Below are 118,674 nucleotides of genomic sequence, written 5' to 3' on the forward strand. Positions count from 1 at the left end.
TCACACTGCCTGTCATGCAGTTTATTCTGACACTGCCTGGCTAATGTAAAGTTCAGTAATGCTTGTCATCTTTCCCGCTCTTCCGTCCCTGCCTCACAACTATTCCAGCATCACTTGTCTCCACACAGCCTTCCTTTCTGACTCCATGTTACCTTGTAGGAGCAGTGGACCTCCTTATGACTGTATTAAGGCTATATTCACTCTACTACAGACCTTGACCTATGCACACACAAGTAAACATGAATATTATACACACCTACGTTCAGAGATGCATTCATAAGGCATGCACACACACAGTACCTTGGAGACCACTACATTTCAATAGACGCCCTCTCACAATGTCATCATTGTTGTCTATATTTACTCCATAGTGAGGTATCTGCCTGCCTCACTGTGACTCACTCGCCCATCCATTAACCACCTCCAATTTTAACCACACACGTCCTTATCCATCCATATTCAGGCTGAGATGTTGAGCTGAGTGAAAGGTCTAATAGCTGCAGTTGTCCTCTCTTATTTTTGCCACTGGTAGAGAGTCGAGCTTTGTGTCAGATTCACAACTCTGACACTCTGTCTCCACAACAGAGCCTGGTTCTGTTGTGCATTTTTGTAACATGTTTGGCTGCTTGACATCCCTTATCTTCCTCCAATCATGATCCTTAAATTATTCATATCACCTCCTGAACAGAGTTACAGGCCCTGGCGGAGCTAATTGGTCCATATGGCCTGAAGTTTCTGAGTGAGAACCTGATGTGGCACATCACCTCTCAAGTCAGTGAGATGAAGGTACAGTATGATTCAAAAGGCTCATTTTAAGGATATAGATCAGTGGCCTGCTGATTCATCTGGGTAACTTTCTGAGTATTACTTGTCTGTAGCGGCGAGACTTTAAAAAATAAATACATTATAATGAATTTACACAATTCCTCATTTTGCGAGGAAATGTGCTTTAAAGTTACACTTTATTTTCAAACTTGTGTATCTTTTTTAAAACAGTTGATTCTTACATAGAAACCAGTTAGTACCGCTGCACTGTGTCAGGCTTCCCACTTTGACACCTATGATTGAAGTGAGGAGTTGCAGCGCTCTGAACATACTGAGGAACAGATCTGTCACAGCTGTGTCCTCCCTCCATTATAACTCCCACCTGAAGATGGTTTTATCACTTTTTTCCTTTTCTTCTCTTCTGTTAGAAACTGGTGATTGAGAATATGGACATCCTGGTACAGATGAAGAACAACTTTGATAAGCCCGAGGAAATGGCCAATCTTAAAAAGAGGCTGACAGGTGAGAAGTGGAGAGGGGAACGTGGCAGGGGATGTGAACGAACAGGTCGGGAGTTGAAAGGAATGGATAAAAGATGTAGGTGTGGAGAAAGACAAACAGGAGGAGATCAGGTAGTGTACAAAGTACAACGTGAGAAGAAGAACAGAGGGAAGAGGAACAATAACAAGTGGCGAAGGAGGAGTACTCTCTAAGCAGAATCCATTATCATTTCTATACTAACTGACATACACATACATATCTTTAGCTTACCAGCAGACCAATATAGAGACAAGCATACAATTTTGTTAAATTATGTTAATTTTAAGACGTTGTCAAGACAATCTGATACAGAAAAGGAAACTACTGTCAGCACTTGCAGGCAGGTGCAAGAAAAACAAACAGACTAAATTCATGAAAAAATTGAAATGTGAATGAAAAATTAAGTAAAACAAAGGAAGGAACAGGCTCTCCTCATTGTGTTAATATCAAGTCTCTTGAAGTCCTTTAGGGTGCTATCAGTCAGGAGCAGACGTCCATTGAATTTACACATAAGGCAAGCACTCAAATGTTCTCCTTACATTTTTCTTCCTAATAAATCATTATGTGAACGTCTCTGTGTGTAGTGAGCTGTTGCTAATAATTTAATAAAAAGAAAGATGTAAGAAGAACATTTTATAGTACCTGTATGTGAAGACTAAATAAATAAAGAAATGAATGTATCTATGTCTTATTTCTTTCTTCTGAGCCTATAATCACAAAATTCAGCGGTACACAATAGCACATTTTTTTCTAGATCTCTTAGTTTGCAAAGCTCATAAAAATCGAATGATAAAGTATAATCTTATTATTTGGCCATCTTTTTTCGATTGGCACTTGGAAGTGGAAATAACCAGATGACCTGTCAGACACAATGATATTCTCATTATTTACAACAGCAACTCATTCTCATTCACACAGTCGCCCAAAGTGTTGTACTAAAGTGCACTCCTTTACTGCTTTACATACAGAAGCGGGCCTCTGATCTGTTTCATATGCACTTCTAGGTGGAGAGAACGTGCTGAAGAGGATGACCATCATCGGGGTGATCCTGTCCTTCAGATCAATGGCACAGGACTGTCTGAAAGACGTAATGTCCAACAAACAAGATTTTATGATAATATAAAACTCTTACACGGCTAATATGCTGATGAAACTGTTTGTAATACAGTGTAGGTACAACAGACAAGGGGATGTGGTACTTTATGAATTTAAAGCCATTTAAGTTAAAATTAAGAGTAAAAGTTCATTCTTGACCTTGGGAATAATGGTTTGACAAAATTATTATTTTTAAAGTATCTCAAGGTTCACTTACTAGCTTTTCGGGAGCTTTCAACTACATCCCACAGTCTCCGTCAGTGGTTGGATCAGTCATCACATACAAGTTTTATGTTATATATATGAGCTATATATGACCACCTGTTGTCATGTGACTGAAGTTCCATCACATCCAGGGGTCATGTGATGACAAATGAGCAAACTCTGCAAGATGTCGTTGAAAGCTCTGGAAAAAAGCTAGTATGTGACTATGTTAAGATTTTCTCTTTTTTTAAACTAGTTTTAGTTTCTTCAAAAAAAAAAAGACACACTGAATGACAGGTTATTGTCCGATCAACTTTATTGCTAATTGGACACATATTATTCACTTGTAGTGGTCCCTGTTTATCCTCATTCTCAACTATTTAAAACAACACAACAGCACCAATCAATCAAAATGCAGCTTAAAGTGCTTTACAAATATAAATAGGAAAAAATAAAACATTACAGGTAAATTATGGTTCCATGCACTGCTAATCTCTTGTTATATAAAGCTGTAAGAAAACTGCCTTCTTTCCTTTTTATGTATGGTCTCAGTAATATTGTGTAATATAATCCTATAATCTAGATCCTGAAGAAGCATTGCCCGTACCTGGTGGGGCCCATCGAGTGCCTGAGAGACTTCATCTCCCCTGAAGCTGACATCAAGGTAAAACACCTTTTACACCACTTTATGACAGCTACATGGTAAAAAAATTAAAAAAAAGGCATCCAAATGTTGAGATCCCATGAACAGTATATTTTCACAGGAACGTATTTACATTGAAGGCATGTTTTTGTATTTATATTTCCAAATGTTTGTGACTTTGGGGAATTGACTGATTGCCATCAGAGGTTAAGAATGCAGAACATACTGTAGCACAATGTGTGGCAAAATGCAATTTATTTAAATAAGAGACAGTGTAGATCTAAGTGGGAGAGTTGCAGAGAAACAAATTTTTTTGTATTCTCTAGAACCAACCAAATTAAATTCCTTATCTCCCTCTGGAGCAATCTGTGTGACTGTGGCTCATGAACTCCCCCTCCCTTACTTACGTCTGGCCTTTGAGTGAGGTATGACAGCTGTGCCACAACCAGGGCCAGGATAACCCCAAAGACGTCAGCAACCCCCTTATGCCTCCGTGAGAGAGGCTCTGATCGCCGCTGCAGCTAAACCACATCAGTGGAAACATTCTGCGCAGACAAGGCCAACCATGCATGCAACCAGAAATAGGGCAAGATCAAAACCTGTGTGTCGAGGCAAAAACACCCACCAATGATTTAGTGTCACTCCTCAGAGAATATACAGTCTCACTTTTGTGGCTGATACATAAATATGCAAAGCACATATCAGCAGCATCCTATTGGCTGTGTTTTTGTGGTGTTTCTCAGCGGGAAAATGCAACAAAACGATGACAATTCGAATGGTGCATTAAATTTAAATTGCACTTCTTGTCAACATTATGCATCTCTCTTTTCTACAGAATAGCTGCACTTCCTTTAATGCTTTATGACCTTACAGGTGACTCTAAACGTTTTTGAGCTGGCTTCTACTGCAGGGCTGACATGCGATATTGATCCCGCCCTCGTCACAGCTATCGGCAGTATGCAGACAGGTAAACACTAAAACTATTAGTGCCACTTCTGTAGACAGCGTGATCTTATGGCTTTGTGTTCTTTCATCTCTTAATGTTTTCTATGCAGATAACACGTCAATTGATGAGGAGTACAAGCTGTCCTGTTTGCTGCTGGTCTACATCGCTGTGTCCCTGCCTACCCTGGCCCTTGACTCCAACTCTTTCTACAGCCGAGAGCATGGAGGTGCATATTCATTCATTCATTTTCAGCTGCGACAAACTGCTTGACAGTAATTACTCTCCAGACAGCCTTCAACCAGATACTAATCACTAGTTCTTCCAGCCATTACTTACCAGCTGCTGATAGTGTATAAAAAAGGTACTCCACCCTGAAACACTAGGCTTATTAGCATCTCTGTGTATCATACTTTCCAGTCTGACTGACGTGGTTCGAAGCAAAGTATGTTGGTTAATGAGAAACACGTTTCTGCTGAGAGACTTTTGTTTACAGATAACTTCGGCTGACGTGCATCGATACAGTTACTCTTGGCATGTGGCCCTGCTGACCCTTACCGCTTGGCCCCGAGCCTGGACTGCAACATTAAGAGCAGCAAATAGCCAAGATTTCTATCAAAGCACAGGGTGGCGTTTGTCTCAGATTATTTTCTTTGTCTCTATTTTCCATTGGCATGTTTGAAATAGATTTACCCTGTGAGCCTGAGGAAGTATGCTCAGTATGCTTTCTCTAAAGTGTTACGGATCATTAAGTATGTTTTTTTTTCTAATTGTCTGGCCATGAAAACATCCTCTTTGTGGCTAAAGTTACAGGACATGTTATTCTATTCTTTTTATTTTTCAGTGTTGAATTTTGTATTTTCTCAGGCCACAACAACAACATTCACTGTTTAGCTACAGCTATCAACCAGCTGGCTGCTGCCATGTTCACTATTCAGAACAAGAACATAGAGCAGCACCTCAAAGAGTTTCTCCTGGTGAGTAGCAAACGTTTTTATTAAGTTTCTTACCATTTAATAAGAAAAAAATGTCAGGTCTTCACAAATCAGTAGATTAATACAGTCATTCCTAGGGTTCCCAACTAGGGGTCACAAGATGAACCTTGGAAATAAGAAAATCTAAAATTTGCTACACAAAAAGTTTTATATTTCAGACTTTTCTCTAATCTTAGCCTTTTTTCGTGTGAAATACTGGATAGTTTAACCTCTTCAGGCCTCTTAAGCACTGAATTAATAAATAGTTTCACAGAAAACACAGATGATAGTGGCATGGTGCGAAGAATCTTAGAAAAGCCATAAATGTAATCGGACAAATATAATATGGCAAGGGATATGTGGATTCTTGGGCACACTACTACTCTGACAATATTTCCGTTAAATAGCTTTCTCAAGACACTGCCAACCTCTGTCCCAGTTGAGGTCAAGTCCACCAGTGTAAAAACGTTCCAGTTGTTTGATCTGCCTCTTTTTAACTTATTCCACAGCTGGCCTCCTCCACTCTGCTTCAGTTGGGACAATACGTGGAAAGAATGGAGAGCAAAAACCGAGAGTCCATCTATCTGCTCCTACACATGGTAGGCTTGCCAGTACAATATTAATCATTAATCAAAATCAATCATTTTCAAATTTACAACAAGGCATAAGTGGGTTTATAAAGTAATTGATGGAAAAACCTATGACCCTTCCTTAATTGAGGTTTTTCTCTTTACAATAAGCCATCACGCCTGCAGTGTTTTCTATAATAGCTTATTCCCTACCTTCAAAACACTAATAAATGAATGATTAATAATAAAGTCATTAAAGACATCTAATAAACCCTTTATAGTAAGTATGAATATTTTAAAGTGGAACTAAAAAGAGGGGGTATTTCCATGTCAAGAATCCAGAAATCTCAGCCCACATTAAAGTTCATTAAGAGCATAATAAATGGTGTTAATCAGCTACCTTATCAAATCCTCAACATATATTACAGTAATTTTGTGTTATGTAAAAACGTTATGGTGCAAATGTATTTAAAATATAAGAGTGGTGTTATTCACCATTTTTTGTATTGTCAAGAAATCCCATGAAAATACCAAAACTAGCAATGAATTGATGCTTCCAACAAGTGTTGCTGATATATCTTATTCCTCTGTGCGATAGACTCACATTTATTGCCCAAAAATAATTTAAAAAACATCAGTAAGCCTTGCTGTTGCACTGGGTCACATGTTCCTTCATAACAATGAACATTGGCACTGTAGTTTGAGTTTGAATCCCATATACACCATCCTGCTGCCTTAAATACTCACTAGCACACCAAATGTGTATTAATCCACTGCTGAAAATAGTCCCCAACAAAGGCACTATTTTCTCCTGTTTGAGTAACATTTGCTAAAAACTGCAGTACCCACCTGTTTTAGGAATACTGTATACTGTATATTAGTGACTTTTTCATAAAGATTTACGTCTTCATTAGTAGTGAATGGGTTTGGAGCAGACAGGATTTGGTCTTTTAATGAGATTTGTTAACAGTAACAAAAAATTGAATAACTCCACTTTTATCCTTTAACACTTTCAACACTTAGATTGTGGAGGAGTCTCCGTTCTTGAGTCAAGACATGCTGGAGAGCTGCTTCCCATATGTTCTGCTCCGAAACGCCTACAGAGAAGTGTACAGGTCCTTCATCATCACTCTGGGCTGAAGACTTTGTTAAATACTTTTAATCTAACCTTTATTTATCTAAGAGACTATTTTCTGTGTATGCATGTTTTGTTTTCATTACCATTCAGTCTCTTATTTATACAGGTATGCATATTAACACCAGGTTAAACATAGCCTTCATAATCATATTTTCGATCACAGTTAGTGTTGATAAGGCTTCCTGTAAGTCAGTGTGCTTTAATGTATGTACCAACATTACAAAAGACATTTTATAAACTCTAGACATGCTTTTATGCTGTTTAGCTGCCAGTATTATAATGTAGATTTACGACTGCTGTATTATTACTAATATCAGGTTAAATCATTCAAATGCAAATTAGGTATATTCTGTAACATCCCTTATTAATATGTTTAAAATAAAACCGCATTTATTAAGATTTTTAATAAATCAATGTTTTAATAGTTGGTGTTTAACATTATTTCTTGCAATTTTTCCTTGAATAAAGATGATAATAATATGCTATTTGTTTTCTTTTCTATCTATTTTTGGTCTATAACAAGTGTTCCTCATCTATTTCCAGTCTGTCCTCCACCCTCGCTACCCTCGCATCCTTCCTCCCTGGATGAGAGTCTTGTCCTCTTCATTTTTCATGTACAGTTTAAATGATGCAGAACCAAAAGTGCTTGTTGCTAATTTTAGACGCCCCTTTAGTGATTTTATTTTGCAACCAGAACTGTCCCTCTTTTCTTAATTTTTCTTCTGCCTCTTCCCTTCTCACCTTATTCTGAAGCTATATCTGTTTGGTTGCCACGCTGGAGATATGGACGTTCACAACAGTTTGCATACTGTGTGTGTGTGTGTGTGTGTGTGTGTGTGTGTGTGTGTGTGTGTGTGAAGGGACCAAGCCTTCTCACAAGAGCACAAGACGTTCACTTCCCACAACAGGCAACACTTATGTGAATACACAGATGAACATTCATGAATAAACCATTACCAAATCGCATACTTAATGTAAATTATATATTCTGCCACTGAGGGGAAGAAATTAATAGAACTACAGCCAGTAATGGCCAAAATGACTAAAATAAGATCTAGTTTATAAATATAACCTTTTTTCGCCTTTCATTTATAATTTCTGTTATGTGCACAAGGAGCAGCTGATATCAGTTGGGGGGTTTGCTCATTCTTATTTCATCTTGCGTCCTATTAATCTTATTGTTAAACATTTTATGGGAGTTTTTCCTGGCCTGCTTTGGAGAAGGGTGGTGTCCTCATCCCTATGAAGAACTTATAAGCAGTATATAAAACAGCAGTATATAAAACATTTAACAAATTTATTACACACTATAATGTAGTTGTAAGCAGATATATGTGTTTATACACCCATAAGTGGAGTCTGCTGTATTAACAGATAACAAATGACAATGTAGTAAAACACAGTTGTACTAATATAAAATATGTCTACATGGGAGAAGTTATAATTACTGTACATTAATAAACACTTGTATAATATAATATGTAATGTCCTTATATATGCTTACGACTATATTATAATGTGTTATAAACCCTTTATCAAGTGTAATATACTGCTTATAAATGCTAAATACTGGGCTTAAAGTGATACTGATATAATCTATATAGTTGTTTTTGGAAAGCCAAATTATTACATATAAAAATTTGAAGAAGTATTAATATTAGTAGTAGTAGTGATATAGTATCATACAGTATGTGTCCATTCTGTGTTTTAAAGCTTTGCATGCAAATTAACTATTTCCTTGCAGCTCCACAGTGGATCGTGTCCCGAGACACTGAGGACAGTTAATGGTGGAAACTCTGGTCCTGATATAAAGACTCTCTGCTGATTGTGTTGGTGACAAAGAGCCTCTGAGACACTGAGAATTACACGCACACACACATACACACAGACACACTCACGCACACTCACACATACTGCGCACACACTGCAAAATACAGTATACATACACAGAGGAAAGGACTAGATGTATCTGAGTGTGTAGACACAGAGCAGAGTAGATTATCATAAACTACAGGACTATATACACACATTCAAACTGAAAACATTCACACATGCTGGATTTATAGTAACACACAAAGGCACAAGCTCATACTGGAACTATTTCAATCACACACATGATCTTCAGCTCCATTCAGAGCCAGAGGTCATGACACCGACTTGCAAGATACACAGAACAGCTGATAGACATCTCAGTCTTGTGACATGGAGGACCACACTGGAACGGTAAGACTGCCTTTCATGGCTTATTTTTCTTACTTTGCACTTCTTGCATTAAATTACTTACAACATAAAACAATCATTATTTCTGTAAATCTGCTGGTTGGACAGTTTTCAGTAATATTCTCGGGTTGTTGTGGGCCATAAAGATGCTGAAGGGTTAGATTTGTTTATTCAGTGAATGGTGTGTTGTGCAGTGAGGTGTAACTGTATTTTCATTTGCAACATGCAGTTGTACTTTGTATGCATCTCATCAATGATAGGACTACTGATATACAGTATTTAGGATGTTATCTTTTCACATTCAGTTTAATGATTAAGAGTCTAAGAGTCTTCATCTATGCTAGCAGCTCTGTGAGGTTGGAATCAAGCACATCAGTGTTTAGAGGTAAATTCTAATGCTAGCATTATAACATGTTCACAATGAAAATGCTAACATGTTGACTTTTTGCAAGAAATGTTTACCATGTTCACCATCTTAGTTTAGCAGTTTGGCATGCTAAAGGAATTTGGTCACAAACCAAAGTATTGGACAAATACAAATTTAGACCTGATGATGGGCTTAGAGGAAAATTCAGGAGATCACCAAAGTCATTACAATCAGAAATACTTTATTGATCCCCGTAGGGAAACTCTCAATTCATCTTGAAAACAAGACTAAGAGTCTGCTCTGTGAGGCTGTAAATGCTAATGTCAGGATGCTAACATGCTTACAATGACAATAATAACATGACGATGTTTAACTAGCAGGTAAAATGTTTATTATGGTTTATGCTAACATTTGCAAATTAGCACAAAACACAAAGTACACCTGAGGCTGTCGGGAATGTAATTTGTTTGCAGGTGTTTCATCATAAACTAATGTATTGGACAAATTAACATTTTGACCTGATGATGGCGCTAGATTAAAAATGAAGAGATTATTTATCCTGAGGGGAACATGAATATGTATCCCAAATTTCATGGCAAAACATATAATATTTGTTAACACATTTCACAAAAAAACAAAAGTGTCAACCCCAGGGTGGCGCTAGAGGAAAAGTCAGTGGATCATCAAAGTCAGTAAGATTCATCCTCTGGGGATGATAAATGTTCGTACAAAATTTCATGCCAGTCCATAATAGTAGTTGAGATATTTGAGAGTTGGCCAAAGTGCTGGACTGACTGACCACCAGACCAACACTGCCCTCCCAAGAGCCACAACAAAGTCTTTGTTACTCTGTAGGATCCTTGTGACACACTGTCGATAGTCTCCAGGGACTATTTATTTGGTAAATAGTAGTTCCAATGAAAATTGTTCACAGCATACACTGTTCCAAGAGAGAGAGTTTACGTACATTGAAAGTTTAAATGTGATTTTTTTATTGCTGTCAGCACCACAAACAAAATTCCATTCACATACTTTGTATTGGGGTGGTGGCAGAATACTCAAATAAACAAAATGAACCAAAGCTATTTGCACGGCTAAATACCAGAGGAAGTGAGACAATATGCTTTTTGGAATTGGGATGAACCAACCCTTGAATAAAACCCAGATGGTTGATTGGGTGTGAGGTTCATCCCAGAGACCAGTGAAACTTGAGTTAATAAACATGGTGACCCTTTGACCATTGCATTCAGACAAAAACCCTTTGACTTGGGTAAAATCTATTTGATTCCACTGTTGGAAAAACAAAAATGACCACTCTGCGTGCCCCTCAGCACCCTCAGTCTCTCGAACATCTAGTTCCCATGCAGAGACATGAAACGTTTAGATGTGATTTATGGTGCCACAAATTCAGATTTCTCTCTCTGAAGTGTAGGGCTTGTGAGTAATAATTGGCTCAGGTCACTGAGTGGACAGAGAGAGATCAGAGGGTGTATGTTCGTCATCATCAGAGGGAAACTGAGAGGTTGACGGAGAGTGTAAAGCAAAAGGCTGGCAAGCACATAAAGGGAAGTCAGTTTTGTGTTTTTGAAGGATTCTAAGTGACACTAGATGAATTACTCTTCTGTAGTTTTTCATTTACATTTTTTATTGACATCACAGCATGAATGTGAGTCATCATTCTCTGGCATTTCTATGTGTTGATTCTCTTTCTCTTTCGACATTAAACATTTCTTTAGGCGAAAACAAAACAGCTCAAAGTGACACAGGAGATGGAGAATCATATGTCATAATGTTACTTCTCCTCATTTTTGCAATATGTTGTGCCATGTCAAAGAGCATGGGAGCATGAGACTCAGCCTGACCCAGCAGCCAAAGCAGGACAAGCAAGGAGGGAGGCGGACAGCAGGCAGGGGTTTTCCCAAGCCACGTTGTCACACAGCTCTCACAATACTCTATAAATATAGACTAGTAATGGATTTAAGACCTAGAACTGTAAAAATGATTAGGGACGACTTTGACTGTATTGTCTAATCTTGTAGGTTTGCGTGCTTTCCTTTTTTGGTGTCTCAATGGACGGAAAACTGTTGTGTTTTTGGCCAGACATTCTCTTTACTGCTCAGACATTTATTGATGTAGCAAAATATTTTGACTCTGCTGTAAATTATTGATATGATCTTAATTATGAATTGAACCTCTATGCTCTGTCACTGCAGTTATTGTATCTTGCACGAGGAAGTCTCTGTCACAATAATTATTTTCTTTTTGCATGATGAATTTTGTGGACAATCATCCACAGCTAAAGAGGCGCAGAGAAAAAAGAAGCAGCCTGTTAAAGCAGTCAATTATTTTAGCAAATTTTTTTTGCCCCTCACATTTTCTGTGCACAGCAGTATCAAGAACAGCAGTTAACCTATTGGGCTGTTGTGGGTGGCTTTCAAGGACAAGCTTTGTTTACGTATTTTGGTTAGGGTGACTCTGGTGGGTTTCAGTGAAAGACTGTGTATTTCCCTAATTTGCGGCTGCGGTGGAAAATTCTCATTTGGGATTTGAGCACACACGGCTTGAAAGTCTTGCAGTCAACACTTCATCAGTGAGTAAGGTCAACTCGCTCACACTTCACACAACGGGTGTACACATATACACAAACACTCACTCACTCCCTCACTCACTCACACACAAACAAAGACACACACACTAACACAGTTTAGTCCTGCCTAACCAATCAGAGTGAAGTGGAGTAGGTCCCCCCAGAAGTGGGTGGGAGAGTTGTTGAAACAGAAGTCTGTCTCAGGGCACACAAAGTTTGCGATGGTGGTTTGGAGAACTTTTCTGCTTACTACTCTGCAATAATTTTCCTTTTTCATCCTGTTACTGTTTTTTTATTGAACTCTGGGGTCCATTAGGGCACAGCTTGAGTGTGGAATGGCTGAACTGGTGCGAATCCGTAAGAAACGGCTGCAGATCCCCATCTCTAGGTAAGACAGGGGTTTAAGATTAGTAAAGATTCTATCACAGTTAGTTACTGCACCTACACTCTCAGCCTTTCTGTGACTGCATAAATAAGGCTGGAGGACTTTAATATGATTAATCACTGTGTGGTGCGCTAAAGCTGTCTGGATCATATTCTTATGTAGGAGTTTTCTTGTTTTGCAGCAATGGAAATATGTGAGTCAAAAATACACCCTACTACACAGTGATGAGTGATAATGCAGCAGCCCTCAGTGTATGTTTTGACACATTTTACTACTGCAGACCTTGATCACTGCCAAGCAAAGACTGAGAAGTTTATCCTTACCTTAAAAAGTATCCTTTTAAAAAGATAGTTGCCATCTTATAATTAACAGCATTTGAACACCCCAAGTGGTTGTGTGAACACTCATCTTACTCATGCTTTAGCTGTTGGAGGAAAATGTGCTGCAGAGGTGACGGGTCATGTGGTTTTGTTTTGGTTAACACATTGATGTCTTAGAGCCTGCAGAGTGTGTGTGTTGGGTGTTGTAGAATTATTTTTTTGCCAGAAATTCACACATTTCTTGTGCCATGACAGTCAATATTTACAAGTGACAATTGATAGCACTTTTATGTTGATATGAGATATGGTCTGAGGTGGATTTAAGTTTTTGTTTTCTCCTTTTTAAAAAGAAATTAAATCTACGTAGACAGATATATGTTTAAAGATTTATGCTGACAAAGCTGATACCATTCAAACTATTCTACATTGCTGTGCTGATGTGCACCTAGTAAGATTCAACAAAGTCTGAGCCAAAGGAAGAGTTGTTATTTCACTCTATAAACAAAGTTTCACGAGTGCACTTGACGAGTAATGTCCTGTAAACGTCCTGTCAGAAGCTCTTCTACTGCGAACAGTTGAAACAAAAAAGACTGTGCTATCACAAAAGATTACTTGAGATTGAAAGTGAGCGGTGGCATTCAGATGCATGCTATTTTTATGACTCAACAGCTTTTGAAAGCCCTTGCCAGCGTGATAAACACTTGAAAAGCTGTGAGCGCCTCATCCCCAGGAGTTGGCTCCACGGCGTGGCCTGGCGCAGTTTGAACACAATCATTCTGGTCATGGCACCATATGGGCAGCCCACCAAAATGTTTTACAGAAATTATCTGTGGCATAAATGTGTTATCATATCAAAAAAATCTCTCTTTAAAATGGCCACAGAGAAAATAAAATCTGATCGAAGTAGAAAGATTCCAGTTCTCTTATCAGAGCTGTATTATGCTATGAATGCTTTTGGATTTATTACTGAGATGAGATTACATTAACACACTGCAGGTGGATTACACTGTATGTGCTCCAGGCATTTGCTTTTATTACCCTGCAGGAGATTAATGCATTTCCACCAGTTCTCTATTGTAATTTGATTAAAAGTTTCAAAACCAAGAATGAGCAACATGTTCTCAAACAAGATCAGAATGTGACCAAACTCAAAAACATAATTTTTCATGGAGCCCACTTTGACAAAATGTGGATTACATAAGACCTCAACCATGGGAAGTTTTCCTCTCATGGAAAATTTGGCACTAATGATGCCCTTTTGCCATTGGCTGTCTTTGGGCAGCTTGGCATTTAAAACACTTCCAAATGAACTATCGAGGATTTCTCAACCTGTTGTTAAAGCACCTTGTTTCACTCACTCAAGACAACGACAAGTGCAGTCACTTTATAGAGTTGTGTTAAGAAGGCTTGTATCACACAAAGTCCCCATTATGTTCAAAACAACTTTTCTTCTGGAGCTATAACTTTTATTGCTGTACTCAGTGTGATTTAATGTGAAGACTTTGATGCCAACCTGCTGCAACCTCCAACCATTTTCACACCACTGTTACCTCTCGGTGATTGCTATTTTGAGCAGTTCCAGTACTTTCAAAAAGGGCACCTACCATTTTATTTAGTTGTGATCACATCCAAATCAATGATTGTGTTTCCTTCCAGGCTGAGGAGCATGATGAAGCAGCTAGAGGAGAAAGATGTGGACTTTGAAGGAATCAAAAAGAATCTGGATTTCACAGTGTCGTTACTGGAGGCAGTTTACCTCGACGGAACAAGGTAGAATATAGTTGAATGATACGATATTGAAAACAAAAGCTAACATGTTGACTTTTTTTGCTGAGTTAGATTTTTATGCCAGTAAATTAAATTATTCCTGATGATGCCCAAAAATACGCATAAAGACAAGATCAGAGCTAATATCAATCCATTACTGCATCTATGCCCACTTATCCTTCGCAGGGTGATAGGGGGCTGGAGCCTAGGGCAAGAAGTGGGGTACACCCAGGACAGGTCGCTGGTCACAGGTCTAACACATACAGACAGATAACCATTCACACCCATGGGCAATTGAGAATAAACCAATTGACTTAACCTGCATGTCTTTGGACTGTGGGAGGAAACCAGAGCACTCGGAGGAGGGGGTTGTGAGGCAATGCACCATACCGAACTAATATTCATTTTTATTTAAAAATAAAATAATGCCAAAATGCCGATACAAAGTCACAAATAGGTATTCATAGCAAAGTATAGTAGACGCACACCAAGTCACTTTTAGAATTTCAAGAAAACAGCCCCTATGCACTCTCATTGTTCTGCTGTTTAATTAATGTGATGCTAATGTGGTTACACATGTAATCACTGTAACCAGACAGGATTTGTGTCTTATGTCACAGAACGTTTTGTAGAAATTGTCATTCATATGATGATAAATATTGTCAAATGGGTAGAATCTTTCGACAGCTTCTATAAAAGTTTTAGTTTGCTTTGGTTCCAGCTCTGTATCTGAAGAGGTAACAGAGAATTGTAGAAATGTATATTTCTGTGATTATTGTTTTTTAATGTTTTATTTTCCCTTTAAAAGTCACTTGACCTCAGCAATACCACCGCTCTATGGTACTGTTTGATGATGACCTCTGGTTAACTGCCATTATACAGAGGCATGTTCCACTGAAGATGTAATAAACTACATTAAAACAAAATGACTCACTCATTCTCTTATTCACTACAACCTATATGAGTACTAGTGATTTTGGACACAACTCCTATAATGCTTTAATTCAGTAAACAAATATGCATTTTCACACCGTCTGTCTAACAATCACTGTTTGTGTGTATGTGTGTTGTCGCTCTCAGGCAGTGTCTGGAGTCTGAGGACGACCTTCAGCAGCTGCAGTCAGACGGGGTGCCTTCAGAGGTCACTGATTGGCTGGCGTCCACCTTTACTCAGAGGGTTCGACGGCCTGTACGACGCTCAGACGAGAAGCCCAAGTTCCGCAGCATTGTGCATGCAGTGCAGGCTGGGATATTTGTGGAGAGGTAAAATAACATTTTATATCTATTTCAACTTTATAAGGTTGTGATTTTTTGGACAGTTATTCAATGTGGCCTATATGATTCGTCAGGATGTTTAATACTTGTCTGTAACAATGTAGCTGCTGCAGAAAAGAACCAGTCGTACAGCTATATGTTTTATTTATGAGACTTAAATACAATAAAATAAGGAAACAATCATCTCATACTATAAAATTCCCATTGTAAATGACACAATAAAGTAGTAAGTTCATACAGTGTCATTACAATCACAGCCTCAGAAAACACAGACAACTGCACTGGGCTGTGAAACATTAGCTTCCATTTCTCCTAAAAACATCCTTCCAAAGGGGACAGGGACTTTGGAGGATTTATATAAACAGCTCCTGAGACGAGTTTGCTGCAGTATCAACATCTGAACTTTAACTGAACTTAACATAAACATTGCATTATTCCAGGATGTTCAAGAGGGCCTACACAGCAGCCATGCCAGACCAACCCGCAGCAGTCGTAAACTGCCTTAGGGTAAGCCTCCACTAATCATAAATCTCACTGTGCGTTGTGTGTTTGTGCAATAAATCGGACATCACAAAAGAGATTGTATACAAACGCTACAAGTATGCATCAATAACGCAGTCACTTTCCTCTCCTCCTCAGGATATTGACCGCTGGAGCTTTGACGTGTTTGCTCTGACCTCAGCCAGCTCTGATCACGCACTACGAACTCTGTTCTTTGAGCTGATCACCAGATATGGCCTCAACGGCCGTTTTAAGGTCTTTTAACTTTGGATTCCATTGCACAGTATATATAGTGCACTTTCCAAGCAATATGTTATCATAGAAATGCAAGAATGCTAGTGCTCTGGAAGAAAAATCTCACAGTACTACTGCCCTCGTAGACTCATAGTGAGAAATGTGTGTTGTAATTGCAGATATAATCAGGCATATGGGTTTTATTATCAGTTTGTGGTGTTTGAAGTAACAGTGGGTTGCCAAATTATGTGTGCAAATCACATGCAACATACCGTAGGCCCTGTCAATCCTTTATTAGAACATTCAGGCTGTTCTGGCTTCTATTGTTGACAGAAACTTTGTGAACCTTGGATTTTTCAACACAACTTTGACTTTAATGATTATGTAATGCACTTTGCAGATCCCCATCTCGTGCCTGACAGAGTTCCTGTCTGCACTGGAGAGAGGATACTGCAAATACAACAACCCCTACCACAGCCACGTTCATGCTGCTGATGTGACTCAGACGCTGCACTGCCTGCTGCTGCGCTCTGGACTCGTGGTACGCTGGCCTCACTTGAATACTCATCCCATTTTTAGGATAAGGCTGGTGGTTTTCTATATTGTTCCTAACTGTCAACAAATCCCACGAAAAGGCCAAAACCCATAATTAGAGGTCTGTGTCCGACAATTTCTGTAACTCTCTGAAACTGATGATTCGACATTCACGCCCACTTCACGCAGTGATTGGCCGGCTGTGCGGAGGTGAGAAAGGAGCCAGGATTTAACCTTCTCTTTTTAGCTCTCTTTTTTCATTGTTGACACAGCTATTTCTGGCACTTTTCATGTGAACAACTGAGTACAACACTATTAATGTCTTCCTGGAGAGAGGTATTATTAAATGATATCGCATCTCCCCCCTCTCTATGATGGCTGGCTTTTCACTGCACCTTCCAGTGTGGCTGTTTGGAACAACTATAAACACTTTATTTGGTCGGACAATACTCAGTACGAACTGGTTCTGTTTGAGCATAACCCAACCCTAAGTCCATCTCTCAATACTTTCAGACTACCCTAGCCTCCTACTGAAGATATAGATCTTTAACAACAGGCATCAAATGTCCATATTAAAAAAAAGGCTAAGTAATTTCAGAAAAAAGCTGGCCACTGTTATTTTAGTAAACATTACTCAACATCACGCTTTTGGGAATTATTTTAAGCCACAGATTTATACACATTTGGTGCACTAAACTAAAGCATTAAACGTACTGAAGCACATGTCACCCAGTGCAATGGTGTGGCTCATGTGTTTTTTTAACCACACTAGTGGCAGTTGTTTTTTTATCTCAACAACTATTGGATGGATTGCCACAAAATTTTGTACAGAAATTCATGTTCCCCAGAGGAATAATCCCAATGACATTGGTGAACCTGTCACATTTCTTCTACTGCCACCATGCGGTGGACATTTGTGGCTTTGATACAATGCAAATGTTTGTATTGCCATGAAAAGTGGTACTCACATTCATGTTCTCCTCAGGATGAATAATCTCTTAACTTTATAATCCATTTTCAGGCCAAAATGTTAATTTGTCCAATACATTAGTGCTTTATGATACACCTGCAAAACCAATGGCATTCCCGCCTGAGTTGTACTTTGTGTTTTGTGTTAATTAGACAACTCAGATAGTTACCATGGTAAACATTTTACCTGCTAGCTAAACATCTTCATGTCATCTTCATTGTTGTTGTTAGCATGTTAGCATTCTGACATTAGTGTTTACTGCCTCACAGAGCAGCTTGTTAATAGTTTTGGCACAGAGGAATAAGCTATATCAGGCTTTGGCTGCAGGTAATACTTGTTTCATAGGATTTGTTGATAATAAGAAAAATAAGCCTTATCCTTTAAATCCAAGTGATTCAATCTGTATTTACACATTTGGGAAGGATCTCTTGCTTGTTCTTTGACTGAATTCTCTAAATCATAACTGATATGTTGCTACTATAACATTAGTTAGTAAATTGTTATACAGTAAAGTACACAAAACTGTTACCCTCACAGTACAGTATGCTTTTATATTCATTTGTTTTGTCTCTTGTGTCTATGAAGCACTGGCTGACAGAGCTTGAGGTGATGGCATCACTATTTGCTGCAGCCATCCATGACTATGAACACACAGGGACTACAAACAACTTTCACATACACACAAAGTAAGTTCTTTTTCTGAAACATTTTTTTAATAACCCTGTCTTATAAAGCACCAGCTATATATACGCCGCATCCTGTTGTGAAAGTGTAAAATAGTAAGAGATGTCAGGGAATGTAGAAATAGCAAGGTAGTGTTTCTAAAGGCCTTTGTGCAATTTTAGAAAGAGAAAGTGAGAGAGAGAGCACTCTAAAGCAAACACATCTTCATGGAGGGAACACAGTATTTTTAGATGTCGATTTTCCACATAGGAGGGATGAAGAACGCAGTCTCCTGGCACCCATCATCATCATCATCATGCTTTATTTTGGAAATAATAATTGTCCACAATAAGAGAACATATCTTAGAAATAGAATCGAAAAGTATCTTAAAGTCATACTACACCCAGTGTCAAACACTCACCTTCTGTAGGCTTGGAAATACTAGCTGTCATAACTTTGTTGTTTTTTACTTCATAAAGAACATTGGCTGTGGTCCGCTTGAATTCATGTTAGTTACAATTGAGTCAAGTGATGACAAGTTTTCATGATGGAAAAAAAGCATCAAAAACCATAGTCCATAGAAACCTCTCAAACCACTCCTGCAGCAGAGTGCGCTCCTCCACTGTCCACCCGTATGCTCCAAATGCTCATCATTTTGCAGCTTCATATTGTGCAGCATGGGGCTCCTCAAAGCGGATAATGCTGCAGGGCTAGACTGGATGGCATTTGAAGTTTTTATGGATGTCCACAAAAAAGGAGAATGAATTCCCAAAAGAGTCAAGGTGCCAAAGTTAAAAAGCCTTTGTTATAGTGGTTTCTATGTTTTGTGACTGCATCACTTTATTTCATGGGTACTATAGTTTCCTATAATTTCCTAAAAAGGAACTGATAAGTGATTGTAAATTCATATGAATTACATGGTTGAATTAACTATGTACTATAACTATGTAATTTGGTGGTACATATTTGGTAAAAAGGAGACAGTGTTCAATTGGTACATTAACAATTAACTCATTGATTACAATTAATTGCTAGCGTAAATCTTTTATTCAGTGCACAGCAGCTCAGCTGAACTTGCAAAAAATTTTAATTTGTCTTCAGGCAAACATGCAGTTTCTCAAAAAAGAAGAAAAAAGTTTCCATTAACAAATAATGAATATACTGTATATTTATTTTGGTTTAAAAGTTCTTTCGAGGAGTAAATGACTCCTTATAAACTCAACACAAACAATTACAGTATACCGGATCTGTTAAGATGAGATCTGGAGATCACGGCTATACTAAAAGCTTTTCATTGCACATGTCCTCTATATAAATGCACGTAATAAAAAACATCACAGAAGCCATCAAACTTCCTAGAAAACATCATAGAAAAATCAGAGTAAACAAGATTCACTTCAATTACTTCTCAGGGGATGGGAAAATATTTTCAATACCTCAGAATTTAAGTACACTGTTCACTAAAATATGTGTCTCAGAACATTGTCTTTATTTTTACAATAATTACTGTCAAATTACATACTTACCAGGGCACTACCTTCCTGGGAAAGGTCTGTATTAGGAAATTACGGATCAGTAAAATAAAGTGGTACTTACGTTTTTTGTTCTACCATGAAATTTTTTCATTATTAAAAACCATTGTAACCATCATGAATTCAAGCTGACCTTGGCCACTTTCTCTGTAAAGGACGAATCTATGTTTTTACTGCCACCAAAAGACAACTTTAACACACAAGTGAATGTTGTCTTTGAATACATTTTCACAAGTGTTTTATGTTTGGTTTAACTGTGATGATTTGGCGGAAGCTTCAAATTAATCACTAATTGGAAAACTTTTCACAGTGTACTTTGTTACACATTTTAACAGTCTAATAAAGTAGATTATGCAAATGAGTGGACACAGGATGCCTGATTGAGAAATTAGTTAATTAACTTGCTATACTGAGTCATTTATACCTACATGGTGCCAGTTTTTATCACATCCCACTCCCTCTTCAGCACTTTTAAATTAATCATTGCAGACCTACAGTCATTGTGCTTAAATTACTCCCCTGAGGACTCTCTTTTTATCTCAATGCCGCCTCCTACCACTACAGAATTGTACGACTACACTTGCATCATACTCACACTCTTGCTTTTCCACTGTCTGTCTGCCAGGTCAGAGTTTGCTTTGGTCTACAATGATCGGTCAGTACAGGAAAGCCATCACCTGAGTGCAGCATTTCGCCTGCTGCAGGACGACCAAATGAACATCTTCATTAATTTGACGAGAGAGGAATGGATGTAAGACGACAACTATTTTACCTTTAAAATTGTGTTGCTTATTGTTGTTTCAGTTAGAGACGCTTACGTCACGGAACTGACCATTTATCGAAAATAGTTACACAGATTTGGCAGAAAAGGCTCTGCTGTTTGAGAGAGCTCTCAAAGAATCCGAGCAGAGCAGCCCCCTGATGAACACATAAACACAATCTTAGTTAGATCAAAAATACCAAATACTTGGCGCATGAGGAGGAGGTTGCAGTGCTCTGAGAGAGCTGCGTGAGAGTATCAGTGGAGTAGTAGCAAGAAGGTTATAATGGCTTTAATGCATTAATACAATTGGACGTGACTAGTCAGCTGACAGCCACACAGCTGTGAATAAGCCAGTGATTGTGAGGCATGAATGAAACAGCTGGTGACAATGAGCTAAAGCAAGCCCGACTTCAGTGCTCTGTCTGAACTAAGGCAAGCTTCATTTACTATTAACTAAATAAAGAGTTTCTTGAGAACTGGTTATACATTCAGGGTGGATACATTAGCCATCACAGATTAAAGGGCAAATCAAAAACACTCAAACACTGAATGTTTTAATTCTCATCATGTTTTGTGCAGTTAATTGTCGTTCGTTTATCTTGTTCCTGTTGATAAGTGGTTAAATGAAGTGAACATGACAAGATGTTGAGACATTTTTCAACACAATGACAATGAAGTTTTGCTGGCCATCTAAAACAGTAAGCATCCTTACAATCAAGAGTAAAGGTTTCATTATGATTCTGTGTTTTGCACCAACGATCAAACTGTTACAGAGAGATTACACAGATACTAAAATTAACTCAATAGACCACGATGCATTTTGATGCATTTTGAAGCATTTTGAACAAATGGCATAACGATCTCTTTTTCTGGGAAAAACCCTTCTGCTCTCCACCTACATAACTACACAGCTGAATGTAATGACTTTCAATCAAAGGCCATTCTGAAAACTCACATGGAAATAGATGAGAAATGCTGGGCAACAACCTCTCAAGGGTTGTACAACAAAAAAGTAACATTTTCTGCTGTGAGATATTTGACAAAATCAGAGAACATATTATTTTCAAAGGATAAAGCAATATTTTATATTTTTCTCTTTCAGCAAATCCAATGAAAAGACAAAAAACAATAATGTATTGATCCTACTACTAACAAGTATTGTCTGTGCCAAAGTCTGATATAGCTTATTCCTTTGTGTAATTGACCAAAAACTGTTAAAAACACATTAATAAGCCACACTGTTAATCTGGATTCCTTAATCACCACGAACACGGGCACTGTACTTTATTTTGAGTCAGTCCCACATACAACATTCTGCTGCCGTAAATACTTACTAGTGCGTATTAATCTGCAGCTGAGAAAGGTTCCTAACAAATACACTATTTATTCCTGTTTTTGTAATTTCTGCTAAAAGCTACAGTGCCCATGTTCCTTCAGTACCATGAACAGGGGTACTGTAGTTTATTTTGAATCCCATATACATCGTCCTGCTGGTGTACTGTTAACACTCACGAGAGCACCAAATGTGTATTAATCCTCAAAATAGTTCCCAACAGTACAGTTGTGTACATTTCACTAAAAACTACAGTGCCCAACTTATTAACCTTTTATAAAATTTAAACTATACATTTGTGACCCATTTTTAAAGATTTAAGAATGGGTTTGGGGCTGAGTGTCACAAACAGGGTGCGGAAGTTGGAAATTATTGTCAGTTTAGGTCTTTTCATGAGCTCGCTTGACAACAAGAAACATATAGAATAATGTCAGCCTTATAAATATTTGAGTGGTGTAATTGTGTCGGTGGACTTAAAATGGCTATGGGCTACATATTGACAGAAAGGGAACAGAAGGGGACAAAGAACCCATGAGGGCAGTTGTCTGTCCAGCATGAATTCTTAAATGAGACTTTGAGTCCTTTCCAGCTCCAAGGCTGCTCCTCCAGCCGACCCTGACCTCTGACCTCTTAAGATAAAATTTCTCTTTTAGGAATCAATAAAGGATCATGTTCCTCTTAATGACTCATTGACTCATCTGTGTACTTCCTTTCATTATAGTAACATTCAGAAATGTGGGCAGTGAGCTAAAATGATTTTAATCATTTACTTTAACAATGTCATATGTAATGTACATAAACAATTAAAGTAAAAAAGCCACCAAGGCTAATCGTTATTGACTGAGATGTTAAACTAAATATTGAAACAGTCCATTTCTGCACTGGAACACGGTTTTTGATGAGAAAATATTCAGTTACAATACTTTTTTTTTTTCATGGAGGCTGACGCTTCATATATCACAGATACAGTATGTGACTGTGTTATTCATGGAGGAGCTCTGCAGATGTCATCAAAGAGAAACACCAGCAGCATACTGTAATAGGCTTTTCTAGCAGTCAGTGTTACCATGGGAACAAGAAGATCCAACAAAGAAATTTAAAGAGGTTACAACCCCATTGAGTCTTCCTGCCTGCCGTTTTTACTCCACATAGTTCATTCCCATAATCATCAGGTCAACTAGTAAACTGTGTGTCTGTTTACAGGGAGCTGCGATCGCTTGTTATAGAGATGGTGCTGTCCACAGACATGTCCTCTCACCTACTCCAAGTCAAAGCGATGAAAGCCTGTGTACAACAACAAGAACGGTAACGCTAATGGACTGTGCTGTTGTTGACGCTGTGCTGCATAATCAAGAGGTCATAAAATGAATGTTCCGAGCAGATTCAGCTGACAGAGAGGCAGACCGGCAAATTAGTGTCACGCTGGCTGGTGTCAAGTCTGCTTTTTTAGACATGTCTAAACTGAGTGCATCATGCTTTCTCCAACAGGATTGACAAGCCCAAAGCACTGTCTCTGTTACTGCACACGGCTGACATAAGCCATCCATCCAAGCCCTGGGCACTGCACTCTCGCTGGACCAAAGCCCTGATGGAGGAGTTTTTCAGGCAGGTAGGAACTCTTATAGACCTGAACTGACAGTGTGACTGTTTCTCTTCTCTTCTCTTCTCCTCTTCTTAGTTCAAGCATTAGTATTATCACACTTCACACTTATTGTGCAGTAACATGGTCAAACACAACAGAAAATAAGTGAATGCTACATTGCACAATGCCGCCGTGTAGAACTAGTTTAACACAGACAACGGTAAATTATTGAGCAATTGTTGCAATGAATTCATCATCTGTGCTTTTGACCTCAGAAAGTAGTAAAAGCCATTTAAATATGATGTTAGATGTATTTATTTACACAAGAAATGGAGTAGCTAACCATAAGACTTACTTTGCCTTTAAAATATTTGGTATTGACAGTGAGAGCTATCCATCCTGTTTTTATGTGTGGTTAGGTATTGTAAGTTGGTTTATTAAGGATTCTACTGCTTAATTTCCAGCAATAGGTATGTTTGTTTGCTTGTCCAACTTTATGTAGATGTAATTCCATGTAATTGTGATGATGAAAAGATTCAGATTACTGTCATAGAGGACTAAGACAATAACTAAAACAAGAAAATACTCACATTTTAAAAGCTAGAATCAGAAAAGATTTTACTTTGCTTAAAAAATTAATTAAATGATTAACTGATTATCATAATTGCTGCCAATAATTGTTTTAATTGATTCATTGTTTCAGCTGTACTGGAAAAAAAGCATAATTTCAACCATCATGTAGGGATATAAATTTAACAGTAAATATGACTTAACAGTTATATAAATAGATATAACAGAAAAAAGAGGGGGTGATATTATGTAAAGCTATCTTTCGTACTAGAAAGACTTTTGAGTTATTGTGTTGTTTTTGTCTCAGTGTTTTTTGTTAGTATTGTCAAGTTCTAACTGTGAGTATGGATGTCAGATCTTGTGTAAGATTTCCACTGAAGTACTGTAAAGAGAAATATTCCCTTCACATACTCTCAGATCATTTCTACTCTGTTCTCTGCCGTTCTTTCATGTCCTACCTACTTCTATTCTTATCGGATTGGGTTTGATCTGTTATTATCTTAGCATGATTGATGAGTCAAAAGGTTGGATGCCTGAAAACAGCTCAACAGTTTTGTTAATGACTCATCAGAGTCTAAGAGAGAGAGTGGGAAACCTTCAAAGAGGTTTATTACGTCAGAGCTAAAGAAAACTACATAAATAGCACCTCAGGTATGAAGCAGAGACAGTCAGAGTGAGGAACGTCTCTTTGAAAAGTTTATTGAACATGTACTTTGGTGGTTGAAGCCACATTAGCTCTTGCAAGCTCAGATTTTACACAAGTTTTAAGTTTGGAAAAAAAACAACTGAGAATCGATTGAGCCAGATATGTAGTGATCTTGTTGAAATGGTAATTTTGTCTTTCAAAACTCCCAAACTGGGCCTTTTTGCAAGTTATTAACAATAGTACTCACCTCAAGGTCCATTTAGTAGCTGTTTTGGAGCTTTCAAGAATCTAAACATGATCTTCATCAGCAGATGGAGTTCTCATGGAATTAAATGTTTTTACTACTTACATAATTTTAAGCCAACATGGATGAGAAGTCTTTAAAAAGCTTTTTGGCTATTTGAAAATCTAGAGCTTGATGACAACTCCAACTACTGATAAGGATCAATTGAAAGCTCCAGAACAGCTACTAAATGGACCTTGAGGTGAGATTAGACCAGGTGTTATAGATATCAAATGAAGCATGATTCTGCAACTCCCCTGATATTTACTTCAAAGCTGATTTTGGTTTATTTAATACATTTGGCAACATTTTCAGAACTGTTGGCATGATTTTTCAGAACAATGCCAGCTCAGCAAGAGATGCTACCATCTAATCAGGTGTAGGAAGTGTTCATGTTGATGTCTGCGTTACTGTAAGAAGAAAACTGTCAATCATGCATTCTTACAACCCCCTTAAAATGCCATTATTTTCAAGCAAATGCCTACTGAGCCTTGCCAGATGGCAATGAGAGAATTGGCTGCTATTGTAAATCTGGTACTTTGACTGAGTGGATTTCCAGTATATGCAAGAATAAGTTGCTATGTGCTGTCATCCTCTTTCCTCTATTTTCACTGCCTGGAAGAATATAGAATAGAGGAGGTGTTGGGCAGCCCCACTCGCTTTGAGAATAAGATTTGAGAAACCTCTTTCTGAAAAGGCTCTTTAATGTTTGTTGTGTTACCTTAGAAAACAAAAGCACTTGTATGGTATTCTTTGAACGATCCGAAAGCCCCAGGTGGCGAATGTTCAAGTCAGTGAGTCAAATAACCTTTAAAAAGTTAGTTTCAGGCAATGTGTGGGTTGCCCTTTAAGATATCTTCTCTCTCTCTTTCTATCTTTGTGAGGGTGATAGAGAGGCGGAGCTCGGCCTGCCCTTCTCTCCTCTGTGTGATCGAAAAAGCACCCTGGTAGCCGAGTCCCAGATTGGTACGTCTCACAAAACACTTTCCAAAACCGGTTTCTTTCATTCAGTCCTCTTCTCACTGATATCCTGTAAAATTTCAATCCACACTTCTGTTTGGTGAAGTCATGAAACTGCTGTGAAGCAACAAATATACAGGTGTTCCCACATAAATACATAAGAAGCGTTTATACACACCAACTAAAAAGCACCACTCATAACAGCAAATTCTTCTTTTTTTCTTTTCCCAGACACAACAAGCCAGGCAGTGACATGCTTTATGCTTATTTTTTAACCAGTCATCACTGCAGTATATGACATCTTACATCTTATAAGATACGATCTCTTGTAAAGCACTTTGAATTGCATTTGATTTGTTTGAAAGGTGCTATGTAAATAAAGTTTGATTGATTGATTTTTATTTAAATCACTGAATTACATTTGAATTTCTTTACTGCTGTAAAAAAACAACAACAACAAAACCCCCCACATTTTTACAGCTCTGAAACATTTTATTTTCACATGCTAATACGGCCGACATTTGCTCTTGCAGGTTTCATAGACTTCATTGTGTATCCTACATTCTCTCTGCTGACGGACATGGCTGAAAAGATTGTTATTCCGTTGGTGGAGGAGAACCCAGGTCCACCAGACCCCTGTAACAGACACAGGTAACACACTGTGCAACATTTTTTGGTTGGACATTTTTAGCATAAAGACTAGAAACCATGGACGTATTGAGAAAGCTGGATATGGCAGCGTCACTCGCCCTTGCTACCATTTTGTTCCAGTGGCCACTCGTGGTATTGCAACGAAAAACTTCCTGCAGCCCAAATAGCATTGTCTCCAGAGACCACCATTATAAAAGAGACGTCTGTAAAACTGTTGACAGAACTTTGAACAAGGTCAATTATTACGCTTTGCAATATCAATGTAAAGTCTATGGGCTGGGTGGAGAGGTGCAGACAGGGCTTGACAGAAGAAACACCTCCATATTGTGCAGCCCACTGCACAATATGGAGGCAAACCTGTAAACTAAAAAACTTATTTGGCTAATGCGCTTGACAAGCATTTTTCATTTAAATGAATGGGCACCATCTTGGTTTCCAGTTCTCATAATACATCCTTGCTGGACACAGGGGGGAAACAGCTAGCCTGGCTCTGTCCAAAGTTTTAAAAAATCCGCCAATCAGTGCCTCTAAAGCTCACTAATAAACGCGTTACAACTCATTGGTTCTATCTGTACAAAGACTTAAGTGTAAAAACGGCAAGGTGCGGTTTTACAGGAGGTCATGGCCGTACTATAGTATTTCTTGGCCAGGGGCTGAGACTTCCTGGTAAGCATGTTTTATTACCTTTGGACAGAGCAGGGCTAGCTGTGTTACCCTGCTTCCAGTCTTTATGCTTAGCTATGCTAACCAGCTGGTGGGTGTGGTTTTTTCTTGCATGTGCACAATGGACAACACATCAAAAAAATCAGGCAACTGAAGTCCCAAAGCCAAACTATCTAATATTGCTTTTCTCTGCCTACTCATGGTGGGGTTTACTGTTAGCTAACACTCCATGTGGCATCACCTTAGCTGTACATGATTGGTGGAACAAATGACAATCAATAAAACAACCAATCAGAGCCATAGAACAGTCCTGCCTTCTCATTCAGTGGCCTTTTTTACAGGTATTGATCTTATCATCTAACTCTCAGCAAGAGAGCAACTATGCACGTTTCCCAAAACTATTCCTTTAAGAGACATTTAAATCTTGTTGTTGAATGTTATAGAGAAACTAACAATTATCTAAATTTTAAAAAAAGACAGAGAGAAAGAAAAGTGAGGAGAAAAACTGGTGGGGGGGAGTATTGCTATGACAGCACTGTTATTTCTCAATAGTAATCTCTGGAAGGAGAGCTCCAGAGGTCTGCAGTGGAGTCTCGCCCATATCACAGCTGAGCTGGTGAGCTTCCGCTCCACTTGGACACGACACACCGAAGACAACAAGCTCAAATGGAAGGAAAGTGGCTCCAACGGTATGACATATATTCATTCATTCATGTTATGAATGTACTGTGTGCTCTGTGTAAAGTCACAAATCTATGTTAAGGTAAAATATTGACGATTGACCTACTAATTTAATTTATATACCTAATTTATTATTGTATTGATAGTCACAGCAGGGCTTACCAAATAACAATTGTGAGACATGGCTCTACTTCAGAATTAAAATGATCACCTATGAATAGTTTGACAACCTTGGCTAACACAGAATAAAATATCTTTTTTTCTAGATGTGTGATTTGGCAGGGACAAAGCCACTTTGCTCCATAAATGTGCTCAGTCTCCCTGATTTGATTTGTTATCTACATTCATTTTACAGTGATCTCATGAGGAGATTAACAGATACAGATGTTGTTTCCCTTTCAGCTTAACAAAATTTTCCAATGCCTCTTCCAATCTTCTATATCCTCCAGGATTTTCAGACCCCAGTGAAACAAAAGAGCAGAGATCAAGACAAGAGGAGCTGTCAGAAAAATCCCTGCAAGATCCCACTACAGATACAAAACCATAGACAGGACTTCATTTATGATATGTGCTTCTTTTCATAGAATATCTACAAAGATTAACTTAGGTTAATATTGTCACTGTAACAAAACCACAATGCCTTCTTATACCATGACTGAGGGAGTCAGAGGAGGAAGGGGTGGAGGAGGAGGGAGGGGTGGTTTAAGGTTAACATCATCTTCCCAAGGTAAGATGCAGTGTATTCACAGAAATGTCCTCATGTCTTATTTTAAGTGCTGTATACTATGATAATTTAAATGCAAAGTGTACATGCTGGCCATGTTATACAGTATAGTGCATGTTATTAATTTAATTTGCCACCTAAACACTTGTAAGGAACATTTTACATTTTAATAGTTTGAACTGTACACAAATCATTTAACCATGCAATAAACATAGAAAATATGTAAATGTTTTTTGGTAAGTTTGGTATTGATTTCATTATAAGGGTGGCCTTGTTGTAGTGGGATATTGTGCCTTGTTTTTAATTAAAACATTTAAAGGATTCAACTGCAATCAAAGATCATAATTTTTGATTGAATGGAGGCTGCCTTCCTTGCATCATTTTACAGCACATTCAGTGGCTTATTCGGCAAACCAATGACTGTACAAGTCAATGATGTTCTGCACAAAGCCTAGTGCTAATTTTTACTTAAAAGGCCAACTTAAGGGATATCTCCACCCTTTACTAATATGTAATCCCTTTTTAAAACCCACCTGCAGTCGTTTAAGTAGTTTCTGTTTGATATAAGAAGTGATGTTTGTAGCACATACAGTAAATTATTGTGCTGTTTGGATCTATTCAGTCTGATTTAGTGGACAATCTCATTATAATACAAATAGTAGTTACTGTATATTGCTCTTTGAGTTAGAAAGTCGAGCTTACTTGTTAAAGAAGCTGTCCTATCAGGCAATGTGTATCCATCCAAAGCCAAAGTGTCCTGTCCTGTTAAAGTACAGAGGAGTCTGCATCTTAACCAAAGTTGACCACCACATCAACCACATGGCTAATATATAAATATACAATTTTAATATAGCCCCAACACTTTAGTTACTTTAAAAACACTTTTAGAAATGTACTGAAAATATAACAGAACAGTTAGTGGCTCTCCAGAAATTTAGCATTGGACTTGCAAAATGGTCAAAATAGATGTAGCAGAGGCCAAGATATCATGACCTTTAGTCCTTATTAAGTTCCAAATCCATCCAAAACCTTGATCCCATACTTCCCATAATGCAACTTAAAATCCTCTTTTTACTTGCACAGTAAAAACTGTTAAAGTCAAGCTGCCTCATGCCTGTTAGACCAAAGATTTCAGTTCTCTGCTCTCCCAGCTGGAGGGGCTATAGTGCAAAGGGAGAGAATTGGCTCCGGGGTTGCCCAGAGGGTTCAGCTTCAAACCCAATTTCTTATTTTAACAATTGTCAGTTAAGCAGTTTGAAATAGCATCTTCAGTTTTCTTCATTTTAGGACAACAGTAAGGACAAATTAAGTCATTCTACATTGAAGTCAACTGGGTAGCTATATAAATGCAATATACAAAACAGTAAAAAACACCAATCTTGTCACTTTACTCATGCACATATTGTGTATGAGGTATTTGCAGCATTTCTGTACAAAGGCAAAATAATCATATTTACTGTATGATATTCTACATTTTTTAAGGTGTAGATTCCTTCCTCAAGCCAATTTAAAAGTTATGATCAGTGTGAGTGTCTCTCACCCTGACTGACACCTTGAATCGATTAAAACTGCAACTTTGGGCTTTTAGTCTCAAGGGATCCTGCAACACATCCACCTGAAGTGATGACTGCAACATACATACACAGCAAAACTTTGCAATAGAAGTGATCAATCCCACTCAGGTCTCACTCAACTATACAGACTCACATGTAGCTTAAATTGCTGCAGTGTTACAAATTTATTTGTGAAAACCAGTCCTGTGTATGAAAAATGTATGTGTTTTTATGCTCCCGGCTCTGAGTACATTGAATTATTTATTGGCAGAGTGCCTATTTTTGGCATATAGTCAAAGTCAACCTCTACTAAACACATGACTAGTGGTCCAATGATGTCAGACAGTTTAAGTTTAACTTAACTTTTCGGAGATTTTCCCCTAACATACCTCTTTTTTGACATTTTAATGGGAAAGCAGATCCTGGTTTACGTGTGCTTTGGGCATTCAAGATCTCTAAAAATAGTTGAGAGCAGACATCACGCTGACTCTGATTGTCAAACATACTTTTAACTTGACTGGATGCAAAATTCATAGACTGTGCCTGGGTAAGTGCGAAATAAAAACAGCCAATCACCAATTTAAACATTTTATTGTATCAAACAAATTTAGATTACAGATGTAATCATCAATCAATTCAAGTAAAATTGGAACAAAACTCTGCAGATTTAATTCATGTAAAGTACACTATTACCATTCAAAAACAGAACAAACATTACATGGTCCATAAATACACTGCAGAGGAAAAAACAAACGCTTGCACAGGAATGTTTAACTGTCTTTCTTGTTCATTGTGGACATAGTGGTCATTGTTGGCAGCTGGGAAATAAACTGCTTATACTGTGGCGGATTAATCTGCTAAAGTGACATCAATACTAGGGTGGCTTTAGTTTTCTGCTTCAGTTTGTTTTATACATGTCAAGTATAATGTGAAGGTTATGGAAGGATTGTCACATAATGTACATAATAATGCCACTTCAGTGATACAAATAACAGATGAAATGACACATTTAAGAGTGTGGTGATGACTTTGTCCTTGTTTCATACAAAACTAGAATGAAAAGGGAAAGTACATTTTCTGTCCGGTATTTAAAATGTTTGGTTTGCTGTTTAAATTAGTTCAGTTACAAAATGAAGCACAGTAAAGACCTTCTTAGAATAAAAGTGACGGCCAGTGCCATGCAGGAAGGTGTTTTGTGACCAGGATTTAGATTTCCAAAAAAGCATTCAAGTGTCAAAAATGAGGATGCAATTTGCTCACTGGAGGTTCTTTGTTAATTCAAATTATGTAAATGCCTCTGCAGACACAACCCTGCTTCTCAACAAGGGATTTACAACCACACAGTTTGGCTGGTAAAAGTCTGATTATTAGTGTATTACTGTAACAAGACATGCTATCATTGTTGTTAATTGGGATATTACCAGTAATTAATTCCTTGCCGTTACTTTGAAGTCCAACTGAAATCACATTTGGTCATCCCTTTTTGCAGTCAAAAATATCAGCATGTTTGTTTAAATGTATTAATAGCTTTTTTTTATTATTAAAAGAAAGAAAAAAGGTCTTTGTGGAAATATCAGAAATGCTCCTTTTCCTCGTAGCAGCTGGTTGATTGACAGCAGCTAGTAGACTGAACCAGAGACAAAGTAAGCAAACTTACATTGTTGCCTACATGTAATGTGCACACAGCGTGTTGTTAGTGGTATTGAAGACTAAAGACAACACCAGCATCTAGCCGGACCAAAATTACATTTGCAGGTATTTTTACATGCTGTGTATGTGCTGCAGCTGAGCAGCTAATTAGCTATCTAGTTCTTTCCCCTGGTTAATGTTTGTTTGGTCGCTCGTTCAACAAGTTAAGGTGCAGGACAAGACGTGTGTTCATGTTTGTAAGTTGGATAAAAAGGAGACTTTAGCAGGAAAACTAATGTGGGTTGTTGTTCAAAGTCTGTGGCTCTTGTGTAGTTTATGTAAATATGATTTAAAATGAAGCAATTTGATTGGCTATGGAAACAGGGTCTCCATATGTCTAGATAAATTAATGCAACTGTAGGGGGTGCCATCACAAAACGAATTAAATATAAAATATAAATTTCCTCCTTTTGGTTTGTAATTTTTTCTCAAAGGTGAACACAGGACAAGAGATTTACAGAGCAGATGTGTATGCAACTAATGATTCATTTCATTAATAATAGTTGCTGATTAATTTTCGATTGATCAACCAATTGATTATTTGACTAATCGCTGCAGCTCTATATGCTGGAGAAAAAAAACATGCATTTCAATTTCAGTTGGATATTTGTAGATATCCAATCCAGTAGTGTAAACACATGTAAATACATTTTTATTTAAACTGTCAGTCAACCCAGATGTGCTATCCACTAATTTGAGATTCAGCATCTAACTCACTGGGACTAAATGATGGCATTTGAATTTGAAAGTGATAGTTTCTGTCCCAGTTATTAATGAGGTATAAATACATTTTTATTGCTTTGACATGGAACAATAATTGCAGAGGTCATGGCACATATTTAATGATAAAAATGTTCTAAAAGGAGTGCAGATAGAATATTTGTTGCCTTTGAACATTAAAGGGGACATTTATGATAATAATTGTGTGACTGAGACAGGAAAAGACTCCCAGTCTGGTTCATACATACAGTAAGATAGTTTTAGTTTAGTGTAGGGGAAGGCTATAGAAAACAAATATATTATAATTAAATAATTTGCTCTTTTACACAGGATTTTTGACACAAACTGATGTAGAAACCTTTGTTCTTGTCCTCGGGCTTGTAACTAAGGCCTGACTGTAGAGGAACATACATGCCTCTAAAAAGTGGATCTACAGACACAATCTTCTGTCATTGTGCTGGGCTGGCTGAGCAGACTGAGCAGCATTGTTGTTGTACAGAAGACTGCTTTATTTCTCTTTCTCCAGGCTGCATTTCTTTGTCTTCTCCTCTGCCGGCTGACTGGCACTGGATGCTGCTGCTTTTGTGTCTGCAAAATATAGACAGAGACATAAAAGACTGAGAGACCATACGAGAGAGAGAAGAGGCTGACTCTAGGGAATTTAATGGACTCTTGCAGCTAAACAATAAATAAATATTTGGTAACACTTTTTATTAATCCAATGTAGAGATGGTTGTTTCTTCATATGAAGTTTTCTGTTGCTTTGTGTTCAACTTCATAGAAATAAAGGTCATTATATACATTATTCCATTTGGCTTTGCAGTATGAGCTGGAGGTGGAGAGTTAGACAGGAAGCCAGGTAGAAGTTCTGTATTTCACTTACACTTTTGCCTTTTGTATTTTCTGATATCAGATGAGACATCAGGGTAGACGAAATCTTTTAACAAGGCTTTTTCCTTGTCCTGCTTCTGTGTAGCCGCACAAAAGAAGATGCTTCTGTCTGAGCCTTAGGCTCTGGTCGCTCGATAGCTTATGAAATTCATAACACCTTATAGCTTTTCATCCAGTATGGTTAGAGCAATTATGAACAATTGGCATTTCATTCAACCCCTCAACCAAACAGTGATTGTATAATCATAGCTTTCAACCGTAACTAGGCACGGCAGGCCTGTCAAGCTTTAGTTGTCTTAAGATGCCAAAGTGGTGTGCATGGGGCTTAAATAAGAGTGATAAATGACATTTAACAGTGTGTTTTTGCTCTAACATAAGCTGAAATTGTTAGCATGTCCAGCTAAGTATCTTTCTACTGTTAGTTACTGCCACGGTCAAGGAGCACATCATTAATTAACAAAATTATTATGTAGGGATGCAGAAAAAGCTGGTCCAGAATGCTACTATATTAGAATTTAGGCTAATTTAGAGGTTAATGGCTCTGCCCTGCTTTTTATCTAATTTGACTCCAGCAACTCCATCCAAACTCATTAATAGTTGTTCATTTTGTCTTTTTGTAAAAGTAAAACATGGAAACATTCAAAAGTCAGTTGAAAATGAGTTTTTTTGGCCCTGATCCCAATCCGGGGCCTTTAACATTGGGTATCTGCCAATTCCAAGTCCAATCCGATACTTATAGCCTATTTACCTATATGTTGAGAGTAGACTACTAAATTTGGCAAACCTTATTCATGAGCAACTTGATCCAAATACTGAAGGTCCTGGTTCGGCTGAAGCGTACAGACTAGTTAATAAACTGAAATGAAAAGAATTAAAGACTGACTGGGAGGATGTGACTCCTGAAATTGAAGTGACACGATCCGCTAGAGAGAATCACTCTGTTGGAGTTGTTTGAATTACAAAAACACTTGCGATTGTGCAGTGGTGTTACAGAGGGGAGCTTCTTCCCTCAGAAATTATCTTTGCACAGGTGTGTCTTTGCGTGAATTTGTTCCCAATCTTGTCTTTCCATTGTCTTTACAGCCAACTGCGCTGCCTCTAAAATTAGCTTAGGCTCTGGTGTCTAAACACACAGTAAGACATCATAATTCATAATGAAGGTTTATAATAACTCTTATGCCTGTGTTTTATATACACACACACTTTAAGTGGCTTCACACAAAGTGTTAACCAGTATTTTGTTGCAACAAACTAAATTTCCTTGATTACTAGGTCCACGTAGGTCAATGATAGAGGTAAAGAAAGAAATATAGAAAGACATTAAGAAAGAAACAAACAAAATCTACAGTAATGACAGAACACCCACAGTATCAGCTCAACCCCATCAGCCCCCCAAACACATTTTTCCACTTTCGTATGGAGCTGCCTCCCAGGGTATTTCAGCCACAGCGGCGCTCTGTGAAGTGTGGATCAAAGCCACTTCACAGATTATTTGTTGACAAGCCATGATTACACGACACCAAGCCAAGCCTGTTGACCTGTTTAACATATCTAAATAAACCCTGCCTAGTAAATGGATGATGAAGAGTCCCAAGGGGAAAGGAATGGCTATGTATCCGTGGCTCTTTTGACTCTTAATGTACCTGCTTGTGCGTTGTTTTGTTGCCATGAGGGATCTGCTACATTGGCAACACTGGAGCAATCCTCTTTCTCCTTGGAGAGGGGGCACTCGAGTCCACCTGCAGCTTCTAACAGACTCTCTCTGGAGAACTCTGCAGGAGGCAGAGAGAGAAATGGAGGACGAGATGAAGGTGAAGAAAAGTGATATAATTAACCACACAGAGAAAAAACAAATACCTATTCCATCAAACAGCAGTGTGGATAAAATGCTCTGGTCCTACCTTTTTTTTAAATTGTGTTTCATCTCACCTCATCTCGTCAATCAATGCTACCTGACATTTACAGTTGCATGTTATTTAGTCATGCTGATTGAATTCAATAGGCTGATCTTTAAGTGAAGCCAACCTCAACTGGACCGGTGTAAATGGTCATCGATTTGTTTCCCCTAGTTTCCTCTTTGCTCCTTTCATCTGGAGTGAGAACTTAATTTGCAGCTCCTCCATAACATGTGAACAATCCATAAAAAACACAGTTACCTTGTTACATTGGAGTTTGTTTTTCCCCCCAAGCTTTTTACACCCCCAAAAAACATGTTTGTCCCAGTGAATTAAAATGAAAATAGATAACAATATTTTAATTATTTTGGTACTTCAGAAAAGCAGCCCTGTCCTCTCATGATGCATTAGTGCTGGGCAATTACTGAATGTGCAGTATGTGCTGTACTCTTTGACATCTACTCACCTGCTATTAAAGTGAATTATATGACCTTAGCTAAAAAGCTGACCTCTGTTTTTTCTCATCAGATGTGAAGTATTTGGCATAGGAAGGAGACGGTATCTGCCAAGGTGGCACTTTGGTGCGTGTTTTCATTAAAGGAATAGTTCAGTTATTCACTTTACTGCAGAGAGTTAAATGAGAAGGTCGATACCACTCTAATGTCTGTAGTCTAAATTTACTCTAAATATAGCCAGCAGCCGATTAGCTTAGCTCAGCATAAAGACTGGAAAAAGGGGGAAACAGCTAGCCTGGCTCTGTCCATTTGTAACAAAAATTACAATTTGCTGTTTTACTGTGGACTTCTCCCAGCCCATTACCTCCTTGTAACACTTGAGCTGTCATTTTTACACTTTGGTTTTTGTTCACATTAAACAAATGAGACATTGTGTTAAATTGTGAGCTTGCTAGGTGTTCATAGGTGTATTTTGTTATCTTTGGACAGAGCCAGGCTAGTTGTTTCCCCCTGTTTCCAGTCTTTATGCTAAGCTGAGCTAATTGGCTGCTGGCTCAAGCTATACACAGTATTTAGCATACAGACATGAGAGTGGTATCAATCATTTTCATCTAGAAGAAAGCGAAACGCATATTTCCCAAAATGTCAAACTATTCCTAGTATTCTTTTCCATTTCCCCTTTTTCCCAAATCCCTTTGTTTCGCTTACTGTAATTCTCCTTTCTCCATAACCCTATCATGCATTTACATAAATCCCTTCCAGTCATTTTCATGCTTCCTACCAACTCTACAACCTTCCCTCATGTTAATAAGCTGCATTTGGCTTCATCCCTCCCTTAATATTATTCCTCAGCATTTTCTCCCTCTCTTCTTGTCCCTCCATCTGCTCTCTTCTCATGGTACTACCACACCATCCATTTTTCAGAGGCTGCAGCAGTGACCTCCTTATCGTCACATGTCCTTCCTTCACTCCAGCATCCTCATACCCTCTTGTGTCCATCTTTTCATTCTTTTTCGACACCTTTTCTTGCCCTACACATGTTTTGGCAGACTCTCTTTTGGCCCTCTTCATACACTCATTCATGTCCGTTATTCCTGTTACCAGCTCACACTGACTGAACTGCAGAGCTTCATCGTTCCTTCCCGATTAATTATCTCACAACCACTCAGATTCATCTTGTGACCCTTTGGAGGGGGTCAGACCATGGTCATACCCACCACTGAAGTCACAGAGGTCCAGACCTCGGTATTTGTATTTGTGTATACAATAAAAATCGTGAAATCATTGGCTAAAAATAACTTTACTTTGATGTGGCAAAGATATTGTATAACACCAAGATTACCGACTTGCTCATCTGATCAACATCATTGCTTGCTTGCGTGTGGGTGGATGCATGGTGAAGCGGATGATCTTGTCTTTACTCAGCACTGAGTGGTTCTTTGATTATGTCAACAATTTGATGAAACTGGGCAGGCAGCTCAATTGATGCGAAGCGTGATGCATGTAACTGGAAAATTTTACTAGTGGACTGCTTGTAGTTCAATGCCATTCATCCCCAAGTTAGTTTCACTTGAGTGAATTAACTAGCTAGCTAGCTAGTTAGCCAGCTAACATTAATTCCATCCATCCAATGGTAGACTGATGAACTTTCAACGAAAGTTGAAATGCTTTTCTTTCAGTTCAGTTTGTGTAAAGGGTTAAAATTCATGTTAAAATGAGGTACCCCTATATATTTTTATTTCCATTGCAAGATTAGAGATCCTAGCAGAGGCCAGTAACATTTACATATAAATATCAATTAACCCTGTGTTTACTTTCTTCACTGGGACAAACGAAAATGAAAAGACTCCGTCAATCAAAGCTCAGCTTTGGGAAAGAAAGAGTGATGGTACAAGATGAGGAGACTGAGAGAAAAAGAAAGAGAGAAGGTGATGGAGATGAGAGAGGAAGAGCAGGTACTGCCCACTGTGCCCAGGATAGGATTAGCATTATGTCCCTGTGCTGTTCAACACAAACAAAAACTGACCTGATCCAATTCAAACAATGTAATTACCACAGAGATATGTATAAGTTCCTTGGTATTTACAGTGGGACCTATAGGTTCAATTTAACAACACAAACCAAGCATAATTCTAGTGTAATACTTTAGTATTATTGTATAACACACAGTTTGCTTACGTTTATGTACTGTTTGAGACACATTTCTAATTCAAATCCAAAATGATGCAAACTCAAACACAAAGATGACATAAAGGTGTATATAATTTTACTAAATTATTTTTAATACACTTTGGCAGGAGACTTACTACTTCAGAGATCATTTATGCTACTGCCCACTGACATGGTTTTAAAGCTATGTTATCAGGGAAATCAAATCTTTCTGGGGAGCATGCCCCTGAACCCCCCTAGCAAGCTCAGTTTTTGTAGTTTCTGGTATTTCTAAAACCCTGCATAAGGCCCTGGGTCAGACCCCTAGGTTGAGAACCGCTGGACTCCAAACATACCCTCCATTTGGCAGCGCAGTTTCTCAAAAGCCTCTGCAGTGGCCTCATCGTCGTGTGGGAGCTCCTCCCCAGTGGGAACAGAGTCAGGGCTGGGACGGTCAGACAGGCAGCTCTCTGAGGAGCACTCATCCCCAGCTCCCTGCTGCTGCCTGTACAGGTGGTGATCTACCAGGAACTGCAGCTCTGGGAGGAAGGAGAGATGAGAGGTGAAAGAGAAGCAGGGAAGAGAAGATGAAAAGGAAGGAAAGAGAAAAGTCGGGGAGGACAGAGTTAACAGGGGAAGGAGAAGGAAGATGAGAGAGGAAAGGAGTGGATTGGAAGAAATTGCGGAAAGTAAAAAGCACAAAATCATCGGAGAAATGTGGGGAGAAGGAAGACAAGCACGAAAAGAAAGTGGTGTGAGATGAAGGGAACCAATGGGAGAAAAGACAGGGTTTCAACAGTACACAGGAAAGACAGATGGAGGAAAGGAGAGTCAGTGAAGATGGAGATTAAAAAGAAATCCAGCACTTCAAAAGAATATTGCAGGTTAAGCATTTTTGATAAACAAGCAAGATTTAATTAACACCCAACAGTGTTTGGAGTGAGGGGGCAGGTAAAGATGCATCAGAGTTGGGAGATAATTTATCGCCTTCTTCCCCCTCCTACATCCATGGTTTTATTACTCTTAATCTTGTAGTAGAAAACTAAAGCACACTGATTATTGTCTGGGTTTCCTCAAAGAAGTGACTCAACACACTTAGAGCTGTTTAGCTGTGAAACTAATTGAAGAATAAACATCCCAGAGCACCAAATTTCACTTATCTTCTCATTGTTGTTCCCTTGCTTCAGTTTCTTTATTGGAAAAATATTGTCTGTTTTCTCTGCATAAAATCATTCTATTAGTAATAAGATTTGCATTGCATTGCAGTGACAAAACCAGCCTACAGAAATACCAGGTGCTGGAACACTTCTCCGGCTCTGTGTGTGCTTTTTTTAAGTTTATTATTCAGGCTTTTTTTAGGTAGTGCAGGACCCTAAGTGCCCTAATCACCCATAGACCCAATTTTTAGCTCAAAAAATGGATATTGGGAGAAGTTCTGGTCAGAAAATATTGGATAATGAGTCCTTGCTGCAACAAGTGCAACACTGACTGGCTCTGAGGTTGAAGTAGGACACTCAAGATAGGACAAACTTCCATCATTAGCGTAGCTACTATGTTTAAGTTACCTGACATCTGACATCCTGGACTGTATTGGGCATACTAATAGCTTTAAAATGACTCTACCTTTCATTGTAGGTGTTCCCTTTTGCCCTTTTCGCCGTTGTCGAGGGGAGTTCAACAAGGCTGCCTGCAAAACATCAACATCGCATTTCAGCTGGACAGAGAACACTAAGATGGAAGAGATTGCTTTAATAGAGATGGGGATCATTTAAAAAGGAAAAACAGAATTCACATAATTATATTTCTGTAATCTTATTTCAATAAAATTGACTTTCATAGAGCATGAATTAGATTACCTTGTACAACTGGTTTGGGAGACGCTCTTCGTCTATTTCTGTGAGACAGCAAATAATCTGTTAATTACTTTACACAATAAAACAATGAAAATAAGAGATGTAAAGCAAATACAAAAGGAACAGGCAAACATATGAGCCACTATATTCATTGGTCCAATATATTGTGCAGTCTTGATACTGTTCATAATAGCACAGTTGATCTGTTCAGTATGTCAGTGTACTGTAGCTGGAGTGCCGCTGTGACTCCAGACAGAGCAGAATAGATATAAGGTGACCTCGAGCCAGATGGTTATCTGACTCACTACAAGCAAAAGCAGTGTTTGCTCAATTTTTTTAAGCATGGTGGGCGGAATTATTTTATTTTTAATCTCCACTCTCACCTATGATTAAAAGCAGATTCTCTGAATAAGTTTTTGCTAACAAAGGGGATTCTAATCCACTCTCAACATCTTCCTTATAGGCTCCTGCATACAGCTAGCTGCTGATGATAGATAAACAGAAAAACACTGTTTATCCAAAACCCCTCAAGGGAAGTAGATAGATAGATACTTTATTTATTACTGGGGGGAAATTCACATGTCGAAGCAGCAGCACACGAACAAACCACATGGTACAAAGAATAGTGCAGAAACAAATCTCAAATACAAGCGCTGACATAAAAAGTAAAAAAGTATCCCCTTTTAGGCACGTGCATGCGTACCAGTGTGCAAATTGCAGTAAGGTGTACAAGATTCATGTAATTATAAGTTGAAAAGTTAAATATGTATTGCACTCTGCAAGAAGTTACAGAAAATGTAATTGTAATTCCAGTTAGCAAGTCCAGTAAGACCTCAGCAGCCCCCCAGTCCACTGATGTTCATACCGCGACAAAGCAGGGATGAGTTAAATAGTTTGATGGAATGATCCCCTGTGCCGCTCGGGGTCTTTGCCTGAAGATGCTCCTCTTCTCAACCAGCATGTCGTGAATCAGGTGGGAGATGTTGTGCAGGATGCTAACCAACTTGGACAGCATCCTCTTCTCTTCCAATGCCTCCAGAGAGTCCAGCTCAACTCCTACTCCAGTAAGTGTGTAGCATACTGAAGTGTAGTCTGGAGCTCAGTTGATTTACACTCAGTTGCCAGTTTATTAGGTACACCTAGCTAAAAATAATGCAGTCTACAATCTAATTCAACAGTCTTGCAATAAATCCTACCTTCATGAATGTTATAGCTAATGTTCAGTTTTTGTTGAAACAGTTTTGGAGAGGTGTTGATTCATCTGTAAGGCAGGATTTATTGCAGGACTGTTGTATTAGACTGCATTAGTTTTAGCTTGGTGTACATAAACTGGCAACTGAGTGTATATTACTAAAGTGAAAGCAGCTACAGTGTGTGCATACATAGCTGTAGAGGTTATATTTGCTTAGGAGAACATTGAAATTCCAACATGATACTACACTCATGTGAAGCTCATGTGACTCCCACTGGATCATCTGTTTTCAATATGTGAAACACAACTCTGTGGTCACTAAATGAAAGGACTGAAATAGAAAAAACAATAAGCTGACTGGAGTACAGTTAAACCATTAATTGTGATCAATAGTGTTGAACCTGCATCCAACCCTGTGTTTCCAGCCTTGGAACTTTTTTCTAGGACACCACCCTGTTGCTTGGCAACCTATGCATCCCTAGGCACTACAAAGGCACTGTGAGTGTGAGTGTGTGTGTTTGCATATATTAGTCCTACTTAAAAGTATGCACTAGGCTGTTCAAAATGCCAGTGATGTGTTTGTTTCTTTATTCATCACTCTTTTTCTTTCTCTCCACACCAAACATAAACACCAAAAATATTCAATTTAATTTCAAGAAGGATTAATCTTTATGCTGTGCGAGTGCAGAGTGATTCTTGAAACTGAGTCGTATTTTTAGCATCTCCCAGGAGTTTGAGAAGGTTCATACAACCATTATGGATTTTGTTTCAAATCAATCCCAGGAAATAGGCCAGTGTTGGACTGTCCTTCAAGTTACTTAAGATTCAGTTTAAGATTTATGAACTGGTATTTGACAGTCTGAAATTAGAGTTTCATCTAACCAAATGCAAAATGAAATCTGTAATCTGAAACATTTTGTGCAAAAAGAGACAGCAAATCATCTTAAAGGAATATGTTTAAAACATTAAGGATGAGGACAAATTCAAAAAGTAAATGTGTTTCAATAAAAGGGTGAAAAGTGAACCTATGAAAAACTTGTAGTACAATTCAGATATTCAAAAAATGTTTTAATAGAACAGTAATAAGTCAATTGTTTGATATTCTGTCAAACTCTGTATACATGACAAATTACTTCTCACACTTGTGTGCATTTACACCTGCATGCACATGTGTATACATACTGTATATAAATGGATGCATGTATATCTATTTTTTTATTGTCTAGACTGGTGCTGTACATAGAGTATATTGTGAAGACTCTTTTGTTTTATGATAAGGGTAGGCGTAACAACCTTTTCGGTCATTGCTATAATCTGTTTTTGACATTTACTTTGTTCTTGATATTTGTGTTTCCTTCCAGTGATGATGGTAGTTTTAACTGCAGAATTGTTGCATCTTAACAATTTAACACCTGCAGTGATGTCAGAGACTCAAAGTAGTTACTGTAATTGAAGAAGACGAAGGAGTCTGGACTCTAAAAATATGAACTTAGACTAGCTGTAAAATTCTGCAAGTTGACATGTTTGTGCACCACAGAGCTTCAAATTTATAACATAGTTATTATTGCCAGTAATTGTAGTAGTAGTAGTAGTAGTAGTAGTAGTAGTAGTAGTAGTAGACATGGTTGAAATATAATGTGGGTCAAGAAACATAAAATATGGCTTCCACACGGCTGATATTCAGATTATTTTCTGTGCGTATTGAGCCCATCTGTGCTGCAGAATGAGAGAAAAGGCCAATAAAAAAAGCATTTCTGGCAGTGATGGGTCTATCGCTGCAACTCCCAGCTGACTGGCTGTCTGACACAAAGCCAGACGAAAACAGAGACGAGTCTTCTGACTCCACTTTGTTCAGCCAAGCCGCTTTAATTTAGCTGCCTACTATAGCTTGTGCTGATTTATAGTTTCTGTACTGCATTTGATGAAGAAAAATGAGCAAATACAATAAAACTGTGTTAAATGAAAAAGAAACATAGGTCTAACACACAGACCGCCATGCATTTAAAAGAGTTTTTTCATCTTTGTTCTTTTTGCAGTTGTTTACTGTTGCTATGCAAAAGGCAAAGAAAGTGGGGGAGGAAAGGAGATGGCTGTCTCCCTTTTTGCACAAATAATAACATGTAGCTCCTTTATTTTAATTTCAAAGAAGACGTTCTTCCTCCTGCCACTTTTTGAGTTTAAGCAAACCAGCTACGAACTGTATTCAAACACAGATCTACTGAACAAGAGTAAAGAATTAAAAATGCTAATGATGTTACTATCTGTTCCTGAAGAAAATGTGTGTGACAACTGGCAAGCTGAAGCTGTTGCTGTTTTTTGAAGAGCGCATATTGACACTAGAAAAGCTCCATTTAGTGGATAAAAAGCAGTTCTGATTTCTCACAGATAAGATTATAGCTCATGAGCATGAGAGAATATCTTGTGAATTTACAATGCTTGATCAGCAAGGGGCATGCTGTACCAAGTGAGCGAACGCTTGAGACAGAAAAGTATGTTTGTAAAAACAAAAACAAACAAAAAAAGAAGGGAAAAACTGTAGTAGACAGTAGAGGTAAAATACATGATGTTCATATGAGCAATCTCTACACAATGTTTACATCTGATTGATTTTGTGGGCCATATAGCAGGACGTTGTGTGAAATCAACCAACTTCAGTTACCGACACACTAAAAAAAGGGCCGATGAAGGAGTCTGCCTGCTGCTTGTAAGGCAGTGAATGAATGCTTGACAGTGCCCTTCCTGTTAATTAAGGTTAATTAACAGGTCCCACTCTTGTGGGAATCAACCAACTTTAGTTTTTAGAGCAGTGTTGTGAGGAGTACTGCCCTTAACAGAGATCAAACTCTGACACAAAACCCAAATTAGGAAAACAGTGCTAACCATTGAGACAACAGGTACAGTATCCCAGATAAACATAAGTTCACATTTTCTTGTGAAGTTTGCTTACAAAAAACTAAAGCTTGTAACTCTAAGATTTTTACAATATTAGTGGCAGCAGAGCTAACTGAGCGTGAGGATATATTTTATGGTTACACAGTGTTAAAATTAAGGGAGAATCTATATGTTAAAGAAAGGGAAAGGTGAAGAAGGATTAGCCCAGTTTGGAAAATTATAATAACGACACAATATTTTATTATTATTATTATTATTATTATTATTATTATTATTTATAATAAGACAGGTAGCAGTGTACCAAGTTGCCTTTTAACCACCACACACAAGCACGATCACACTATAGTATGACATAGTTTGGCATTTTTGGAAAATGCTCTTATTCACTTTCTTGCTAGCATCTGGTTAGCTTAGCTTAGCATAACGACTGGAAGCAGGGGGAAACAGTTAGCCTGACTCTGTCCAAAGACATTGTTTTTACACTTCGGTCTTTGCACAGATCAAACAAACAAGGTATAACGTGTTAATTAGTGAGCTTCAGATTTTTTTCTTTTGTTCTGAGCCAGGCTAGCTGTTACCCCCTGTTTGAAGTCTTTGTGCTAAACTAAGCTAACTAGCTGCTGGCCAAAGCTTCATATTTACCGTACAGACATAAAAGTTATCAATCTTCTCATGTAACTCACAACAAAACAGAATACAAGCACGTTTCCTAAAATGCTGAACTATTCCTTTAAATGCAAAAAAACAACAGACATGCAAAACTTTGACCTAGTAGAAAACAGAGCAGAAGTTCCTGTAGTTAAAACATCGGCTATAAAGTAAACAAGCATTTCTGCCTCAGTAACATAATGGAAAATATCACAATACTGAGCAATATCAAATATTGTGATGACAATTATTTGTCCCACCCCTAGTAGAAACAGAATGGGTGTCCTGATAGCTAACTTAAAACGCTGACTATGTGATGGTAACAACCCTGGTTTTAGTCTGCCCTTTGTTGCATCATTTCAGCTATTCCCTCCCTTCATTTCCTGTCACAGCTTCAGTGTCTTCTATCTAATAAAGGAAAAAGTGCCCCAAAATACAAAAAAAAGGGGAAGAAATTATGTGATTTTTCATACAACAACAATCAGATGAGACAAGGCTGCACAATATCTGCACAATATCTAGATTAAAAAATAAGCATCTGTACTTTCAGTAAATTTAAAAGTAATGTATAAAAAGTGATTTCCTGGGCTGTCTTGTTTCTCTAACATTTTAGTTGTTGTCAATAACCGGCGTGCACCATTCCTTATTTTTGTTGCTGACATCTAAGAAAGAAAAATGTGAGCTTGTATGTGTAATATTTATTAAGGTCTTGATACAAAAATGAATCAGTCCATCTTGTATTTTGGTGAAGTGTTGGCAGTACACACTCCCCGCACCACAGACCCACAGACCAGCTGCTGCTGCTGGTGCTTGTAGAAATGAAGTATCTCAAATAAAGGGCACTACATAACGTGCTCGTTTTATATAGCCATGTAGTTACTGTATTTCCTCCCCCTTTCAGCATGTGATACACTGCTGTTGAAACAGCAACCAAATGCCAACAGCTCATCAGGAAACAAAATGCCAAATTACAAGTTAATAAAGAAGACATTCTTTCAAGTTGTAGGCCTGTGTACTATAATGAATTTAAATGTTTTTATTTTTGTTAAGCTTTAGTTTATCTCACTCTTTGTCTCTCTTTAGGAATCAGTAAAGACATGAATCCTCTCAAAAAGCCAGCCTACTATTTAGGGAAGAATTAAATCAGACACACTCTCATAACAATTTCTGTTTCCTCATTATTTAGCCCACAGCCTGTGTCTCAGTCGTCTGTACATCTGTGGCTGTTCCTCTGATGTGCTATTGGGGTTCACAGTGTACAGGGCAGAGCAATCTGCAGAGCATTAAATAATGCAGGGCTCTGTCTGATGTGGGGCACACCATTACTACACCAGTACAACTCCTCTCCCTCATCCTCGTTCTCACACACACACAGCTGTAACTGTCTCGGTCTCTGATTATGTCTCTGTGTCTGATTTGATGTCTGTCTTTGCCCCTGCTAGTTGCGTCAATCCCTCTGTCTAAATCTTTTTTTTTAATTCATGTTCATGTCTTGAGTCTTTCCATGGCATGGCTGTCTTTCTCACAATTTCTAATTTTGTGGACACACACAGTGAGATGCAGCCCAGTGTGAGACATGTAGCTCAGGATCCCAACTAGTCACTTAATTAAATGAGGCTGAGAGTTTGCAGCCATGCTAGCAGCTCTGTGAGACTGTACTTAGGCACAGCAGTGTTTTTAGCTAATGTCAGCATGCTAACATGCTCACTGTGACAATGCTTACATGCTGATGTCATGCAGATATAATGTTTACCATGTTCACCATCTTAGTTTAACATGATAGCATGCTAACATTAGCACTAAACTCAAAGTACATTTGGGGCTGATGGGAATGTCGTTAGTTTTGCAGGAATTTGGTTATAAACCAAAATACAGGACAAATTAAAATTTCGACAAAGAGTCAGAGAATCACCAAAGTTATTACAGTTCATCCTGAGGTACCAAATTTTATGGCAATCCATCCAAAACCACAAATGTGAACCTAATGGTGGGGCTAGAGGAAAAGTCAGGGGATCACCAAAGTCAGTAGGATTCATCGTCTGGGAACCATGAATGTCTGTACCAAAATTTGTGCCAGTCCATCAAATATTGAGCTATTTCAGTCTGGACCAAAGCGGTGGACCAACAGACCAACTGATTGACATTGGCATCCATAAAGCTGTGTCACTCGTTAAAAGCATTTGACCTAGGAGACAAGGTTGCAACCCTTTAAAAAACAATGTAAATACAATTGACCAAGTAATAAAAGGCCAACCATAAGTGATGCACCTAAAACAAGATCAATAAAATAGGCAATACGTTTGAAATGAAACCTAGCCTAAACCTAAAGCATTGTATATGTGATTAGAGTTCTGCAGCTTGTTTAAGGACTATCTCATGACAACAATATTGCAGGCACAGCTTTTATCCAAAGGCATCTTCAACCTCTTCTTCACTGTTCTGCTATGGACCATTAACTGTTAATAAAAAGTCAAATCTCTCAAATCTGAATTCAGTTGTTTTTTTATTAATTATTTTTATGTTAGAAACTGCCTTATTGAGGCAGAACTCTACACAACCATAAACAAACAAAATCCAAACAAGTTTAAAACTCATGTAAAATGAATATGACTGCAAAAGAACAGGGTAACACCATAAAATAGTATCTAATAAATAACACACTTCCTTTTCCTATAATTTCTTATGCTTTGTCTCAGTTTCCTCTTGTTTTTCTCCACATTCCCATTCCTTCACTTCATAAATGATGTTTCCACTTGATCGCCTCTTAAGTTTCTTCTTTGTCTTTTCTCTCTGATCGACTAAGCAGGAGGATTATTAAGGGGTTCTCTCTGCACTTTCATTCAGAGATCAAGGTTGACTCTGAGACACTCCACATGCTCTGCATCCAATTACTGAATGAAACACAGACATACAGTATGCACATGTAATCACACACACACACAGACACACACACACATTATGCAAACAGATCACAAGCAAAGACACCGATTTATAATCAGACCCAATTGGAAAGACAGTTGTTTTCAAGATAAAAACACTAATTACGTCAACTCTCAGTGATAAAATGCTGTCATTTAAACATTATAACAATGGCAGTCTTTGTTGATATTCTCAATGACGCATCAACTCATATTTATTCATACAAAACAGAGAATACCACCTCTGTTTTCTCACCTGCACAAAATTACTCTAGCTGCTCCATATTCCCAGTTGATCATCTTTTAATTCTGTAGTGGGTCACATTACACACTCACACACCAAAGTATAGCAGAGGCAGGGAGGGAAGCAGGGAGCCAATGGCTGAGTCATAGAACAAGACAACTCTCCAGAGGAGCGCTGTTATGTTTGATCATTTAGATCCCATGAGAGGAAAGACACATACGGCTGTTTTTGTTGCTCTAATGCAGCAGGAAGATTAATTTGGTGCATGATAGAGTTGAGATGCTACATCACAGCAACCATAAGCAATAGAAATGTCTGGAATATTGTGAAGCATATTGTGACTATGGTAACTTGTTAGTGTGTGGGCCTATGTTCCTGTATTAATCACATTGTGAGGACTCATCTCCCATGTGGGGACAAAAAACCTGGTCCCCACAAGGTTAAACATTTATTTTAGTGTTGAGACTTGGTTTTAGGTTATGGTTAGGTTGGGCTGTGGTTTAGTTGAGTTTAGGTTAGGCATGTAGTGGTTATGGTGAAAGGATAATTCCAGTTTATTACAATTTAGGTCTTATTTTGTAGTTTTGGCAATCATATCTATTGGTTATGATAACATTGTACTTACCAAAGTAATTGCTGACATCTGGAAACACAGTGCCTTCACCACAACAAAGTCAGATGGGGCAGGAAACACCAGCAGTCAGATAAGCAGACAGGTTGTAACAAGCCAACAGTTCAGCCAGATAATCTAAACCAATTTATTTTGAAGAACTAGAAATATTTTTGAAGAAATATTAACTATCTTTTACTCAAACTGGACTTCCTGGGTCGTATTTTATGTCTCAGTGGTACCTGAAGCAGCACGCTCCCACCAACACAGCCCCTTACGTTGTTTTAACGCATGACTGTTTCTGTCTGAATGCCCGCTAACCTGGAGGTTTGTTTTAAACCTGTCTGATCAACCTGTCTGGCAACTTTTTAGCAATGTCTACCGTGTCCTCAGAACTAAGCAACTAACTTGGTATAGTTTAAAAAATAATATTGTGAAAACTACAAATATAAGACCCACGCTTTAATAAAACAGAATAATCTATGATGTTTACGGTGAGCCTCGAGATAATGAATGTAATTCAATACAATGTCCACACAAATGATAAAAATAGTCTGTATGTGGGTGTGTGTTCACATTTAAGTGCCTTACCAGGTGATGATTGATCACTGGATGCCACTAAAGTGGCAGGTGTGGGTCTACGTCTTCTGATCTGAAAAAGTAGAACAGTTTCATTCTAAAGTGAGGGGAAAAAAAACATGTTCCATTACAAATGTTTGCTAGTATTACAGTAAAGCAAATTATGAAGCTTTTTGAAGCTAAAAATCATCTTAAAGCCTTTGCTTAAATAGCTGTTCTCAAAGATCGAAGTTTGAAGTATTTTTAAAATATTGAAATATTGACTGATAAAACTCAAGCAATTCCAGGCTGCAATTTCACACAGGCTTTGACCTCTAATGGGTTATATTGGCTCAATCAATCAAAATGCTAAGAAGTGCATTGAAATTTGCATATTCTTATTACTCAGCCAATCAGAGACAGTCTAGCCCTGCTCCCTCAATACCGGTCGTATGGCCAACTCGGCATCCACTTTCTCTCATGATGCTGGAAGCCCATAACTCAGCCTGTGTGATCCATATTTTGGGTTTGTTGTCTTACACTTTGAAGACGCCTGGTTGAGAGCAATTCTGGATCTCACAGTGCTGTGCAGTGACATCAGCAGGGCAGCCCGCCACCACCTACTTACTTCTTGGCTCATGACTAGTAGAGTGCGACAGCAATGAAGTTACAATGCATAGCCTTTGTTATTTTTGCTAACAGGCCGAAGCGTCCATTACCACAAAACTGCTAAGAATGTGTTGGGTAATGCAAACAGGCTTTTGATGAAAATATCAGGATTTCCCTACTTCCAATTAAGAATGGATCAGATAAAAATAGGTTACCATAATTTGCCATTGAGTCTGATGCATGACGGAACTGGAAAGGAGTAAATACTAGAAACTTGTTAATTTGACTATGAACCTAATTCTAATGGAAATACAGAGAATGAAGGTAAAAACATTTGGAGAGAAAATAAATGGTGACCCTCTTAACTGTAAGCACCAACAATAAATTATAATTTATTTTTGCAACAAAACAACAACAAATAACTTATTATATCTGTCTCAAAAGACCCAGACAGCACTGTATGTCACCATGCCCTTTGTTGGCTATAAGAATGAATCCAAAAATATTAGTTTGACATCCATTAATATAATTTTTCCACAAACATGCAACTATTAGTTTTGTAAAATTCCACACCAGCATTTTTCAGTCCAAGTGCAACCCTTGAGCACATCTGCATTTTTACTGACTTTAACTGTTGGGGAAACACATGGTTGTTCACTTTGTTGACCAAATAACGAGTGACCCAATTTTCACTTGTTACCTTAACCCATGATCTAAAATATATTTTTCATCCCAGGGCTGAAGGCTAGTTTTAGAGTGAAATATGTACCGCATGGTTCTGCAAATATCAATGAAATCAATACTGCATCTATAACTCCAAAACCTTGCGGCCAAAGATTTTTGGGGAAAGCACGTTAAGTGATTAATTTTCATTCGCCTCCAGGATCAGGTGATTACTTTTCCATTTTATTGCTCCATAAACCTAAAAGGCTGTGATATAGGAATTTAAATAGACAGTCAATTATTCACACACACACACACACACACACACACACAAACACACACACACACACACACAAATGCAATTCCTGACACATAGCTGACAGGGTTGCTGACTAATGCTGGAAATCATGTGAGCTCCAGTCTACCATGCATCTTTTCTAAATGCTGCTTGTGCACTTACAAAGCTGTGTAGTCAACTCCAGTCAGCCATATAACTTAACCTAAGCCACAGTGCAGCTTCACTTGGTATTTTATGAGACATTTTAAATCAGCTAGCAGCTAAACTCTTTTCTATCAAGATGAGAAACTATAGATCAAAGTCTGAGCAAAAATCAAGCCCCAAAGTTTTGAGCTGTGCTGTGAGTCTACAATGCAATGGAAAAAGATTGAGCTCCTCTGTATTGCAGAATCAAACTACTCAAACTTAAAGTAAAAAAAGTGACAGAACAGGAATTGAATCATTGCCTTTGGATTACAACTCCAAGGTGCAGGTTTGACTTTGAGGCTCAAGGCTGCTGAACAAAATGCCTGAGGAAATTAAATAACACAAAATGGTTAGAAGCACAAAACATCACTTCATCTGGATTGCTGCTCTGTCTGCTGCTTTCCCTCTTTTCAGGACACCTTATTAAAATATCTCCCTGAGCACACACACACACAGCTACATTTGCAGTTGGAGCTCTGCATGGTGTTAGCCCTAAATTGATTAGCTTCATATTATACTGAAGTTATATACAGATGTAACAGCAGAAGTAATGTGCAGTAATGACAAATGAGAAGTCAGTAGCACAGTCTAATTGGGTATTCATATTTGAAGAGGCTTCAGCTTCATTACCTTTCAATTCACAGCCATGGAGTACAGGAAGACAGTATGAATAAGAAGAGGCATTGAGTGACTTTTCTTTATCAAGCAGGCAGATATGTTCTACTGCTTTTTACAATTTTCCAAGAGACGCATGTCAACTATTCAGTGTTACTTTCCTGTGCCACTGCTGCTGTACCTTCTCTTTAAGCTTGCGATTGAGCTGTTTTTCATTTCTGGATCTGTCGCTAATGTTAATATGTTCTCAAAGTAATGTCTGTGTTTAGGCTGATATAAACACAGGTACAGGTAGATTTCTCTTTGCATGAAATTGTGTCTTATGTCATTGGATAGCACTCCATTTGTGCATAACCACAAATAAAGCCAGGTGTGCCCAAGATGCAGAGTTTAAAGATAGTGATCAAATTGCTAAATTGTACCCAAAACATATTTAGGATACAATTGATGGTGTGTGATTTGTCAGTTGATTTGCCGTTGCCAAATACCTAGGACAAGCAACCAAGATGAGATATTAAACAGCCACCACTGTCCTCTTCTCGGTCTGTATGTTGAAATGTAAATGTTTATTTTTCTTTTCAGCAGAAGTCACACTTTTTCTACAGATAAATTAATATCTTTCTGGGGAAGCTAAATCCAATCACAATGTAATCACTTGAGTTGCCTTTGAGTTACATTGTGATGCCAGGTGTGAGTTGATAGTGCAGCTGCAGACAGACAAAGGAGGAGAGAGAGGATGACATGCAGCAAAGGGCCACTAGTTATTTTGCATAAACATCTTGCTGAAATCAACAACTAATTGATTCAAAACTTCAAAACATCTGAAATCTTCATCACTGGCCAGGCTCAGACTTCAGAAATGACCGACCCACACCAGGTTTCCCTTTAGCTTTAAACAGAGGGTCTGAAAGTTCACAAAGTACAGGGGTCACTTTGTGATACCTTGGTGAAATGTACTTTTATTTAATTTTAATTTTAAGAGCCAAGTCAACTTATAATCTATAAAGCTCTATGCAACTCCATAAGTCTGTTACACTACTGGGCCCCTGAGCAGCGTCTCCTATGTAGGCCTAACTGTATCACAATCAAAGCTTAAAACTACAGATGATTGTGCTTTGCACTCCTGGATTCCAGGTTACTGAACGGTCCCCCACTGTGGGTCAGGTCAGCGATGTCTGTGGAAAGTTTTAAATCACATCAAACTGTAAGTCCTGTTTTGTTTTGTGGGGTTTTCAGCCTGTGTGATCCATATTTTGGGTTTGTTGTCTTACACTCTGAAGATGCCTGAGCTGGTTGAGAGCAATGCTGGATCTCACAGTGCTGTGCAGTTTGTTACTGTTTTATGGTATCTTCATTTGATTTGCTCTTTATATTTCTGTGAAGAACTTTGGGGCTTTATTTTGTACCCTTGTGTATACTTTAAATCTTTTAGCCTTGTGTATGTGTTTTGTTGCCATTCCAGCCCCCGGCCCACAGCATAACGAGCCATGGCTGTGTAGAACTGATTATGCCCAGAGTCATTGTTATTCTCCTCACCCAAGAGCAAACTCCCTGATTCTTCACTCACACAAATACTACCGCTTACTGGACAGGCTCTCCCCTCAAACCACCATGTCTGCCTTTCAACCCAGTTGATTTAAAATGCAGCACTGTCACTTTTCACAACAACGAACAAAAACAGCCTTCAAAAGTGATGGGTGGGCAGGAAAAGCTGTGCATATCATGATATTCTTGCTGTGTGGGGGCAGTGGGCGAAATACCCTTGGCTGGAAAATATAGGTCATGCCAAGAGACAGCAGAGTCACAGTCCTGTTTCATATTTAACAAGGGTTAAATATGAAACAGTACTGTGACTCTGTGTTTTGTTGACACTGGCTTTACTTTCCAATTGTGTGAGGTTCCACAGACCCCAATGCTGTATGTGCAAAAGAAGGAATAATAATTTCGAAATCAACCAATTATTTTCCCTCAAATATGTTTTTATTTTCTTCTGACCTCATTAAAACCAAATGTAGAAATCTCCCCATTGCCACAAACTGAGCTTGCACATTAGAGGAAAGCAATAAAGTATGGAAATTACTTTTTACACCAAATAAGGAAATATTTCATTTTTTATATGTTATACAAGTTATGCATACACATATAGAGAGCCACGGTCATGGTGTCACGTCCAGGCTAGCCTCTGTTCCACTAGCTTCTGTAACTCAATGCAATCTCACATTCAGCATATCTTTCATTGGTCTTTCTCACATTTTACCACAAAGGTCTAGGGCTTATGGGAAACGGTGTTTGTTAAAGGCCGCTAAAAACCAGAAATGTTAAATAAACAACAATATTAGATCACTTTTCAAAAAACTACCATCCTTATCTAAACATATGAACATACTGTTGAGAAAGGATCTGTCCCAAGGCTATATTTTTAGTTCTTAGCGTAGTTACAAATGTCAGTGGGATTTTGATTGAGGTTTTCTTACTTCTGGAACAGACCCTGGAAGTTCCTGTTTCACTTTGACTCTCTGTATTCCTTTTGTTTGCCAAAAAGTAATTTATAGACAAAGAGATGTTTGTTATCCTAGTGATGTTACTTATGTATGGTGTAACTCCCTGTTAGACCTCTTATCAACAAATTGTTTAAAAAACTGCTGTCAACACAGATATAGATCATGAACATCCATTGTATTTACCCATATTTTACAGCTGGCGTCTCTGAGACCCCAAACAGAACTAAAGTGTTGTCTTCTGTAGTGGACTTTTGATATATGGCATCATTTCAAAAATCATGTTTTTATACAATTCTCGTAAAAATCAGTAAAGGTCATGAACTATCAAGCTGATGAGCTGTGTCAGAGGGCCAAAGATCTCATACAGAACATTAGTTAGTGGAGGTGAATTAAGAGGGTTGGATGAGCTACAGCTATTGTTGAGGTTTTATTGCTTGAGATTTGACCTTGGGAACTCTTTTCTTATCATGGAATAACCAAACTCATAACTAATTGAGGTGACAGAGGTAGAAAAAAGTTTTATAGTTCAAATTTACTTCAGGAAATGGTGGTGTATAAATCCTTTACCTACTAACCCTGATTTGCCTTTGAGAAAACCTGTGGTAGTTTTGTAATCTTTGCACTATCAGAGTTGCCCTTCACGAGAACAATGTGTTTGCACCTGTCAGCACTCTGAATTAAAAAAGGGCATTCACGCCCAGTAAATTGCTGCAGAACACCTTATTGTTGGGTGGGGCAAGGCAGTACTGAGCTGTCAGATATTCAGTACAATGCACAGACCATATCAGTCCAGAAGGATCCCTCATCCGTCCTCATGTCATTTGAAATATGATCTTGGTATTGTTCAGGCTAAAATCAGTGCTCAGCCATTATAAATCCTCACAGACTCTCTCCAACTGTGGTCTCATTTGGCTCTGAATAGAGGGAATTACTCACAGGACACTGAAAACCCGGATCACTGACTTTCTTCTATCTCAGTTTCTTCAGTCCTCTGCCTCCCTCTCACTCTCTATCAATCCTTTGTCTTCCTCCCTGTAACATTCCTCTTATCATCTTCTCTCTCACAGAATACCATATGACCAGCCACACTTGCGGAGCAGGGGTTAGATGCAATACACAAGCTGTAATTTAATCGCTATATTAGATCCAAGAAAATGTTCATTTTTGCTGAGAATCACAAAGGTAAATAGCAGCAGTTATCATAAAATACAACTTAGGAGAAATGAGGGCTAAACAACGAATGCAGTTTGGAAGTTATCTGCTCAGGCCTGTTACTGCAGCAGCTGTGAACCTGGATGTGCCTGTACTTGTGCCTCGACTGACAAAAAACAAATGTGTGAAGGAACTGGAACTTGACTGTTTGTTAAGCCCTTCACCGGTACATATGCAGTGTATAATAATAAGGAAGGAATATTTTCCACTTGAAACTCTTAGTCAGTTTTGAATCAATGGGTCCTTGATCTCAGACAGAAGTAGAAGCAGGTATCTCATTTCTTGCTGGCAACTACTGCAATTTACTGAATTAACAACAGTCGCTGGCAGATTTTATCAGTTGTAGCTAGCTAGCTAATTAAGCTAACAATAGCTCTATGAGTTTGTTGAATAAGCTCTCTGGTTGACCTTTTAGTGTTTTTGCAAGAAAACACGAATCTTGTTTAGATTAGCACTTGATGGCTACATAATATTGCACTAAAAGACTGAGACTGAGGCTAAAGCTACATGTCCCAGGCAGTCCTTAAAAGAATGGTTAGGAAAGAGGTTCAGACTATTATTTTGTTCCTACATATGCCTGTTTGGCCACTTAGCTTACATACTTGTTTGTATTTTCAAAGCCTATGTTTTCACTTTTAACGTTACAAGAAAAACGGCTTCTAGGATGAGGACAAACCGATGTGTTTGGTAATGAAACACTATCTCGGGGAACACTGACTAGGGTTGCTTGAGTGTAAACTTCCCCAAACACAATAAAGAGCAGTACAGATCTGCTATCGTTACCTTAAACTCTGATAACATCCAGGACCAACTTCCACACATTGAGGAAATACTACACAGTCTATATGCTAGTTGAGAACAGGGCTAATGTTAGCTAGTTAGCTAATGATATGCTCCTTGGCCTGTAAACTAGTTAGCCATGTTAATGTTTGCAGCTTAAGTTAACAGATAAAGCTTTCTCCAGAGTTTTTGGTTTTGGAAAGGCTAAAAAAGAAAACCACCACCATCCAAACACTTTAAATGCAAAGTAGCCTACTGTTCTTATTACAGCCCCATGCATGCTGCTTTTTCGGCATGTGAAGAAATCCACAGCTTGACAGGCCTGTCATGCCTAGTTGCAGTTATTAAGCAATAATTGGGCAATCACTGCTTTGTGGAAGGGGTTTAGCAAACGGCCAAAAAGCAGTAAAAGTTACAAATAAAAAGGTACTATTAACCGTACAAAGCAGAAATGAGTATATCTCCTGATTAAAACCATATGTTTTCAGTTGAAAGGGTCTTGATGGCCTTCATGTGCACACTTGAAAGTCTAGGGAAATGGCCCTCCTGAGGCAATTGTTATGTTATTGCTATGTTCTCAGTGATGGACAAAGAGGGTCTGACACATCAGCATAGGGAATATCAGGGAGGACATTGTCAGCCCTGAAACGTCTGTGATAAAAGAACATCGCCTCAAAATGTCATGATTCATCATCTCAACAATGAATATATTGCCTTCATCTATGAATGTAATTTTCTCAGGCAAGTGCTCCTCATCTAAATGGAGGTAATGAATAAGTTCAGTATCAAGTGTCTGTTGGTGTGGGAGATTTGACGTTTCTTTTTTCTGTGAACAACATTGTCACTCAAAGCTGTAAACAAGAAAAAGGGACATTTTCATGTTATATCTTAGTCATGTTTAATCATGTTATACATACTCCATTTACAACCTTAATGTGAGAAATAACCTGGTTTTAGCATGACTAGTTCACTAATCAGACTACTGTCTCAGGATGGTAATAATGGATTCATTAGTGTGTGTACGATGAATACAATGTAGACATCATGCAGGGTTAAAGTAAAGTAAAATAGTTCAACATTTTGGGACATATGCATATTCACTTTGTTGTCGAGAGTTAGGCAAGAAGGTCGATACTACTCTCATATATGTCTGTTAAATTTAAGGCTACAGCTAGCAGCCAATTAGCTTAGCTTGGCACAAAGACTGGAAACAGGGAAAAAACACTTGATTGGTCTACATGTCCTTCAAACCATTCAAAACAGTATCATCCATTCAGCAGGAGTTCTCTGTTTAATGGAGCTCCTTATCATGTTCCTTGAGCTTTTTCAGGCCTTTATCAGCCTCAATTGTGTATTGATAAAGGAATAAGTTGACATTTTGAGACATTAGGACATGGTAGTTAGCTTAGCATAAACACTGGAAGCAGGGGGAAACAGCTAGCCTGGCTTTAAAGGTTACAATATCGGCCTACCAGCACCTCTAAAGCTCACTAATTTCCAAGTTATATCTCCTTTGTTTAATCTGTGTGTGTGGATAACTGAGGAAGAGTGTGTGCTGTTCTTGTGAGGGTCAGACCTCAGGGAGACTGTTCTGACTGACGTACAGTTCTCCACGGAGGCTGATTCACCATGCTGGGAGGTGTCAGGTTGCAGAGATTACTGAACCATGGGTGAAGCCCCCTGGGGTGACATTCATAAGTGTGCTCGCAAAAACAGAGACAAGCACATACACACATTTCCTTTCTGTTTGATTTTTTACATCTAGAGATTTGTGTATTTTCTTTTTCTTTATATCTGTTTCGCTGTTGGGCTGTCCGTCTCGGTCATCTGTCTCTCTCTCTCTCTCACACACACACACAGAAAACTGCACACTTAAGAACAGCATGCCACTCACAATAAATAGAAAATATATCCTAAAAGGGCATAGTCTCAATGGCAATCAGCCAAGCTTTGATTGTGCTTATTGAGGCTGAGACCTAAGAACTCTCTTGAGTCTTTGCAGAAGAGACAAACTGAATTTTACTTGTAAACAGCTAAAAGGATATCAGTCTGATCGTGAGGAAGAGTAGGGCTGGAGGTGTTTAAGATCCTGTATTGAATTGCTGCAGCCTGATCGCAGGCTAAATAAATACAGACAGTGGACACCAACTCCCTGATACTCAGACACAAACAAGACAAACAGGGAGACCTGAGCAACTTTAACTAGAGAGGCAAATGCATTGCAAGGACTCAAAGGCACACATACACAATTAGACAAACACACACTACATTTTTACAAATGTACCACAGGCACCAATTTACAGACACAGTGGCTCTAATATCACTTGGCCAATTACACACATAATAATGATTCTTAGTTCAAACAGCAACACGGTGAGCTCCACACATGCACAAATTAATAAGTTTCAGACCTGGATAATCACACCATCATGCCCATCTGCTGACAGTTTCATTAAAGTTATAATCCTGCAGATTTCATTCCTTCAGTTAACCTGTGGTTACTGTAGTAACAGCAAGTGAGATTTGACAGTACAGGTCGAAAGACTCAGGGGGCAGCAAACACTTGAGCAGCTACTTTGTCAGAAACACACCAGAAGAGCAACAGGTGTATCTGTCTACAGTGCAGCCAAACAAACTCAAACAAACTATATTAGTGTAAGTCAAGTGGCCTTTCCTAATGTATGAGAGGTAATTACTGAATGTAAATACCTTGAATGGCTGAAAAAAATACTGACCATAAATAGTATCAAAATCAGGGTTTGATTTTATGAAAATCACAAGTATTATAACTTTAAGAGTAAAACGTTTTATTCCAAAAATATGTACTTTTAAGTTATCCATAAGTTATGGATTAGTTTGCTCTATTAATCGATTGATTGTTGATTGTAAAAATTCTGAAAATACTGAGAAATGTCATTACATTTACACAGAGCCCAAAGTGACACCTTCACATTGTTTTGTTTTGTCCAACCAATAGTCCAAACCTCAAAATTATTCAAAACAAACGATTAAAAGAAAAAGCAGCAAATCCTCACATATGTGAGGCTGGAATCAAGAAATGTTTTCACATGAAAAATGACTTTTATCAAAATAGTTGTCAGTTAATTTTGTGTCAGTCGACCCTTCAAAATTATTCTTGTTTTGTATGCAAACATCTTAATTTGTAAAGTAACAAGTAACTAAAGCTGTCAAATAACTGTAGTGAAGTAAAAAGTACAATTCCTACAATTTCCCTCTGAAATGTAGTGGAGTAGAAGTAGAAAGTCTCATGAAAAGAAAAGACATACCTCAAACTTGTACGCAAATGATTCACATTCAGTTCCTCACCTCTGAGCCTTACACAGTTATAATACTTGATCACCAGTAGCTCTAACCACACCTGAACCCTACCCCTGACCATTCCCAAACCAATAAAATGTCCTCACAAGGTCAAACTCACATACACACAAATGCACACAGCAGTCCTAACATCTCCTTTCCCTCTGACTCTTACAGTCACATTGGGGAAAAGAGTGAACAGCAGAAAGAGAGAGGGAGAGAGAGAGACATAGATAGGGTGTAGTCAGACTCATAAATCTTTGCCGGGTTTTACTCGAGGCTCATTCATTATTAATGACCTGTCCTGTTCATGTTATATTTATAAAAACTAGAACATGGGACACATTTTTTCACTACATTCTCTACAGAAACATGAATTGCACCCATGGGGTGTCTTTGGTCAGTAAGACCGATGTTGAGTTTATAAGATCCCTAAAATAAGTGATTAAAAGACTTCTTGCATCTTTTCAAACTTCCTCTTGTGATAATTTGCTTTAAACCGAGCAATGTCATGCAGTTACAATCTAATGATATATTTGTTATTGATGTGAAGAAATGATCACATTGCTAGTAGCAGTTTGATTTGTAACAAGTTTATCTTGTGATACCAGGCAACTTTTGTCAGTATCTCACTGCTGCACAGTGTGTGCAGCCAGTCACTGAAACCAAAACAACACCAAACCCCTGGAGACACATCTATACACTGCAACACCCCACTGCTGTGTCTCTAAGAACCTGCTTCGCTGTGCGTGGAGGTGGAAAAATCAATCTTAAATTCATAATGATCACTTTAGCACTGGATTGAAAAGACGCAGCTTGTTAATTAGGTGCAGAGGAGTAATAAGAAACTGAAAATGTGGTTTCTTTAAAGCAGCAAGTTGTCGTCAGACTGTACTCCAGCATTTTGGATGCAGCACACTGCGCTTTTTATTCCAGTTGAGTTGCTCTGCTATGTCTGCACCTGCTCGCCTTGATGACTGGAATAAATGTTGTTCAGTTTTTTGTTCCAATTTTGCAAAGTGACAAGCATAAACTATGATTTCCTCTTAAATCTTTTCCACAATAATCTTGCTAAAAGTCCAGTCATGTCAACTGGTGCGTACTGAAACCTTTAAAAGCCTGAAAGTCCTGAATCACCCAAACCACCTCTTCTTCCTCCCCCTTGTTTCCATTCCCCTCTCCCTACTCCTCACCTGTTCAGCTGCCTCTGGGTCCAGGTGGGTGTCCAGTAGGGGAACGGTGAACTGTATCTTCCTGGGGCTCCCGGTTTCCATGGTGGCTCTGTCTGTCAAAGAGGAGGACAGGATGAAGAGGAAGAGGAGGAGGAGGGGATGATCCGAGGAGAATCCGTACAAGAAAAGGTGGTAAAGGGCTTAGTGAGGGTGGCTGAGAATGAAAATAAGTGGGCTCCAGCTTAAGAAAAATTAAGTTTACAATTTCTGTCTATCTTCTGTTATTTTTCTGTTATCTTTTAACACACTTTTCCCTGATTACTTAGCTTTTTTTTGGCACCTTATTTCTATTTTACCCTGTTTTTTTCTATCCTCAGCACCTGCTGGTGTCTCTTCTCCGGCTTCACTCTCCTTCCTTTCTGTCTCTCCCGGCTCTCAGCGCTGAGGCAAGGGCATTCTGGGCTAGAAACACCTCTCCTTCGCTCTCATTCGTTCCCTTTCACTCAAGTCCCACCCTCTTGTCACATTTCTTTCTGTCTGTATTGGATGTGTGAGATCAGGGCTGTTCTGCAGCAGCCCCTGCACAGACGGGAGAGAGAGGATGACAAAGACATACTCTCTCTCTCTCTATCTATCTATTGGATGGCTAGGAAAGATACAAGACTGTATTTTTAAAATCACCTTCTTACACGTGCTTAAATATAACCTACACGGTATTTCAAATACAAAGAGTCTCACTCAGAATGAGTCATATACGCACTGACTCGCTCTCTCTCACACTGAAGTTATATGCACATACACTTCTGACTATATTTAATACAATGGCACACATTGTTAGCATGTTTTTTTGATGAATAATAGCTATTTTACCCAGATCACTACAGTATATTTCATAAATAAGAAGGTCACATGACAATTTTGAGCTCAAACTGTGAAATAATCATCTGAGCTTTGATCATATCTGACCAAGCTTGTCCTCGCTGCCGCCTGGCCAGCACAATCTTTATTGATCACCTCTTAACCTGAGTGTCTTTACATCACACGTCTACTGGGCCCTGATACCTGACACCAGCCAAGAAGCATATGGCTGCTGACTTTCCTCCAGACACTGACTGGTGGCTTTGGAAACGATTTCTTGGGAGGATCACATTTAGACCACAATGTACTATCACTATATAAAAAAATCCCAATTTTTTAAAGACATTTTGCCTTTATATCCTGGTTCACAGTTGAGACAGACATGAAATATGAGGAAAGGGTGTGTGAGTGTGTGTGTGTGGGGGGGGGGGGACAACAAAGGTCCCCAGCTGGAATCGAACCAGGGGCACTGTGACCATATGGCATGCATTCTAGACGACTCGGCCTCAGATGCTTCTCAATTAGTGTCTTTTAAATCGAGTGGTAGTTATTGTGACTGGATGGGATGGGAAAGACCTACGGTAAGATGAATTATTTCCCCTCACCAGGTAAATCCTCTGACAGGAAGAACTACCTCCCTCTATAAAAGTGAGGTAGTAGAGCTTTCCCCAAATTATGTCTCAAAGCAGAGAAGTGTGTTAATAAGAGACCACATGCTCTGTGTGAGTGTGTGTGTGTGTGTGTGTGTGTGTGTGTGTGTGTGTGTGTGTGTGTGTGTGTGTGTGTGTGTGTGTGTGTGTGTGAGAGAGAGAGAGAGAGAGCTGACAACAGCTGGCTGTGTATTTTCCTATACAACCACTACAGTGACTGAAGGGAAAACACTGGTAATATTATACAGTCTGTGTTATCTCTTAATACCAGCATAGTGTTTGTGTCTCTGGTTGAGTAGGCTTCAAAGAAATGAGCCCACAGCCATGCATATAGTCTCCTACAGAATGATTAAAGGTCCTGTTTATTACTAACAAAATACTGCATATTGTTTTATTATTTCATGTTTTTACAGTCCCTGCCAATGGTTTTGATTTTCATCAGATATCATGCAGCGAGAGTATGCCATCTCATTTTGAACCCAAACCACAATCTTCTGTTATTCTGTGTTATTCTATGCTAAATTATTAACCATTGCAAGTAGTAGAGAGAGACAGCAATAAAAAGCCTTTACAGACCTAAATACTACTTGGAATCATCAAACCAAACCACCCATATACATGCGTCTTCAATACCAACCGCCTTAATTTATCCAGACAACTATCTCTTACGATAGATGGCAGTGTGCTGCATAATATGAGGTTGTGGTCAGTTATCTTCCTCAAAGCAAACCTCTCCATTGCTCCCTTAAAGGACCATACCAGTGTATTTGCAAGTTATACATGCTTAACTGCAACACTTATTGATCATGCTGTACAATGTATATATTATAACAATATATTCTGATTGTATTTTCCCAACTGTTCGAGACATTCATTGGTTTCCATTTATTTTAATATTGTAGGAAAATCTTTTGGCAGAAATTTGAATCTTGCTAGCCCTGATTCAGGACTATCAGACTATGTATCACAGTCCTGGATCAAAATCTCACAGAACTCAGATATTTTAGTAACTCAGCAGCTCAAAAAACATGTTACTTGAAGAATGTAGAAAATACAAACTCAATCTTCTTAGCAAATTATAAGATGGGAAAACACAATGTCAAGGGGTGCAAAGTGACAAAAACCAGATTTATTATTTATTATCCACTCACGGATTGTAGTGCAGTGCAATAGGTTCTGCCACTGATGACTGGAAGCTGCTGTATGTCAATGCAATACTGCCGTAATCTTCTTAATAATGCTTATATCTTCTGGCCACCAGTTGCAACCCTGAGCTGCACTCCTGTAAGTGAATGAAAAAGAAATCTGCGCCATATTTGATGTTTTCATTACTGCTAAGGAGTATTCTAATAGACTTTATTTATCATATGGTTAAATTAATGGAAAAAATCATTTTAAAAAATTCTGCAGCATGGTTTGCAAAATGTTTAGCTGTAAAATAAAATAACTCGTTGCATTTTTTTGTGATGCAGGAGAGCAAACCCCTGCAGTTTTCCCTGTGACACTGACAGTGCTTTTTTTTGTGAAGATCCTTCACTCACCCTGTAGCCATTAAATCCTGTTGTGTGTGACAAATTGTGCTGTGTCATGGCCATGGCTGGTAATGGCTTAGACCTCCCTCTCCACTGTTCAAGATGGCTGCCTTCCAAGATGATGACCACAAGGGAAAATGGGAGCAGGGGGGTCGAGGAAAGGTCAGCAAGCCATGGATAAAGAAGCACTAGGTATCTGAAAGGTGACTGTTGTAAAGTGACTGTATACAGTAAGTGGCAATAACAGTCTTTGTATCTATCTCTCTTTCTGTCTCTGTCTGTTATAATTGCTGCACACACAGACTTTTTGCCTGCGCTCCCCTGCAGACTCATGAAATTCAGATTAGTTGAGTCTTTCTTTAACTCAGCTGTGCAGATCAGAGGCTACAGCTGCGTGGACAAGAGCACCCACGCCCTGATCTCTCTCTTTGTCTTATCTTTTAGTCTCAATATGTTTCTTGTTACCTCATATTTATTTCTCATATCTCATTGTCATTGCCCTTGTTGCTGCATTTTATTGTGTTTTAAGTGTGCACACTCAGACATCCTGGTGGAGGATTCCGCTTTGAATATTTTAGCTGACAGTTTCTTTCTCTCTCTCTCTAAAATGATTACTGAGAGTTTCCCTTGTCTTCACAGAGGTTGGTGAGGCAGGCAGTTTAGGCAGGCAGGCAGTTTTAGTATATAACTACATATTTGTGTTTTCTGGATGATTGCTAAGTAGTAATATCTAACTAGGCTTATCTTAAAAGTCTCTTTAAGTGTTTTCTCTTGTAAAACACTGCAGATAAAGCATGAGTAAGTTTTTAAGTGTGGCTTCTTGTGGTGCACCAAGCCGTAATAGGCTTATTACTGCCCCCAACGGCCACAAGGGGCAATAATGAGCCCATTCCACACACAAGCGACAAGAGATTTATGCTTTGTCAGAAGTGTTTTCAAAACAGTATTTTTTGGTTTTACAAGAGAAAAGACTAAGTAGTTGGTTTGGTAAATGTACGTCAGGTTAACTGCCCCACCTCCGTAAAAGAGCAGTGCAGAGCTGCTTCCCTGAGCTTTTCTATGGGACCATCCGGGACTGTCTCAAACAAGGCTAGAGACAGCTAAGCTTTGTGATGAAGGGCTGGCTCACCTTGATACTTGTTTTTGAACCCCCACAACTTTTTAAAACGTACTTTTTGATCAATACTTGCTGAAGACAAGGCAGATATGCCATATTCCTCTCAGCCTTTAAATGTATTGTCACATTTAAACATACAGTAGTTAAAGTAATCAACAACTGGTGAATAACAGCCCTGGTAATAGCTAGCCCCAACTAGCAACCCGCTTCATTATGACAGTTAGCAACTTTGCAAAATCACTTTTAGTCCTTAATAAATAAAGAATAAATCATAAATCTTATGTGTCAGTGTCTTGTGTGTCAGTCCTTTATTCTGTTTTTCACATTCTTTGAAGCTGGTGGTTTTTGGAGCACAGCAAAGGTTTTCTCTGACTGTTAACTTGGCATTTTTCAGAACCTTTTTGGTTTCCATCGGTTTCCATCATTTGACTCTGTATCTGCCCAAAGACACTGATGCTTACCAATCGTTTAATGCTGCAGAACGTGTAATATGAGCCAACAATTGTCTGTAGGTTATAAGGAGCTTGCTGGACACCCCAATTTTATTTAACTTTTTCATTCTGTCTGTCTCGGTATCATTGAGTCTAGCTAGCTACAGTAGTTAGCATTACCTATCAAGCTTTCTGACAGTAGATTTTTTTGGCTAACACTTTGTACTTTGACTTAGCACTCTCAGCTAAGTTTGGTAGTTGTATTAGTGTATTCAGTACTTTACTCTGACACTACTTAGTAACAGTGTTACCATAGATACAGTCTATGGGTACCACTGAGAAAACATTCAAAGCTAACATATGCTAGCTGCTTAGCAACCATAATTTAAATCCTTGTATTAAAGGCCTGCATACTCACACAGGTGTTTTCAGTTAGTATTGTTGATAAGACCTCTGGAGCCGAAAGCTGTTCTTAAGTTCAAACTTAGCGTAAGTCTTTAGCTACTCAATTGAGATTTACGCTCAATGCTCACTAAATTAAATGTGATTACACCACACAAAGTGGTTCTTATTTAGGAGTTAGTTGTTGTTACTATACATGCTAACTGCAAGGGGTGATTGTTGCTTAGCTTACTGAGCCAACTGACAAAACTAATTAGCCTGCCAATAAAGAATGACTCATTTCAATTGAAGATTAAAGATGGAAAATAGCTGACATCTGACCAGATGCCTGATTAAAATGCTGTTTAATAATGTAAACTGAGAAGATTTTAAATCCCAAAGAACACAATACACTTCAAATGACAAACTAAATGACTAAATGGTGTTGAGTAGGTTAGCGTAATCATTTATTTCTCGCTCATTCTAAACTGCATAAAACCAAGCCTACTAACTCTTAAACACACACTGTTCTCCATATATGCAGATGTAAATAAACAAAGTCACACCTACACTCACAGTGGGTTGGCTGTTAAATTTAATATATTGATTGGCCTCCTAAAACAGTTATTTTTGGAAGTTATGTTAGCTTGCAATGCTACAGTGACTCCCTGTTTATACTGTTGATTGCTTTTGATAGTCTAGTTCACAATCACGAAGATCTTAGCTAACACATTTCTTAAGTTTTAGTGGTGCAACATGATTTAGTAAATCACTAGTATGAAACTAGCTAGTAGTTACTATAAACTTAGGAAGGACTTTACACACAAACTTACCAATAGCTGGTGCAACCAAACCCTGCTTAGGTTGTTAGACGGAGCTATAATGGGAGTTACATGAGGTCAGCCTGCTACTAAGAAAGATGATTGCTTGGTCACCACAGGGCCATGACTCCATAATCTTATTTGGCATATAGAGATATAAATCATCATAATTTTCTTTTAACATTGTGTACCTACCTTGTTGTTGGTCTCGTATATTTACATTTTATGAAGCTGTTTTCTTATCCTGTTTAGTGTATACATATATATGTATATATGTATTTAATATTATGCACAATATCTTTGAACTTTGAAAAGTACTCTAGATGGTGAATTGCTGAAAATTATTCTCAAAAACTGTGTGTTTAAAATTGATTGTGTAAGAGACAGAACTAGAAAAACTATGCTCTACCTGTAATGCACATGTTGCAACAATGCTCCTTTGATTAGCAGTTAAAGTAAAAAATCAAGAGATCGTCTGTCAGTTGTCTCCATTCAGCACTAGTTATTCTTCATTTTGTCTTCTGGGCTCATAAAGAGGAATGAGAGGTCAGGCTAATAAAAGACTTCCTAAGAGGGATTGCTTTCCTTCCCACTAATTGGCTGTGGAAACCATGAAATAGTAGAGTAATTGCACGTTTCTGTGTTTAAATTACATGCTGCTTCCCAAGGTGGCCTGTAAATTCACCACACACAAAACCAAACAACCACTGCTAAGTCTGTAGAGAAGAGCTGTCCATCACTTTACATTAAACAGATGATTGCTGGTTAAAACATTTTCCATTCACATCCCATGAAACCTAATCCTGCATACAGCTGTCTGTGGGTTGTAGAGACAAAAGTGAAGTAACTAGAATTTGTCAGCAATTAGTATTTAAATGATAAGACAAATGACAATATTTTCATGTTTTGTGCATATCCAAATATAGCACTGTGCCACAAACATCCTGCTAATCAGTTGTGGGGAAAATGTATTACAAACAATCACAATTGAACAGCGGTTGTAAAGCCACACAAGTTGTCCAGCAACCAAATTCAAATAAACTGACTGCAGACTAGCAATTATTTTGACAATACTGTAGAACATCACTGTAAATCTCATGATATCAAAGATAATATAATAATATTATATGAATTTGTGCTGAAACTTTTAATTGATTTGTTTATAAGATGATTAGTCAATTATCAAGGAAATTTTCTAAATACTTGCCTGTTTCAGCTTGAAAAATGTGAGGATTCGCTGCTTTTCTCAGTTTTATATTAAATTAAATGTTTTTTGTGTTTTGGACAAAACAAGGCATTTGAAGACATCTCATTAGATTGTTATGGCCATTATTTACTATTATTCTGACATTTTATAGACAAATCAATTTGATTGTAAAAAATAACCCACAGATTAACTGATAATGAAAATAATCATTAGTTACAGCCCTGATCTATATTTCAAAATGAATATTTATACAAGTGATTAATTTTTTTGTATCATGCAGATGTCAAAGCTCAGACAGAAACTTTCAAACGATTTCAACATCTGTATTTGTAGTATTCAATACTTTCAGGTGAAACTAGGCAGGGTAAACAGCAGACACTCAGGAAGACTCCTCCCTGAGGGCAGGGCTTAAGCTACACAGAGTAGCTTACATTTCTGAGTTCTCAGACCATTTTCACAATTGAGAATGACTTCACAGATGGGAGCCGAAACGTCTTGATTCTGAAAACAGTGTCCAGATGACTACGACTGAAACCTTTTCTACGATGGAACACTCCTGGACAAATGAAGGACTATGATGATGACACTGTGTAGTATTCAATACTGTAATTACAGCTAACTCCCTTTGACTGGCTTATTGTGATCCTGATCTTTGTTCATTGATCATTTTGAACACACACATACACATGAATTTATCTTTTCCAAGTTCAAAGCTTTTTTATTTGACCAGAGAACTGAAAAAAAAAATTAAGCGATCAATTTACAGCAAACACTTTCAGTCATAAATAACATTCCAGTCAGGACAAATGAGGTCTGCTCAGAAAACCTTAATAGGCGCTCGTCAACATGCTTTACAGTGTTGGAAATCAGAAAAAACTGTAAAATGAAGCCCATGTCATCTTTAAAGGGATAGTTCAGGGTTTTTGAAGTGGGGATGTATGAGGTATTTATTGAAAGTCATTGTATTACCTACAGTAGATGGGGGTCGGCCGCAGCCAGTTTGGAGAAACAGACAGCTGCTCCGCCACAGACGCTCAGCTCTGTATTGTTGTGAAAAAAACCTAAACTATCCCTTTAACTAAACGTTGGGTGTCAAGTAAGGCCTAATAGGCTGGGACAATGTTGACAAAAACGTGAGAGTTTTAAAATAATTCAGATTTATTCATTCAGATTTTGTCTCTCCACAGTTGCCCACTGCTTGGCCTTATGCCAGGACAGTGATGTGTGGATCTGCCTGCCAGATTATTTCTTGCCAAATCTCTGGGGCACGGCCATACTCCAGATCTGACCGGGGACAGCCTCCCAGTCATGGGAATGTATCTGATCCTCCGACACTACCTGCCCTCTGGAGCGGCGGCCAAACCTGCGAGGGAGGAGAAACAGAGGCAGGAACTGGAAATGGTTTAAATGAACAACCACACAAAAACAAGCTTTTGATGAGGGATAAACATGGACAAATATAAAGCTGCAAATACAAAAGAATGATGCCTATTTTGTTTTTGTGTTTGTCAAACCTTAACTGTATTTAACTGATCAGAGCAGGAAGGACTGTTACATAGGAGGTACAGCAGGTTAAAGGTAAAAGAAGCAACAGTTTTAGTGTGATGTTTAAACCCTCAAGGCTGAGACCACAATTTCAGTTCAAAAACATTATCTAATCTTTGCTATAAGGTGGTTGGCTCCTAAACCACTTTTAATAACAATTTTAAGTACATGATATTCAAAAATGGTACATATGGTACTTTGTGTCATTTTAAAATGTAGGTATGGAAGAGATGCAAGTGGATAAATGGATTTTCATTTTATCTGCATGGGGCGCTACAACGATTAGTCAGTCGACAGAAAAACTATTTCAATAACCGTTTAGTCATTACATTGTCAAGCCAAAATGGCAAAAATTCTCTCTGAATAATGATATGAAATGATAATGATTTGATAATGAAAATAACTGTTAGTTGCAGCACTATCTGTGTGGCTCTTGCAGTACACTGATATTTTTAGTAATCAGGGCCCATTTAAAGAGTTATTAATTCAGTGCTGATAGGAAACTGCTATACAGGTGGTTGAAGTGGTACAGTTTTAGAAGTTTATTTCCTGTGTTTTATGTGTACTGTATGTGATAAATACAGGCTCTGTAATGGCACTGACCTCTGTGGCTCATGGAGGACAGAGTTCCTGGTTTCTCTCTGAGATCCGAGCAGCAGAGCTCTCAGCACTGCAGTCAGTAGACGGTCATCAATGCTGTTATCTGTGTTTTCACTCTCCTGGAGCACAACAGCAAACACACAAACAAATGCAGAGTCTAGTATAAAAAAGCTTGTATTCTGTTTTTGAATTTTTTTGCAACACAGACCACAGGGTTGTAACTCCAGCCAGTCAGTCCTGCTGTGGCAAGGGACCTAGAGATGTAGATATCAGTGTACAATGGCAAAGAAATGTATCTCATGTCCACCAAAATATCCATCCACCCTTATCTTTATGCAAAATAAAACCCAGATCTGTCTGTCTCTGCACACCACAGTACTCTGTTTCACACTGTTGCATGAATAGGAGCGCTATCTGAAATCTAAATGGGTTATGTGATTTAGCTTGTCTCACTTGATAAAAGGGCTCAAATCCCATTTACATACTTCATCACATGGAGTGACAGACTTCTCTGAAAATGTTGGCATGACTTCTGGTTGTGCACAGAATTTTTCATTCAGTCTAATGTGGCAAAGCATCCTGACAGACAGTATATTTTAACACAAAACGATGTGTGCCTGAGATATGTTTCAAAATTGGATTTTTATTTTCAGATGCCAAAATGATTTTGGCAGATAGGATTTAACATAAATTAATGTTAGAAAACAGTCATAAATGGTGTTATAGGTATATTTCCTCGCCACAGCTACAGATAAATCAAACGGCTAAGATAATAAAATACTAATGATAATATGATGATAATTACATACTTGAAATTAAAAATTTGCAATTTAAGTCTGTGAGTGGCTTGTTGTCTCACCAGCCCCAGCAGGTGGTCCACCATGTTCTCCTCCGAGCCTGGCAGGATGTTATTTTTGTCCAGACTGCCTTGGATGTGAAGAGCCTGACTAACGCCAGCCATCGCCAGAACCAAAGCCAGAAGAGTCACCACCGCAGCTGTGTCCATGGTCTCAAACTGGAGAGGAGGTCAGATGAATGATGAAATGACAAAGGTAGAGGAAGATTTCGGTTGTCCTGATTACACCTGTTGACTTCAAAAGCTCGGCTCCTGGAGAACAGAGGAAAGATTCGTCCTGCTCAGGGTTTAAGTGTCCTCTTTGTGCGGTGTCCTGGCTAACTTCAGTGGTGGTAACATCCTCGCCAGGTCTTATATACACCTCCTGGTCACTGTCTGGAGACCCCCAGGAGAGCTGGAGAAAGATGATGCTACTGTACAAAGGGGAAAAGGGGACAGGATGGAGGAAGAACCAGCCCACAATTTGAGACTTAACTAGGTCCATTTAGCAGGATCAGGGCATTAGTGATGACTGAGCGCCAGAGTGTGTTATTATGTGGCCCTTAGGGTAGTGCAACACAACTCTCTCAGTTATTAAACAGATAAATCCCTGCAAATGGACTCTGATCCACCAGTCCCTGTTGTCCAGTAGTCCGCACGGCATGTGCAGACAGACAATATCTGAGAACACTCATTACCTACTTTATCATGCGCCGAAATTAAGCAAATTAGTCCAGACGACTTTAGTGATCTTAGACAACAAAGTAATTAACCTAAAAAAGTCTTTTAGAAGCAGAAAAACAAAGTAGACACAAAATAAATGACCAAGAGAGTGACACATTTACTGCTTATTAGTTTTTTAATATTTAGCTCCAGAGCTAATGTTTCTAAATTAGAGGATATATCCACAATATCATCTCACACCTCAGGGCTTATAATGTTACTGATTCATTCATCAGGGAAGGATCAACCTTGGAGTTTGTATCTTTGTGGCGTCTCAGATTAATGTCGTGGATCTTTATTTTCATTTTAGGGATCGTTTTGCAAGTATAGGCTGAAATGTCCAAGATCATGCTCAAGATAATGTATGTAAATTAAATTTTCAGGTAAATGGTTGATTTTTTTTCTTGTTTTAAAATTCACTATTCACTATTTTTATAACCATATAAAAGTTTCACTGGAAATGCTTCACACATGCTCTCTCCAAATGAAATGAATATGAAGCTCAATAGTAACGTAATGGGTCATGAAAACCTTTGCATACACAATAGAAGGAAGTTTTTTCTTAACATGCTGATGAAGGGATTTCAGAAAGAAGTTTCTTCCAAAGGAAAGAGTGTCTTAGAATAAAAACCCTTCATTTGTTAAATGTCAGCTTCCTTCATTTTGTTAATTTCAAACAAAGACAACTTTAGGCTTGATTTGTGAGAGTGACACTTGCTTTATTAGTGCCATATGTGTTCACTTTGTCTCTGTCTTTGACTCAGTGTGTCCGTGTGTGTGTGTTTGTGTGTTTGTAATAATTAGTCACTTCCCCAATACCGGATGAGACATCAACAGAATTGGCTCATCAAAGTGCCTAATGGGTGACAATCCGCTTAAAGTACAACATACACACACCCACACGGTCTAACTGTCCATGTTTAACTGCCATGGCAACCAGAATGACATCTGAAGGATTCTGAAGGGAATTAGTTTTCATTACTATAATAAGATCATAAGCTTTTGGATTAGAGAAAAATCTAATTCACTCACTCTGACATGATAATAAAAAGTAACATTTATGTTTAGTCTGTGCTGTTTTGCTTGAGATTAAGTTATTTTTAAACAGTAACATACACTCATTGGCCACTTCATTAGGTACACCTACATAGTCTAATGCAATCCAATACAACAGTCCTGCCTTGAAGAGTACTTTTATGATGCCTGTAATGTTTAGTTTTTGTTGACATTATCATAGACGTGTTAATTCAATTATATATTTTATAAAAATAATAAATAATAATATAACTTTATTTATAGAGCACTTTTCAAAACAAAGTACAAAGTGCTTCACAGAGAGGGAAATAAAAAACCACAGTGAATGATAAAATACATTTAAAAAAACAATAAAATAAACAGACAGCTCAGGTAAAATCATTCAATTCAATTCAATTTTATTTATATAGCGCCAATTCATAACAGAAGTTATTTCATTGCACTTTTTCTATAGAGCAGGTCTAGACCATACTCTTTATAATATTAATTACAGAGACCCAACAAATCCCACCATGAGCAAGCATTTGGCGACAGTGGCAAGAAAAAACTTCCTTTTAACAGGGTTAGGGAGGCACAATTCAAAGTCAAATCATGAAATGCATTCCAAAAAAAATGCTTCTTGAGAAGAAACTTAAAAGAAGACACTGACTCAGACAACCCAATTTCTTCGGGCAAGTTGTTCCAGAGCCTCGGGGCCCTGATGGCAAAAGCTCTGTCCCCCTTAGTTTTCATCCTGGACTTGGGAAGAAACAGAAGACCCCTGCCCGAAGATCTCAAACTGCGTAAAGGTTCATAAGGGATTAAAAGGTCTAAAATATTTTATTACAGAGATCATAGTTAGTGATGTGTTGTACTGGACTGCATTATATTCAGAGGTGTTTCTAATATTCTGCCCTCCTCAGGTATGTAAATAGGCAGGACAAAAAAATTAGAAACACAGCTGAATATAATTGTCATGGTTTTGGGTCTTGGGTTTTGTTAATTCCTGTTTTATTTTGTAGTGTGCTGCCTCATATGTCTTGTGTAGTTTTGCTTCCTGTCTTTGATTGCTTTTCTCTGCATTTTTGATTATCTGCCTAACCCTGATTAGTTTCACCTGTGTCTCGTTTTTTCCCTTCACGTGAGTGTAATTTAGTGTACTTCCTTTGTTCTGCGTTAGTCCGTCTTGGTTCATGTGCCTTGCGTTCCAACTGTCTTTCCTTGTGTTTGTTCCCAGTGTTTTGGATTTACTACCTCGCTTTTTGGACTATCTGGCTGTATTTGGACTTAGGATTTTCTGCCTGCTCCAAATGGATTTGTTTGCCTGTGTTTGGACTGCCCTTTCATGGGTTTGATCTATGCCTGCCTGACCACCCTTGTAAGTCTTTGTACAAGTCTTTTATTAAACCATTGCACTGCACCAGCTCTGCTTCTACCTCTGTAACTGCAATTGGGTCCAATCTCGTGTTTCCTATTACCCGGCTTGAACTCTGACAATAATGTAGTCCAGTATAACACCACCTTTAACTATGACCTCAGTAATAAACATATATTTGATTTTGTACATTTCTGACAATGTCAACAAAAACTGAACTTTATCAACTCCATAAAGGTAGAATTTATGGCTGATCTGTTGGATTGAATTGCAATAGATTGTACTGGTGTACCTAATAAAGAACAGGTGTACCTCACCGAGGCTCAGGTTCAATCAAATATCAAACATTTTCAGTTACCACAACTAAATCCCCACCTTTTGCAGACATCAACTGTGTGTAGAGTTAAGAAACATCAAGGTGTCATTATATCATTACAAAAACAACAACCCCACCATGATATGAGACTAAATAGTATAATGTATCTTAACCATTAACTTTCATATTTCGTGGTGTCAAGGGAATGCTTCAACATTTTGGGAAATACGCTTATTTGCTTTCTTGCCATGACAGTTAGATAAGAGGATTGATACCACTCTCATACCTGTCCGTTCAATATTAAGCTGCAGCCGTTTAGCGTTTAACAACGCATAATTTCTCATACACCCCTTATTTAGATTATTTTAGATAGATATTTGTATGAAAGCACTACCTAAAATATTGTCAGAGTATCAATATCAGTTTCATATTCTTCCATTGAGAAATATATTTATTTCTATCCTCTCCTGATCTGGAGAAGGTTATCTATGCTTATAGCCAATCTTTTTTTACTCTGCTGCAACACTCATGCAAAGCCAAACATCTTTCTCTCACCCCTCCTGCTGGTTCATCTTGCATGTATGGATTTTAACTGGACCTAAAGAAAAAGAACCATACATGACCAATTTAATCTTCTCCCTGTTGGTAGCCGGTTAGAACAGGAAACGAGCCGATGATTTAAAGCTTAGGTCAGTTTGACCTCGAGCTATATATGGCTAACCTGTACCTTTTTGTTGTTGTTCAGGCTAATGGTCCTGGACTTTTACATATTCAGATGATGATTGTTATTATCATATGACAAAACCACTATCAGTTTCCTGTTCACTTGTTGTTTCATTTTAGTTACGCGCACATATACGATTCCACATATTGTATTCCACAGAAACTAAACAAACTTTATTTCTTCTTCAAAATGATGTACATTCAAAAGTAAGTACATTTATTTTAGTTTTGTTTTTGTTTTTTAAACTTTAATGTACCACTAATCTCTGTCCTTGTGGTGCAATATGTCTGTCCGCATGTTGACAAATTCAAGTCACACTACAAGGTTATGGGCAACATTACCGTGAAAATAAGGAACAAAATAATGCAAATTTATTCAATACAAGTTATTATCTTGTAATTGTTTTTGTTCCATACTTAAAATGGCAACATTTACATACTACATTAGTATTAATTTGTTTTGTGTATCACACAAACAGTTCTGTTTACAAAAAATCCCAAATAGTACAGCGACGAGATGGGTATGTCAGTTTACAGACTTTTGCCTCCATCTGGTGTTCTCTGAGTAAACTGCAGGTTTAACAAATCAAATACTGTATGCTAACTAGCAATTGTTGTACAAATGGCTAAAATTCAACTGAGAATGACACAACTTCTGTTATCTGATGGGTTTATTTAGTTTACAATGTTGAAACAGTGCAGCCAAACATAAAATAAATAAAACACTGAGTCATGACAACGGGAGAAAAAATGGGGGAACGTCAGAACAGCAACAGGAGCTTCATGCAGCTAATAGAAGATTGTCCAGCAATACCAAAAAAAAAAACCAACAACAAGCTGACTCTTCATACAGCCACGATCCAAATTAGATCCAAAGAAAGTTTCTCTGGTTCCTTGCCGACATATTCTGTTTTCTAGAAATGTTCTCTCCTCTCCATGTTGTTTAAGTGTTGGAGGTATGTTTATTTGTCCACAAGTGTCCAACAGATGCTTCAGCCTGATCTAATTTGTAAGTTGCCTTCTGTTCTTTACCGGAAGAAGCTCACAATCTGCTACTTTTACCATAAGGCACTTGTATGCAGTTACAAATGTCAGTACTGAATTTAATATACTATCTTACACTGGCTAGTATGACTGGGATACATTACCAGGAACAGTGCGACAGGCAGGTTACACTAATATAACCCAACTAAAAAGTTTCAAAACTATTTATACAAAGGTCATGATGTCTCCTGGTGAAATATTTTTACATCTCAGTAAAAAAAAGAAAAGGTGGTGTTGCTTGAAAATATTCATAATCTACATGTATCTGCTTCAGTCAGTAATATAGGTTTTAATTTGAGACCATGTTTTCACACACAATCCTTTTATACACTGGGAAAATGTATGCCCTTATGATGCTGGACATCCATTCAAAAATCAATGTTGTGTTCAGAAATGTAAATGCTTACACTGCAAATGGGCAGACCATATTTTAAATATTGCTTCACTTTTCTGATATATTTGGTTTTCATGAGATAACAGTGCTATGGCCATGACTGTCATAAGCTATATTGTGGTTTTCTTGTTCTTATTCAAGTTCACTCAGGCAATCAACTATTGATGTACAGTACATTTGACTGACATATTAACAAAAAATGAAAATAATATTGACACAGAAAAGTCTCCTTTTTTAGAAGGCATTCTTATCCCTGAATAAGGATATACAAAAAACCATCAGGTGAACTTATTTAATGGCTTTTTCAGCTTGTTCAGAGCAATCAGCAAGCCCAGACAACACATTCAGTGTTCCACAACATCTTACTTTACTGATATCTTACATACTGACTTTTCCCCAATGTTTACCAGTGCTAACTAAAATAAAATCCCAAAACATCATTTATATAAAAAACAAATGCATTTTTGTCATTGCCCTTATCAGTCATCAGTCTAACAGTAGTTACGGCAAAAAGTAGTCTTTGTCACAGGCAGTGGCTTCATAATCAACAATGTCCAGTGTGTCTGTACGCATCTAATATTACACTGTATGTTTGTGCATTCATGCATATCTTTGAGTTGTGATTTTCTGTCCTCCTTTGTTCTGCCAGTCAAAACTGATGACAGACAATGAAGTCCATGTGAGCGTCAACGCTCCTTCTGCAGGCTGTAATACATATTGAGCAGCCAGACTGGTTCTAATATTGTTGCTGGCCTTCAGTACTTACTGTAAAACACTAATATAGATGCACAGTATAAATAGACTATCCGAGGCCAGCCATCAGTGGGCTACAGCATGGGAGAATATAGATCCAGTCACAGTGTAACAGGCCACCAATATGTAAGTACTGACACAGTACAGTGTGCACAAGATGTCATGATCTCAGTCTATGTGCACTTTTTTAGTCCGTTAGTTCCAATGCAAAGACAGAATGAGTGCCACACATGGTGATTTGAATTAATTCAGTCAGTCAGTGCTTCAAAGCAAATTACGAGGTCCCGTCACTCCAGTGCGTGGCCCATTCCTTTTTATGGACAACTCCTGACTTCTCAGTCTGGAACTGTGGCCGGTCCTCGCGAGGAATCTTCACCGCGTGGTACTGAGGCAATTTGTCTTTGTAGTGGGCCCGTTGGAAGAAGCCACACTGTCGGCACAGGAAAGAGGAAAGCAAGAAGGAGTGGAGATAGAGGAAGAAAGGTAGAGAGGCATGGAGGGACAGAAAGGAAGAAAAAATCTAATAATTAACTGATTTCATATAAGAATCTGATTGCAAATCACCTGCATTTCTTTTCCCTTATTTCAACTTTCCAATATCATGCCTAGTAAGAGACATTTCAAATCTCATTTATTCTATTAATGTCTTCTAGTTCATCTCAAACAGATGAGAAGAAAAAGTGATTATCTGATGACATTGTGCAGTCAAGGTGACTCTTTAATAAAAGGCACATCCACATGCTCCAATTTAGCGTCAGTCTTACTGACTGTCAGTCTAATAAGTGTCCTTGATTAACACACCAACACGCTGCCAAGGTGCCATTAAGAAGTTGCACATATTAATGCGAACAAAAACACCTACTGATATTAATGATAAGTTGATTCTGGCACCCGAAAAAAGCCAGTTGGTCATGAGATGCAAGTCAAATAGGAGTGTTGTGTCAGATTGAAAAGCACCTGATAAGCATATCATGACAATTCATTCTTCATAGACTGGTGCCAGAATGAACAAGTGTAGATAAGTAAAGTGTAACATCAATAGCAGAGGCACAGCACACAGCACAGCAGACATCTGAAAGCCCACAGGGAGAGATGGCTGGATGGTGTTCATAGACACAGATTAAAAGGACAAAACAATGCTAAATAAATTAATCCGTTGTGAATTGATTTACAACAAAACAGCACATTTTTGCAATCCATTATCTAATAACAGAAAGCACCACAGTGGTAAAAGTGTACAGGTTGTTTCAGCCAAGTGCCTGATTGGTTGAAGAGACCTTTATAATAATATGAATAAGCACAGCTGGCCACATTGATACCATATAATTGACCGTTGCCTAAACCCCTCCCCCAAACAGCGATTGTCCAATCCATAGCTTAGCAACCGTAACTAGGCACAGCGGGCTTGTTCATGTGGCTCTTAGAAGTATTTTAGCATTTCCAAAACAAAAACACAAGAGCGAAAGTATGATTGTCTGCTCCACTGTAAGCTGCGAACGTTACGTCTGGCTTAACTGCTACCTACAGCAGTAACCTAATTTAGCATTAACATATTTAAAGGCCAATATCATTAGCACATCCACTGTGAAGTAACTTATTCACATTGTGCAAAATGGTCCTGGATACTATCAGAGTTTAGGCTAACGTTAGCGGCTCTGTCCTGCTCTTTATTATATTTGGAAAAGTAGTATACAAACAAAAAAGATAAAAAATACCAACAATAAAGCATAAATCTACCTCTCTCGTGTTTGTCCAAGTGTGTAGGTTAAGTAAAGCAATCAATCAGGTTTATGTGAGAATGAAGTAAGAGTCTGAGCTTACATTTTTCCTCATAATACTTATTACTAGGACTAACGTTAAGTAGCTCTAGACTGCAATGGTAAAACAATGCTGTAACGTTAATTTACATGTATCATCGACTGGTGAAGATACTAACATTTTGCCGGAGCCATGCAGCTTTAGCCTCGGTCTTTTAGCACGATATGTGTGTGTAGCTGTCAAGTGCATTGTTTAACCGGTAGTTAACACATACAGACTCCAAAGCTGGGACAGCCACCTCTTTTACAAGGTTCTTGTTTTAAAACGAGTCAGATGGAGACAGCATTTTTAACCAATGCATGGAACTAACGTTAGCTTAATTAGCTAGCTAGCTAGGGCTAATTAAATCTGCCAGAGACATTTTAACCAGTAAAATCGATGGTCGCCGGCTAGAGATGAAAAGCCTCCTTTCATCTGAAATCAAGGACCCATTGTTTCCAAAATTGCTAAGATTTCGAGTGGTAAATCTGCCTGTTCATATCACTGTAAACTGCAAGTGTGCTGTGCTAAAACGTAAAGCTTGACAGGCATAGCAACAGTAACTAATGGCTGCAGGGTTCAGAGAACTGTCAATTTGAAGATGTTAGTTTGGGCTCTGGAAAATTGTGATAGGCATTTTTTACGATTTCAAAGACTAAACAATTAGAAAGAGTATATAAATTATAAATAAACATATAAATCTGTCACCGTTATCACTGCAAATGTACCATGCAGATGGGAATGCTTGCTAAGCATAGCAACAGTAACTAAGGGGGACAGAGCCTAACAAACAGTCCATCCACCATATATGATCACATCTGTGCATTTTTGTTATTAAGAGTGCCAGAATGTGCTAATATTACATAATGTACTGAACACCACCAGCCACAACAGTGTGGGCCGAAGAACAAAGCGATTGTGGGTGAGTATTTTTACCGCTTGGAGGGAGAGGAGGAGGGGAGAGCAGGCCAGAGTGAAATATTCTTTATTTTATAGTTCTGATGCCTGCTTCTCCGCCTCCGAGGGTTGGACCCCCAAATGGGCGCGGTAGTACTCCGTCTCATAGTGTCGGCGCCGCTCACTGCGTTTGAAGAACCCACACTGGGTAACAGATCACCACAGGGAAGTGGAAGGAAAGTAAAATAGGGAAAACAATGGGAAATTAAATAGAAAGGGGATTTAGGGATAAAGAGTCCCCAGATGGAAATGAGACGAGACAAAACAAAAGGGATGACACACAGAAGTACAAAAGAGGAAAGGAACAGATGAGTGAGCTGGAAGGAATAAAATTATTATTGGACAGAACAGAACAAAGCATAGAAATTACTGGACTACCAAGGTAAGTGATGAGAAAACGCCAGACTAATAATGGCCAGTACGATAAGAGGGATGAAGTCAATGAAACTAGAAGGACCTCTTATGTGTAGGCCATTGAACTGCATTTATCAATATTTGCTATTAAAGCGAACCTTAATGTGTTCATGTTAGTATTCTACCTTGAAGATTTTCAGAATATTTAATGACAAAATATTAATTCTTTTGGGACTTTTGGGAAACGTAGAACAAGAAGGTGTATAGAGAGTGTTTCAAAATGCAGGTGTCCTGTGCGTTACCTTCCACAGTATGCAGACCAGTAGAGTCAGCAGCAGGATGCCTGCCAGGACGGCTATGAGGATGATCCACCAGGGGATCCAGTACTGGTCAGCGAGACCAGGCTCAGGATAGATCATCACTGGAACCTGGAGAGGAAGGGAAGATGCAATTGAAATGCAAAATTAAAAGAAAAATAGATATTTATCACTGCTGGAGGTTAACACCTTGTAGTGAATTAATCAGTGAGTCAGGCCTCAGTCACACATGCCTGTAATGATATTAGGTGTATTTAAAAGGAGTTTAGAAATGTGCAGATTACCAATTGATTTTATATAAACTTTGCTGCCGATTTATATACCTAATTATATGGGAAAAACATATCAAAAAGACATATGAGTACAACAACAACAGACATTTAGTGAACAAAATTTCATTACAATTTTTTAGAGGATGTTCTATGAACTGAAGTGTGCTGAGTACCTGTGCAGCGGCGTCCTTGAGGACCAGATGTTTGATGCTGGACTTCACAGTGATGTTGGCTCTGACCAGCAGCTCCAGAGCACTGACTGCTGGAAACTCCTGAGAAACAGAGAGGAACAACAATGAAAACTTGGTAGCTAATCAGTTATATAGATAACCTGTTTACAACAATACTGTGTTCAGATACAGCTCTAAAGTTCCCGTGAAATGAAATAATACATTTTCTAGATACATTGTTCTGTTAAAATCAAAATCCCAGTCTTTTTTTTTTTCTTCCTATAAAGATTTTTTTTAATTTTAGTTTATGCACACTGAGATCATAGATTTTGGGTGAACCCATCACATCATATAAAATCTGCAAGTATACCTTCCCACTTACAGGGACAATATGTTATTCTATAACCTTTTGTAGTTTTGGCCAACATATTCCTAACATTACATATACTAACGACGGCTAAGACTATGAAAATAAGACCTATGTAAAATAAGTAATTTAATTCACATGGAAATAAGTCAAGCCACAAAAGAAAAGTACCGTAAAGTCTCAAACCCATTTTATTAGATGTACAAGGAAAAAGCAAACACCATATTGGTTGTATATATGGATCTCCCACTGAATATGAAACCCTGCAGTAGCAGGTGACTCAGTGGTCAAAGCCGATATCTGTTTTCACAGTTTGCTGACTGCCCTAACATCACAGCCTCCAAACATCTCTTATTAATCATTCTGAAAATACACTTGCTGCAGTTATCATTCATTCACTTGCATTAGATCAATGTGAGTGCCAGCAGCACCTCTAACAGCTGGACTGAAGCTGAGATGGAGAGTAATGTGCAATAAGGTGCTGATGTAATTCTGACAGGATTTTTTTCACCTCTTTGAAACTGCTGTTCCACAGCCTGGCGTGGATCTTGAGTACAGCCTGACCAGAGAAGCTGTGGAGGGGACACTGGAACAGGACACAGCGTGCCGACCCCAAGAGACAATCCTGGAGGAAAAAATGATAGCTGAGCACTCTGGGGAATTTTAAATTAACTGGAGACAGACAATAAAAGTAACAAAGGCTAAAACATCTTGTCTTTTGTGCATCTATATTTTCTATATTCATCTATATTTGTCTATGCACTAGCAGGAAATCAATAAAAATGGATTTGCATTATTTCCTTTAATTTCCCCTCCTTCTCATTTCCTGTGTGTTTCAATCTGCTTCTCTCTTCTTTTTCTGCTTACCAGATTGAGCGACTTGCGTCTCTCTGAAGCTGCCACAGCTGGGGTGGTTCGTCCGATGCTGGCTTTTGTCATCACTTGACCTTCCTCCTCTGGGTGGGAGCGGCGCGTTCGCCCAGCCTGTGGAAGTGACACATTAATACAAGCAGAGAATGATCAGTCTCTAAAAATGGTTGATTTATGCTTAACAAAAAGCATAAAAATGAAGAACAGGAGGATGATGTTGAAGTCAAAGTCTAGATAACCACGTTAGTTTACATGCTACTGCATCCAAAAATGAAATATTCATTAAAAAATAAATCCTATTCTAACCACTTTTCCTTGAACTGGATGGAAAGCACTGAAGAGATTTTCTATTGCATTGTATTATTTTTACAAAAATCACCTGAATTAATAGTAAACCCAACTATTATTAAAATTGAAATTAAACTAAAAGTTGGTCAGAATACCCACATTGTGAATTGTTAATTGCTGAAGTGAGAAAATCCCGATTCACCATTGATGGATCTGTGATTCCTAAGCTAAATGAGATAAGGAAAGGAAGTCCTGAAGCTGCGCACCTTTCAAAGAATTTAACCAGCTCTTATCATGGCTGCCACTGAGATACCTTTAGCTACCTTTCCAGGCCAAAAAACCTCAATCGACCACACCTTCTGTGGCTGTAAAGGTGAATGCAGCTTGAGTGGAATTTAGATCCATGAAAAAATGTGTGTAGTCTTTATTGATGCTATTAAAATAAGATTTTCTACCAGAGTCAAAACTGAACTCTGTTCTGCTTACCTGTGGAAGTTCTGCAGGTGAGGAGCTGTCTAGCTTCAGAGGATTCAACGCCCCTGTTGGGGAGCAGTGTGTGTCTGGGTGACCCTCAAACTTCCAGCTGGCAGGATACAGGAGCCATTTCCCATTGGCCAGCTCGTAAGGCCACATGATGTTGAGGAAGGCCGAGCCGAGCGTCTTCAGAGCTTGCCCGGGATTAGCGACCTGACGGAAAAAATATATATATGAAGAAACTGTGATGATTGACAGTGCTCACCTTTGTCTACATGGCAATCAAAACACACATACAGGGGAAAAGACCAGCACATAAGGGTCCTGCATACACACACACACACACACACACACACACTCACTCCTCACCACAAACTCAAAATCCACAGGGCTGCCGATGTCCTCCAGACTGGTCATGGCACTTTCTCCCTTCACTGTCCCGCTGAAGAACAGCTGGTGAGGACGAGCAAGTCTACAGTTTAAAACACGAACACATCAGTGGGTCAGACAGCTGCATTCACACTCACACAGCTTCATATAGCTATTTGTACTGCTTAAACCCACAAGCAAGCCTGGGATTATAGCATGTCTGTCATACCTGCTAGACAGCAAGATGAATTTTATTTAGTCAAAAACGTTTTTGTCTTCATTTATACAGCAGCCCTCTGATAGGCCAGTTATCGCAAACTCATGCACAACCACAGAACTTCCATTCTTGACGAGATCCCAAAGTTTCCCAAGATACCAAATAAGTCAGGCTAAATTTTATGCATAAAATGATGCATCTAGAATATCGCAGTGTAAACATCATACAGCGTCAATGAAGAGCTGTCACAGGCTGATACAGAATAAATGTGATACTGTCAGACAGCGTGGAATAGCACGATTTTAACAAGCTTAAAGCTAAAAGGAAAACAAGGGTTTAAGTGAAGTAAACTGAGATAAAGCAGCCTTTCTGAGCCACAGACAGTTTTAAACATTGATGGAGAAACTGTGAAGGTTTCACTCACCCACTGACAGACAGAGGGAGCTCTATCACAACTTTAGCAAAAGCTGTGACTGGTGCCAGGTCAGGCTGCTCGCTGATACTGAAGACAAAACCGTGAACAAAGGCCTCAATCAAAAGGATTATTTGATCTGAACAAGTCAAATATCTGCAATTAAATAATCACAGCTTGATGTGAGTGAATTGTGGTGTCAAAGATGTAGAGGGCTTACGTTGTCAGTAAGAGATCTGCTGTCAACTCAGTGGTCTCGATTGTGATGTTAGATGTGCTCAAGTTGATGGAGAATTTCAGCTGAAAAAACAACACATGAAATGATATTTCAGACAAAACAATAAGTGAAAGGGCAAAATAATTACACTTGATGCTGATGAAGGTATGGCTAGTGGCAAATTATGCTGATTTTGTTTCACACTGTAGGAAAGAATATGCAAAAATGTAGCATTGTGTATGAAATTATTTAACAATATATATATAATTTTTATGGCAACAAGTTGCATCTTTTAATTCTGACAGTCCTCCCAGCTTTGACTGAACTCACACTGTTTTGTTTCCTTACCTTAGTGTTTCGTTTCACAGGGTTTCCCAGGTCACACTCAACTTGGGAGCCATTCTGGTTCGCTTGGCATCTCATCTACAGTCAGTCAGGATGTCAAACAAACACCATCAGCAAAAACAGAACTCCAAACATACATGTTTCTAATATACGAATCCCCCCTCTACAAGATTTGTTAAAAAAGATTTTTCTTGTTAGAGCCCATATTACCTGTGGTGGGATCCTGGAGCCGGCATACGACAGAGTGTTTGGAAGGGAGACAAGCAGCTGAGCAGCGTGGGCGTCATCTCCGTCCTCCTCAGGGTGCAGGGGGTCAGAGGGCATGTTGGTGACGATGAGCTCCAGCACCACCAACCGCTGTTCTGACAGGGAGAACACCTGCACGTCATCCTCATCTCTACATGACGGGAAAGAAGACAGCGAGGAATTTAGACGGAAAACACACATTTACAGTTGTGTACAACGGGGTACAAACAGAGTCTGATTTTTGAAAATATTGTTAGATAAGTAATCTCACATGATTTAATTCTATCAGCCATGAGGATATATAAAAACATTAGTACCACTTTCTAATACGTCACCCTTTCTAAAGGGTTTGTCTGGCTGGTGTTTATCCTGCTCCAGCATGACACTTTTAGCTCCTTGGTTCATCAGGGAAACCCCTTCAATGGAGCTTTTTATAGATATAAAGCTTATTAGTATATTTTTTAGAAAGTGAGAAACTTTGTTAATGACTTACTAACATTTAGAGACACAATAACCAGCCAAAGGGACCTGGCAACTTAAAAGTTGATATAAGCTAGAAAATGATTTATCAACCATTAGTAAAGCCATGAGTATTATAAACCCTTTAAGGAGGGAACCTTATTATCATGGTACCAAAACATAAAGTGAAGAAAAATTAAATTAAGATCAACTGATTGTTGAAAAAAAAAACACCACACCAATAGTAAAAACATTATATTTTCACGGTAAACATTTGTATACACATGAGTATAGGTTGCTAGGCAACAGACTCTCAGGCAACAGTTTACATCATCAACGCCAGATACTAACTTTTGCAGAGGGGTGAAGAGGTCAGAGGTCAGAGGTCGTGTTCCAAACTGGTAGCTCAGCTTCAAGTTGCTCTGGCAGATTTTGTCGCTGCCACATCCTTCTCGCAGGAAGTTCACCTTCATAGGGGAAACGAGACAGACGTGAAGTCGTTTATAAAATCTTTAAGCACATGCTACATCTACTTTTAAGGTTTTTAATACAAGATTAATTTATGTAGCATGGTAAATGCTGAAGTGTGTTCATTTTACAAAACGTTTTTAGACGTTTTAGAGCTAAAATAATTTGTTAATTAATCTATTAGTCAATCAACTAAAAATGAATTAGCAACTAAGTTATTTTTTAAGCAAAAGTGCCAAAAAATTCACTGGTTCCAACTTCTCAAATGTCAATATTTTCTAGTAAGTTGAATTTCTTTTCTGTTGGTCAGACGAAACAAGACATCTGAAGGCGTCCCTTTGGGCTCTGGGAAATTGTAACAGGCGTATTTCTCAATTTTTTTTTACATTTTATAAATTAAACAATTAATCAAATATCCAAGAAAATAATAAATAATAAACAGGTTAATCGATAATGTTGTCACAGCCCTAATTACATTAAACTTCTCTACATCAATATGCTTAAAATGCCTATTAAGCAGCAGATATTAGAGGTTCAAGAGAGAAAAAACTGCATGGGATGGAAAACAATGAATGTAGCCAGTGGATGTGTGTGAGAAGGTAAGAAGGTGAATCAGCATAAGGCTCCAGGCAAGGATGCTGACTCAAAAACATCTCAGTTTGTTGTGCTTTATGTGTGTCAAGGATCTTCACTGCATCAGTACTGTATTTAACTGAGGTGCATGTGAAGTAACCACCTTTTAACGACTGATTAAAACCAAGCAATCCAGGGTTTACACCAGTTTGAATCCCTGTATTTCCACAAAAAGCTCATTCTGCATGTTTATCCATGTGGTTGTAATGTTGCAAATTCATTTTTCAGCTAGATATGTTTTATATGTCATATTTTTGGCTTTAACAAGCCCTGAATTACTGCAGAATTGATGGTAAGTGTCTCATAAAGCTCGACTTAGTTATACAGTAATCTGCGGGCAAGTATAGCCCGTTAAAATTAATCCCGACCATAAAATACTTGTGCTTCCTTTTTGTTACAGACCTCAGAGTGCAATGTATTAGAGGGGGAAACACTCAGTACAGGCGCCAGCTTCTCCAGCCTCTTGGCACCTGAGTGTCTGCGTGGTGGCACAGGCTTGATAGTGTGGGTTATCGCCAATGAGATGGGACGCAGTTTGTCACGGATGTTCTCCTGCATGGACAGAGATTATAAAAAAGATTAATAGATAACAAGCAATACAGTCAAAGAGTTTGTTCATGGTGCAAAAGAGTGGGGATTTAGACTTTTTGCAGCATTTTGACTCAAATATCTCAGAATATTAAATGAAAAGTTCAATGCCCTGAAACGTAGCACAAAAGGTACAAAAAACACATGATATGCCTTTACAATTGTTCAAGTATTATTATTTCCATCCATTTTTTGATGCCAGAGTAAAATAAAAGCCAAAAATCAAGACCAAGAACCACCAATTATTGTTTACAAATATCTCGAAATGAACCACACAACACTTTATGATTTTAACACCACAATAAGAAATTACAGTTAATGTTTCTGATCTGGACAACCCGAACAAATCTACATTACTGACATGGAGCTGGAAGACAGCAGTGGCGCACACAGGATGACGCTGCCGATGCAGCTCTACTTCCTCTGTCTGAGTGTACTCCGGATCCAGGGAACTGCGGCCCAAGAAGTTAACGCGGTGCGGGAGGCCCAACTTCCTGCGCTCGGTGTCGGCTTCAAAATGCACCACCAGGGCTTGAAGGGAGTAAAACGGTGGGCGATGCATGAAGAGAGACAGAGGGATTGAAAAAGAGAAATGTCAAGACGCACACAGAGAGCACTTAAAGAGCCCACCAGGGGCAGAACATATATGAAACCCCCATCTAAGGGAGTACAGTATTACACAGCTGTGATTTAATCAAAATAAAGTCTAATGTTAGACTTCACAGATAAGGTTACTTTTCACTGTAAATAGAAATGACTCCTGTTGCTAAGAGGGTGATCTGAAGTCCCACATAAGAGAAGAATAAAAATGGTTGTGAAAACCGAGGTGTGACTTACTAATGTGTGGTGAGTAGTGTTCTGGGTGGGCTGTGAAGGTGAAGCAGGCTTTGACCTCCACGCTAAAAAAGGCAGACCGTGGAGAGTGAAAAACATTATCTGTGTTTCGGTTTTTACAACTACAACAGTATTATAGATTGAAATGATACAGTATAAAGAAATCATAGAGAAAAACACATCAGCAGCTGGCTTAGTTTTTAAATCTGGGTGTAGCTCAGTTATCCTTCAGTTCTTACCAGACTCCTTCTCTGCCCTTGCAGTTGTACTGCTCCAGATCAATGTATTGAGGGTCGATAGATATTTCTCTGATCACATGGATGACTGGATGAGACCTTGGGGACACACAAAAACACAAAGAGATGTGTAGGCAGAACAACTCATGACTAAATAATGGAAAAAAACAGATTGTAAACATGCAAGATTTATGATAAAACTTGAATCTCATGTGTGTCTTTAAAGTCTGCTTAGATTTTGAATTTGATCCGATTTTTCCAACAATAAAAATTTGATTTAGAGTTACAGAGCTAGAAATTGGGCCTTTGTGTTTCCTGTCAAAAGCACGTCGTAATCAAATTAAGGTTCTCATTTGGGTTTTTAAATAAATCGTTTCTCACCTGAAGAGAACCACTGAGTCATTAAGAGAGCCAACTGCAATATCTGGATACTGGTTATTATCAATATCCAAACCACCTGAGATGGAGTATCCAAAGCGTCTGACATCAAAGTCACGACCATCCAGCACCTGAGGGGATAAGAAACACTGATCAGTCATCAATCATCCAGAGAGCCACTCTTGTATTCTTATTCCTTTATCTATTCAGTTTTATTCTTCCTTTCATCTTTCCTTCCTTTTGTTCGCCCATTCCTGAACTGTTGTATGAAAGTTGTGACTCACCTGAGCAGGTTTTGTTTCAATTCCAGCATCTGAGCCTCTGTAGATGAAAACTTTGCCATCTCCATCAAATGGTGCCCCCACAGCAATATCTGAACACATACAGAATTGATTAAAAAATGTTTTAACTTTACATTTTTGGAAACAAACACTGAATGAAATTATTTATAATTTACATTTAAATAGTTTAAAACAGGAACCACAGTGTGATGAGGGCAAGTGGGAAATATGCTACAGCTCAAATCGTGTTGTAGTAAAATCTCATTAATGTTAACTGGATTGAAACCATTTAAAGCCCCATAAATTCCAAACAAAAGCAGTAGAAATCGAACAGAATCAGTCCCTTTCCAAGTAAGACTGAGTTAAAGTAACCCACAACAATGGCAGCAGTAACTTTGGTGTGTTTTTACAGTAATATCTAAGTCTTGACTTAGATTTAGTAATTATTATATATTATTTAATGCTTAATATCAATCTGAATTGTACTGTACAGTGTTTTTATGAGCTAGTGTGAAAAGCCATTGTTCTCACCTCCGTATCCGTCCTGGTCCAGGTCTCCGATGTTGCTGACTGTCATTCCAAACATGGAGTCGTAGGTCCCGTTGAGCCGGATGGGCCGAGCCTGATCATCCCAGTGACCGAAGGGGTTTAGGTACACATAAACAGCTCCACCAATCTCTGCCTTACGGTCAAAGAAATTAGGAGCTCCAACAATCAGATCTGTCCAGCTAGCGACAGGGACGGAAACAGAGACAGACAATTAAAAATGAATAATAACATTTTTTAATTGAGTTCTGGGATCCCCTAGAACTTATTATTCAGTTTTCTTTAAATCCACCCCCTCTCATCTACAGTCACTAGTGCTAGAATGCAACTAAGTACATTTACTCATGTACTAACTTAAGTACAATTTTAAAGTACTTTATGCTACTTTATACTTCTGCTCTACTACATTTGAGAGGAAAATATTATACTTTTCACGCCACTACATTTATTTCACAGCTGTGGCTACTAGTTACTTTTCAAATTTTACATATAAAACAATTGATCAACTTATAAAATATGACGCATTATCATAGATTAAACTACCCAAAATTTTATAAAGCAGTTAAATTAGCTCCACCTCAACCACCTACTGTAATATGTAAATTCATCCATAATAATTCTCCAGTAATATAGAAATATAACACTGACAGGCCCCGCTCTGCCTAACGAGCACTTTTACTTTTGACACTCTGATTGTAAATGCAGGACTTTTACTTGTAATTTAGTATGTAATATTGTGGTATTTCTACTTTTACTTAAATATGTAAATGATACTTCTTCCACCACTGGTCCCTCTTATCTATGTTATGATGATCATCCAGCATTTCCTCACCCATCCCTGTTTAGATCTGTCGTAGCTACCGAGTACCCAAATGAAGACGCCAGCTCCTCCCCCCAGAAAATGTGCTGTGGCACCAGCCGGTACACGTTGTCCTTCCTCAGCAGCACCACTGCCCCTGTGTGATTGGCCCGAGGTGCTCCCGCCACAAAGGTCAGTTCCCCGAGGCTCATTATCCCCATGGCCGAGTCCACAGAAAACCCTGGAAGAAGAAGACGGAAAGGCAAGAGGAAGACAGGGGGGCAGGAGGAGGAAAGGGTCAGGGGTTAGTATTGACCGCGGGGCTCAGAGGCTCATCTCCTCTCAGTGTAGCAAGTTCTGCTCATCTTCTTACTAATGAAATGTGTGCCTTAAGTGACTATTGATTTTATGCCAAACTCATGATGGGTGTAAATGTCCTGTGTGTCGTGTTTGCTTGTGGAAGGCTGCTGGAGGTTGGTGAATGGTTGTGTGTCCACTGGTAAGAGCAGAAACGGCTGGTTTTGACGTTAACAGAGGATGTATGGGGCTTCGCCTAATGTCTCATGAGATTCATGATGCCGCTGCTCTGTGTCATTTGCCTCAAGCAAAGGCAGTATGTAAACATAGTGGGTGGACGTTAATCAGATTTATAACCTAAAGCAACTCCTCTATTGTGTGAGTGTGCATTGTGGAAGTGTATGTCTTCATGTGTGTGTGTATGTAAAGGAATGTGAGGATGCATATAAATCAGGTAGAGCAAAGGAGTGAACAAGTGGAAGGGGGAGGGTGTGTGTGTGTGTGTGTGTGTGTGTGTTTGCTTCACAACAAGATTTTTTTATCAAGCTGTGAAAAATAGCACATCATATCAAACATTTCACCTGAGCAGAAGCAACCACATGCATTTGCTTCACCAGGTTAAAAACATGCCGAGGGTGTGAAAAGGGAGGATAATCCGTCAGGACATGGGGGGGCATTTGTTAGACCTGAGTAAACATGCAGAGGGAGACAACAACAGAGACAAACAGTGAGCAGCTCCAAGGTGGCAGGTGTGGAATGCAACAGTCTGCATCGCAGGTCCTGGAAAAACCAACGGACAGAGACAAAGGTGCTACTTTTTTCACACGGGATGGCTTTTAACACGCTTGCTACAAGGTCGTCTCTATAAAACTAAATGGGAAATGGAAGCTTAAAGCAGCAAAAGGTTTTTAAAGGGGCCCTGAAACTACCCTCTTTCTGACTACTACCTCAAGTCTTTGCACTTTAACCTGCATATTACAGTGACACTGCACATATGATACATATTTCTTTGTGTATATATGGTTATACTATATAATATTTTTTAATATGTATTACTTACAGGACATAATGGGAAATAATGCACAGTATCATGGACATAATCATATAAAATTAACCATATACACTTGCCTGTACTTGAGATTTGATATTGTACATACATAGCTATATGTCATTTTTCATGCATATTTATAGGCAACTCACCAAGAACGATCCTTACCGAAAATCTGTTAATATTTGTGGTATTGTGTATATTTTGGATTTTCAACTTATTGATATTTTATATTTGCACTCTTTGCACTGCAACTGCTGCGTGTATATAAACAGCATATTCTTTGTAAATAATATAGTTTCTTTTTTTATTTCTTCTTTCAGTGCTACTTTTTATATTCTATTTTATTGCCTATTTTGGCAAATTTCTGTGTGTATGTCATGGAGGGGCTACAACTGCACTTCATTGTGGAATCCTGTATTGTATAATGACAATAAAGCTGGACCTTGAACCTTACTGAGTGGCTTCACTTAATTTCATGTGCCCTAAGGAATTACTTGAAATAGGCAATTTATTTTATATATAATATGTGATTTCAGTCTACATGTAATTGTTTTCATGTCATACACTTACTTTAATCTGTTTGTTTTCTCATGTGGAAGCTGTATCCTCACTAAGCCAATGTGCAGTTATACATTACCTTAAATGTCTATTGATAATTTTTCAGTGAAATTCTCACATGAGAATTTCACTTTCACATGAGTGATGGTATTAACCTTATTATATATTTCATAACACATTTTCTCAATACATTCTCCGAACTCAGATTCCCATATATATATTATTATTAGTATTTACTAATTTTTATGAATTTCCTTTTCTGTTTCTGTTTTCAACTAGATTTGTAAATAGTTTTTTGCAAACTACTATAAGCAATTAAAATAAAATAAATAAAAAACTGATTTGTTCTTGCTCTTTTTTTCTTAAATGTTCGACAAATTAAGCAAGATAAATACTAAACATGATGAGCATAAATGTTGTTTTGACCTGAGCAGTATATGTAACCAATTACAGGAACAGACAGTATTTTCTCACATTTTCTGAAAATAACAACCTGAACAACCTTTGTTGTTCCACTTGGAACAGAAAACCTGACTTTGACACACTCAAATTTAGGCTAACACCCTGTATTAAAAAGATTCATTGTGTTCTCTATAATAGGATTAGATTTGGCCTTGATGGAGGTAAAAAGAACGTATGCTTTTAATCAGCAAGACACTGCTCCTTGGAATGTATTTTATGTATGTAACCATAATATAGGAAGCAACTAGAATCCTGGGACATTTTGGATTCAATGATAGTTTAGAAGAAATAGCTACAACACTCTCTTTATCATTTTAGTAAGCATGCATAGGTGTGGCATATCATCTGGTTAGGATCAATGGAAGCATGTGAGTAATAAATGAAGGCTAAAAGGTTGTGCGGGAATTAGTGTTGTCAAGGAGACGGCTCAATATGGAGAGCAGGGGGGGGGCTAAGCAGGCATGGAGGTATGTGAAAAAAGAGATTTATGGCAGATCCACGAACCTAGTAAAAAGTAATACCTGGAATCCCACAATAACAGTGAATAGTTCCTGTTAAGCAGACGATGGGTTGTTACCAAGAGGCAACCTCCGGTGGTTTAAAAAATTAAGCCAACAATTAAGTGCCAAAAACTGCAGTTCCTCGAATGGCCTCTTGGGGCTGGCTCCAAAAGCGAGTCAATCCCCATTAACCCCCACGTTAAAATGCCGAACTTTACAGCAGAAATCAACATGTTTACAGCCTGGTACAAAAAAGTTTTAGTCTCTATAGCTAATTTCCCCCTTCATGACAACTGTGAGTGGGGTGAATTTTTTTATAAATCACCTGTTTAAATTATATTAAGGTTTAAAGTTATGCATAATTAAGGGCGTGGCCGGAAGCCGGCCACTTAGAGCTTCACAACGGCTCTTCAGAAACCTATGCGTGACATCACGGACACTATGTCCATGTTTTATACAGTCTATGGTCGTTACACATGGACACTAAATACCAACAGATTCATAACAAAGCGTCCCTTCAAAAAAACAAACTTTAGTCCACCACTTTGGTCCAGAGTGAAACAACTGTTTCATGGATTGCCATGACATTTTGTAAAGACATTCATGGTCCCCAGAGAATAAATGTTATTGACTTTGGTGATGTCCAGACTTTCCCTCTAGCGCCACCAGCAGGTCAAATTTGTCATTGATCCAGTAAACTATCTCTACAACTACAACATGGATTGGAACACAATTTTGTACAGACATTCATGTTTCCCAGACGATGAATCCTCATGACAGAGGTTATCCTCTGACTTTTCCTCTAGCGCCATTATCAGGTCAAAATTTGAATGTGTCCGATAACAAATTCCTGCAAAACTAATGAGATTGCCATCAGCCTCAGCTGTACTTTGAGTTTAGTGCTAATTAGCTAATGTTAGCATGCTAAGACCTAAACTAAGATGGTTAACATGGTAAACATTATACTTGCTAAACATCAGCATGTTAGCATTGTCATTGTGAGCATGTTTGCATGCTGATGTTAGCATTTAGCTAAAAGCACCACTGTGCCTAAGTACAGTCTCACACACCTGCTAGCGTGGCTGTAGACTTTAGTCTTGTTTGTTAGTTAAACCTTTTTATCAGTAAAATGATTTACTAAACTATCAACTAATGAGAAAACCACCACCACCTGGAAAGCTTCGTACCGACACACACATGCAGACTGACTCAACACACTACAGACGACAGATATCTACAGACAGAACAGACAAACTCCTTGCTGCTACTCAAAGAGACAACCATCTGCTTGCCATTGTCAAATCAGCAGCTAGTAGCAAAAAGTGAAAAAATATCAAACCAAAAACTTTTATTAATTAAATCAAATGAAATCAAAACATAGTTTTACAGAACATTTTCAGTTTTGGATGGCTGTCTCTTTATAACAGTAAAGGTGATACGCTCCCTCAAAGTACATAGATTACACACTAAAAATCTATAAACGTAGACACGAGGTGGAATTAGCAGAAAGGATTAAGACGGAGAAGAGGGTGGGACTACGTCCACTAAAAGCCCAGTCCGGTCCAAACAAAAACACCTCACGCCTACAAACCTAAGTAGCTATTATGAGCTACATCCTCAAACGGTGTGGGTCGGCTGGAGGGCTCCAGAGTTTTGTACAGCAGTGCATCTTCAATGGGGCTAGCCATGAACAAGAGCCCTATGGCCCAAGACAAGAAAATAAAGACAGAAAGAGAAAGAGAGACAGAGAGAGGAGTGATGGAGGGGAGTGACGGGGTGGTGAAATGGTGAGGGGGGAAAAAAGAGTGAAAAGAGAGAAAAAGGGGAGAGGGAGGTGCAGGTGAGAGGCTGTGATTGATTGATGTTTTGTCTTTGTGGTGCCGCAGCAGTTTTTTCCTGCAAAACCACTGGGTACCTGGTGGAGAGACGACAATTCAGGCTCAGACTGTACCCTGACTGGTTGTACACCACCTTCTTAAAAGGTTTGACATGTTTTCCTGTACTTTGTTTGTAGAAGACGGCATTGGCTGGCATGAGGATAACGTCATTGTTGTTGGGTTGATTTTTTGGGTAAATACTTTCCTTGTTTGGCCCCAAGAAAGGGAGAGGTTCCAAACTTTAGTAAATACTGGCATCTTAAGAATTCATGTCAGGCCGCAATACGCTCTGAACATTTTTCACATGTCCACCCACATTCGCATGGGAAAGTGTTCAAAAAAATGAGGTGGAGTCATAGTCAAGGCTTTGTGAGTCACACACAGGCTCACTCAGAAATAGTCCACTGGGAATGACCAGTTAGAGGCAGTTTGGCAGTTGCTACTGTTACTAGTTCCTGTGGTTACGGCAGCCATGTTGGGGTACAGTCTGAGCCCTGGCGTCGCCCTCGACCAGCCCTCTCTTTCTCTCCTGTGCACAGGCAGCAGTGCGCAGGGAGGGCGAATCCTACCCAGGTAACTGTGGTAGGGCACAGGGATGAGCTGGGCATTAAGTTGTTTCTGATCTGCCACCTCGTACGGTCCGTCGTCATAGAAACCGAGGTCAAGCAGAGTCTGGTTTAGGAGCTGGACGCGCATCTCACCTGTAATGGATATAGGTGAGGCCACAGCAAAGTACCAAGAAAACACACTTTCACACAGCAGACATCAGAATACAAACACTCTGTAACACTCACAAACAATGTGTACGACTTACTAATTCTATACAGTATGTAATACTAATCACCACATTATACTGTTTTAGTAGTTATATAAATATATATATAAAATAATTAAGATACTTTACCATTTTATACTAACTGGTAATGAAACAACACATGTGCAATGTTGGACGTCAATCAAATTGCGACTTTGTAAAGACAATACAAAATGAAACTTCACAAATAAAAGTGTTTTTCTTAATTTTTTTTGTTTGTTTGCTTGTTTTCTAAGATTTCTCACTACCATTCACAACTGAATTTGGGACAGGCCGACACTCACACACACACACACACACACACACACACACACACACAGAATCACACTTTCTATCCATCTAAATACATGTTCTGTATGGTGGACACAGTGGAAACAGGCTTTATAAAATAACATTAAGTAAAATCAGAAACATCAAGCGCATCTACCAGACAAAAAGTAGACTTATATTTCAGTATTTTAGAATGTGAATTGTATAAATTCTACTATGCACAGCACAGCATTGATCTCATGTGGCAGACTTTGACAATACAAAATAAATCAATCCAGTAACTGATTACTGCACTAGATAAATCTTAGTGCTTTCTTTGATTAAGTGCAGGCTGCTACTCTACATAATTTCTGTGTCCAATCACTAGATTGGTTTATAAATCAATTAAATTTTTTAAATCCCTAACAGTATCGTCCTGTTAATAGTGCTGTTTTAATCAGACCGTTTACATGGAACATCTGTAGACTGCAAAAATATAGTGGGGGTCAAGTCAAGTCAGTTTAATTTATACAACCCAAAATCACGGATTTAAAAAAAAAAAAGTGCTTGTCATCTAGTGCCCTAAAAATAATTAATGCAGCTTCAAAACTGCAACACAACAATGGTAAAAAAAATCTCTCCATAGGAAGTAACATGTCTGTGTAACTGCCTTTTCACAGCCTTGTTTCTGTGATCCAACCTTCTGCAGATCAATCAGACACCTTACCTTTCCAGTTGTATGTTCCCGGAGCCCCAAACAGAATGAAGTTGTTGTCTGGGGTGAAACTGACAGACAGGCCCTGCTGACAGAAGCCAAACTGCTCGTGCCCCTGTGGTCGGCCCTCACAGAACTTCCACTCCCCTCCGTCCAGGTCATCTCGCTCTGTCAGGTCCTCACTCAGAACGTAGCAGCGTCCAATGGGGTCACGAGTCTCTGAAGGTTGACTTACACGTTGCCTGAGCTCATACAGGTGAGCGCAGGTCTGGTGAGGGACAGGAAATGGAATTAGAGCATTTGTTTTTATGCTTTAGATAATACATTCATTTTTAAGGGTGTCTTTTAAACAGTACGATACTCTAAACAAAGCTGAAAATGTGCCTTCTATGTTCACAAATCATTGGGTCAGAAGCAGAACAACTGTGGTTTTTACTTACCACCACCTTCCCTCCAATCCCCTGACTCTTGACAGTGACTCCCAGCCACTGGTTGTCTTTGCTCTCTCTGTCCAGACTCACTGAGGAAAAACACAAAAGGAAATGCCATATCAAATCATAATGGCTTCCATATTGTAAACCAATTAGGATCTGAGCCACAGTAAACAAACAGCAATTTGTCATTCCATGGAGTTATTCAATGCAATGCAATGCAAATTACCAAGGATTAGTCCAATTTAGAGTTAGTAAATTTTGATGGCAACATTAGTTAGAAGCTTTTGAATACAAAGGTATAATGGCATTCACAATCACTTAATCTTCAAGCATACAAATTAATCTAGAAAAGCTTATTTTGAAAAAATATTCAGAGATGGAACATATAGTCGAGGATCATTTCTGTGGAAAATTCAAGAAAAGAAAGCGCAGGGAGTCTAAGTGACAAAACCATCTCTGCTGTCTACAAACTAGGGCTGCAACAAACAATTTTTTTCATTATCCATTAATCTACCGATTATTTTCTCAATTAATTGATTAATCATTTGGATGATAGAAGGTCAGACATCTGAACAAAATCCCCATCACCATTTTTATAGCGTAAATTGATATGTTTAAATTGGTTGTTTTGTCTGACCAACAGTTGAAAACCAAAAAGCATTCAGTTTACCATCATGACTAAGAAAACAAGAAAACCAGCAAATATCCACATTTGAGAAGCTGAAACTAATACATTTTAAATCTTAAAAAATTAAAGTGATTAGTCGATTATCAAAATAAATTAGCAGCTGCTAATCAGTTAATAGACTAATATTTTCAGCTCCACTACACTCACCTTCTCCATCAATATCCACCCTCTCACAGTCGTACTCCTCTGGCGTGATTGGACACTTGAACAAAGCTCCTGGTCGACTGCCCCGCAACAGGCCCTGTCCTGCTGCCTGCGGTGCCCCCACAAGGATCCTGAAGAAACATCACTGACATTTAATTGTAACGCCTGGTGTCAAAGATTGATTGCTGATTTCACAGGGGTATGTGAGATACATGACAGAAACTAAACAGCTCATGTGAGTACTACTGTAACTCTAGTTGCAGTGGTTAAATGCTATTGAAGAACTTTGCATAATGTGACTGTAGATGTGCCACCTACGCATGACCTGCTGTTTCTGGTGGCAGGGTCTTTGCACATCACCTGTTCTTATATGATTTTACACGTGACTGGTGGCACATTTCACAATAGCCAATAGCCTTAGCTGACCTAAGCCACCATTAATGTTAAGTACAAACACCTGCAGCTCAAGCAAGACTATTGAAATCCTGCTGAGACCACCTACAGTTAAACACGCTGTCATGTTATCTTGACTTTAATTTGTTTCAAAACAGCTCTGTGGAGCCTGCGTGTACAGTATCTTGTTTGTGCTAACACACTGTAGGTATCACCAATCATCCTTTACAATCAGGGCAAGGAAAAGTTTTATTCTCTGTGAGGTGGTTGCTGATATTTTGGGGCCAGTGTCACTGCCCTCTGCCTTATTAGGAGTGGCTGATTCAGGCTAGGATGCTATTTAAAAACCAAACGTTGAGCCACATTCCACCCAACACTGTCAGCCTCGGCATATGCATGGAAGCGAGACATGGGGAAACAGAGGCAGAGGAGAGAGACGTGAGAATAAGGAGCAGATTGTAAAGTGAGAGGGATAAACCTTAAATTGGGTGCCACAATAACAGCAGTTACAATGTGCCTGCTGCTTACATATAATTATAACAATGATGTTGGCAAAGAAAATGCTTGGCTCCAAATGTATAACCAACAACTAGAATGCCTGTGTGAAAAGTTCCCATCACCAGCCCCCCTCATATCTACCTTGTTATGTACACACTTAAATTAGAGCTATCTCTGTGGCTGGGAAGTATTTTGCCTATAAATACAGTGTAGCAAGCTGATAGCACTGCATGAACCATGCACAGACAGAGACGTAGTCACAGACACTCATCAACCAGACATAACAAGAGTGTTGGGTGCACAGAAATTCATCATACTAATTTACTCTGGATAATTGAGATTGTTGTTTGATACACCACATTGTGTACATGTAGGCTTTTGTATATTTTAGCCGCTAGCAGCATGGCTCTGGGGAAGCTATGTTGGTTAGTCAGTCAGTCAGGTCAAGACTTTGGTCCACAGTAAAATATTTCACTACTGAAATTTTCACTTGTCCAAGATTGTCATGACAAGATACCTTATACACGGACGCCCAAAACACTACCTGCATTTATGTTAAAATGCTGATGTTATTGTACTGTTAGCATGTTACCACTGTCGCATCAGCATAAGCATTTAATGTAGCTAACAAACATAGATATATAGCTACACATGCACATATCAGTGGCTAACAAACTAGCATGTTAACGTGCTAACTGTATGCAGCGTTAACACTAAACAGCATGATAACATATAAAACATTAGTATGTGCTAACGTAGCCCCATTCATCACCTCTGTGCATTACTCTGTGATTTGTTCACATGGTTTTCCCTATGCAAAACACTGGGGTCAAAGGTCAAAACATTATTATTTCCCTCTCATCCAGCAACAGGTTACACCTTCAAGTGTGATCCCACAGATGTAGCCTAATACTGTAAGAGGAAACAGTATGTGAGCGAATCAAGGAGTAAAGTACAAGTTCACAAAAGTGCTAACTGTAAGCATTGGGTTAGCATGGTTTAGTTGAAGGCCACGTACTAACACAGCACGTTAGCAGCGCAGTTAGGATCTTAGAATGGCAAGGTCCAAGAGTTTTGTTTTCTGAAGGGTAAAGAGCTTTACAGCGTCATGGTCAGCGTCAGAGAAGTCACCATGGAGAAATGATAGTTTGAAGGTGATTGGAAAGGGGAGAGTCAAATATGGTGTACCAGACTGCTGCACATCACAACATCTTACTTATTTTACACCATAACAATAACTACCACCCTGACTCAACATCTTTTCTTAAAGTAAAAAAAAACACTTTTGTCCTCACTTTCATCCTTGCCATCATAATACACACAGATACAGAAACTACCACAGACTGCCAGACAGCTCTACTTTCTATTTTCTACTCTTTCTTTGTCTTTCCTGACAACTGCTTCTGGTCAGGTGCAGCCTTGCATGCCTCAGAAATTATTTCCCCTCACCTTAATGAGTGAGAACCCCAAACAGCCAAAGTCAAGACATCTCCTGAAATAATGACTGCTACTGGTGGCCCACATGAGAAACATGACCAAAGCTAACGCAAACACGTGTTAAACAAAAGGGATCTGATAAAGAGGACAAGCATATCACTAAAAGAAACCTGATAAGATCTGATCCCTCTTACTGCTCAACATTCCAGGGAGCTCTGGATTATGTAGGAGTTAAGGTGATACCTCTTGTGCCCCCCTCCCCCCACATGTGCAGATACACAGGCAGGTGTCAGGGTGTAAGGTGGGAGGTCTGTTAAGCTGTTATATCGCCAGTATTTGGAGGAGAGTTGGACGACTCCCGACCTGTCTATGTGCCTAAACATAATATTCAGCCTTCTGTAAAATTGAATGCTTCTTCAGTGAGAAAACACCTCAGAAGATGTAAAGGTATATCCAGTGATGAAACAATTACTATTATAACTATTTGGGGCCCTAGCCATCTTTCACCAAAAACTCATAAAAGCAGGCATAAATTAGAAATGTAATACAGTGGATAGCAGATAAATACCTATTGATATTTAGCCAACTTCAGTTAATGTAAATGGAACATACTTAATTGTCATTTAAGATAAGTTGTGCAACCAGCACTTAAAAAATTAATTAATGGGGAGAGTGAGGATACTGGTTGAGACAGTGTAAGGGAAGTTTAGGCTGTTTATTTCCATTTAATTTAGCATGAATTACTAATAATACTAACAGTTTTAATAGTTTGAATACTTTTTACTAGCACAATACTTTGCCTCCATAGTCTCCAATGTGAAAAAATATTTCAGACTAGACCTGACACGATTAGTCAATTAATCAATTCGCATTTCGATAATCATTTTAAGAATTTTTCATGTAAAAACGCCCAACATTCATTCCAGCATGATGGACATTTACACTATACATTTTAGGACAAACAATTAATCAATTGATAAAAAAAAAAAAATCCAGCCCTATTTAAGACCATTCGTTCCTTCATTCCCCTTGATCTTTCCCTAAAATGAAAAGGATCTTTGTGTGAAAAATTTAACCATTTAAAAATAGATTTCAGAAATCAAGGACATGTTGTCTGGGTGTCCTTAACAATCGTCACAGCCCTGGACATTTTATGTGTGAATGTCTTTGTACGAAGTTAAGTGATTGAGTTAGTTAAGAGTTGAATAATGCCCAACTTACAGACAGGCACACATGTCCCAAATTTGACACAGATAAAATGTCATGGCTGAGTAATGCTTTCATTTGTTTGCCTTTTACCCACTTCTTAGCTCACTTCATTGTTCAGGATTGAGTCAGACAGTATGATCATGATCTCCATTGCCAAACTCATCTTTCAGTAAACCCACATTTGACATGTGTGTGTGTGTGTGTGTGTAATATGAGTGGTTGTGCGTATGTTGTTGCTGCTGCACACTGAGCCCGGAGGAGATATCATGGTCCTGAGCGTGACGATGACGGTGTCTAGTGAAATACCTTCATGAACCCAGATGCCACAGAGCTGCACCAGCATAACTGAGTGTGTGTGTGTGTGTGTGTGTGTGTGTGTGTGTGTGTGTGTGTGTGTGTGTGTGTGTGTGTGTGTGTTTGTGTAATTTACATTACCGGGTTGTATACACAGATTAGATAATGCACCTGGGACCCGCCTGCATCAGCGACCCCCCTGACAAACTGATTAAAACCAGACTTAAGAGTCTACAGCAATGCTAGCAGCTCTGTGAAGCTGTAGAGCAGTGTTTTGAGCTAACATGCATGCTAACATGCTCACAGTGACAATGCTAACAAGTAGGTATAATGTTTACCATGTAGTTTAGCGTGTTAGTGTAACATTTGCTACTTAGCACTGAGTACAAAGTACAGCTGAGGCTGATGTCAGTAGTTTTGCAGTAATTGTGGAGGACTTTCACTCCAGAAATGTCAACGTCTTGGTAGCGCCAGGGAAAGTCAAGGGATCACCAAAGAGATAAGGATTCATTATCTGGTAACCATGAATGTCTGTACAAATGTTGCTCCAATCCATCCATCCATCCAGATGTTGAGATACATTAGTGTGGACCAAAGTGGTGGCCCAGTCAATAGACAGACCACAGTCATTGCTGTCCAAAGAGCCATGGCACTATGAGCATTGCTAAAAAATATAGAACATAGTCGAACAATGCATGCAAGCATGAAAAACATGCACTGATACCAAATATAGACATCTTGCATTACCCATCACAAATTAGAACTGAATTAGTGATAAAGACCTGCTAGCCAATCACAAGACCCATCAAGCTGTCAGTCATTGTTAAATCAAGCAATTAACACCTATCAAAAAGAAACTACCCATTATACCAAGAGGGATAAGGAGGAATATATTGCATCTAAATCAGTGTGATCTTGTTGAAAGCAAAGGCTCAAATCAAGGTTTCTAAATGTGAGCAAGGGTGTACCTCAGGGTTCAGATCTGAGGCAGCTCCTTTTTACTATTTATATTAATAGTCTTACTTTGAAAATTCCACATCTGTGGATTGTGTCTATGTGGTGCTGCTATCTTGGCAAGGAGGTTTTTAATCTCAGTGAAGCTCTTTCCTGGTTAAATAAAGTAATATTGTTATATTATTATTATTATTATTATTATGTCTTGATGGTCAAAAACAAAGTTCAGCTACTGTGTGCAACACTGATTTTGGACCCAACAAAGCATGTGAAAGCTTTTTTGTATTTTGCATGTGTGTGGTTTTGACTGAATCTAGGAATCGTGAATATGGTATACATGATCCAGGATAAATGTCTTAGCTGTATTACAACACATTGCCAAAACCCCTGAAATTCATATGCCTCTGCTTCCCCACCCTCCACTGTCTTAAAAATCATCCCAGACACATGACAGTCACACACTGGACCCTCATTACACTACACTCATACCCATGTGTTCATTGAGGGGAGCATGTGCAGTGACCCCAACACTAATTCTCCAGGATCCTGTCCAACCCTCCCCCATCCACACACACACAATCCCATCCTCCATCACTTTCCTCCCCCACTCTGAGAAGTTACATCCCTGCGTGCAGCTTCCCATGCAGACAGTGAGCGTGAGAGAAAGACTGGACAACAATAGATCACACATGTAACCAATATTTAGACCAGCCCTCTTTCTCTAAATATCAAAAAACAGTGCCAAAAGAAAAAGAGCTATGCCCAAGAGTGTTGGTCCATCTCATCTTATTGAATGCCTGACAACCTTAAAACATGATTAAGTCCAGTAGTGTTCAGCCTGTCCCCACACACTTGCAGCTTGTAAAAGCCCATTTAGTCTATTTTCATGTTTTCGATTGCAGGATGAATGCTCCCCAACTCTTGTGTTGCTAAAAAACCTTTTCAAAATCAATTTTATATACTCCAAAGTCCCCTGACATTAAGCCATTTGTTACTGAAAGAATATTTGAGATGCAAGGTTTTCACCTGGCAATAGCAGTATGCTTACATGTAAACACATCAATACACTGTCAAACAGAACACACAAACATCTGCAGATATTTTGTAATCCTTAGCGATTTCCCAAAGTTCTGTTTTGTTTGTTTATGGAAAGAGGGGAAAATAAGAGATAGATGATGAGAGAGAGAGAGAAAAGACTGGGAAGCAGTTCAGATGTTAATGGCCACACAAGCTCAGTTTGTAAAGGGCCTCAATGTGACTGCGCATCATCCAAATAATATGCTTAAGGGGACGAAAGCTTTTTCACTTTTGTAATTTTAGTGTGAAGATCAATTTAAAGAGCAACTGAAACTTTAAACAGTGAATACAAACGTTTTTTAAACCCAACCCTTCCCTGGAATTTTCAGGCGTGGGCCTTTTAAGGCTAATAAAGTTTGTGAAATGTTGAATCACATACACCCTAAACATTTCCAATATTTAGTTACAGGGCCATTTCAGTTGATCCCTCCTAATCTGTCTGCTCACACCCTGTAACATCTGTCCATCAGAGAGCAGCGTGAGGCTGTTGCTCTATAGACAGTGGCTCTACAGGATCAGCATGGGGGCCAAGGGCTCTTTAGGCCTTCTGTTATCCTGAGGCAAGACTGTGACCTCTGACCTGGACACACAAACAGACACACACCTACACATACAAGCAAAGGAAAACATGTGCAAGCATGCAGACGTTAATAGAGGCATGAGTGTATGAATGACCTGAATATTTGTTCATAAACTCACACACACACACACACACACACGTGCAGATACACAACAGACAAGAGAAGGCTGTGCAACAACTGTGTAAACTATGGATCAACACACTGACTGCAGCCTGTCCAACAACATCGGCTGTGACAATCAGTCTCATAAAACAGAACTAAAGGGCCTGTTTCAGTAAATGCCCACTCTCACACCTGACTCCAGTTTCTCCTTTCAGTTTTGGTGATGAGAAAATGACAGCTGAGAATGAGGTGACCGAGCTGTGAATCATCAAGTTTTTAACATCTCACCTCTCTCCCGCTCTGGGAAGAAGAGAAAAAGAGTTGGGTAATGCACAATAAAGGGCAACAAGAGAGACAGAAACAGCTGCCAGGCCAGGCAGAAACCCCTTTGGGATATTGTGGTTCACTGCCCACGGATGTGACTCACTTTCCTGCTTAAACGATTTGTTCAAGTACATCACAAGGGCAGTTTAATATCATTTTAAAAAAACATTAAAAAAACTTCTAGCCAACACTGAAAGTATATTTCAGAAAGGAGAAGGCTACAAACATTATGCTTTTAGAAGACAATGGTAACCCCATCCTCACTTCACATGCATTTTTAACAACCCCTAAGCTCACCACCTGCCCCACTACTGATCAATAAGTGAACGGCCATTTCCAGACATAGATGGGATAACGATTGGCCCTATGGTCCAAAGTGTAAAGAGGACATAACCCCTATACCATCCTTCCCCTGTTACTTTTTATCTCCTCTTTTCTTCTTCCCTATTATCTACTCATCCATCTATTGATCTGTATATCTACTCTATTTGGTTCTCATATTCTGCATAAATACCTGTTTCTTTCCTTTTGTTATTTTCTTTTCTTTAACTTGTGACATTTGCAATACTTTACAATTTGTTGGTATTTAAGGTCATGTACATCCTTAGGTCATCCAAGCAAATTTTTGGGGGAGCTGGGACAAGCAGCATGCAAGGTGTGAAAAGCAAAGAAACACACTGGACAGGTCTATCACACCAGACAAACACATTCAATAAGTCACACCTGCATGTCGACTTGTCCTGGAGGAAACTAATCATGTTCTTTGTGTGAGAATGTGTGATAAGACACAGATGCAGAGAGAGAAAGGGCTACATAGAGGAGAAACAAAGGAAGTATGGATGAATTTACATAGAGAGAGATTCATTACCCACATAATTACAGAATAAAGATTCATGTGAAAGGCTTATTTGCCATTCTAGTCATATCAGCTCCTGTTTGGTTTTCTTTCCACATTAGTAAGGTAAAAACCTGGTGTCTGACCCCCAACAAAACCAAGAAAATCATTATTACAAAAGACTGGCAGTCATATTTACAGGTTGACAGCTGTGTTCACTTCATTGTACGTCTCATGGGTCTACTTAATGTTTATTCATACTGGCTATACTGATAAGAAAAAAGCTCTAAAACTGTCCCTAATGAGAGCATGTTAGCCAAAACATGATGTATTTCAGCTTTTCCAAAATTAACTAGCAAATGAGTAAAGTTTTTTGTCACAATAAAGCACTGTACCACTGTTGAATATACATTTGTTTTACTCTTTTTAGGAATCAGCAGAGAAATAGTCTTCAACATTGCAGCAGGGATCGAACCATCACTTTAGCTCCATACAAGCCCTGATCCATCACTGGGTTTGTGCACAAAGCACCATTAAAACTTAAGAAATGTCTTAGCAATGTGTCAATGTAACATTGCAAGCTAGTAACTTAGGAGCCAATCAATGTATTAAACTTAACTGCAAATCCTTTATAAATGTAGGTATTTGTTTTATTTATAAGTGGATAAATGGAGAAATACATGTTTCAGATGTAGCAGTATACATGCAGTTTAGAATGAATTTAAAATAAACAATTATGCTAATAACCGACACTACTTAACTAGTCATTTAGTGTGACTACCATTTAGCATTTGATGTTACTGGCATAATGTATTGTAATTTGAGGTTTATTGTGGTATTTTTGTGAAATGTCTTTTGTGTATAAAATCTTCTCAGTTTACATCATTGTTAAACAACATTTTGATCAGGTGGAGGTCATATTTCATATTACCTCTTTTACTTCAATCTAAACAGGTCATATGTTAGCAAGCTAATGTTTCAGTTAACGTACGAAATGTATGCAACAGTTACACCTGGCAGTTACTGGGTGTGAATATTTACTAAGCTCTACGTAAAAAGTAGTCTTTGCGGAAGAATAAATCCCCTCCTAGTAAACACGTTATAATTAAGTTAATGTTGAACTTACAAAGAGCTTGTGCATCTTAAATAAAATTTGAGCTGGTTATATCTCTGACAGATTCTATACATTGTCTTAGTCCACAGGTTCATTCAGCAATTCACTTAAACCTGACACAAAATAACGATAATGATGGCACATGCTAACATCCATGGACCTATTCAACCCATAACTGTTTGAGGACATTAGATAAGTTAAGCGAGTGACAGTGATAACACAAAGGGCATCTATATAAAGAATGTTTAAAATGTTCAAGTAATTAGACCGTTTGTATCCAAAGACTTTCCTGCGTAATCAATCAGCAGATCTCTTACAAACAAAAAGCCTCCACATCCTTTGTAATTTCCTGTTCCTATCTGCTTTTCACGGCTTCTTTCCGATTTCAGTTCTGTATCTGTTCCCAGTAGAGCAGCCATCAGCTGATTGATTGAACTGCGTCTTTACCAGAGTCAACCCAACTGCCTCCAAATGGACACACACACACATACGGACACACACATATATACGCACACACATATTTAATCGGGGGGGGGGCTTCCATGATTTATTCATCCTTGCAGCTCCCGTCCCCATCAGACCCAACCCCTCCCCCACATACAGATCATACAATATCTGTAGTCAACTCAAGGTTTCAAGGAGTGTTTTATCAAATAACAGGGAAAGCAAACCTAATAACGGAGTCAAAAATTAGTCATTAACACCAAATACAATAATTATGTTTACTGATAATGCAACCAAACGCCAGAAAACTTGACCCTCTCAAGACTTTATCTGCCAACTATCTCTGAGGTGCAGATGCAGAATCAACTCCTGCTCCTCCTACGCTGCTAAACTATGCATTTTTTCTGCACCTCCATCAGATCTAAGTTGTATGTTTCCTCCTGACTCTGCAGATTGTCCCCCTCCATCCAGTGAGCACGTGGTTCCGCAGAGTAATATTCCTGAAAGCTCTCTGCCAGGCAGCGCTGCTTCCCACCGAGCTTTTGTCCAAGCCCGGGCAGCCCAGTGTGGAGGAATGGGAGAATGCTAAATAGACAAAGATTGAGTGGGAGCTAGTAAAGAGCATTAATCGTGTGTGTGTGTGTGTGCCAGACTGTAAAGCCCATGCTATATACCCGTTGCTCCTGCTGATCTCTCATATAAATAAGGGTGAGTTCCTACATTTATGTGGCTTTCACATGAGTGGCCTCTGGAAGATTTAGCAACAAGAGAGAGAAAGAGAGAGAGAGCAGGAGAAAACCCATGAATTGAATTAGGGAGGGGAAAAGGGGACGGTTCATTCTCAACTCTTAAGCTGGGGCTGAAATAGCAGCTTTTATTTGGCTATTTTAATGCAAATTAGCACCCAGAAATTCTTCATTGTGTTATGAATGTGTGAAGCAGTTATGCTGGGCCCCATTTACACACATTTATATATGTATTAAACAAAAGACATGGCACTGGAAGGTACAGAGGATTTTGTGTTTGAGTCTTGGAGGCAAAAAACAAACGTATTGTTGATTTTCACAATTTAACAGCAAAATAAAAGTTATCAACTATAAAAAAAAGACTTAAAGAAATAGTTTAACATTTTGGGAAATACGCTTGCCGAGAGTTAGATGAGAAGCTTGATACCACTCTCATGTCTGTATGCTAAATATGAAGCTACAGTGGAAATGGGGGAAACAGCTAGCCTGGCTCTGTCAAAAGATAAAAAAATCCATCTACCAGCACCTCTAATTAACATCACAGTATCACATTTGTTTAATCCGTAGGCCTACACAAAGGAAGTCACTGCGACTGGCCAACAAATAGTCCGGCACATACCTCCCCAAAAAAAAAAAGGAACATAGGTGGATTTTGTTACCTTTGGACAGAGCCAGGCTTTCCCCCTGTTTCCAGTCTTTATGCTAAGCTAAGCTAACTGGCGTCATACTTAGCGCACAGACATGTGAGTGGTATTGATGTTCTCATATAACTCTCAACAAGAAGGCGAATAACCATATGTCACAAAAATGTCAAACTTTAAACCAAATAAATGTTAACTCCTAATGACTTAAACCTGTACAGTGCTAACTTTGTTATCTTTTGCAGTTGACTTCTCTTGCAATCTCTGTAACCTTTTAGAGGTCATCCAAAAATCCCTTCCACACTACACTCTTGTTTTTTAAGCTGTGTTAATCAAGCTTCCAGTTCAATGCAAGGATTTGTTCAGCTTCAGAAAGCTCGGTTTTAGATTCTTACTCAGCCAGTGAAACCGAACTCCAGACTAGATGTCTGGAATTATATCGGCTACCTGTGGCCCCACTGGCAATGAGACTGAGTATCTCTCCTCAGAGAGGCACCAAAGCAGAAGTCCATGGTAAACACGAACCTCACTGCAACCTGAGCCTTTCTACTTTCGCTATGACAACAATGCAACACACCTGATTCTACGTCTACTGACATCAACAGCCTGACAGTATGATAAATCACAGTCTAATAATGTTGTCAATGTGTGGCAATGCTGCACCCAAAACAAACTGACATTATTAAAAATTATAAATGTTTTCAATAAAAGACATGTTCAGAAAGAGGAAATTACTGCCATGATTCAAAACATAACCCAAAAGGAAGGTTAACAATTGGGTCAGAAAAGAGAATAAGCACAATAGATGTCTTTCAAGGCCAGACAGAGATCCTTCAGCAGGAAACAAATAACAGATGATTTGTGACCTACATCAGAGCAGCAAAGCAGAACTGCCATCCCCCACCTTTGTCAAAGCACTCTAAAACAGAAAAGACCTTTGCATTAAATCATGAGGCAGAGGTCAATATAAAGAAATGACATGAAACTGTAAGGCTCGATGCTTTCCAGCATACATGTTAGGGACAGTATGATTTACATGGCTTTGGCAGTAAGCTAAACATTTATATATGCAGAACGCTTCACGCTATATCATGCTGTCCTGGGTTGGTTCAAAGTATATTGATATATGACATTAAAAGCTTGCAGTATGTAGAATCAGCTTATCCTGAATATAGACAGCATATCAGCAGTGAAGCAGTGTTTTTATTAGCCAAGCTAGCAGCGTAGCTCTAGGAATGGCAATGAAGGTCTGTCAGTAGGTCCACCACTTTGCTCCAGACTGAAATATATCAACATGAATCCTAATGACTTTGGTGATCCCCTGACATTTCCTCTGCACCACCATGAAGTTGACATTTCTGATTTTGTGTGTGTCAACAGCTATTGAATTTCCACTTATTGTCTTTTAAATATGTAAATAAAAATGTATCATATCATAAGGTTGGTTTATTTTGTTTTTGTGGAGTCTATGTTATATTTTGTTTGGCAGATGTATTACAATGAACAAGCACAAGCAGTAGCTGAATTCGGGAAGATTGGCAGTGGTGGGATAAAGCTCAGGGGGCTTCCTGTCTTCAGCAGGCAGTAAACTATTAGCGGAAGCACTTCTCATAGCAGTATAAATAGTAGACGCACACATAACTCAGACTGAAATACTCTCTCATCCCATCCTCTGTCTGGCATCAGCAGCAGCAGGAGAAGCCCCTTAAGTTTAACTTGGGGCCTCTACTTCAGGTCGACAACAACCAAAACAGATCATATAGAAAGTTTACAGAAGTCCGGGAAGCCAGATCACGGCTCTTATCCCCGTCTGAGTGTGGCATACTTTGACTTCCTCCCAACATGTCACTGAACAGGATCTCATTACAACACATCAGTCAATATGAGATCATTGTGTCCCATGGGTCGACCTTTGCCTTGGCCTTTGCTGCCATAATGAAAAGAAGCAGTAGGGTTTGGGGCAGCTATCAGCCTGTACTGAAGAGATACTGTAAAACTGAACAAAAAGACATTCATTCCATAAATCTGCCAGCTGTATCTGAAGCTGAATGTCTGTTCCCCAACATTGTATGGTCCTGCTTTTGAAGAAATACACATAACTTCTCTGATGCTTTAGGGAAAATGTTTTTTATCCTGAGCTTCCAATAAACTACGCAACTCCAAAACAAAGGTGAATCTCTACAGAATGTATGACAGACTATGACTAAGCTGATTTCTATTAGCACTTAACGTTATGGGTTGTGTGATACAATCATGAGTAAGCACAGAAAAGAGTATCAAAGCAGTAATATCATTTTCACCATTGAATCCGGCGGCATAACACACATGAGCACAACACAGTATGACCACAGGCGACTGTAACCCAAACCTTCATAATATAAAGAGAAAATGAGTCATTAGCATCTAATTACAATAAGTTTGAGGCAAATTGTTTCAAGACGGTATATCAGAAGAACAGAGATGATAATGGGAGCACCTTGGAAACTAAACTCCCAAATCTGAACTGCAATAACACCATCATAAAGCTTAATGGAAATGTATTATTCAGACAGGAAACATAATTGCAGTGTTGCAATCTGAATAATACATTTCTCTAACTGAAAGTGCAATAACATCCCTTTGAAATGTTTTGAACTCAGTCCACAGGGCTGATGAAATCATCATCAAGTGATTTCAGTATTTCTTACACTCAGTGTTATTAATTTTGATGTCTTTTAGGGCAACAATTAAATAAATGCATACATATTGGAGTCATTATTTCCCAACCAAAATATTATTCCTGTCTGTTTTTCTTAGTCACTTTCCAAAATGTGGTCAAATTTGGTGACTTTGAATTTCTCAGATAATCTTTAAGCAGCTATAATCAATATTTTTATAATAACAATACATCAAATGGCAATACGAAAGCAAAGTGACAATATGAAAGGGGTCGCTCGTAGTGATGAACCTACAGAGAATAATCACCTGAATCTGCAGCTCCCTTCGACTTTACGGAGCTTTATAGTGAGTTTCAGCTTTAACTGTCCTCAACTTTCCTGTTTTGGTTCACTCTCACCGCTCACAGCAGGCAGTGAAAAAGCTCTAAAAACTCCACAGTACACTACCTACTCAGCACCAAAGAGCAGACAGACAAAGTTAGTGAATAGCTGGTGAACATAGTGGAGCATTTAGCAGCTAAAGGGCCAGATTCCCTCAGGAGAAGGCGGAGACCAAAAACAAAGCTAAAAGAGAGTGAATATTGAACTTCCATTCGCTAGGTGGCCAGAAACACGACTCCAAATTAATGATAATGCTGCTCCATAACTGCTGGATGTGTAAATAACCAGCAGTTTGCTAGTAAGTTCGCCGTATCCAATCAAAAGGCGATGATATGTCGACATTGTTCACAACTTGTTTCTGCTGCCCCCAAGTGGCCAAAAAAATCAGTTATTGCAGGTTTAAGGATTAAGTGTTCTTTTATCTTCCTACTTCTTATTAACAAGACTACTGTTATAGCTCATGAAAAGTTGATGTGTTGGGAGATAATTGGTTTTAATTGGACAAAAACCTTCATGTTTGGGGGGGCTGGGACTCATAACCTCAGAATTTCTAAAATCCTGGCTACAGCCCGTCATATAATTGCAAGTCATATAATAATGCAGTATAGGTGTTGGGACGTGGATGAAATCATTATAAAGTCATCTGTGCATACAGTGGGTGTGATGTCACAGCATACTGGCAACAGCATTACTGATCCCACTCTCCTCCAGTAGCTGCATCACATCAGCACATCAGGCTAGACCAGTTCACTGACTGTCCTCCTGGCACTAAGCCCACTGGTGTAACACAGACATTTTCTCAGGAGTCTTCCCTCTGTTGCAGTTTGAAACGGGCCACAGTAGTGAGCGGTAAATACTTTGAGCTCATCGTCAGTTATTAAAATAAGTTCCAGGAATGCTGCTGGACAGTGAGCAGGTTTCTGAGGGGTGACGGGACTCTCGCTCCGACTGTCTATGTGTCTCTGAATGCTGATGTCATTCCCCTGGTCTTACCAGGCGACAGGATGACTCCAGCCCGAGTAAACTGAGGAGCCAACAGTTAAATATGGAGCTCCAAAACAGGGACCTGTAGTAAATTAATTCCCTCATTCAGAAAGTGTTTCAATAAATTTTAAAGGACGTACATTACATCAATGTTGAATTTGGTAGAGGTTCAGGGGTGGAAAGTAATTAAGTACGGTACTTGGGTTTGAGCTACTTGTATATTACTCAAGTATTTTCTACAACTTTATACTTCTAGCCCACTACATTTAAGAGGGGAATATTGTACTTTTTACTCCACTAGTTACTCTAGTTACTTGCAGAATAAGATATTACATAAAAACACAAGCTACTGCATGATGATTTTATAAAATATGATGCGTTGTCATAAATTAAACTAACCAAAATTATGATGACAGGAAAAGTAGCTCCCCTACAACCAACTACACTCACAGGGGCCATTTTTCTTCACAACAAATGCTTTTGATACTTTGAGTACTTTTTGTTCATAATATTTCTGTACTTTTACAAAAGCAGGATTTTAAATTCTGGAATTTTACTTGTAATGGAGTATTTTCACATTGTAGTGCTGCTACTTTTATTTAAGTAGCACCACTGGTTATATTCATGTATCACACATCTGTGCATTGTGTTTACGTCTTATTCCTGTTGCTCTTTTGCTGCACCGTTGAAAGGAAAAGTTTAACACAAACTTTTGAAGTTGTAAACATATAGGAATGTTTAGGATGACAATAACTAGTGGAAAATACAGTACAGACCTCTGAGCTGATGAAAGAAAACTCTTTAAAATCTTATGGATATATTCAAAACTGTTCTGCTCTGGCACCTTATCAGATGAAATATTAACCACAAATCTTCAAGAGAGATAAATTAAGGCCGCCTCTTATTTAAAGTCATGCAGTAAACATTTCCAAAGATTTACAGGCAGAACTGTTGTTATAATTTATTCATAATTCATAATTTATTTTCTGGAGGACGGGAACAGGGCTTATGAGTGTTCCAGTCAGACTGAAAGACACATCAAAAACAGCTGTTGGCAAACAGCTGATCAGAGAACAAACATGGTCACAAAGACACACATGTACAAGTCATAGACACGCAGCCCTACACACTATAGGACACCTTAGTATCTCCACTCCTCTATGTGAGAAGTCAGCATCAGACCTAAACTGCTCTGGAAAAATCGCTTAGAACCCCTTTTTTCCCTTCTTCAGAAATCACTGCCCGCCAGCTGAGTCAGCAAGCCTACTCTCATCCACTCTCCACTTACTGTAAATCATCTTCTATTAACTCAGAGCTCAGGCTTCTCTTGCTGTACATGCCGCACATAAACATGCTAAAACACCTGCACCCAGTTCAGAGTTATGGCTGTAACAATGATTTAGCAAATCCGAGGACTGGTGCGGCATAGAAATGCTGACTGTAGTAGCCACACATCTCAAATTACAGCTTTTAACTGCCCTGAAAATGAAAATTCAAGATATAGTGAACATTTTGCACGAGGAGCAGGTGCAGATACAAAATACCAAACATTTAAACTGACTATGTAAGGTGCAACCAAATGTCAAAACCACACAGGACACATTGGGCAAGCTCAGTGCCGCATTCACCCACTCACCAGCTCTGAGGCTCTGGGGTGAGCTGTTGGTGAAGTGCTAGAGAGAAACCAAAAAAGGTGCCACGGTCTCCCAACTTATGCAGTGTGTGAGTTGTATCCAGGTTAAAGCCCCACACTTGGCTTAAAAGGGTCAACAGAGCCCAGAGGAGGGCAGTCCACGGATGAGAGGAACAAGAGGAGAGGGAGACAGTGTTCCCAAGGCTCACCAGGGTTGCCATAGCAAGGTGCAGAGCAAGTTCAGTTCAAGAAGAGTGCAGAGGAGAATCCTTTTATGGCTCCCAGAGAGCTAATAGAGAAAAAAAAAGGTGTAAAAAATCCTGTGTAGTCTCCTCTCCTGTCCCCTCCACTCTGGATGCCTCCCTTGTTTCCAATCCTCTTTCTCTTCTTCCCTCGCTCCGTCGTGCTGGCTCTCAACTCCGTTTGCTGCTGTCAGTCTGAAGAGCAGGCTGTGAAAATGTGGCCGCTACTAGTATATGTGTGTGAGTGTGTTTCTCTCAATGCATGTGCGCCTCCCCCTCCTCTGTGCTCAGAGGGAGACAGAGGACAAGTGCCTTGAATAGCCCGCTCACTCCTCCCCCCTTCCCTCAGTCCCTCGACCACCCTCCCTCCCCTCTCTCAGCTGACATCAACACTCAAGGGACTGCTGCCAAAATACCAGGCAAGGTTGTCAAGATACTTGGAGGCTATTGAATAGAGAGAGAGGGTGAAAAGACAGCAGACTGTTTTATCTGTTGGGTTCACACGGTCCAAAGTGATTCTTTCTGTGGCCACTCGTTGGTGCAGGTGCTTGTAGATCTGAGGAACATGAAAGGGAAAAACTTGCGGTACAATCTGGAAGGCGATCTGGAATGACTCTGGTTGACAAAAGCGGCCGAAATGTGCACAGTGACCCAGGAAACCTTATTACAAACCTTTAGCTCTTCTGGAAAGGGAGAGTGGGAGAAATGGCTGTGCCACAACATAGCAATGTTCAGACATAATCAGGGAAATTGCAGGACTCCAATAAAGCATATCAAGTGTGATTTTATTTATTCACTGATATGAATTATAGGTGTTTTGCCTCAATGATTCTCCATACATTTTCCAACAAGTAGCTCAAATAAACGACACAATGCCAGCCCACCTCAGTTATGCCCTCTCACCCACAGCTGCTGTTTTAACCAGCTGATTTCTGTTTCTCTTGAGTCAGTCTGTGTGCAGCTGTCAGTGTGTCACCTCAACTGTTCCACACAATAAACCTCACACTCAACAGTTGCACACAACAACGACATGAGAAGATGAAATACTTGATTCCGAGGAAGGACTTGACCTTGCAGTTTTTACTTCACCTTCACAGTTAGGCTGGGTTGATGTGATTTTGGATTAAAAAAACAATTGTTAAGAGGGATGCGACTTTAGGTGGATATTCATATTTCCAATCAAGTGTTCGCATCACATTTTCTTGCAGCTAAAAGTGCAAGGTGAATATAGTTCTTTCTGATAGTATCCCACAGGCCTGACCTGCTTGTGCCAAGTAGATACAGGCGATATATCAAAGTGAAGATGCAAATATTTTAAATTGATTACAGAGGTTGGGACACACTGTTGGGACATTAACTCCACTGTGCACCAACACAAAAAAAGACATCTCAGAGTTTATTCTGTGGAGCTTTCCCAGTTCTTAACATATACTCAGTGGCCACTTTATTAAGTACACCTGTACAATCTAATGCAGTCCAGTACAACAGCCCTTTACAAAGTTTATAATGTTCAGTTTTTGGTAACATTGTCGGAAATGTGTAAATTCAATGATATGTTTTAGCACTGAGGTCATAGCTGGTGTTGTACTGGATTACATTATGTTATTTTAACTTCACGTTAACATAAATGAGGGGGACAGAATATTAGAAACACCACAAATATAATGCAGTCCAGTACAACAACATCACTAACTATGACCTCAGTGCTAAAACATATAATTCAAATAACACATCGACGACAGTGTCGAAAAAAACAAACTGAACATTACAGGCATCATAAAAGTATGTAGAACTTTATGGCAGAACTGTTGAATTGGATCGCATTAGACTGTACAGGTGTACCTAATAAAGTGGACACTGAGTGTATTCTGTGTATGGTTTTGAGTTGAGACAGTTTATGCTTTACATTGTAAGAGCAGTTATGAATTTTAGAACAGAAAACAAACTATTCCTCGTCACTCAAGTTATAAGCTCTAAGTTTCTTACCCATTTTTTGTCTAATAGTATCAGTGTTTGCTAGCAGCCTATTCATAAAGTTTTTATAGAACTTGGACATACCGTTCAATACTGTAATTATTAAGTATATCCTCAATTTTAGATGGTTTGTTTTCTCCGTTTTCCTCATTTTGGTTGGTGTGATTTTACTGCCTGAAAATTCAGCTGAGAAGTTAGCTTTGAGCGTTGACAAGGTAGCAAAGTTCCTTAACAAAACTTGCACATTAAGGAGTATTAAAATTGACCTAAGATTAGTGTCTCTGGGCACTTTCATCAATGTCCAAACACACACCAGGTTATTGGAGGGATGAGGCTGTATTCCTCTCATGTGATCTGGTTGGCATCATGAATCAGCTTCTCCTGTCCAACACACTCTGCCCCCTGCTGCCCTTATGTGGTATTAATAAAAAGATCTGATTTTTATGCTTTCCTTATAGACTAAGTTGCCAGTTTATTAGGTACACCTAGCTAAAACTAATGCAGTCTAATATAACAGTACTGCCATAAATCCTACTGTCATGAAGGTTATAATGTTGAGTTTTTGTTTTAGAGAGGTGTTGATTCAATTGTATGGTAATTCTGGAGGACGTAGCTTGTGGTGCTGATGACCTGTATTGCTCTATACTAACAGGTGTTACTATTATTTTGTTCACCCCATTTATATCAGTGAGGGTAGGCTAAATAATAGAAACACCTCTCTGTCATGGGATCACCAGAATTATTAAAATTCATCCTGAGGGGAACATGAATGACTTTACCAAGTTTCATGGAAACACATCAAATAGTTGTTGAGACATTTTACTAAAAACAAAAAAATGTGGCGCTAAAAGAAAAGTTAGAGGATCACCATTTCATCCTCTGGGGGCCATGAATATCTGTTCAACATTTAATGGCAATCCATCCAATAGTTGATGATGTTGGATGGATGGATGATATATTTCAGTCTGGACCACAGTAGTTTGTCAACCAACCAACTGACATCCTTACAGCCATCCAGCTAGCATGGTTAAAAACAACAAACGTCAATAGATCAATAGTTTTATATCTTACCTGGAAATGTGTTAACACTTATCTTTTGTAATGGAAAAGATGTAAAAATATCAAAATATAAATGTTGGAAAGTTTTTATCACTTATCCTCAGTAAGGGAACAGATTTAAAAATATAGAAACATAAATAATGCTGTCAAGTCTGTTTGTGTTTCCAGGCATGTGGGAAAGTTCGGCTTGCCTGTATCTCTTTGGAGCATCTTGGCCGGAGCGAGAGCACTCATTGGGGAGTTTGTGCTTCGGTCAGCAGTTGCTCCCACACACAGCTCACAGGCTCAGTGCAGAGTCCTGAATAATTATCTACAACTTGATCAAAATTTTGATTTCTGATATCCTATAACATAGTGTGACCCCTGTCCGTTCTCAATGTGCCAGGCAGCTCCAATTTGAGATATAAATACCAAGAAGGATTCCACAGAGCAGAAGAAAAGGAAAAGGAAGAAAGGAATGGTGTGGGATGTCGAGAAAAATCTTAATGGCAGCTCGGGCAGGAGGCCAAACAAGAATGCCTTCAGACAGAACAAAGCACAGTCAGAGGGAAGGATGGAAGAAAGGGAAAGAGAGAAGAAGAAAGGGATGGAGAGGAAGAGAACAGTAGTGATGGCTGGCTGTAATGATTATCCGTCCATGACACTGGCATCTCTATATAAGTGCTCATTAGCAGTCTGAGCCACACTTCAAGGAGAGATTTTATTTTAGACGGCAAGCAGGGAGCAGTACATACAGGCAGGGTCATTTTTCCTGTTATAGCCCCCTGAGATAGCTGCAGTCAGCACTATTACTGTATTGATTAATGGATAGTGTGGGATGCTATAAGCGGTGCTGGTTATTATGGGATTAAATGCAAACGCGCCCACTCCGGCTATTTAACTGCACATGATCCCACAGGAAGAGGCTAAACTGAGCACAGTGGTTTTGTCACACTGTAGGTAATAACATTTGGTTACAACATTATGGATTTCATAACAAGCACTGATAGCATTCATCAGTATTACATAAGCACATAAAAAAAGCACATACTACTGCAACAAACTCCTCACTTGAGACAGCAAAAAGATGAACAACCATGTGAACACTACCATTCACACTCATGTCAACAGTGTATATTAGGTTACAGCAGTCTAAAATAAGTTTTCCTCGAAATCACCATTCTCTGGCTGTCCCGAAATCTAGGCTCAAAACCAAAGCTGACTGAGCTTTTGCATTTGTGGCTCCCACCCTCTAGAACCGTCTCCTACCAGTTATAAAAAACTAAGAAGCTGTTAAAAACTCACCTGTTCCGAGTGTAGTTTTTATTGTTTTGTTGTTCTTTGTTATTTCTTATTTTCTGTTTTTAATTCTCTATTTTTCTTGGTGTTTGCATTGTACAGCACCTTGTAG

At 38.7% G+C, this 118,674-nt stretch overlaps 5 protein-coding genes across 15 annotated transcripts in view; 2 read left to right on the top strand and 3 right to left on the bottom strand.

The window, feature by feature from the left end:
- The window catches only part of nckap1l (NCK associated protein 1 like), a 24,825-nt gene extending 17,474 nt beyond the window's left edge, over nt 1-7,351 (top strand). For both annotated transcript variants that reach the window (XM_044169580.1, XM_044169588.1), the window contains exons 25-33: nt 689-786; nt 1,194-1,287; nt 2,310-2,392; nt 3,188-3,268; nt 4,121-4,214; nt 4,303-4,419; nt 5,058-5,167; nt 5,674-5,763; nt 6,757-7,351. In XM_044169580.1, the coding sequence (XP_044025515.1) occupies nt 689-786; nt 1,194-1,287; nt 2,310-2,392; nt 3,188-3,268; nt 4,121-4,214; nt 4,303-4,419; nt 5,058-5,167; nt 5,674-5,763; nt 6,757-6,873 (884 nt within the window). In that variant the 3' untranslated portion in view covers nt 6,874-7,351. The remainder of the gene's footprint in view (nt 1-688; nt 787-1,193; nt 1,288-2,309; nt 2,393-3,187; nt 3,269-4,120; nt 4,215-4,302; nt 4,420-5,057; nt 5,168-5,673; nt 5,764-6,756) is intronic.
- A 1,538-nt stretch (nt 7,352-8,889) lies between these two features.
- LOC122863921 (calcium/calmodulin-dependent 3',5'-cyclic nucleotide phosphodiesterase 1B-like) lies at nt 8,890-29,310 on the top strand. Of its 3 annotated transcripts, XM_044170792.1 has the most exons (15): nt 8,890-9,094; nt 12,362-12,433; nt 14,407-14,520; nt 15,598-15,780; nt 16,233-16,299; nt 16,432-16,548; nt 16,928-17,068; nt 18,617-18,717; nt 20,853-20,978; nt 23,527-23,628; nt 23,812-23,932; nt 26,289-26,370; nt 26,898-27,015; nt 28,231-28,367; nt 28,809-29,310. In XM_044170792.1, exons 1-15 carry the CDS (start codon nt 9,018-9,020, stop codon nt 28,904-28,906), a joined length of 1,656 nt encoding a protein of 551 aa, XP_044026727.1. In that variant the 5' UTR covers nt 8,890-9,017; the 3' UTR covers nt 28,907-29,310. The 3 variants fall into 3 exon arrangements, with proteins under 3 accessions (XP_044026727.1, XP_044026745.1, XP_044026736.1); XM_044170810.1 differs by lacking the exon at nt 23,527-23,628; XM_044170801.1 differs by lacking the exon at nt 12,362-12,433 and having other exon boundaries at nt 8,891-9,094.
- A 1,900-nt stretch (nt 29,311-31,210) lies between these two features.
- On the bottom strand, nt 31,211-61,200 carry LOC122863935 (protein phosphatase 1 regulatory subunit 1A-like). Of its 5 annotated transcripts, none has more exons than XM_044170834.1 (9): nt 61,060-61,200; nt 60,725-60,816; nt 49,383-49,443; nt 48,807-48,839; nt 40,291-40,328; nt 40,058-40,121; nt 38,791-38,973; nt 35,580-35,708; nt 31,211-33,633 (listed from the first exon to the last, which is right to left on the bottom strand). In XM_044170834.1, exons 2-9 carry the CDS (start codon nt 60,803-60,805, stop codon nt 33,554-33,556), a joined length of 669 nt encoding a protein of 222 aa, XP_044026769.1. In that variant the 5' UTR covers nt 60,806-60,816; nt 61,060-61,200; the 3' UTR covers nt 31,211-33,553. The 5 variants fall into 5 exon arrangements, with proteins under 5 accessions (XP_044026769.1, XP_044026780.1, XP_044026798.1 ...); XM_044170845.1 differs by having other exon boundaries at nt 61,084-61,167; XM_044170863.1 differs by lacking the exon at nt 48,807-48,839 and having other exon boundaries at nt 61,060-61,198.
- A 7,191-nt stretch (nt 61,201-68,391) lies between these two features.
- npffl (neuropeptide FF-amide peptide precursor like) lies at nt 68,392-71,098 on the bottom strand. The gene is made up of 3 exons (XM_044166935.1): nt 70,705-71,098; nt 69,849-69,964; nt 68,392-69,063 (listed from the first exon to the last, which is right to left on the bottom strand). The coding sequence occupies exons 1-3, from the start codon at nt 70,849-70,851 to the stop codon at nt 68,943-68,945; spliced, it is 384 nt and encodes a 127-aa protein (XP_044022870.1). The 5' UTR covers nt 70,852-71,098; the 3' UTR covers nt 68,392-68,942.
- Nucleotides 71,099-75,484: 4,386 nt separating this feature from the next.
- On the bottom strand, nt 75,485-114,547 carry itga7 (integrin, alpha 7). 4 transcript variants are annotated; one of them, XR_006379583.1, is made up of 26 exons: nt 114,013-114,547; nt 97,709-97,836; nt 96,880-96,959; nt 96,452-96,707; nt 95,231-95,362; nt 89,950-90,157; nt 89,103-89,299; nt 88,575-88,663; nt 88,294-88,421; nt 87,916-88,011; nt 87,680-87,741; nt 87,204-87,373; nt 86,657-86,806; nt 85,505-85,620; nt 84,659-84,845; nt 84,452-84,526; nt 84,107-84,186; nt 83,899-83,976; nt 83,258-83,360; nt 82,901-83,101; nt 82,124-82,240; nt 81,768-81,881; nt 80,893-80,991; nt 80,433-80,558; nt 79,756-79,920; nt 77,316-77,452 (listed from the first exon to the last, which is right to left on the bottom strand). XR_006379583.1 is itself a non-coding variant. In XM_044211575.1 (25 exons), the coding sequence occupies exons 1-25, from the start codon at nt 114,228-114,230 to the stop codon at nt 77,297-77,299; spliced, it is 3,342 nt and encodes a 1,113-aa protein (XP_044067510.1). In that variant the 5' UTR covers nt 114,231-114,547; the 3' UTR covers nt 75,485-77,296. The 4 variants fall into 4 exon arrangements, 3 of the variants coding, with proteins under 3 accessions (XP_044067510.1, XP_044067502.1, XP_044067522.1); XM_044211575.1 differs by lacking the exons at nt 79,756-79,920; nt 95,231-95,362 and adding an exon at nt 94,376-94,483 and having other exon boundaries at nt 75,485-77,452; XM_044211567.1 differs by lacking the exon at nt 79,756-79,920 and having other exon boundaries at nt 75,485-77,452.
- Nucleotides 114,548-118,674: the final 4,127 nt, after the last annotated feature.

Source organism: Siniperca chuatsi, linkage group LG2 (assembly GCF_020085105.1).
Source record: "Siniperca chuatsi isolate FFG_IHB_CAS linkage group LG2, ASM2008510v1, whole genome shotgun sequence".
In the NCBI taxonomy this organism is placed as follows: Eukaryota; Metazoa; Chordata; class Actinopteri; order Centrarchiformes; family Sinipercidae; genus Siniperca; species Siniperca chuatsi.

Coding starts and splice junctions, on each gene's coding strand:
- LOC122863921 (XM_044170792.1), top strand. CDS start 9,018: ATGACACCGACTTGCAAGATACACAGAACAGCTGATAGACATCTCAGT. Junction 16,549..16,927: donor GCCTCAACGGCCGTTTTAAG/GTCTTTTAACTT, acceptor TGCACTTTGCAG/ATCCCCATCTCGTGCCTGAC. Junction 18,718..20,852: donor AACTTTCACATACACACAAA/GTAAGTTCTTTT, acceptor TCTGTCTGCCAG/GTCAGAGTTTGCTTTGGTCT.
- itga7 (XM_044211567.1), bottom strand. CDS start 114,230: ATGGCAACCCTGGTGAGCCTTGGGAACACTGTCTCCCTCTCCTCTTGT. Junction 83,361..83,898: donor CTCCCTCTGTCTGTCAGTGG/GTGAGTGAAACC, acceptor TTTAAACTGTAG/ACTTGCTCGTCCTCACCAGC. Junction 80,559..80,892: donor TCAAGGACGCCGCTGCACAG/GTACTCAGCACA, acceptor CTTCCTCTCCAG/GTTCCAGTGATGATCTATCC.
- npffl (XM_044166935.1), bottom strand. CDS start 70,851: ATGGACACAGCTGCGGTGGTGACTCTTCTGGCTTTGGTTCTGGCGATG. Junction 69,965..70,704: donor TGGACCACCTGCTGGGGCTG/GTGAGACAACAA, acceptor GTTGTGCTCCAG/GAGAGTGAAAACACAGATAA. Junction 69,064..69,848: donor GTCCTCCATGAGCCACAGAG/GTCAGTGCCATT, acceptor CCTCCCTCGCAG/GTTTGGCCGCCGCTCCAGAG.
- LOC122863935 (XM_044170834.1), bottom strand. CDS start 60,805: ATGGAAACCGGGAGCCCCAGGAAGATACAGTTCACCGTTCCCCTACTG. Junction 40,122..40,290: donor TCCCAAACCAGTTGTACAAG/GTAATCTAATTC, acceptor GATGTTTTGCAG/GCAGCCTTGTTGAACTCCCC. Junction 33,634..35,579: donor ACAAAACAACGCACAAGCAG/GTACATTAAGAG, acceptor TATATTTTGCAG/ACACAAAAGCAGCAGCATCC.